At 48.1% G+C, this 116,548-nt stretch overlaps 12 protein-coding genes, 2 long non-coding RNA genes, 1 other non-coding gene and 2 pseudogenes across 17 annotated transcripts; 9 read left to right on the top strand and 8 right to left on the bottom strand.

Annotated features, from left to right (window-relative positions):
* Nucleotides 1–383: 383 nt before the first annotated feature.
* On the bottom strand, nt 384–1,942 carry LOC120710843 (annotated as a pseudogene).
* Nucleotides 1,943–2,309: 367 nt separating this feature from the next.
* LOC120710334 (protein RETICULATA-RELATED 4, chloroplastic-like) lies at nt 2,310–5,886 on the bottom strand. The gene is made up of 9 exons (XM_039995961.1): nt 5,879–5,886; nt 5,201–5,765; nt 4,984–5,052; nt 3,866–3,997; nt 3,721–3,774; nt 3,571–3,615; nt 3,158–3,297; nt 2,757–2,882; nt 2,310–2,643 (listed from the first exon to the last, which is right to left on the bottom strand). Exons 1-9 carry the CDS (start codon nt 5,884–5,886, stop codon nt 2,589–2,591), a joined length of 1,194 nt encoding a protein of 397 aa, XP_039851895.1. The 3' UTR covers nt 2,310–2,588.
* Nucleotides 5,887–13,420: 7,534 nt separating this feature from the next.
* LOC120709293 (probably inactive leucine-rich repeat receptor-like protein kinase At3g28040) lies at nt 13,421–17,361 on the bottom strand. Its single transcript, XM_039994874.1, has 2 exons — nt 15,546–17,361; nt 13,421–15,415 (listed from the first exon to the last, which is right to left on the bottom strand). Exons 1-2 carry the CDS (start codon nt 17,351–17,353, stop codon nt 13,876–13,878), a joined length of 3,348 nt encoding a protein of 1,115 aa, XP_039850808.1. The 5' UTR covers nt 17,354–17,361; the 3' UTR covers nt 13,421–13,875.
* Nucleotides 17,362–17,902: 541 nt separating this feature from the next.
* LOC120709292 (probable NAD kinase 1) lies at nt 17,903–27,488 on the bottom strand. Its single transcript, XM_039994873.1, has 11 exons — nt 27,252–27,488; nt 26,946–27,068; nt 25,982–26,159; nt 25,753–25,872; nt 24,604–24,896; nt 24,390–24,484; nt 24,002–24,108; nt 23,383–23,456; nt 19,236–19,314; nt 18,752–19,059; nt 17,903–18,615 (listed from the first exon to the last, which is right to left on the bottom strand). The coding sequence occupies exons 1-11, from the start codon at nt 27,276–27,278 to the stop codon at nt 18,310–18,312; spliced, it is 1,710 nt and encodes a 569-aa protein (XP_039850807.1). The 5' UTR covers nt 27,279–27,488; the 3' UTR covers nt 17,903–18,309.
* Nucleotides 27,489–32,699: 5,211 nt separating this feature from the next.
* Nucleotides 32,700–35,019, top strand: LOC120710333. Its single transcript, XM_039995960.1, has 2 exons — nt 32,700–33,247; nt 34,459–35,019. Exons 1-2 carry the CDS (start codon nt 33,182–33,184, stop codon nt 35,017–35,019), a joined length of 627 nt encoding a protein of 208 aa, XP_039851894.1. The 5' UTR covers nt 32,700–33,181.
* Nucleotides 35,020–35,204: 185 nt separating this feature from the next.
* LOC120710332 lies at nt 35,205–36,759 on the top strand. Its single transcript, XM_039995958.1, has 4 exons — nt 35,205–35,447; nt 35,853–35,860; nt 35,998–36,306; nt 36,491–36,759. Exons 1-4 carry the CDS (start codon nt 35,205–35,207, stop codon nt 36,744–36,746), a joined length of 816 nt encoding a protein of 271 aa, XP_039851892.1. The 3' UTR covers nt 36,747–36,759.
* Nucleotides 36,760–39,599: 2,840 nt separating this feature from the next.
* On the bottom strand, nt 39,600–44,101 carry LOC120709291. The gene is made up of 2 exons (XR_005689634.1): nt 43,314–44,101; nt 39,600–41,964 (listed from the first exon to the last, which is right to left on the bottom strand). It is a non-coding gene; the product is annotated as an uncharacterized LOC120709291 (long non-coding RNA).
* A 5,764-nt stretch (nt 44,102–49,865) lies between these two features.
* Nucleotides 49,866–51,958, top strand: LOC120709290 (xylan glycosyltransferase MUCI21-like). The gene has a single exon (XM_039994871.1). The coding sequence runs from the start codon at nt 50,065–50,067 to the stop codon at nt 51,643–51,645; it is 1,581 nt and encodes a 526-aa protein (XP_039850805.1). The 5' UTR covers nt 49,866–50,064; the 3' UTR covers nt 51,646–51,958.
* Nucleotides 51,959–56,385: 4,427 nt separating this feature from the next.
* Nucleotides 56,386–57,958, top strand: LOC120709289 (U-box domain-containing protein 4-like). Its single transcript, XM_039994870.1, has 2 exons — nt 56,386–56,512; nt 56,590–57,958. The coding sequence occupies exon 2, from the start codon at nt 56,758–56,760 to the stop codon at nt 57,727–57,729; it is 972 nt and encodes a 323-aa protein (XP_039850804.1). The 5' UTR covers nt 56,386–56,512; nt 56,590–56,757; the 3' UTR covers nt 57,730–57,958.
* Nucleotides 57,959–58,261: 303 nt separating this feature from the next.
* Nucleotides 58,262–59,524, bottom strand: LOC120710842. The gene is made up of 2 exons (XR_005690024.1): nt 59,023–59,524; nt 58,262–58,980 (listed from the first exon to the last, which is right to left on the bottom strand). It is a non-coding gene; the product is annotated as an uncharacterized LOC120710842 (long non-coding RNA).
* A 12,065-nt stretch (nt 59,525–71,589) lies between these two features.
* Nucleotides 71,590–77,701, bottom strand: LOC120709287 (protein CLT1, chloroplastic-like). 3 transcript variants are annotated; one of them, XR_005689633.1, is made up of 11 exons: nt 77,148–77,557; nt 76,210–76,355; nt 75,831–75,868; nt 75,629–75,744; nt 74,715–74,814; nt 74,589–74,624; nt 74,421–74,471; nt 74,217–74,337; nt 73,666–73,791; nt 72,138–72,424; nt 71,590–72,062 (listed from the first exon to the last, which is right to left on the bottom strand). XR_005689633.1 is itself a non-coding variant. In XM_039994869.1 (10 exons), exons 1-10 carry the CDS (start codon nt 77,555–77,557, stop codon nt 72,049–72,051), a joined length of 1,158 nt encoding a protein of 385 aa, XP_039850803.1. In that variant the 5' UTR covers nt 77,558–77,701; the 3' UTR covers nt 71,590–72,048. The 3 variants fall into 3 exon arrangements, 2 of the variants coding, with proteins under 2 accessions (XP_039850803.1, XP_039850802.1); XM_039994869.1 differs by lacking the exon at nt 72,138–72,424 and having other exon boundaries at nt 77,148–77,701; XM_039994868.1 differs by having other exon boundaries at nt 71,590–72,424; nt 77,148–77,691.
* Nucleotides 77,702–84,670: 6,969 nt separating this feature from the next.
* Nucleotides 84,671–85,233, bottom strand: LOC120710841 (putative calcium-binding protein CML19). The gene has a single exon (XM_039996408.1). The coding sequence runs from the start codon at nt 85,166–85,168 to the stop codon at nt 84,734–84,736; it is 435 nt and encodes a 144-aa protein (XP_039852342.1). The 5' UTR covers nt 85,169–85,233; the 3' UTR covers nt 84,671–84,733.
* A 1,235-nt stretch (nt 85,234–86,468) lies between these two features.
* Nucleotides 86,469–86,906, top strand: LOC120710840 (putative calcium-binding protein CML23). Its single transcript, XM_039996407.1, has one exon. It carries the CDS (start codon nt 86,469–86,471, stop codon nt 86,904–86,906), a length of 438 nt encoding a protein of 145 aa, XP_039852341.1.
* A 2,356-nt stretch (nt 86,907–89,262) lies between these two features.
* On the top strand, nt 89,263–90,314 carry LOC120709286 (probable calcium-binding protein CML31). Its single transcript, XM_039994867.1, has one exon. It carries the CDS (start codon nt 89,617–89,619, stop codon nt 90,097–90,099), a length of 483 nt encoding a protein of 160 aa, XP_039850801.1. The 5' UTR covers nt 89,263–89,616; the 3' UTR covers nt 90,100–90,314.
* A 3,206-nt stretch (nt 90,315–93,520) lies between these two features.
* Nucleotides 93,521–100,761, top strand: LOC120709285 (non-specific phospholipase C2-like). Its single transcript, XM_039994866.1, has 4 exons — nt 93,521–94,170; nt 96,827–97,344; nt 97,456–97,682; nt 100,516–100,761. Exons 1-4 carry the CDS (start codon nt 93,581–93,583, stop codon nt 100,759–100,761), a joined length of 1,581 nt encoding a protein of 526 aa, XP_039850800.1. The 5' UTR covers nt 93,521–93,580.
* A 2,621-nt stretch (nt 100,762–103,382) lies between these two features.
* On the top strand, nt 103,383–104,723 carry LOC120710839 (annotated as a pseudogene).
* Nucleotides 104,724–104,769: 46 nt separating this feature from the next.
* On the top strand, nt 104,770–104,842 carry TRNAK-CUU. The gene has a single exon. It is a non-coding gene; the product is annotated as a tRNA-Lys (tRNA).
* Nucleotides 104,843–116,548: the final 11,706 nt, after the last annotated feature.

The following is a 116,548-nucleotide window of genomic DNA, read 5'->3' as shown; positions in this document are numbered from 1 at the left end:
TGAGTGTTGCCACTTGGAATATACAAAAAACCGAGGAAAAATGTAGTGGACTAGCGGCTACTCCCTCAGTTCCAAAATCACTGCGTTCGGCATGCTGGAGCTGAAGTGATGTGAGAGAAAAACACTGTTACCTGGCTGGTGGCTGGAGGCTGGAGCTGGAGCGATATGAGAGAGAAAAACTATAGCGCTGGAGGGCTGGAGACCAGCCGAACGCAGTGAATATTGGTCGTTTTGATTTTTCTAGATTTATAATGTTTGCTATGCACCTAGATATAACATATGTCTAGGTACATAATAAAATATATAAATTTAGAAAAGTTAAAATGACTTACATTTTGAAACGGATGGAGTAATATATAGTACTCCATAAGCACCGAACTACAGTATCACAAGTTCACAACCGAGAATTACTATTCAAATATCACAAGTACTAGTGCAGATGCTGCCAAGCTGCATAATGTGATCCTAGTCAGCAGCTCATATAACCGAGATCAAATGGTAAGGTCCTCGAGCAGCTCATCAAGCTCCTTCTCGTCGGAAGGATTCAGGTTAATGCATCCAATCCCCATGGCAATCTCTTCCATGTGAACGCCGCCGTCTCGCTCGCTGCCGTCCTGCGGCTTACTACCTGGTGCGCTCTTCTTGCAGCTCTTCTTGGCAAGCACCGCATCAGGTATCTGGTGGCTCTGCCCATACCTCTCCAAGTCGTCGTTGTTGGAGTTGAAGCTGTAGAGGTCGTACCCAGCGCGTAGTCCCCGTGCTTCAGTTGGCCCCCGAGGTGCGTCTTCACGGTGAACACTGTGTCGTTCTTGCCCAAGTCCGACGCGCGGGCGACATGCGCCCATGACATCATGAACGGGGAGCCGGGCGCCGTGACGTCGCCGGACGTGTCGCGCTCCACGTCGAGCACGACGTACTCCACGAGCCGGCGGCTGGTGAGCAGGGGCTCGAACTTGTACCGGTCGTACTCCTTGATGCCCAGCACGACGACGCGCATGGTGTTGGTGTCGAGCAGCGCGAGCGAGCTGGCGACCTTGATGCAGAGGACGAGGGGCCCCAGGCCGCCGAGGGCGCGGGACGCCTCGCCGGGCAGGAAGATGAGGTCGTCGCGGCAGATCGGGCAGAGCTCCAGGGAGAAGGTGTGCTTGAAGTTGTACGAGTTGCTCTTGGTGTCGTGCGAGACGAGCTGCTTCGCCGTGCCGACGCGGGCGGGCGCGACGGAGGAGACGAAGTCCACGAGGCGGGCGGCGTGGGAGCGCGACGCGAAGTACAGGTCGAGCCCGCCGGCGTTCCCGTCCACGCGGAGGGCCGAGGCCGCGGCGCCGTGCCTGACGAGCTGCTGCTCGAGGTGGAGGAGCGTGCGGCGGTGCGACGCGCGCTGCCGCACCTGCACGACGGCGGACCACTGGTCGGGGTCGGCCTGGGCCCTGCCGCAGGCGTCGCAGAGGCGGTCGTGGACGGTGAACTCGACGACGTGGTCCTGCTCCATGGTGACGCCGTGGAGGACCTCGCGGCGACGCGGAGGCGGAGCTTGAGGCGCTTGGAGTGGGGCTCCGTGAAGACGAACTCCGCGGCGGCGATCGCGGCGCCGAGGCGGGCGATCTGGCGGTGCACGCGGCGGAGGAGGATCTGCATGAGCTCGGGCGACTCCGGGGCGGCGCGGAGCCAGGACCGCGGGGGCTGGAGGTAGGAGGAGCACGCCGGGCAGTACACCACGGCGGCGTGGCGCGGTACACCCTCCGTGATGTCGACGCGCGGCCGCGCGGGCAGCGCGCGCACGTGTTGGCCGGGCCGCGTTCGGCGGCATGGCGACGCCGCAGGTGCAGCAGATGGACGTGCACGCGGCGGAGGCCTGCGGCTGGGCCGGGAGGAACATCGCGCCGCCGGACAGCGAGGGCCGCTGCGGCGACGGCAGCATCGTGGTCGGTTGCTGCTGCGTCGATCGGCGAGGATGGTTAGTAGGGTCGTTAACTAAACTAACTAGGGTTTCGTTCGGCTCTGGACTTTGTTGGGTTGAGCGACCCATTTAACTTTAAAGTAGAAGAGAGGCTCATGGGCTTTCGGTAAGGTGTAAGGCCCGTTTGTGCTTGCTTACGGGCCACGTTGTACACCAATCGAGCCTGGCACGATCGATCCTTCTGCTCTTTGACCACCGGTCCAACGAATGGACAACCCACGTTCCATCCGACAAGTATCTCCCAACCATATGTCAGGCCAGCGCCTGAATATACTCTGACAAAGACTTCTCTTTGAGCAATTGAGCAGGAAATACAACATGGCTAAAATACAAACAGATGGAACAGGACAAGTGAAAGTTCCTAAGGTCAAAACACATTGGCAGTATCATGGAATTCAGTATTATATATTTCCCAAAATGACAGCCCTTGCAAGTTGCAAACTTGGAATTAAAAACAAGGTACAACGACGTCGTTCACAAGAATTCGACAGGTCTCTCTACTTCTGGCTTTCCCAACAAAATTGAAATTTATCCCATCGGCTTCCAATGAAGGGAACAGCATTCTGGAGGGATCTAAGGTGTTCCCGACATTCCTAGCGACACAAGAACATGCAAACAAGATGCTGCAACTTTAGGCCTCTTCTTTAACCTTTTGGACGCCCACCCATCTGGCATAGTCAACCCAGCTGTTCACAAAGATCAAAGAGTTGAGTGATACCACAGTAACAGGATACAATATTTCAATTTTTTTGATAAACAATATTTCAAATTTTGGGCGAGGTGAATGGTAGGTTCTCACAGCAAAGAGCCAAGGAATGTGTTGCCCGTACGAATGGCAAAACACATTGCACTCAGTAGTAGCTTGTGGTTGTGCAGCAGTGGTTCCAGCATCCTCTGTTCGATCACACCAGCCAGAATCTGATACCTGATGAAGTATACATATTTCTGGTGTTAAAAAGGAGCACAACTGTGAATAGCAAACCAATTGTTAAAACGAGCATCGTCTGCAGCTATTTGCCAAATGTTTTACAGTGGTTGTCTGTCTCAAATTGGGGAAAAAATCAATACTGCAAATTCGATTGAAGGGCTTACTCCCTCTGTCTCTCATTGCGAAACCAGAGGACAAAAATAATCAGATACTTAAAAGGCAGCTGAAGCATGCCTTGATTGTATGTTAAACTATTTCGGGACTCTGTTTACCTGAGGTTACTAGAAATTGCCATGTATACACCATAGGCAACACTAGTTGATACAACTGGAATATCCTCGACTTCATCCTCAAGGTCCTTATCAACAGCCTTCCTTGCTTTGATCGAAGCATTGGTGACACCAGTGCCAATCTGGGAAAGATGACAAGTTCATAGACATTGCAACCTTACAAAACTATCTCATGGGACATGATGAAATTACTTGTTCCACAAATAATTTTTACACGTAAAAATAACATATTGCTAGCGTAAACTCTCCCTTTTCAAGAAATGTTACTTCATAATAGGATCACATCCAACTGTATATCCTTCAGAAAAGAAAATAACAGTAGTTTTATAGCAAAAGATCAAAAGAAACTGCTAATGAAGGTCATCACAGTATAGCTATGAAATAAACAAACTTACCAGAGAAGCAGTAGTTCCTACTGCGAAAAGCTTTGCACCATTCCTCTGCAAAGAAGCCACTGCCGTTAGTTGATCAACATAGCTTGCAAATAAATCAAAGTAACTGATAATCATAATAGTTAATTGTCTATGGCAATGAATCTACTTTACCAGTATAGCTCCTAGCCTCTGCAGAAATGAGAATGACCTTCCAGCCAAAGCAATCTGCAAAAGAGTGGCATAACATGTTTTCGAGTACATGGGGACGAAATAGGAAGTCTATTCAATTATAGGAAAAGGGAAACAGTTACTTTACTTGGAAAGCATTATCTGGGCAGTTATGGAAAAAGTTGGCAATAGCTCCAGCATTCCTTGCAAGTGGTGGCTGCAATGATACAGTCGGAGCAGGAAGATAGACAAGCATGAAATCTGCAACGATTGCCATGACCTGGGTAGTATCAGAGGGAACAACTGAATTAGATTTGATATTAGAGGAGGTACAATAATCAGGTAAAAATCATGTGGTATTAGATGGTGGTACTCTTATAATTGGTAAAGTGAAACCACTGAAAACTTGAGGTAACAAAAAACTGACAAATATATATTACATTTTTTTCAGTAATAATGAAAATAACGAGAAAAGAACAGGATGTTTCCATCGTAATAAAGCCAGAGTTCTAACATATTTAGAGTGTTGCAATTGTTTTGCTTCCAGGCATGATTATTCAACAAGATAGCAAGCCTCATCCTCATTAAATATTTAAATGAACCGGATCCTATTTCCAAATTTCACCAGTAGTGTATATATGTCTTAACCATAACGTGCCCCTTGAACAAAGAGTGCTACTGCTACACATATCAACATATGTAGTTAATATCATAGAGCCCTCTAGTAAAGCTAAAACTTGACCTGCGGGGGGTAAGACAGCCCCCGGGTATTGCATTAAGAGAAGACCTTCTCACGCAGGTCAAGAAAACCCCCGAACCCCTGCCCCATCCTTACACAGCGGCACCGTAGCCCATGTGAGACGACCACGACCAGGGCCGGGCCTTAGACCTGTGCTTTGGCCATGGGACAGACGTGCCCTCTAGTAAAGCTAGTTTAACCAACAGCAGAAACCAGCTATTATTCAGAAATTTTGAGAGAGAGAGAGAATCAAAATCTACCTTGTTTTTTTATGACAACATTTCTAATTTCGTGTTAATTGATGCTAATAAACCTACAGTTTTAGTAAAGAGTTTCTGAAGTCTAAACCTGGTAAGATACTTTTTACCTAGCCAATTTTGATGGTTCCAAGGATAGGTCAGACTGAAGAATTTGTTTAACTGATAAGCTTATTAGTATGATATTATAGTTGAGAATTCATAAAACAAAGAACGATGACAAAAAAGGAAGTTGGGAGGTATGAGATGAGAACAATTAGGCGTACGTACCACATCAGCTATGACAATATCAATCTCTTTCATAAAATTCTCTCTCCTCTTCTCATACTCAGCTGCAGTCTGAAGAAACGACGAATTCAAAAGGAGTTAGACTGGAGGTAGCATTTTACAGTTGGACGCAATGTAGTCGTACCAGCAAAAGACAATTGGGTGTTATTTAAAAAAAAGGTGGAGACGCTTGGGAGAGAAAAATAAAATAAAAAAAAACCTTGGCGATGACACCGACGCCACACTCCATGGCGAGCTTGGCGAGGAAGAGATCGTCGGCGAGGAGGCGCTCCCTGAAGCCCCGGAACTGGAGCAGCCAGCGGAAGAGCGCGGAGGCTTCGAGTTCGTTGAAGCGTCGCACGATCTCCCCCGTGACGCGGCCGCCCTCGACGGCGGCGGCGAGATCGGAGGGCAGGCTGTCGAGCTTCCTCCCCAGCTGCGCGAGCACGAACAGCGCCTCGCCGCGGTTGTCGGGACCGGCATCCCCTTCTCCATCCCCGCCGCCGCTGTTGTTGTTGTGGCCGTCGCCGCCGCCGCCGGAAAAGGAGGAGGAGAGCGCAGGGAGGATGGGGCGCGTAATGCGGAGGCGGAGCGGGAGCGGGAGGGCGCGCGAGAAGGAGAAGGGGAGGTGGGGGAGGCGGGGCGGGTGGCTGGGTAAGAGGATGCGGGGCTGGAGCGGGACGGGGTGGAGAGCGAAGAGGAGGGCGCGAGGGAGGAGGCCATGGCGAGGCGGGGCGGGCGAGGTGGCTCGGCGCGGCGGTGGAGGAGGGGAGCAGCGCGCGAGCGAGAGCGGCAGGGCGCGGTGGCGGTGGGTTCAGTTCAGAGGAGGGAGGGCTTTGGGTTTGGTTTGGGCGGAGGCAACGAAGCTGCAGCCAGCAGGCGGCGGGGGAATTGTTACGTTGCCATGTTGGTAGTAGCCGTCAATTCAAGGCAACCGAGGTTGTACTGTACTTGGTGGCTGTCACCAACCAAACCAACGATCCCGTTTGATTCCAGGACGGAGGGAGGGCTTCTCGTCAAGGAAGGAAGTGACCCGGGCGGCCGGGCCTGGAGGAAGGTGAGGAGAGCAGCGGCGGGGCCGGGCCGGCGTCGAATGGAATCGAATCAGATACGCGAGCCGGTCTCCATCTCCTCCCTTGGTAATGGTAATGGTACGCCGCCGGGATCTCCGGGGCCGCGGATTCTGATTCGGTCTTCCGTGCGCGGCGGCGCATTGCAGACTCCGTCGGCGGCAACAGTCCATCATCAATTCGTAAACCGCGAGTCCGTGCTGTTGTTTCTCTCTGATGGGCCGTGCTTTCTGCCTCGAGCCGCGCGACCACCTGTTGGGCTTTAAGCTTGGCCCATATTTGGTGCCTTCTTGCGCGCCGCCATCTTTTAATCAATGGGCCGAAAGCCCGCGAACGACATCTTTTAATCAAATTCCTTCGACTGCCGTCTCCTTGTACCGCAGTCCACACCAAGTTCAAATCACCTTGTTGTCTGTCTGCTCACGTGTCCAAAATCCAAATCAAGGCTAAAAATTGCTCATCGCCGCCCTATCATTACAGCCAGCCATCAGCATGGAGCACAAGGACAGTGAGAAAAAATAGGCTACAGTACAGCACAGCACAGCACAGCAAACGGACGTGCGAAACGGCCACATAAACAGACAAATGTTTCCCGTTCGCCACAGCTTGCAGCACTTTGGTATGGCGTTGCCCCGTTGTCTGCACTTCAGTCAGAAATTCTATGAGACCCCGTGTTCCGAGATGTTACTACGAGCAGTATGAAATCACATTGAAAGTACTAGCTTCGAATAATCTCCCCAACCTCAGTCATCGGGGCAGTGACACTGCTGGTTCCGAGAAGACAAGAACTAATGCCTGCCTGCCAGACACTCTGCCTATTTCTGCTGTTGGTTTCTGCCTTGTTGCGACGCAAACAAACCAGCAATTTCATCTTGGACTCACTCATTCACCTGTGCCTGTGCTCCTCGGATTTACCCTGGCCTTCAGCATCTCGCTTCTAGTTTCAAATTCTGAAAGAAGAATGGCATAGGCTCCACGACAGACGGTGGTCAAAGAGACAGATTTATTCGAGCACCTGTTTGCTGATTAGAAGCTCTAAATGATTCAGAGAAACTAGTAAATGACGTGTTCCCTGCAGACTCAAGGATCAATTACTGGTACACCAACAGCCACAGTGCACAAAGCCTGAAATCATCACAAGATTACTATATATGATTGGGACATCCTAAGAGCAAACGGCAGTACGGGACAGGATTGTTTCCAAACTTGAGTAGAACTAGAAAATGCACGCCATACGTGGACATGAAGCAGTGCGGATGCAGATGGTGCGCTTTTGGGTACTACTATATATTATATAGTAGTAGATCATAAAGAGTTGCACGCTGGTACAGATCGTAAGGCGAAGATGAGCATACGGACACTGTGTTGCTGCTAATCGCACGCACAGGCACGGGGTCAATTATAAGATACTGCACCAGCGGCATGCATGTCAAAAAGGTTAAAAATAGCTGACAGGTCAAAAAAGGTTAGCTAAAGTGGGATCAGGCAAATAGTATTACGCTGAATATGCAGTGCGCCCCCACACGTGGCATGTAGGTCCACCGCTGCATAAAACTGCCTTTGAGCAGTAACATGAGGTGAATGTGAATGAGCCCGGTAAAAACATAATAAGGATCAGCTAACTGATACGAAGAAGAAAGGAAAACCTAGGCCAAGACAAACAAATACACAACAGTCGGCTAGCAGAGCTGTGTGCACAAGCTAAACTATAGCTCTCTAGCTTATCGGAAAAGCTGAAACACTTGTACATTCTGTTCACTGACAAGATAAAGAGTGACTATATGTCACAGAATTGTGGCAACGAATGATGTTCGTGTGCGCCTCCCTCCATACCTTTACGGCTTTACCTGCTCGTCCCCAATTCGCGGTAGCAACCGACCCACGTACAAATTCTGCGAAAAGCCTTAAAATTTAAAGGCCAGATTATATTCTAATTTTATATAATTTTGAGCTAAAAAATATAAAAATCAGATTGGATTGTGAAGAGATAGGACCATGATTCATTGCCTCCCTACGCACAATTGATTATAATTTAAAACCAGTTCCATAAGATGCTGCACAAACTATAAAATATGTCATGACTTCATGAGTCAGGAAGACAATCGTTTATCTTTATTTTTCTCTTGAGAGCACTGTAAATGTTTATTATTCAGTCAGTTTTGTGTACAGTGCACTTGTTGCAAAAAATAATGAAAAAAAGGAACCCGTCAGACTGAACGTGAACATGAACAGGGCGAAGCGACGTACTATCGTGGGGTGCATTTTGCACCATAAGAATGGAAAAGACGTAATTATGTAAAAAATTTCACTATATTTGCACTCTATGGATACACTCTATGCACCCACAAGGCAATGCAAGGCAAGCATATTTTCCGGTGGTCATCTCCGCTCTCGTTGTCTTGTGCGTCGCTGTGGCCACCGACATGAGGGCTGGTGTATGCCGCTTGTAACACCCTGCCTCACGGACAGTCCGCTTGGGGCGGCGGACGGTCCGCGACGGCCCTGTTTCAACCACTCCGAGACCGAGGTTCGTCGGTCGCTGCCACGTGCCGACCGTCGAGCTCGTCCCTGGCCATCCCCGTACGCCGCATTGAAGGCGAGCACCTCCCCTCCACCCACCCGCACCCACTCTCTTACTATCTCTCTATCGGTTCACTCTTCCTCTCCCTCCCGACGCCATGAGCGGAGCATGAGCTCCTCCCATTCGCCGGCGGAATCCGCGAGTTCCCCTCCATGGATTTCAAATCCACCGCACCCAAAGCTTAACCACCTCCCTAGCTTCCTCCTCAACCTCTCAAACCATAGCCACAACCCCCACCTCGCCGGGAATCCTGGATTCCCCGGCCGCCGGTTGGAGTTTTGCCCAAATTTGACCTCACCGTGGAACTCCATCGCCCGGTCACCATTTCTTTCGTCCAAGAGCTTGAATCGACGATAAGTAAGCCGCTATTGCTTGTGCTCCCCTCGTTCCTCCTCGTTCACGTTGTTTCCACGCACGTTCTCGACGAGGTCATTTTTACCGCCACGAGCCGCACGTCGCCGACTAGGTTTGGCTTGATTTCTTCGTGTGCGTCACCCATGCTCGTGTGCGCCTCTTCCAGTAGATGGGGTAGTGCTAGCCTCGCCGTCGGTCGGGCCACCGTCGGCGGGAGCGGCGTGCCGCGGCGCTGCGCCGGCCTCACTGGTGGCGCCGCGCGGTGTCAAAAGACAGGAATCGCGGACGGTCTGCCTAGGAGGGCCGGACAGTCAGCAAGTCAGGTTAGAAGAGGTCCAGAGACGATGTTGTCTCTGGTGGGTTTCGCAGGGTTGAACTGCGGACGGTCCACTATTGGAGAGCGGACAGTCCGCCGTAGAGTCTAGAATTTTGTCCAGAGACGTTGTCGTCTCTGGTGGGTTTACAGAGTGAACTGCGGATGGTCCACCAAGGAAGGTCGGACGGTCCGCCGTAGAGTTTAAAATTTGTCCAGAGGCGTCGTTGCCTCTGGTGGTTTTGCGGAGTTAAATTGCGGACGGTCCGCTATTTGGGAGCGGACAGTCCGCCCTATAGTTTTGAAGTTTGTCCAGAGACGTAGTTGGCTCTGGTGGGTCTGCGGAATTGTACTGCGGACGGTCCATCATTTGGGAGCGGACAGTCCGCAGGACATTTCATTTCGAAGTTTAGTGATTGTATAGTTTGTGTTGCACTCAATCATTTCATATGCGTGCATGTTGAAACCGCCGCCGAGGGAGTCATGTATGAGGTGATAGCGGCACCGCAGGAGCAGTTGGATCAAGCCCAGGAGGAGAGGCGTGAGAACCCGGCCCAAGGCCCGTCTGACCCAGCTCTGAGCAACAGCCCGAAGGCAAGCCCCGGTGCACATCCTATTAATTTAAATTATGACAGCTATATATGTATCTATTACTTGTGCACTATGTTTAGGAATTGTTTTGAACCCTAGTTGCATGATCCCTAGGCCTCCCTGAGTTATACTAGTATGTATAGGACGATAGAAGTGCTATGCTTAATGGTTCCCGGTAGAAGACGAGTGATCTCTTGTCACTCGCGAGATATAGGATGTTTAGAAGTCGAGTAATTTCCGGTTACTCGCGAGATATAATATATATATATATATATTCAAATTCCAGTATTTGAGTTATGAATTTGATATGGAACAAAGGGAGGATTGAGACCGGACGGGAAATGATGATGATACATAGGTATAGCAACAGGACAGGGTTCCTGGTTGTCTTACTCCCGTCTGTGTCGATTAAGGACCGGTCGTTGTCGGTAGTGCTGATCGGGGATTGAATTGTACTAACCGCATGCCGGGAGTAGGAGGTAGTCGAAACCGGTAAGCCGAGTACTGCTTTGCTTCGAAAGTACAGAAACCCGCACCCAACTCCTGGGGTAGTCGAGTAGTCGCGAAGAAATGGGGATGCATATGTTTACTTTTGGTGGTCTCACGTTGAGCTCGGCTGACCATATGTCGTTGGGCTGGTTCCTGTAGTTCGAGGCGGGGAGGGGAATGGTTGGCATGTATAGTTCAACGGGGCGAATGCGTGCCGTGTTGGTTAGATTCACATTGCAAGGTTAAATCGAATCGATTCGCCGTGTCTCGCGGATATGAGGGTCTTAATCTCTTTGTCGCATCGTAGTAGTGAGGAGGTGGAACTTTAATGATATATGATGATTATAATTTTTGATTGTTACTTAAATGCTTCACCATATTTTGCTCTAGATATTATGCAAACATTAGCGGATAATTAGTATAAAGAGAATCTTGAGCTAAAACATTGCAATTAAGGATTTACTTTTAGACGTATTTCTGCAAAATAAACCACCAGTCAGAAAGCTATGTATGTCTAGATATGTGGGCTGAGTATACCCAATAGTCGGGTAAGTCTTGCTGAGTATTAGTTGCTCAGGGTTTTGTTGAAATATTATTTCAGGACACCCAGACGTAGACTTCTGTTCTTGTTGCGTTAAATTCATCCGTCGGGACGCAGAGGGATGGGAGGTTGTGGAGCCAGACACTTAGTTAGGGGACTCCTCGGTGTCCACTTGTGGTAGTTGTAGGCCTTTTCCTCTATGCAAACCTTAGTTTGGGCAATGTCAAGTTATAAATTATGTATGTATTCAAACTTGGCTTGTAAAATGTATGGTAGAGTCATATGTATATTGCTGTATTTTTAAATATTTGTTGTGTTTGTACCATCTGCGCTCACTTTCGCGTGAGACTATCAGTGTTGTTTCAATCGGGACGTGGGCTGAGAAAGGACAGTCCAATTAAATCATTAAGCTAATGCGTCCGATGTGCTCAAATAACGGTCATTACACTTAATTACTTAATTGAGAGTTTTACACCACTGGCACGTGAAGCTCCGTCTCAGAGTTCTAGGCGCCAATTTCCCTGTGGATGTCAGACCCTAGTAGTGATTGTTGTGCTTGTCTCGCACCTACTGGCGGTGTAGCTCCACACGGGGGTTTGCACTTCGCTGGCCTGACTACTCTGCCATCATCGACTTCATGTGTTAGAAATCTAGGCAATTTTCGGTATATTTTAATTCCAAAATTAGATGTATAAACTAGCAATATTTCTATGACTTTAAGGAGTAAAAGAAAACATGTGAACATGTTTATACTTATCACACATATAAGCATAAACAATATAAATAACCAAAGTTTTAGGGAGTACCCTAAAGCGGGGCCGTTGCCGGAGGCATTGGCTGCGCTGTTACCAACTGGAGTAGACATCTACTCGGTTGGCCTCAGTCGAAGTAGTCGAACTAAATCGGTGCAGGAAGATGTTCGCAGTGCAGTCCCACGAACGGTCACCAAGATGTAGTCGACGTAGTCGTTCGGCCACCAGAATGTAGTCGACGTAGTTGTTCGGCTCGTCCACCAGGAAGTAGTCGTACAATCGGGCAAAGCCTTAGTATTTTTGAGCAGTCACGCTAAAGCGTTACCCAAAAACCTGATTGCCCGCCTATCCCGTGCAGGATCTCAAGGCGAGCAAGGTTTCAGAGGCCTGCTCACGCTAATTCTGTGCGCGCAGAGATTAGCGTTGGGGAACTCAGTTGTTGCAACTGGAGAGGGAGAAGAGAGGAGCCGAGTTGCCTCAGTGCTCTGGTGCAGGATGGATGAGGGGCATGGCACTCCTTATATAGTGACTCAGGTGCTCAGGTTCGTTGAACCTGGACACCATCAGAGTCATTTAGGTGATGCGGTTATGGCCATTAATTACAGATTTAATTGCACGTTTAATCGCACGATTAATTGCTGTCAACGGCAAAATAGCCATCACATCGCGCCGCGCCGCGCCGCGCCGCGCCGCGCCGCCCGTCCGGCCGGCCGCGCCGCGCCGCGCGGCCACGGCCACGGCCCGGCCCGGCCCGGCGAGGCGAGCGAGCGCGCGCGCGCGTGTGGTTCACCGTCCTCCTCTTACCGGCTTCACAAGTGGTGTATAAGAAGTCCACCTTTTAAGTCGGTTGAGATCCTCCTCAATTCCCGGTACGGAATTAAACATTGATTCCCTAGCATTAATAGTGGGCTTTAAATTCTTTTATTGCTTTAGAATAAATGGGCCAAGCCCATTACTCCAACATCATGCCCCCAGCAGGTTTGTGCTCCCAGCACCATCTGGTCCGGGAGCACTCCGCACATCTACATCAACGGATGACTAAGAGTGAGGGTAAATAATTAATGGAAGTAAGGCTTCGGTGTGATCTTGCGGGGTAAGAAGAAAAAATTGTCCGCAGTCATTAGAGGGGTGCAAATGCACCCCCCCCCCCCGAAAAATGAGAAAACAATAATTATATCTATTTTTTTTACCATATTTACACCTCCGTGAGTCAATTCTATGCGCTTACAAGGCAAGCATATTCCTCTCCACTTTGTTCTAGCTTCATGGCTGATTTTTTTATTTTTTGAAGGACTAGCTTCACTACTGATGATCAGATATCAATCTGAATAGAATGACTATGTTTCAACCATCCAAGCAATCGCCAAAGCCATAATAATTCATCCAAGATCCTGCTAATACATCGAGGACCCACATGCACGCACTCATTGATCTCACTGTTGGTATGTGAACATGATACCGGCGGCCTGATTCTTTGCCGTGTGTAGGGGGTGGGCGGTGGACCCCCGAGCTCACGCACGCACACTTTTGCTGTGTGCTCACATGCCTCATGGAGCTCAACTTAACCATCACCTATGGGGTGGAAGGCCTCCGTCCCAAGACGGAAATTGAACAAGGCAACAAGCTAAGAAACACTAGATAGGGCAACAACGCGCCAAGCTGCCAACGCTGCTACAACTCACCCATCCGCAGCCGCCAGGCAGAATCGATCGAGACGTGTCGAACTGCAGGAACGGTTAAGAGAGAACGGGACAGAGCACTGTGTGCCAATGGATATCTGTTATCTCTTGTCTTCATTTCACTACACTTGCAGTTGAAAAAGAAAGAAGAAAAAAACAGGTAAGTGCATGTGCATGTGGTGGCGACACAGCACAGTGCAGTGCAGTGGAAAGAAGAAGAAAAAGAAGGCGTGACGATGTGTGACATCCGAAAGCGAAACCAAGGCTGGAAAAATTGGCACGGTGCAGTACAAGTCGAGGTGAGCGTGACAAAGGAGAGAATACTACTGATGGAGCTAGCTACCAATCTAGGATGATGCACATGAGTAGTGCTTGTTGCAGTCTGCCGTGCCACTGCCGGCGACCGACCCAGATGCCGTTGCCAATCGAAAAAGTGAGGAAGAATGAAGGGACGATGGAGACGACGACGTACGGTACGGTGTCAGAAACTGAGAATCGATCAGAGAAATCCACGCCATGAGAAATTCAGAAGGCGGGCGCCCCACCCCCACGGGCGGGGACGGGGGCCTTGATGACCTGCAGGATCTGGACCACCTCCGCCATGGACGGGCGGTTGGAGGGGATCTGCGACGTGCACACCATGCCCAGCTTGAGCAGCGGCAGCAGCTCGTCCTCCGGGAAGTCGCCGGCCATCCCGGGGTCGGCGCACTCGAGCGCGTTGCCGTGCTCCAGCAGCACCCGCACCTGGTCCTGCAGCACCACCACGTCGTCCTCCCCGTACTCCACCGCCCGCCGCCCCGTCACCAGCTCCAGGATGAGCACGCCCAGCCCGTAGATGTCGCACTTCTCGTTGACCCGCAGGCTCTGGCACGCCAGCTCCGGCGCCACGTACCCCTGGAACTGGTGCTCCGCCGCCTGCTTGTTGGGCTTGAGCAGCAGCCGCGCCAGCCCGAAGTCGCCCACCACCGGGTTGCACCGCTCGTCCAGGAAGATGTTGCTCGGCTTCACGTTGTAGTGGATCAGCGGCGGCCGGAACGCCTGGTGCAGGTGCGCCAGCCCGCGGGCCGTGCCGGCCACCACCCGGAACCGCTCCTCCCACGTCAGCGGCGGCGCACGCCCGCCGCCGTGGAGCCGCGCCTCCAGGCTGCCGTGCGCCGCGTAGTCGGTGATGAGCAGCTGCAGCTGCGGCGTCCAGTAGTAGCCCCTCAGCGGCAGCAGGTTGGGGTGCTTCGCCTTGCCCAGCACGCGCACCTCTCGGTCGAAGTCGTCGCGGGACTTGACGATGCTCGCCGCCGCTAGCTTCCTGATCGCCACCACCCGCCCTTGCCCGACCGACGCGCGGTACACCGTCCCGAACGCGCCGCGCCCGATCTCCGTCGCCCTGCTCAGCAGCGCGTCGGCGCCGGCGACCAGGTCCTCGGACCGAAGGCTGCTTCCTGGCCCGAACGTCACCACCTTGCCGGCGGCGAGCTTATTGCCGGACGACGGCGACGACGATGACTTATTGTTATTGGTCGAGCTGCTGCTGGTGACGATGCTCTCCAGCTCCTTGTGCTGCTGCTGCTGCTGCTGCTGCTCGGCCGCCTCCTGGGCCCTCCGCCGGGCCGACATGTTGAGCAAGGTGATGACGATGACGCCGAGGATGATCACGAGCGCCGCGCAGATGGCCACCATGGCGGACACGCTTAGGACCCGGCGCTTCCTCGGCAGCCCCGCGCCGTTGGTCTCGAGGTTGTTGTCGCCGCCGCCGTGCGCGTACGCGTTGGGGTCCAGCACCAGCGGCTTGGGCACGTTCATCCTGCACGGCTCCGTCACTACCGGGCTGCAGAGGCCCAGGTTGCCCTCCAGCGCGCTCGTGTCCAGGCTCTGGAACACGCCCGACGCCGGCAGCCGCCCCACCAGCCGGTTGTGCGAGATGTTCACGGCCAGGAGGCTCTCCAGCGCGCCCAGCTGCGGCGGGATCTCGCCGCTCAGCTTGTTGTACTCCAGCCGCAGGATCTCCAGCTTCTTCAGCTCCGAAATGCCCGCCGGGATCGGCCCCGTCAACCCGTTGTGCCCCAAGCTCCTGCACGTTATTATTGAACATGTTCAGTTGTTGTTGTTGTTGTTCAGCAGTCGTCAGACGCGACGCAACACGCAACACGCAACACCAACACCAACGCAACGCAACGCAACTCAACACTCGACTGACTTACAGCAGGTACAGTGACGAACAATTCCCGATGCTGTCGGGGATGGGGCCACCGAGAGAGTTGCCGTCGAGCTGGAGCACGGCGATGAGGCTCCCGGACCCGCAGAGGTCGGCGGGCATCGCCCCGTACAAGCCGGTGCTACGCAGGTCGAGCACCGTCAGGTTGCGGAGCAGGCCGAGCTCCGGCGGAAGCTGCGTGCGGAGGTCGTTGCGGGACAGGTTCAGGTACCGGAGCTTGAAGAAGAGCAGCATCTCCGCAGGGATGCCGCCGGTCAGCTGGTTGCCGGAGAGGTCCAGCCACTGCAGGGTCTCCGCCATCGTCGTGGAGCCGGACGGCAGGGCGCCCGACAGCGCGTTGGACGACATGTCGAGCGTCTCGAGCCCGACGTCGAACAGCGCGTCGGGGATGCTGCCGCTGAGGCTGTTGCCCCGCAGGTGCAGCTCGGCGAGCTTGGCGCACCCGGACAAGGAGGCCGGGACGGAGCCGGAGAGCTGGTTCCTGGATAGGCTCAGGTACCTGAGCGCCTTGAGGTCGCCGAGCGAGTCCGGCAACGTTCCGGTGAGCGCGTTGTCGGACAAATCCAGGTGCTGCACCGCGGCCAGCTTGCCAAGCCAGGCGGGGACGTCGCCGGAGAGCCGGTTGCCGGACGCGGCGAGGTAGACCAGCGAGCCGAGCTGGGCGATGGAGTCCGGGAGGTGGCCGTCGAACGCGTTGGAGCTCAGATCGAGGGTGCTGAGGTGCGGGCACCGGCCGATGTCCTGCGGGACGGCGCCGAAGAACCTGTTGCCGCTGAGGCTGAGGGTCTTGAGGTTGTGGAGCCTGGCGATGCCGTCGGCGACGGGGCCGGAGAACTGGTTGCGCGACAGGTCGAGCGTGCGCAGGCGCTCGAGCGGCCAGAGCGCGCCGGCGAAGTCTGGCGAGCCGGAGAGCTGGTTGCCGGACAGGTTGAGGTGGAGCAGCAGCGGGCTCCTGGGCAGGCCCTCCGGGATCGGGCCGGAGAACTGGTTGCCGGACAGCATGAGGAAGCGGATGGCCGGCGGGAACGCGGGCGGGAGCGGGCCGGAGAAGGCGTTGGCGGTGAGGTCGAGGTAGCGCAGGGAGGCGAGGAGCGCGACGTCGCCGGGGAGCGGGCCGGAGAAGGCGTTGTAGGAGAGGTCGAGCGAGCGGAGGGAGGTGAGCAGGGAGAGGCCCGGCGGGAGCGGGCCGGAGAGGTTGTTGCGGGCGAGGTTGAGCTCCTGGAGCGCGGGGAGGCGGTCGAGGCCGCGCGGCATGGGGCCGGATAGCGCGAGGCCGGAGAGGGAGAGGCGGAGGACCCGGGAGGTGGCCGGGTCGCACTCGACGCAGCGCCAGCCGCAGGGCGTGGCGTCAGACTCGGTCCACGTGGCCAGCGCGCCGGACGGGTCGGAGAGCGCGCTCTTGAAGACCACCAGCCCCAGCACCTCCTCGTTCACCGGCATCGGCATGTCGGCGGCGGCGCGCGCGGTCGCTGGAGCGCCGCCAATGAACAGCAGCAGCAGCAGCGTTAACGGGAACAGGCGCTGGAGCAGCAGTAGGCTGGCAGGAGGGGAAGTAGGGGCCATGATTTCTGCAGCTGCTATGCTAGCTGCCGCGTTCAGAATGTTTCCGGGACGGGATAGATATGGTGGCGGTGGCGGTGGTAGATCTAGTGGCAATGGCATGGAGGAGGAGGTGGTACAGTGGCCAGTGGGGCGGAGAGGTGTGTGTGCATGGTGGAGGGCGCGGCGACGGAGGAGGGCGTCTTTGGATTGGCGTGCGTGGAGTGGAGGGAAGGCAAGGCAAGGGGTTTGCATTGCAGCCCGTGACTCGGTGGAGGAGGAGGGTAGGTTTGGACAGATAGAAAGCAACAAAAGACTTCACGTTCTCGGGTCCTCGAGTTGGCCATGGCCGATGGCCCTGCTCCCTCCCTGCCGCTGGTCGGTGGGGTCGCCGGAGGAATCCGGCTCGCCGGAACACGACATCGCACGGCGATTGAGGCGACGGACGGTGCGCGCATTCGCTAGGCGGCAGCTGCTTGAGGTGGAATGATTAAACAAGAGGATCATCGCGCCGGTCGTTTTTAATTTACGCGCCGGGGGGGGGGGGGGGGGGCGAAACAGCCGAGAATCACATCGAAAGCTACTCGGCTTTTGTTAATCCTGATCACGGGTTCAAAATGCGTGATGGATCTCCCATCCCCCCAAGTGGACTGGCACCCATCTGGCCGTCCCAGGAAGAGCATGCAGGGTCCACGACTCCATTCATCAGTTCTGTTCTCAGTATGGAAGCTGAAAAGGGATGAGCCTTCCGCATCACAGCTTCTGCCAGATGGCATTACTACAAAGCCGTAACGGAAGCTGACATTTCATATATGGCTCGCACAGATTATTTCATTTCCATCATGGGGGCACATCACATGTATACATACATTTTTGAGTGGCAGCCATCCCCATACTTTATCCAGATCAGTATGTATTTGGTACCATCCGCCACATGAGCCGTTACCAAGTTCAAATGCCTCTACAGTCTGCACACGTGGCCAGTAGTATATTTGGATTCTGCACTATACTCTCTACATGTACGCAACCTTCTATATTATGTATGTAATGGTAAAGGAGAACGCACTCGCGTAGGTACAATTATCCTCTCACCTTGCTGTTAGCTGCACTTGGAGGAAATGCTTCTGTTCTGAGAGGAGAACACAACCATCAGTGCCCTACCCAGCTTAGAATTCTGGCACTGGACTGATATAACTGCAAAAACTGTTGCATCAATCGCGCGGGCCATCAAATGACTGGGATTTCCTCAAGTTCCAGTGGAGGCCCTCATGGATGCTGCGGAGGAAATCGGTCGTTGAGTCCATCAGGCAGGCTGTGGGCACAGGCCAAGGAGATATGCTGCAGATCAGAGCGTCGCCAGGTGATAGCTGCTTTCGATCTTTGCCATCGAAAGATGCCCAGGCAGACCCCCTGCTATTGTAAGGCACTTGAACGCGCAGAGTCACGTATTCAGGCAGTATCAAAGGTCTGAATGACAAGGAATGCGGGCAGATTGGGGTGAAAAGGATCCCTGGGACCTGCATACACCAGCTAAACATTAGACACCACGGCGAAATGGCGAGCCACAGGCACATGACTGGTGTAGCAATCCAAAAATTAAGACTGCAATTTAGCAAGAAATGCTAAGGTTTACAGATATAATTTAGGGAATACCTGCGGATGGACCATGGACCCTCCAGCTGCTAGTGAATATGCTGTGCTTCCAGATGTAGTTGAAATGATTAGTCCATCTCCTTGTACACAAGTAACAAAAGAACTGTCGCAGTAGCATTCCAGGTAGGTAAGGTAAGATGATATTCCTCGGTCGATTGTGACTTCATTTAACACTAAGATTGGCTCCTCGGTCACGAGTTCATCCTTTGCTGCATCACGGATTACATGGCACTGCAGACGGTTTCTCAGTGTGATGCTAAATGGTCCGTTCAGCACATTGTCTAAGCAATCACGGTATTGCTCGCTCGCTGAAAGAACATGTCAAGGACAACGCAACAGATAAAAATGAGACAGTCAATTAGAGAGAAGAAAGCTTCACGTGCCATTTATTTTCCAACAGAAATGGGTTTCCTAAGATCAAGCAAAATCCAGCCATTCTAGCTATTACTGGATAGAGCGTGCCAGCATTGATGATAAAGGATACGGAAAGGTGTCATGAAGCCCAGTGATCCAAGGGAGAATGCAACAACTGGTGGAACTGGTCCTTTGAACAATGATGCAGCCTGTTAAGAGGGACCAAGTCAATTCCTAGTTTCAGTAGCAGAGCATTGAGTAAACTAAAACTAAATGAAAGTACAAATCCAAATCAGAATGTGAGAAGCAATAAGTTCTTATTATCAGAATAAGCATTGTTCGATCAGAAGACTCCAGTAGTTGAGGCAGCCAGGCAGCATGCAAAAGACTAACAATACAACAACAACATAGTCTTTTTTCCCAAGCAAGTTGGGGTAGGCTAGAGATGAAACCCGAAAGAAATAAGTTCAAGGTTCAGGCACATTGATAGCTAGTCTCCAAGCGCTCCTATCCAAAGCTATCTCTTTAGAGATATTCCAATCCTTAAGGTCTCTCTTAACCGACTCATCCCACGTCAGTTTAGGTCTACCTCTACCCTTCTTTACATTGTCGACCCGCTCAAGAACCCCATTACGCACCGGCGCCTCAGGAGGCCTTCGTTGGACATGTCCAAACCATCTCAGCCGATGCTGGGTAAGTTTCTCCTCAATTGGTGCCACTCCGACCCTATCCCGAATAACTTCGTTCCGGACTCTATCCCTCCTTGTGTGCCCGCAAAACCACCGCAACATCCGCATCTCTGCTACACTCAGTTGCTGGACATGTCGCCTTTTTGTAGGCCAACATTCAGCACCGTATAGCATCGCCGGACGAATTGCTGTCATATAGAATTTGCCTTTTAGCTTTTGTGACACCCTCTTGTCACAAAGGATGCCAGAAGCTTGCCGCCATTTCAACCAGCCAGCTGAAATTCTATGCCTAACATCTTCATCAATGTCGCCATCCTTTTGTAGCACCGATCCTAAATACCGAAAAGTATCCTTCTGGACCACCACTTGTCCATCTAGACTAACGTCTCCCCCCTCATGCCTAGTCGCGCTGAAATCGCACATCATGTACTCGGTCTTGGTCCTACTAAGTCTGAACCCTTTCGACTCTAACGTGCGTCTCCACAGCTCTAACTTCCTATTAACCACTGCCCTACTCTCGTCAACTAGCACCACATCATCAGCAAAGAGCATACACCAAGGGATCTCACCTTGTATATCTCTTGTGACCTCATCCATCACTAAAGCAAATAAATAAGGGCTCAATGCTGACCCCTGGTGTAGGCCTATGTTAATAGGAAAGTTAGTGGTGTTGCCATCACATGTCCGGACAAACGTCGTCGCATCCTTGTACATATCCTTAATGAGGGTAATGTACTTAGTTGGGACTTTGTGCTTCTCCAAGGCCCACCACATGACATTTCTCGGTACTTTGTCATATGCCTTCTCAAGGTCAATGAAGACCATGTGCAAGTCCTTCTTCTGTTTCCTATATCTCTCCATCAATTGTCGTATTAAGAAAATCGCCTCCATGGTTGACCTTCCAGGCATGAACCCAAATTGGTTTTGGGTCACACTTGTCACTCTTCTTAGGCGATGCTCGATAACCCTCTCCCAAAACTTCATCGTATGGCTCATCAGCTTAATCCCATGGTAGTTAGTACAACTTTGAACATCACCCTTGTTTTTGAAGATAGGTACTAATATACTTCTCCTCCATTCTTCCGGCATCTTTTTGACAGAAAAATGAGATTAAAAAGCTTAGTTAACCATACTATTGCTCTATCTCCTAGGCATCTCCACACCTCAATGAGGATACCATCAGGGCCCATCGATTTACCTCCCTTCATCCTCTTCAAAGCCTCCCCGATCTCTACCTCCTGAATTCTCCTAACAAAACGTCTGTTGGTATCGTCAAAAGAGTCATCTAACTCAAGGGTAGGGCCCTCACTCTCCCCATTAAACAACTTGTCGAAGTACTCTCTCCATCTATCCATGATCTCCTCATCCTTCACTAGCAGTCGATCTGTCCCATCCTTAATGCATTTGATTTGGTTGATGTCCCTTGTCTTCCGCTCGCGGATCCTAGCCATCCTATAAATGTCCTTCTCCCCTTCTTTCGTGTCTAACCGCTGATACAGGTCATCATACGCCTTACCCTTTGCTACATTCACAGCTCGCTTTGCAACCCTCTTCGCTAATTTATAGCCCTCGATGTTGGCTGCACTCTTGTCAAGGTGGAGATGCTTGAAACACTCCTTCTTCTCCTTAATAGCCCTTTGCACCTCGTCATTCCACCACCAGGTGTCTTTCCCCTCCTGTTTGCCTCCCCTACTCACGCCAAACACCTCTGAGGCCACCTTCCGAACACATGTTGCCATCTTTAGCCACATGTCATCTGCGTCTTCTCCTTCTTCCCAAGACCCCTCACCTAGCATCCTTTCCTTAAACGCTCGTGCCGCTTCCCCTCTAAGCTTCCACCACTTTGTTCTCGCAATCTTGACACGTTTGTCCCGGTGGACACGTACCCGAAGACGAAAGTCCGCCACCACAAGCTTGTGTTGAGGGACAACACACTCCCCAGGTATCACCTTACAATCTAAGCAATCACGTCTATCCTCCCTCCTAGCAAGGATAAAGTCGATCTGGCTCGAGTGTTGTCCACTACGAAACGTCACAAGATGGGATTCCCTCTTCTTAAACACGGTATTCGCTATCAACAAGTCGTAGGCTAACGCGAAGTTCAACACATCCTCCCCCTCTTGACTCCTGCTACCATACCCAAAACCCCCGTGCACTCGCTCGAACCCTACATTAGTCGCACCCACATGGTCGTTGAGATCTCCTCCTATGAAGAGTTTCTCGCTGGTAGGCACGGTACTAACCATGCTATCTAGATCTTCCCAGAACTGCATCTTGATGCTCTCACTAAGGCCTACCTGAGGGGCATAGGCACTGATCACATTCAAAACCGAATCTCCAACTACCAACCGGATTAGGATAATCCGGTCGCCTTGCGTTCTAACCTCTACGACTCCATCCTTAAGGCTCCTATCAATCAAGATGCCTACACCATTCCTACCCGGAGTTGCTCCCGTGTACCAAAGCTTGAAGCCAGTATTCTCAACCTCCTTCACTTTCTGGCCCTTCCATTTAGTCTCCTGAACGCATAGAATATTTACACGCCTCCTAATTGCTACATCAACTAGCTCTCGCAACTTACCCGTTAGGGACCCTACGTTCCAGCTACCTATACGAATCCTAATTGGCTCGGCTAGCTTCCTTACCCTTCGCACCCGTTGAGGGAAGTGCGAAGACCCTTGCTCATTTTTCACTACACCCGGGCGTAGATGTAGCGCGCCATTCAGGTGACGACCCGACCCTTGCTCACTTATCATCGTACCCAGGTCATGATACGACGCGCCCTTGGGGGGATGGCGACCCGGCCCTTGCCCATTTATCACCACACCCGGGTTCCGATGTAGCGCGTCACTAAGAGGGTTACGCCCCAACGAGTTTCTTGTGGGTTTCAAATCCATTAGAGTGGCTATTTTTATGCTGGTTTGCCAAAACCTAACGCAACCCTCCTCCTTTATCCGGGCTTGGGACCGGCTATGCTGAGACGACTATGGAGAGAGAGAGTACTCTATGCAAAAGACTAACAATAAAACATCTAAAAAATGAAACAGGTAAACTACTAAGGTGAGTGAATTGTATTAGTACTCTACGCTTTGATATTGAAAAGTCAGCACATGATTATGAATTTTGTAGTAATAGTAAGAATTACCATCTTTCATTTGCAAAAAGAAGAGACCATCTTTCAATAAAAATAAGGCTACTGTAAATACTGTCTCGGAACAGTACAAGCTTAAGTGTCTGGAAGCTAAGTTGTAATTGAACGCAATAGTCTCCCATAGCGAACTTAAGGCATGGACCAAAAGGACTTAGCAAGCTAACAAACTGATATGATGCCAGGGTCCAAGTAGTTTTGAATGATTGGTGCACAGAACATGTAATAGATTGTTTTGCATATTTTATATCTAGGAAAAACTAAAAAGAAATAGGATATTGCAGACAATGTTTTATGAATCTAGTTATTTTCTTGCCAATCTAGCCAACAAACACAAACCTGAAGGTGCCACTACATCAAGAAGGATAAAGAAAAAAAAATGTTTTGGACTCCATATAACATTTTGCAAGGATGCATCACAAAAGAAACTGGATGCGTACCCACAGAACAGTTCCATCACCGCCAAGAGTTACAATGAGATCAACCTTCGTGTGCAGCAGCTTTATCTCCTCATCTATAAGAACTTTCTAATTAGTTGGGTAGAACACGGGAAATGCTATGTCAATAAACAAACGGTAGGAATTACATAGTAGATCTCAAACTTGACCATAAGAAAGTACAAGATGAATAATGTTGATAAATGAAATACTACAGCAGAAAAATATGTTTTACACTAAATGTACTAAGTCATCATAATAAGGAACTAATTTAAGGGTTGTAATTGTAAGAGAGCTGTAGCACATGTAGCATGCACGACTCAAACATTTTAGCTGTGCTCAGTTTAGCCAAAGAATATTTTAGCCTAAAATAGAGTGGCGTAGTATGACTTTGTTAAGATGTGATAAGGCCGACTTTGAGCACCATAACCACAATACTAAGCATCACAGATTACAGCGGTAAATAGGATAATACAACATCTACATATAAAGTCTAGCAAAAACATGTATATGCCTATCAATTCACATCATAAAAATGAAAAACATCTTGATTAATTTATGTTTTGAACTGCAAGATCTGGAGCACATCGAAGAAGTACATCGCATGAGTTAAACCTCTTACCATTATCCCATGTTTGGATGAAATTGTAAGAGGAATCCTCTGTTAGAAGCTCCTTGCTAACACGTGGCTCAACAAAGACATTTATATTTTTATGCTCCTTAAGCCATCTGTGCAAAAAAATAACTGAAACCTTTCAGTTACTTGAGTCAATACAGAGGTTATGTGCAATGGCATTTAACCATATAAGTTGTGATCACATTAGTCACAAACAAGATATTAAGGGTATTGGTTCCTAAAAATGTTAGATTGATTATTTAAAGCAAGTGATTATAGTACAGGGTGACGACATAAATTTGTAATCCTCAATTCAGAAATATGGAAAAATTCATAAGCATGCTCATGGAAAAGTAATGGTGGTGCAAACTGCAAAGCAGGGAAGAGAACACACCTGACCATTTCTGCACAAAGAACACGCACAGAGTTGGAATTAGGCTTGGTTATAAAAAGTACTGTTTGTGGTTGTGATTCCCATTTCAGTAAGATCTGAAAGCAAAGTATTTGTCATCAGTGAAAGAGAGAAGAGCAAAAGTTGTTTGGTCAAGAATTTTTTGACCAACTTCTCTTCCATTCCAAAATGAATTGAACAAAACTAAAGAACCAACCTGCTTATTGCTCCGTTCTGCTGTTGTTATATCACCTTTTTCAAAGGACACAAAATCATGCTTATGCTGGCCATTTTTATCCCCATTACATCCCCATGAAAGTTTAAATGATGCCTTTCTCCCAACCATCTTGTGATTAGGTCTTGGGATAGGTCCAGGAACTTTGTCCTGGAGAACCTCATGCGAACATATACCATGTTTTCCACAACATCCTAATTGATCAGATGCAGCTGTGTCCAGGGTTAGTTGACTGGCCAGTTTGTCTAAGTCATTACTGATACAACTGCCACAGCCTGCATAAGTAGCATTCCAGTTATTCAAGAGGAGCAAATAGTATCGATACGCAAAGTTTAATTATATAGCATCCCACAATGCAATATTTTTATTGGCAATTTTGAGATCCATTCAATGACACCAAGTTAACCCCCACCCCCTCCAGTCACAAAAGGCAAATCTTATGAGAAGCATGTTGAACATCCCAGGGGCCAGAGCCCAAAATTTGCTAAACCTGCACCTTGTTGGACAGGCCTATCCATGTGTAGTAACTCACTTGGACCACCAATGGGTAACCTGGAGTTGCTGTTTATAAACCCACAAGCACTATGAGGTTATTACCTTAAACTTCAAACTTGGTATTTGACACTCCAGGTTTCACTGACATGTGGTCGCAGAACCCATATGTGAGACATGTAGTTTACAATCCTAAATTAAGTAATTAACACACTACTGTGTGACATATTTGAATTATTCCCTCAACTTGTGCCTGGGAGTTCAGTGTGCTGTCGATCATTTCTAAGTTTGACCAGAAATATATTTTTAATCTAGATTAACAAAATAATATACAAAAGTTGGATGTGGTATGGATGCATCCAAAATGTAAATCCTACAGCATTCCAGATATACAGAAGTAAAGATTGAAGACCAATGGAATGTACGAAACAATTTAAAGGAGATGTCATCTTTATTCATTCATCACTATAGATAGTTTTAGGAGACAAATAAACATAACAAGGTACTAACAAACATAACTGTAAGGGGGAAGCTGGTCATCTTGAGCTATTTTCCTAGTTTCTATATGCCTAAACATCAAATAAAAAACAAAGAGCGGCTTGTAGAAATAGTCATCAAAATCAAACGCATAAATCTCACCTTTGATTTTACTCTGTTGCTTGTGGGCCATCTCTAATTCATACTTGTGTTTCCACTCTGCCGCCTCTGCTTGAGCAGCAGCCTTGCCTTCAGCCACTCGTCGTAAGGCTTTTGCAACAGCTTCAAATTCGCATAATTATACAAATTATTATTTCGATAGTAAGTGGAAAGCTCTACATCTGCTTTACATTTAGGCTTCATGCAAAGAACAAAGTATGTCTATCCTTACTTCTCATAGCCTCTGAAAACTCAACAAGGTGTGCATCGGTTGACTTGATAGGAGTTTGAGCAAGGAATTCATAAGCAGCTTTCTCTGCTTCTAGTGAACTAACAGTAGAACTAGCTGTAGAGATGGATCCATTTTCACTTTGATGTGAGGCCATGACATCTAATCTCTCGTCAGAAACCTGAAATACAAGCAGGTCTGTCAATGAAAGTGTAACTGTGTAAGACAATTGGGCATCTGATAGCTGTAGAACACCACATTTCTCTTTTTCATTATGAATGAATCAACTGCCACCAGAATTATATGTATCCGGACTTGTGTAGGTCTGTAATGAGATGTTTAGTTTAGCTTAGTTTAGCCTCACAGATCAAGCCTTGAGAGGAGAACAATTCAGATTTAGACCCATCAAAACTTTTGAGCGATGTAACTAAGGCACTATGCTCTCACTGGCTTCAAGTTTTATTTGAAAGGACTAAAGTAAAGTTTAACCCAACAAAAATGCTGATCGGGTTATTTAGCAATTCGAAGATTAAATAAGTTCAGACTGCAAAATAGTCCAATATTAAAATTTGAAGATATTAGATTTTCTGCAGGCAACCAAGTGGTTTAGCCGCATTCACTCATGGGCATGACTGGAGTTTGCAACAGCGACTTTCAAGATGAAATCAAGTTTCACATGTTGTGAAATGGTTGTACTAAATACAAAAAACATTAAAATCAATGTTTCACCACAGAATGGGGAAATCTGTCTTCTCCATTTGGTATTTTTGGCACCGAAAATCTCTGAACTTACACGATAAGTAAGTAACTGAAAAAGCTTGTCACTGAGTCCTAAAAACAGAAGACGTTAAACTCAAGGACACTCCAGTCAGTTACTAAGCTACCCTACATATTACGCAATCACGCGAAGCTACGAGACTGCATCGAAATGGTCACACATTTTGGCTATCTGTTAGTCCGCACGTACCGAGTCGACCAATGATCTGATGCTTGGAGCAGCTGGGACTGGGATTGGAATCGGCGGCGGGCTGAAGCTCCGGAACTTGGCATCCGACTGCACAAGCTGAATTTCCTCGGGGGATGACGCCTCCTGTCACACAGAAACCACACATTCATCAGAAACCAGCTAAACCAAACATTTCGTCGAGCTCGAAAATTCAAAAAGTAGCTGCGCAACTGGAAGCAAATTGGGCAGAATTTGGGGCGCCCAGCCGCCAAAACCTCGCAAGGAGTCGCCCCAACTAGCACGGGTAGATCAGGGGCGCGCGCATACCTTGTCGGCGAGCTCGTCGAGCGACATGACGCTGCGATCCAGTCCTCCTCGCCGTCGCAGGAACTTGTCCCGCTCTGCTCTTAGCTTTCGCTTGCCCGGGGACGGGCGGGGCAGTGTACGTGGTCTCCGATTCGCGAGGGGGGCAAAGAGGTGGGTGGCGGACGGGTGGGTGGGTGAGAGGCGACGACGCCGCGGCCGGTGAGGAGCACCACCTCCCCCCGCCGCGGCTATTTATCAGCTCCAGGTTTGACGCCAACGGGGGCTGACCGGTGGGGCCCGCTTGCAGTGGGACGCTGGTCGACGCGTGCTGGCAAGGGAGGGGCATGGCGTGTGGAGCCTTCGTGGCTACTGCCGGGGAACGAAACGGTCGGTGGGTCCACCCGCTTCGCACCCCCCCCCCCCCCCCCCGCTTTTGGGAATTGATAATTAATAATAATCAATTAACCCCAACATTTGTGGAGACAATCGGAGAATCCGTTGAAAGAACACTTTATTTGGTTGGTTGCGCGGGCACCTCAACTTGATGAAATTCTAGGGTCTTTTTAGGACGATGAAATTCTATGTTTATATACTAATCTAGTCTAAAATACTAGTACACTTTCATAGAAAATAGGGACTTTTGTCTAGATCATATTATATTTCTGTGATTTTGTTTGTAGAACATTAAACAAGGGGGGAATGTAACACCCCTATGTTGATTAACTAGTTAAATATGCATGTGCGGTTTAGTTACCAAAGTGAACTCCCTAGACTCCCAAGCACCTCTAGGAACAAACCCCACCCCAACCCGTGGCCGGAATCGCCGGCGGCGAACTCGCCGGTGAGCCTCGGCCGTGTCGCGGACGGTCCGCCAGCTCCTGACGAAAACCAACAGAGCCTCTGCACGAGTTCTGGCCTTTCAAGATTTGAAAGGCGGACAGTCCGCTCAACCCACGCAGACGGTCCGCGATTTAGTCAAAGAGCATGTTTTCCACCCAACACGGTCCGCGACTGATCGGCGGACGGTCCGCCACTCGGTCCGCCGTTCAGACCGGACGGTCCGCTTCCCTAACCCGGATGGTCCGCAATTATCTGTTCAGCACCCTTTCACTCATTCATGTACCACCCACCTTTATACCTTATGTCCAGTCTCTATACTATAGTTTAGCCTTGTTAAAGCATGCATTCTCCTGTCATTAGCAATCATTGCACGCATTCATAGCATGCTCATTTCTCAAACATCATTTGCATTCGTGTAGAGACCGTGACACCAGAGCAAGAGGAGGGTGAGCCGGAACCCGTGGGAGACGACGCTTCTTTTGAGACTCAAGGCAGGCACCTATGCATTCTTACTCCCTATTTTGGATCAATCAAGTATATATGTCTTGTTTGTGCATGAGTTACTATACATTATCTATATATATCCATGCCTGCTCAGAACCTATTTGATGCATTACCAACCTTGTCTAGAATAACCCCTTCTAGTTGAGTATGTTTGTTAGGTGTCACGAACCTTGTGCTTAGCCTTGCATAGTTTCGGTAGAAGTCGAGAGGTGGCAAGGTCACCACCGCTCGCGAGTTATAGGATATAATGTTTGATTCTACTTAGCTAGACAATGGTGAATAAAGATTGAGCAACAATGAATGATGATTCGGACTTGGGCAAGTAGGGTAGAGCCATGTTGAGAGTGGAACTCAAATGGTTAGGCTTGCTTGAGTTGATTAAGGACCGATGCGTAATCGCTTTGATACTTGAGCACTTTTTCCGTACGAACCACATGCTTAATGATGGGAAGGTAAGCCAACTAGCATGAGTCACACCTTGCCTTGATCGGATTCGGTGCGAGTCGTGATGAAGTTTGATCGGCGGTTCCGGTGCACTTGTCCTTCCCGGCCGTTCGCTCATAGCCGGTTGTGTTTGTGTGAAAGTTTGAGGAATGAATCAACACTTATCTTTGACCATGGGTATGGTCGTTGGTCTTGTCCTCATGTGGGTAAAGTTGTACACCCCTGTAGGGTTTTTGATCTATTGCAATAGCCGTGCTCTCGGACATTGAGCACGCTCTTGTACTTTGACTTTAACGTAGAGTTACCGATGAAATTCATGGAAGATTGAGCTTATGATACATGAACACTTTACTTATGTAATTGTTTGATGCATGTTTTAGAGATCATAGATGCTCTGCCTTTTGCTTATTACAACTTGATCAAAGTTAGATACTTTTATGCAAAAGTTAAATACCATACCCTATCCTTGCTACTATCCCAATACATTCTCCTTGAGGTCGGGATATATATATATCCATGTTGGATAAGTCCTGCGAGTACCCTTTGTACTCATGGTGCTATCGTTAAGTTGATGCAGGTGATGCGCAGCCGGATGCCGTGTTCGGTTACTTCTACCCCGCGGACGGAGGTACGGGTGAGGAGTAAATGGCCGGTGGCTATGTGAAGGGCATTATCAGCATATAATGTTACCTTCTTATTTTGTGATATGTATGGAGTGCTAGTAGTAGAATTTTCCGCTGCAAAAACTCTGAAGACTTGTTGTATTAAATTTTGAACCGCTTTGTAATATAATCTCGTGTGTTGGACGTGCCTATGTAATGGTATTACTGTTGTGCTCGTGGAGTGTGTTTAAATCTTGGACGGTGCTCATGACATATTCCAAGGACTACCGGGGTTGGTTCTCTCTAATTAAGTTGATCAATGGACGATGACTCGATTAGTCGGGTTTCTCACAGAAAAGGTCTAAAGGGTCTACGTATGGTGATTTTTTTTAAACGTATGGGGCATCTCTGCAGCACCAATCTCTCGCGTCCGCACGGCATGCCTGCCATAGCCGCGCGTAGGGGCTCACCTATGAAGATCACCTCGTTGCGATGCTTCCATAAGTTCCAACAAACGAGCAGGAGGATGCTGGAGACAACCACCAGAAGACGTTTCTTGAGATAATTATTTGCAAGTCTTGACTGACTAATTCCAGTCTTTTGCTAACTATATTTCCGCTAAGCGCATTCCTACTCCAGTGATGTGTCTTCATCCACAGAAAAACGATGCATGGTTTACCAGGCACCACCATAAAAGACCGAGAGAGAGAGAGAGAGCCTCATGTTTCCGGAATAGTCGCGGCGAAACAGTCAGTGCAAAAGCATTGTCAAAAGTCTTGGTCGGCGGCTGGGAAATCCTAAAGGTTGGTGAGAACAAAATCTCTTGCGATTACAATACAGTGGGGGTGGTTGGCAACAATCCACGAGCATGCAGATGCAGAGGTGACAAGTCTTGCGAGCTCCGGCGGGGACGAAAGAGAATGACGATTTGCTAGTTAGACTCGCTGAAAAGTAGCGGACTGAATCGCTTGGGAGCACGATAAAGGGTTTCAGACTTTCAGGTGGGATTCCTCTGTTCTCGCCACACGGCTTTGCTCATCTGTACTGTCAGGTGGGATTCTTCTGTTCTCGCCAAAGCTTTCACTTTCAGCATCCTCCTCCAAAAGTTCAGTCCTGAAGCCACCACTTTGCAAGCACGAGACTACTATTTGGCTGCTATGTGTGTCTATCTTTTCCTTGCAAACGGATATGCTCATCTGTCATCAGCTTGCTTACATGTCCATCGGAATGCATCATCGTTTTCTGAGGGGACTTTGGACTGCATTTTGCTCTTCATCTTGCTTGATCATTTTTGGGTAGAAAAGTTGCTCCGTAGTATATTTATTTTTATAAATCCAAAAAAAGTTAAAAAGAAGAAGAAATTAGAAGGCTGGTGCATACAGGTTTGACAAAGTTCTATCTCCCTAAATTGTGAAACATGAGGAGGAAGCACATGGGCAGCGACCGTAAACTGCCCCTGATGGATATGGATATGAGCCGCAACCCCAACCACCGGGAATCAGTGACTTGGGAAGGGAAGGGAAGGAAATTAAGCATCGCATCATCAGTGATGACTTGATGAGAGGGATGTGTCCGTCCAAATTTTGGCTTGGACGACGGCGAGGTGTGTGACGACGGAGGAGGAGATGGTGCGGATCGTGCCGCCACGGCTATCGGCTACCTCCTCTCCTCTGACTTTTTGTGTTGGCCACCTGACGTGTGCGGCGGCGTCATCTCATTCTTTGGCAGCGGAAGCGCGTTAAAGCGATCGTCAAAGTCAGCGGCAGCAGCTCGGACGAGGACCAGGACCAGGATGCATGCGAATGCGATCGATGGAAGGAAGGAAGAGGAGGAAGAAGGAGGGCGCACACGCAACTCGGAAGGATATGTGGTTGGTCGTTGAAACGGGAGTAGGTTGTGGGTGGACTCCCACCCTCTCTGCTCACTCGCAGTTCGATGGTTCCCTTCCCAGCGGATTCTCAAGACATCCAATCAAATTATGCCCATGACATTAATTGGTGCTTGGAAGCCACCTCCGAATGACATACATACAAGATCAATGTTGATGGTGCTTTTTACTCACATACTAGAACAGGAGGGTGCGGAGCTGTGATACGTGATACAAGTGGAGATGTGTTGGCAGCCGGAGCTGGGAGTATCAGCTATGCAGCTTCAGAAGCAATTGCTGCTTACAAGGGTCTCCAGCTTGCAGCACAGCTGGTTATGATTAATATTATCTTGTAAACCGATGTAACCCTCCTCGCGAGGGGCCTGAATTCTTAGCAGATTGATAGGAGTCCAATTGGTTGCATAGTTAGACAGATAAGAGATTTTAGGCGATCTGAATTTTCTTCATGTTTTATCTCTGTCTGTTCTTGAAGTTGTAATAAAGTGGCAGCTGGCCTAGCCACACATGGAGCGTGTGTTATGGGCTCTGGCTCCGCTATGTTTTGGAGCCAGGCCCCTGAGTTTGTAGCGCATCTTGTATCAGGCGATTTGCCTAAACCTGATGTCTAAGAGCAACTCCAGCCCAAGCCCTCATTTGGGCTCCTAATCTATTTTTTAGGAGTTTAGGAGGAATTTCAACTCCAGCAGAGTCTCTAAATGGGCTCTCATTTTAGATTAGATGGGCTGTCAAACTACAGTGACGTGACAGGCCCCTAGGAAAAGGAAGGCCCGTTCCTCCCTCCCATCTCGCTCTGCCCTCCCCCGACGCCTCCTCGCGTCGCTCCGCAGGCGCGCCGCCCTTGGCCCGGCACTCCTCCACCCCGCCGCCCTTGTCCCATCACCTCTCCGCCCCGCCCCGCCGGTGCGCCGGCCGCCACCCCACCGGCCCGGCACGCCTCCACCCGGCCGCCGCCTCTCCCCACGGCCGCCGCAGCCGCATTGCCCGGCGCCTACGACTTAGCGGACCCGGCCGACGAGGACGAGGACGACGGTGTGGCCGCAGCCGGGTGCAGGCGCAGCGGCGAGACCGGCGAGCCCACATCCGCCAAGTTCCGCCTTCCGGTCCGGCAAGCCCAGATCCGCGGCGAGACCGGCTTGTCCCTGACGCCCTCGTCGTTGTGAAGTGTGAGCGCCGCGGCGCGCAGGCACATCCTGTCAGCCTCGGCCATCCCCGGAGCTCGGTCACAGCGCAGCGGCCGACACGAGCAGCAGCATGGAGCAGCCGCCGCCTCGTTCACGTAAGGTACGGCCAGTGCCGCCTCCACCACCCCGCCATCTTGCCGACATGGAGCAGAGGCCTTCCGGATCTCATGGAGGCACCTCCGGCGGCGTGCGCCCTCCACTGCCAATGGCGGGTACCCGGCGAAGACCCGTCGTCGAACCTTCTTCGCGCCGGTCCCTACTGTCAATCCTTCCAACTCCGGCCTTCCTCGTCGCCAAGAAGTGCCCAACTCTGGCTTTCCTCGTCGCCAAGAAGTGCCCAACTCCGTCCTGCCTCGCCGCCAAGAACTGCTCTATCCTGGTGATGCTCCTCGACACAACCCTCTCACGGCGACCTTCAAAGAACCTGCTTCACCACCACTCGGTGCCACCACCTGCTGGGACACCCGCAGCACGTCATCATCCCCAGCAGTGATGGAATACGATGCCGCCGGCACCTCGGAGCCGATCTTTGATTCGACACTGGACTGCTCGGCAGATGTATGTATTTTCCCCAATTTCTTGCTCAGTTATGTCATTCTACTTCATATATCTGAATAAATGTGCCATTGGAAGATGTTAATCCAAGATGTTAATCCAATTTCTGTCTAGTACTAAATGGCTCAAGTAGTGGTAGCATGAGCTGTACTATGCGACTATTTGTAGGTATTCAGTATTCAGCTGTGATCATAATGTTTCAGTTTTAAATGAAACAGTTTCAGTGTTGCTAGAGGAGCACGTGAGCAGTTCATTCCTGATTTCATAGTTCAGAACAGTAGGGAATTGCAGGCAACAAGTTTTCTCAGGTTCAGTGTAATTAAGTCTAACAAATTCCAGTTTATAGCAGCGCATGGGTAGCTTCTCAATGATATTCTTAGTTAGCACTGTACCACTGAAACAGTCTATCACCAAGAATTTTTTTGGATGTAGCTGTTTCCTTGGCACACAACATCCTCCTGTAGTTTGTGAATTGAAATGATATTTTTTCAGGCTAGATGCAGAAGCCAAGATGGTCCCTTTTGACTTATCAAATATAACAGGAAGTCTGACAACCTAAACAGCTAGAATGCACTCTAACATTGTAAATGACAACATTCAGACTATGCCAAACCAATATTCAGTCCCTTGCTGCCAACATTCAGACTATTATCTTGTGAGGTTCAGACTATAGTCAGAAAAATTAAAACACTTCATTGATCATGACAAAATTAAAACACTGAGTAGATTTTCAAACAAAATTGGAGTGTGCAGAACAAGAAAAAGGGGCCGATTCATGTGTTATTTTGAATTTATTAGTGTCTGGCTTGCTGAAGTTATTACGTTTTTATTTTGAATTTACTAGTGTCTGGCTTGCTGCAGTTATTACGTTTTTATTTTGGTTTATTTCCTAGAGCTGCAGTTGCTCTGAATTTTATTTCGTTTTTGTGCAGTTTTACCTTGAAATTTAGAATTACAGGCAGAAGAATGTGCAAGGAGAAGATTCTGTTAAGTAACTGTGAGTGTAGGTAGACTGATTTTTGTATTCATAGGAATCACAATCGAACTTAGCGAGTTAACTTTCATCTGTTTGTGTCAATGGTTTCAAAAACTACCTTGCCATATTAGTGTGTTCTGAGTCCACTAGTTGAACTTTATTAATTATTATGTTCTGACCTAAATCATCCTAATATTTTATTCACTGTATCATCTAACATGTCTCTTGTGTTTTGCAGGATCCAAGGGGCTCAAATTCACATTACTACACAGATCTAATGACCCAGGATGTGGATGGCGATTTGGAACTTTCGATGCAGCCAGATGCCACTCCAAGTAGTGGTGGGAAAGGAGCATCCAAGCGGGGCAGCAACTACAGTCAAGAAGAAGATATCCAGCTTTGCAAGTCTTGGATCAGTATCAGCAATGACGCTATCGTTGGGACTGACCAGTCAAGCGAAACGTACTGGGAGAGGATCACCGCACATTTCCACAACTTCAGGAGCTTCCACTCCGATCGGACTGCTAATTCTCTCGAGCATCGCTGCGGGGTCATAATAAAGGAGTGCATGAGATTCCAATCGTACTATGAGGAAGTTGAGCGGCGTCACCCAAGCGGCGTGCCTTATCAAGAACATGTAGTTACTCGTACATTTGTTCTTTCATTTAGTTCTTTGTTATTGGTACATATAACTAACCATCCCTTGATCTTTGTTTCAGATCTTGGAAGCACAAGTAAGATATGTCAAAGCTTCCCAGGAAAAAAAGCTTCACATTCTTCCATTGCTGGCTCGAGGTGAGACATACAGAAAAGTTCGCAAAAGCTGACAAGAGGCCAAGTAAGTCAAAAGAGATCAACTTCTCGGTAGGAACTCAACAAGGTGACGGAGCCCAATCTCCTGCGAAGAAAGGCCGACCTCCGGGGCAAAAGCAGTCCAAGGAGAAGCTGAAAAGAAACGAAGGAGGTGACAAGTACAAGAATATGATGGGGAACCTGATGGCAATGAAGGCCGAGGAAGTGAAGTTGAAGAAGAAAAGGTGGGAAAAGGATGTGATGATCGAACAACGCAAGCTAGACATCGAGGAGCGGCGTCTACAATGGGAGCAAGAGCAGAAGATCATGTTCTGTGACATGAGCAACATGGACGAGCATCAAAAAGCTTACCTGATGGCCAAGAGAGCTCAGTTCGCTAAGGCAGCGAGTGCTAGTGTAGGTGACACTGCTAGTGTAGGTGATGCTACTAGTGCTTGAGTCAAGGTGCAGGTGTCATACTAGTGCTTGAGTCAAGGTGCAGGTGTCATACTAGTGCTTGAGCATCAAAAAATGCTATCAGCATGCTATCTGAATTATTTGTGCTGTAATGTACTAGCCAACTCTACTATTCAAATACACTATAGTTATCTATCGCACTAGAGTCATATGTATTCAGCTCGATGATGTATTCAGCTTCCCAGACTATTTAGCTGATTTTAAACAATTACTGGAAAATGAAGGTTTAGCCTACCCCAACTCGCTTGGGACAAAAGGCTTTGTTATTGTTGTTGTTGTTGTTGTTGTTGTTGTTGTACTGGAAAATGAAGGTTTGCAGGTATTTCTTTTTTCCTGCTATGGTGTTGTTTCTGAATTTTGCAGGTGTTCAAGTGATCTCTGTTGATGCATACTGAAGCCATTGATGCATAACTGTAACTGTATCTGAACTGCATTCTTGTGGGTTCAGTGTGTGTGAGTTTCAGAAAATGTATCTGAACTACTAGTGCTGAGATGAATGATTTCACAGCTTTGTTTCAGAAAATGTATTGTCATTACAATCTGAATCTGCATTATTGAATCTGTTCATATGCTTGGGGGTGAAGCGAGGCTGGAGTTTGCGTATGCAGAGATTAATGGTGCAGGATGGCTGCTTTGTGGAGTGGAGGGACATGGTAGCTGATGCAGCTAGAAAAGGCTTTGCTGGTGAGGTTAGCCTCCAATGGAATTCATATAAAATCTTGACTGACCAAATGCAGCAAGAGTGGTTGGGGTATCTCCAAAAAAGGAGATCAATGCCAAGGCCAAGAGGTAACAGACAAGCACCAAAAACTCCTGAGCCCAGAAATACTTTTTCATGTATTTTCTTTCAGAAATGGCTTTGATGCCATATGCAAATTTTATTTCTCATTCCACATGCATCGGCAATAGAAGTTTGATTACTATTTTTATTGGCATGAACATTCTTGTCATATGCCATTTCATTCTTGTCTGTTTAATTTTCTCTCTTTTCCTGATAAATAACTGCTGCTTAAATTCTTTACTGCAAGATCACTGATTGCAGAAGCAGAAAAGGCTGCTGATGCCCTGGAAACTGCTGCAGCAATGAGCCCTTTTGCTCAAGCATCACTTATAGAAGCTAGAAAGCTTGTTACAGAGGCAAGAGTATCACTTGAATGTGTTGATCATCAAGGGTCTCCAGAAAATGCTTCTGATGATATTTCAGAGGACTCAGGTTTATTGGACCCTGATGATAAAATTTCCCCCAAGCAATGGTAAAGGCATTGGTTTCCATTTTGATGTATCTGCATTCACCGGAATAAACCTGCTTTTTGTCAGAACATTAAATCCAGAACACAGTACAAACAATTTCTCACTTCCAGTGCCTGTGGTAACTTCAGCGACTCTCTGGAGAAAGACAAGGGAAAACCTCTATGTGTAACAATTTGGTTAGCACAACTACACCAAATCCTGCAAAACTCAGAAATTTCCAAAGATCATACTCAGTTTATATTTCTAGCAACAAAAAGCATGGCTGAACTCCTAGATCGTTGAGTACACCTTCATCTGATGGGTGGTTGCTGCAGGTGTCTTCAGCATTCAGCATTCCAGGAGCTAGAGTGCAAATGTAATCAAATGAAAACAGTTGGATTCGACGGCCAAGCTCAGCAAAGAGTAAACCTTCCCCTACGGCCCTACCAGGGTTAACCTTACCGGTGGGAACCGGTCCGGTTTGACCGGTCAAACCGGTCCGGACCGGTTCCGGTTTCGGCCGGTACCCACAGCACGAGCATTTTTTAAATAGGGTAAGAAAGATAATTTTTTGAGATATATAAATTTTAAATTCTAGAATTGTCGTGGGCTTTTGGGGGTACCCACAGCCGGGTGGCGGAACGCACTCGCCTATTCCCCGAGTGGGAGTACTCGGGGAAGTGCTAAGCTATTAGGCCGATCTAACTTCCGGGGCAAGAACGCAAGAACACACAGATTTAGAGTGGTTCAGGCCGCCGGAGCGTAATACCCTACATCCACTGTGTGGTGTATTGCACTAGGAATGAATGAGTCTATCCTCTGCCCCCAAGTCTCTTTCTTGACTTGAGCCTTCCTCTAACGGGTGTCTCCCTTTTATAGAGCAAGGAGGACGCGTACACAGGCGTCGGACCCCGACAGGTGGGCCAAACAAGGATGTATATTTTACTAGACAGTAGTGGTGCTACAGTGATGGAGGATCTCTTGCCGGATACACTTCATCGTCCTGTAGACTCTCTGGCCGAGGGGGGGTCTTCTCCTGTCTCATCGGCGAGGCGCCCGTTGAGGCAGTGTAGGTTGCGGCGTAGACTGTTGGGTCTCCGTGTAGGCGTTATGATACTCCGTCGCCGAGTTGTCGTGTCTACCTGGTGTAGCAAACTGGCGTGCGTGGCGTGAGTGGCGCCAGTGGCTGTACAGTGTACCTTGGTAACGTGCGGTCAACAGTACAGCCTGGCGAAAGTCTCCTTGGGCTCTGCTGTGGCAGAGCGCTCTTAACGCCTCCCGCATTGAATGCGGTAGGTGGCCAAGTCTTCCTGAGGAAGCTTGGCAGCCGCGCGCGTATCTGCGTCTGCGGACACGTGGCGGCCTCGGACCCCCCAGGCGGGGTGTCTGTTCCCTCCCTGCCGAGGGGTCCGGTTAGTATATGGGGGTCTGGGACCCCGTGGGAGGTCCGGGGCCCCGGCTGTTTTTTCTGAGTGCTTCCTTCTCCGGGACAAGTGGTGATACCGGACCCGGTCCCGAGCGGGGTGCGGGTCCGAGACCGTTGGTCCGGTGAGATGGAGTCAGACCCCAGGGGTCCGGTTGCTCAGCTCCTTTGGGCGTAGTTACGGATAACTACGAGTCTTGACACAGCAAGAGGGGGTACCCTAATCCAGAGGTACCGACAAGAATGATTTGGGACGGAGGGAGTAGTTTGCTTTGAGGCGTGCGTGTAGCTTGTGGAACCCCCCAAGTCCCTATAGTCTACTGATGTTAAGTGCTATGTTTATTATTTTCTTGTTTCTTTGTAATCACAAACATGTAAAAACCTTGCATGCTTTCCACCTTAATAAATGATTAATTAGTCGAGAATCATGGTTCTCCATGGTCATCGTCAGGGCGTGGATAAAGTTAGTTGAGTTGCCGCTTAGGGTTTGTTTGGTAGGGCTCCGGCTGACCTGCCAAACGGTAGAAATCGCAACAGCTCCACGTCTGGAGTCGCATCTGGAGCCCCTCGCGGCTTCCACACGCGAGGTGGAGCCGGAAAAGGTGGCTCCATGCGGCTCCTCCTGTCTATGGGCACACTTGTCTTCGCGAGGGAAGCAGACAGAGGGAGCGAGGAACGGCACGCGCGGAGGCGGGCGGGACTGGCAGAGCAACAAATGTCACGGTGGCGTGCTGCACCACCACAAGAAGGTCCGCTTCGCCTGGCCCAGAAGGAAGGAGGACGGCGGTGGCGGGAGGCAGGGGGGCGAGGCGGCCGACGATGTGGAGAAGGCCGGTGGCGGAGGGAGGTCGCGGTCGAGGCGGGGTTCGAGGTGTCCGGCATCGTGGAGAAGGAGATGAGGAGGAGAGGAAGCTGGAGGAGAGGAGAGGAGGGGAATGGTCCGAATGGATAAGGAGGAGAGGAGGAAAAAAAAAGAAAACAAGAAAAAGAAAAGGAGAGGGAAAAATAAGAAGGAAAAACAAGAAAAAATAAAAATACAAAAGGGTAATTTAGCCACTTTACTACATCAATCCAATAGGTGAAGCTCCAATAAGTGAAGCTGTTTTGCCAAATATTTTTCAAAACGGTTCCAACTCCTCCGGAGAAGTCAGAGCCAGAGTTCTTTTCGGAGGTTCTCATTGTCTCCAGCGTGAACTGGAGAAAGGATTACATGGCGGTCACTGGGCTTCCTGGATGTCAGTGGCGTGCAGCGTGCTTACCTCCTGGGTAACAGAGGCAGCTACATGCCTACATGGAGTATAAACTAGGCGCCGCCCAGGCCCGAGTAGGACTGTAGGAGCACTCGAATTAAAAGCAGATTGGGATGATCCTCTCCCAAACTCCCACGGCAGGTTGAAACCAGTTTGTTCACCCAGGTGACCAGGTTGAAACATTAATCAGTTTGTTCGAAAGCGCTATTTGAAAAAAGAGCTTGGATTACCATGGTTTGCCTCTGTTAGACACATGCATTGTCTCAATCAAATTGCAGATATACATGAATCGATACAAAAAATTATTGGTGCAACTACAACATGTCCTCAAGATCACAACAACAAAAGTAGCCTTTTTATTCCTTCTCTGCACAATATTAGCTCCATTGTCACTGCAACCTGCATAGTTCATAGTTAACATGTCTTAGGAAATAATGAACAAGATTAAGAATTTGTCATGAACAAAATTCTAATCTTCTAATTGCAACTCAGCACTACTCGAGTCCAGTAAACTCAATACTGGAAGTCTAACATTGTGCAGGATTTATAGCAGCAGATTTTATGCATTGGGTGCCCCTTGTGCTACTTACAAGTTACATCTGAGTTAACTATGAACTAATTGGTACAAGCCATTGTATAAAAAAACTACAAAGTGATGGGCTGGCATCTTTTGGCAGGAATACAGAGAATCATATAGCTATATTTTTCTTCTCAAGTACCATTACCAATTTGATCTAAATATGACTAAATTTGAAAACTGCTGAATTACACAAACTAGACACCAGCACAATCTTAATAAATATGCATGGATGGATAATTAAGTATCCATCAAACACCGTGACATGTGATCGAATAAACCTATAATAGCAAAGCACAATCTTCACATCTACAAGTGCCAAGCTTTGCATAGGTGCAGGGATCATAAGAATAAACCAGTGTGTGCTGCAATTCCTTGAGATATTCCATTCAGCCTACTCCTACCCTGCATCCAAAACTTCATATCCCTCTTCCAGACTAATTATAAGATACAAACTAAGATAGTTTGATTATACTCAGGAGCTGTTTAAAAATAACGTGCTTGTATGGATCACAATCACAAGACAGGAGTTCAGAATTAGCACTGTGGTAGAGTTAATTCTGTTAATATTATAGGATGTGACATGATTCTGCTTCTGTTTTCTGGCATCAAATAGTGGAAGCACATTGCTCCTTGATCTAAAATTAAGAAGTATACTATGCTGCGAAGAAATTTTCTGGCAGCATTTGAATCGAAAAGTTGCTTGCAAGCATTCCAAGCCTTATAAACCATTAAAGCACAATATAAAGCATAGGGCATTAGCAATTGCAGTATAAAGGAGTTTTTGGCTCCTAAACTAAAAGATCCTCGCAGGCTTGGTACAGACAACCAAAGTATAATAGTCCATATTGTTGTTGGTGAAATCAAGGTGGCTAATAACCTCCTCTATAAGTAAATATGTAGAAGATGGGCCATTTTCTTCCTGAATGCCATTTGTTGGGTAGGGCCTTTGCAGTTATTTTAGTAATATAATGATAGTATTATTAGCTTTATAAAGTCATATCTCTACACATGAGACGTGAAACAATTTATGGAAAATCATGGATAGTAAATAATCATCCATTATTAGCAGCTCCTTAAATATGTAAGATAAATCTGGGAGAAGCGAATCAATGACAAAAAAAAACTAAAAGGAGCAAATGAATGCCTAATAATTTCTGTAGTCTGAAATATGACTGCACTGAGATTTGTAACCAGATAAGCTCGTAACGGGCCTCAGTTTGTGCAAAACAGCCCAGGCAACAGTTGCAGCCTAAGTATTGAGGATCCAATTAGCAGATGTAGTACAAGCATTAAGGAGTACAAATGTAACCCAATATTACAACGAAACATAAGAGTTACTGGTTAGGAGTTCTATCACTTGCAGTTGTATTAATATTTACACATGATATCTGCTAAGAATAGCTATCCGAATTTATAGTAAAAAGAGGAATCAATCATAAATTAGCTTGCCTTGTTGCAAATACGACAAAAAAAGGTATTCTAGGTTGAAATTGCATTTTTATAATGAAGAAGAGATAAAAATGGATGTAGTCTAAGTTTTGTATCTTCTCAATTACAATAAGTGATGCTCTTGCTTACTTCATGTCATAAACCACAACCAGTGTTGTCGATATGATAAGTCACGTTGCAACTTAAGCTGCACATACCAAGTGAGAATAAGATGTGACAATAAGAAAACAAAACTCATAGTTTACAGAAATTGTTGGTTGTTGGTTTCTACGTAGCATTGCTTTGATTACTGGCATCATTCTTTAAAAAAAGATTCATAAATAGTTTAAAATTGTTCAAAGTTGACTCTGTTCTACACTAAATTAAATAGCATATAACAAAATAATAATTTGTAACTGCTTCCAAAGTAATGAAAAGATGAGAGGGGGAAACTTATGTACTTTATCATCTGCGATGAGAAGGATAAAGTGCACCAACTTCACCATATTCCATTTGGTCGGTTATATTCCAATAGTCCATATCAAATGAAAATATGCTGAAAACCTGCACCAAAATGGAAAATAATCAGACTGCATTTAGAAACTACTATTTTAAACTTTTGTAACTACTTCGGATATGATCATAAGAAACTGCCGTGTAGGTCTAAATTGGGGCCTCTGTTTCGTATATGAAATTTTGCTTTAGCCAATTAGAGTCTGGTAGAACAGCAATTGACAAATTTTACTTTAGCCAATTAGAGTCTGTGGTAGAACAACAATCGACAACATGTAGATGCATTTGTCAAAAGAACATTTTTCCTGTTATGCAATTTTCACAAATTGGTCAACATTCAGAGCAATTGCTTGGAGTTAAACTGAAAATACAATTTCATCAACAGGAACAATCAGATATTTAAATTTCAATAGGATTGCTAAAAAGTGGTCTTCATTCAGTGATATTTCAGGTGGAACCTCACCAGTCAAGGTCCATATCATGTACCCTGACTTAAAAAGGTCAATCATTTTGCCTAGAACAAAATTTGTATAGAAAAATGACCCTACAAAGTAACTCTCCACTCAATCCCACTTGCATTGGTAATGGAAGGTTAACCAGACTTTGATTGAGGTTGTGAATCCTTTTAGCTTAAGTTGAGCATAAGATACAGGAAAAAGATCCATTAAGATAAAGTGGGAACATGTCATGCATATGTGAGTATATTACATAATGGATATAAGATGGACATAGCAACAGATTGTTTTTGGACATATAAATACATTTTTTCATTTTAAAGTTTCATTTCAATTCTTTAGGAGCTTGGAATATTCAACAACAGTGTATCAGTAATAAGAATCCAATGGCGCAGGTAGGAAACCTGCTTGCTTAGATGCCTATGTTCTCTTTCATCATAATCAATTTATCTCCAACATCAAAGGACATGGTACCCACAGTCCAACCCTATTGGAGGTGCATACGTGAGGCAGCATGTTTAATGTTCAGACTTTTGGCTATAAGATAAATATTCAGATATTCAGATGTCACGAATATTTTGAGTACCAATCAATTCTAAACATGCAGAACTATCAGATCATCTCAAAATAGCATTAAATGTGAACCTTGCTTAACACGGGCAACACATGAATAGCAAGAACCTATTTCAGGAGGAAGTAAATATGCAGTGTTACTGAGATGCCATCTCTCTTGACATAATTTTTCGATAATAATAGCTGCTAATGCAAAGGTAGGTCAAGATCTGCAAGGTAGTCAAAAGAAACTGAAAGGGAGCAAATTAACAACTAAATCCTGCATTTCAAATACCAAAATTTTGAAATTCGACAGCAATTACATAGTAGTACACAGGTGAACTATCTGTGAAGTTAGACAAAGGGAATATGAAAGAAATGTCCAGGGATTACCTATATAGTAGTGCAGCCTTAAGATTCCTTCCGTAAAAGGCTAATAACCATGCCGCAGCATTGAATTGGAGCGGCAACGGAAAAGGAATTAGCACCTAGCAAGAAGGAAAACACTAAATATGCGCAATCAACTCACCCTAGCAGGGAGAGAGGAGGAGCAAATAATCCATTGATCAGTTTGACCTCCTAATTGAGGAGCATAGCGGTTAGCAATGAGGGGAGCGTGTGCAGGGGGGGGGGGGGGGGGGGGGAGGAAGGTCGCCAGCAACGGAGATCTGACTTGAGCGGATTGCCGGAGGAGAGGTGCAGGGAGGTGGACCACGCGGCGGCGGCGGCGGCCGGGGCGAGGGTGGGGCAAGGGTGAAGTCAGTCACGTGGAAGTCGGCGATGGAGGCCGGCGCAACGGTAGGAGAGGAGATGGGGAGTCGCGGCCATCTAAGGTGCGCGAGGGCCGGCGCACTGCAGCCCCAGCTACGTGCGCGAGCCGGTGCTCCGCCGCCGCTACCGGCGTGCGCGGGCCTGCGAAGCACCGCCGCCGCTGCCAGCGCTGGCCGGATCTGTGGGAAAACAAGAGAGAGGTGTGTCGGCTACAGGTGCGGTCGCCTCCTGGTGTGCTGGGCCGGTTATGGTTGAAGGCGAGGGCCGTCGCGGCCACGAGCCTCCTAGCTGTCGAGCCGCAGGAGCTGCCCGTCCGTCGCCGCCGGCATCGCCATGGCGGCCGCCGCCTTTCCTTCGACGGGTGGAGCATCAGGACTGCTGGAGGTTTCGAGATTTTTTTTTCTTTACATCAGTAGGTGAACTAACAGGGACAATAGCCACCGTAAGATGTAGATCAGACGGACTAAATCTTTTTTCTATCGTGGATAGTCTGGCTGGCCGTTCAGCAGGAAGGAGAAAGGAGAAAGGAGCGAGGATAAAAGATCTTCTATAGCAGGAGGCCTTGAAGCTCCTCGCACCCTGGTAATCTCAAACCCTAACTGTCGTCGCCTCCTCCATCACCTACCCAGGCTGGCGGCAACCGCTCCCCCTCCCCAGGACCCAGCAACCATACTCCCTGTCGTGGTGTGGAAAACCACAGCCGGGTGGCGGATTGCACCCGCCTAATCCTAAGTGTAGGATGAGCTTGGAGGCAGTCAAGGAGTGCTCGATCTAGAGGTGAATGAATGCGAGAAGTACACAAGGCTTTAGAGTGGTTCAGGCCGCCGGAGCGTAATACCCTACATCCACTGTGAGTTGTATTGCCAGAGCTTAGAGTGTGCTCTCTGAGCCCGAGAGGGAGGATATGTGAGCTCCGTGAGCTTCGTGAGCTTTTTACCTTGTCCTCTATCTATCGTACGTGCCCTCCCTTTTATATGCCTAAGGGGAGCACGTACACAGAGCGGGGCCCCGACATGTGGACTCGGCGATGTATTATAAACTACTTTTTGGCCTTCAATGCCCCAAATCCGGAGATCTTGTCGTCGGCCTTCGTGCGTAGCTTCTGACCAGGGATGGTCTTGAGCTGTCCTGTCGGAGTAGAGTCTAGCCTCTGCAGCTGCGCGTCGGGGTCATGATGAAGCGCCGAACTACTGACTCAGTCCGCTGTAGCAGCGTGTACTGTTGCCCCAGTTAGTAGCCGGCCATCATAACTCGTCGCCCACGCGCGCGGCGCTGAGACACTGCTGCGTGCCTCGGTAACAGACGAGCCGCCTTGGAAACAGGCGGGCTTACCGTGTTGTCATGTCACGCCTGTTCAACCCGTCAGAGGGCATCCGATGCCCTAATCTGGCAGCGCATGCCTCAACCACCAGTATTTAATGCGGCAGCTTCAGGCAGAAGACTCGCGCCTGTGGGACACGTGGCGGCACCGGACCCAGGGGTCGGCAGCCACGCCCACAGGGGGACGTGGCAGCTCCGGACCCCTGCCCGAGCGGGGAGCGGAGGTCCGGAGGTCGGCCCTGTGGGACACGTGGCGGTGCTAGACCCTGGGGTCGGCGGCCGCGCCCACAGGAGCTTGTGAGGGCTCCGGACCCCTACCCGAATAGGGTGTAGGGTCCGGGCCCCTCGGCTAGCTCCGAAGGCTCAGGCCTGTTGGAGGTCCGGCTTCCACTTGTAGAGGCCCAGGTCCGGCTCACGGAGGTTCGGGACCTGTCCAGGGGCGGAGACAAGGGGGCGGGCAGGGGCCATGACCCCCCTAACGTTGGTGTAACTACACATAAAATCTCTTAATCTCATTGCTAATATTGCTCATTAATAAGGTGTGGCCCCTCCTGATTGTCGGCATTAGTAAATTGGCCCTCTCTATGTTTCAATCCTAGCTTTGCCCCTGGACCTGTCCGCGGGTGTCCGGACCCGTGGTCCGTGGTCGCCGCTCCTGAGCGCCTTCGTCCTTGTCTTGTAGGAGAGGGTACCCCTGTTTGAGTGTACCGACACTCCCCTTATCCGGCGGCCATCACCATCGCGAGGTCAAGAGGAAGAACAAGAGTGCGGCGCGAGCTCTTCTGCGCCGTATCGGCGCCGTCTCGCATATGTGATAAATAGAATTTCTGGAGCGCCAGCGCGCAACGTTCGATCTGATGGCTTGTATGAACAATTACAGAAAGTCTCATCAGGTTGCGTACAAGTACATGCCTCATCAGGTTGCGTAAGAGTCTCTCCATCTTAAGCAGCGTACAATTAATGTCTCCATTATATACTTTTTAGAGATGTATTATTGGTAGTCTGCTGGAGATGCTCTTACTCATTTTCTAGAACAGAAATTTATTTGCCCATCTTGCGTTGCAGCGAGCATGAACAAATTAACGCCGAGCTGTGAAGGAGAGACCGTACCTTTCATATGTAGCTACTGGCTACTACGACCTAGCTCAAAGTAGTAGACGACAGCAACTTTTGCATTGCTTCTCTTTGACTTTGTGCCTGATCGATACTGCACTGTTGAGAGAGACACACGGACTTTGCTTGCATTGCAGCGTCGGTTTCCGCTCTGCTGCAGGTCTCTGAGCTAGGTAGTACTGCACTACTGCGGCGGGCTAATCGCGTCAATCTGCATTAGATTGACCGGCGAGTCAAATTTTGTTGTGTAGTAATCGTGCAGAGGTTCTTACGTTTAGCGCAATGCATGGGCTGGTCCCTTTTAGTTTGTGGCTGGTGCAGCGTCTCCAGCGGATTAGCTAGTAATCTAGAGGGTGGAGCGCGCAACGTTCTGATGGCTTGTGTGAACAATTACATAGTCTCTTTAGCTAGCCTCGACACGTTTTCTTCAATTCTCCCAAAACAAGATGCGCCATCAGTTTGGCAAGCATCGGATCAATTAGTCTCATCAGGTTGCGTACAAGCACATGCCTCTATCTTAACCACCGCTAGCTGCTTGCATTGATTAATGTCTCCATTATTCATTTTCTGGAACAGAAATTTATTTGTCCATCTTGCATTGCAGCGAGCAAGAACAAATTAAAGACGAGCCGCGTGAAGGAGAGACAGTACCTTTCATGTGTGGCTAGCTACTGGCTACTGCGACCTAGTAGCTCAAAGTAGTAGACGACAGCAACTTTTGCATTGCTTCTCTTTCACTCTGAGCCTGATACTTGCACTGTTGAGAGAGACACACGGACTTTGCAGCGTCGGTTTCCGCTCTGCAGGTCTCTGATTTGTCATCTTCCACGAGCTAATAGCTGGCTAACTGCTGTCTCCTTGCCAAATTTGAGCGCTGATCGCGTCAGAATTATTAGACGATGGACCCGTATAATACGTCGTGCCAAGTTCTTCAGTGCAACGCCTCGGCCCTTTAATTAATTTGTGGCTGGTGCAACGTCTCCAGCAGAGCAAATGCAGCATGAACTTGTTTTATGCAGTAGAGGGATTAACACGGCACCGCGCGCGTCACCCAAATCATAGACTGATGGACGTGCTTTATGGTCGATGGCCTTTATATTTGCAATAATTTAATCTGTACCCTCTGATTGCCGGGCGTCTGGTGATGCACTGCACGCCGATGCTCGTCAGACCTTGGATGTGGATCGCTGCCGGCCGCAAGCTAAAAGTGTGTGCAGCAGTCGCGTGACCTGAGCATACTAGACAGCAGTTGCCTGCGAGATCGACATCGCTCGTTCATACAGGCACTGCTAGCCATTGTTCCCGAGGAGTGGCATCATTTTCTTGTTAGCTGGCCGCCTGATGGTAACCAGGCTTTTCTCTCGTATTAAATCAGCACCAGCCACTAGCTAGTCAGTACTATTTTTCTCTCACAGCAAATCAGCACCAGTCATCAACCACAGCCAGCCGAACAAAACGTGATCGATGATGAGCTTACTAGGGATGGATATCAAGCCAGCTCGGCTCGTTAGTGGCTCGGCTCGTTATAGCTCGGCTCGTTATGGCTCGGCTCGTTATAGCTCGTTATACAAACAAGCCAGAAAGCTAGCTCGGCTCGGCTCGTTAGTGGCTCGAGCTAGCTCGTTTGGCTCGCGAGCCAGAGTATAAAAATATTTACATAGAGATGATAACCGTAAATCTGTAAAAAAACACATTACATGCATATTTAAAGCGAAATAAATAAAATAATGTGAATTTTACAATGAAAAATATAAGTATGTTATCATTCATGAACATGATCAATCATTATTCGTTGATAGTTTCCACTAATTCATACAATATTTGTTATTTATCTTGGCTCGTTATGGCTCGCGAGCCAGCTCGAGCTGGCTCATTATAAAGCGAGCTGGCTTGTTATAAAATGAGCTGGCTCATTATAAAACGAGTCGAGCTCGAGCCGAGCTACTAACGAGTGAGTCGAGCGAGCTAGCGAGTTACGAGTTTTTCGTCCAGCCTTAGAGCTTACTAGTGAACCACACTGCACTAGACAAATATGCATGCGGCTTTGATCCGTTCCAGCTTCAAATTAGATCCAGTATATATAGAAAGGTATTGCAATGCTTCAGTTGGCCGCTGCCTGGTTAGCAAACAATGTCGGTTAGTGTGTAGTATCACCTGAGCTGCTAATAGCTAGTAACTTGCAAAACACCTGTCAATCAGCGCTAGTCAAATAAACCAAGTACTCCTTCCAGACCAAGTATATATAATTAATCCAACCACCGGCTGCGAAGCGACGGGTCAAATCCAATAGTCATCCAAGAGCGTGCAACCCAACCACCGGATAGATAAGCCTAGCTAGCGTCAAACGCAACGCAGCCGCGGCTAAGCAAGGAGGGATGCACGGAGCTTGCATTGCCTGGAACTGGGATGAAGAAGCTGCGAGCGGGCGCGGCTGGTTTTCAGAGCCGGGCATGACGTGCGTGACCGGCCATGTGTCAACCTTTGGACCGATCGAGGCAGCGTTCGGCGGCAACGTTACCGTAGATCGATCCGCAAGCCGGCCGGCCGCCTCCATTTCAATCGATGATGCATGCCAGCATCTGAGACCTAGTTTTTTCAGTAGTCGCATTCATTCATGCGGTGGACGGCCGGGAAGAAGCAGAATGATGCGGTGCGGTGATATGAGCTGCCAAGTTGTTGGCCTAGCTAACTCAATTCAGATACAGTGTTTTACCAAGCCAGTTAGAACTTGGAAGTCCTCAACGAATTAAGGAATAGCATTGAAAGACAGCCTAGCGTCTGCTTTGGCAAAATGCTACCAAACCGTACCGGTTCAATTTCATAACCAACAATCTTGCCAAAGTTTATTAACATATATGGATTATTAATTGTACACAAGGATGCATGCTTTTATTGTGTACTATATATGAATCCTGACCGTGCAGGATGCATCTGCAGACATTGCAGTTGTCAGTGGAGACAGTGCCATTGAAGATGATCCAAGGGATGAAAGGAGCCGGCCGGTAACATGGAGAGATGAGCTCCAGAGAGTCAGAGAGGGACAAAGCACCAACCGCGCGGCATTTCTAGCTCCACTTCGCACTATTATTATTGTGCAGTCGATCATTTGTCTCTTGTATTCTTTGGCACTGCTCTCAGGTACAGCATGCTTTCACCTTCCACTTCCTGCATGTCATTTGAGTACGAATATGCCACAAACTGCTACTACCACTTTTTCTTATCTGTCACCACCACACCTAGTACGTTTAGCAAACATTTAATAGCGGCTTACTATACATAGTTCATCAAATTACTACTTGTCGTTTTTGGAGAATCCCATGCACTACTTCTGTTTTTCTTAAAAAAAATACTTTCATGAGGTAGTAAAAAATCTATAAATAAATTTCATCTTAAGAAACATAAACCAATAAAAAAAAATCTGTAAAATCTACTTTCATGAGGATTACGCTGTATGGAAAATGTTTATAAGCAGCACTAAATCAGTGACTTACAAGCATCGTATCTATTCTATAAAAAATTCTATTATATTGTTGACCAATCTCACACAATTATTTGGCGTACGCCGGTGGAAGACAATGACGCAATTCTATCCATCCACAACAATTAATTAATACTGCTAGAACAATATTAGCAGTATTTTTCAACATGCCGCATATGCTAGGCGCATATTTTTTTTCTGAACTTGGTAGACGTCAATCAATCTAGGTATCTTCGATCCCTACGTGTCAAACAAATCTTCTTGGAAGAAGATGATGGCTCTGCAGGTTCCAAAATGATACGTACGTCTGCCAGCACAAGCGGAAAACTGATACTAGCGGCGCAGGAAATCGTCGACGACTGCGCCGCGCCGCCCGGTGCGACTCGTCTCGCCGCAGGTCCATAAAACCCCCACGCGCGCGACAGAGACGCCGGCCAGCAGCACAAGGCTTGCTCGTTAACGATGCCGAGTGCCATGCCCATGGCGGCCTCGAAACTGGCCGTGCCCAAGGGCCTCGGCGCCGCGGAAGACGCCGCGGCCGCCAAGAATAAGCCCAGGTGGGGTTTCGTCCAGTTCTTCTTCGTGCTCTCCGTCGTCCTCTGCGTGCTCCTCTACGCGCCGCGCGTCTTCGTCCTCGCTCCGCGCGGCGGCATCGACGTCGTCGGCTTCTTCACGCCGAATTCGTCATCCAAGGGGACGCTGTCGTCGTCGTCGAGCGGATCGCCGGTGCCGCAGCAGCCCGTCGGCGGCACTGCGGGAGACGACGGTGGCCGTGTGGTGCTTGACAACCAGGTGGACTCCCCGTGCTCGTCCATGCGCGACCACACCATCTGCTGCGACCGCTCGAGCGTCCACACCGACGTCTGCTTCATGGCCGGCGACGTGCGCACGGACGCCGCGTCCCTGTCGCTGCTGCTGTTCCCGCCGCGCGACCACCAGCAGCACCAGGCGCCGCCGAACGGCTCGTCGTCGACGGAGGAGAGGGTGCGGCCCTACCCGCGCAAGTGGGAGCGCCTGATCATGGCCAAGGTCCCGGAGGTGCGGCTCCGGGTGGCGCGGCCGGAGGAGGATGCGGCGGCGGAGCACCGGTGCGACGTCCGTCACGACGCGCCGCTCCTCGTCATGTCCGCGGGGGGCTACACCGGCAACCTGTTCCACGCGTTCAACGACGGGTTCCTGCCGTCGTGGCTGACGGCGCAGCACCTCCGGCGGCGCGTCGTGCTGGGCGTGCTGTCGTACAACCCGTGGTGGGCTGGCACGTTCGGCGAGATCATCTCCGGGCTGTCGGAGCACCGCGTGGTGGACCTGGCCCACGACAAGCGGACGCATTGCTTCCCCGGCGCCATCGTGGGCACCCGCTTCCACGGCGTGCTCGTCGTCGACCCCGCCAGGCTCCGGGACAACAAGACCATCGTCGACTTCCACCAGCTCCTGGCCGACGCCTACGAGACGAAGCAGCATGGGCGCCGGAGCACCAGCAGCAGCAGACGACGACGACCAAGGCTCGGGATCGTGTCGCGCAAGGGGACGCGCGTGATCGAGAACCAGGCGGCGGTGGCGCGGCTGGCGTCGTCGATCGGGTTCGACGTGGACGTGTTGGAGACGGCCACCGGGCTGCCGCTGTCGGCGTGGTACGCGTCGGTGAGCGCGTGCGACACGCTGGTGGGCGTGCACGGTGCGGACCTGACCAAGTTCCTGTTCCTGCGCCCCGGGCGCGCGTCGCTGGCCCAGATCGCGCCGCTGGGCGTGTCCGCGATCGCGCGGGACTGCTTCGGCGGGCCGGCGGCGAGGATGGGGGTGGCGTACGAGCAGTACGATGTGGGCGCGGAGGAGAGCTCGCTGGCGCGCAGGTACGCGGCGGGCGACGTGGTGGTGGCGGACCCGGAGCGGGCGAAGCGGGACAAGGGCGGCTGGGGCCTGGTGGCGCGCGTGTACCTGGGCGGGCAGAACGTGAGCCTGGACCTGAGCAGGTTCGGCGAGACGCTGGGCAGGCTGCACTCGCACGCCCTGCTGCAGCGGCGGCGACATGTACAGGAGTTGTAGTTAGCAGGCAGGCTGCAGCGGTAATGATGTGACATTGCTAGCTGTTCCGGTGGGGCTGGAGCCTGGAGCGCCGGCGGCGAGCACTAGCGGTAGCGGAGGTTGGGGATCAGCAGTACGTGTCGTCTCGTCAGCAACGACGCCTTGGAAGGAACGAAGCAGTTAAGTGTTGGGATACGCAGACCACCGTGCATTGTGGACGATTCCTGTGAGCAAGAGTCCAGGGTGAATTACATGTATACTGTACTATGCGGATGACTAGCGTGCAATGCATTGCCTGCACGCAAGCAAACACTTGTGAACACTATGCTGACTAGTGTGCATCTTTCCTTGATCTCACCGCCCCGGGCAGACTTGAGAGTGCATGCGCTCCATCATGTCCAACTGCGACCTGACTGCGAGCGAGATGAACAAACAGTAGGGCTGAGAGATAGATAGATAGATAGATAGATGGTGGACGACGACGACGGCACGCAGAGGCGGGGGTGGTGCTGTTGCAACGGGACCTGTGGTCGAGCTCTGTACAGTGCTGACTCTTTTGTTCTTGCCCGTTGAACACCCTTCTTTTTAATATTTCGAACAGCTCTCTTGCCGGTTCGTTTAAAAAAAACCAAAGGGGGAAAAGGGAATAGCCGCAAGCCCGCAATGCACCATGAAAAGGAAACCTCAGATGGAAATGGAATCGAGCTTTTTGTTACCGTGGTCAAAGCAAAGCAGCTGTACGACGAGCACAACAGCTTTAGTGGCTGCCTGCCGACGTCCGCGCGCAGTCAGCAGTGATGACTCGTAGGTCAATATATCTTGGTTACGCGGACGAACCTAGTCTGCCGTGTCCGACTCGGTCAATCAGCTAAATGTCACGTACACGAATCCGCTCAGTGAAGGGTGCGTGTATGGTACTGAGCTTACTATCCCATTATAAAACATGTGGCTTGTACGGAAAAGTACTCAAGTATCAAAGCGATGACGCGTCGGTCCTTAACCAACTCAAGCAAGTCTAAATCATTTGGATTCCACTTCCAACATAGCCCTACCACACTTGCTCAAATCTCGATCCATCATTCATATCTTGCTCATGTTTTAATCTTTCTCATCCACTCAAGTATATTTAAGCAAACACCCTATAGCTCGCGAGTGATGGTGACCTTGTCATCTCTCAACTTCTATCGTAATCTAAGCATGTCTAAGCAAATCAATTCGAGAAGTCTAAGCATACATACTTTACCTAGTATAAGTTGTTCTAGAGCTATAAGGGAAACATGCCGAGTGGGTTCTACACAAATCACATGACTAGATAGGGTTAAGTCCATGCACAAGCAATACTTTATAATAGCAAATTAAGATTCAAAAGTAAGGTTTGAGATACATAGGTGCATGCCTTGGTACTCCGCAACCGCGACACTCCGGAACGTCATCCTCTAAGAAAGTAGAAAATGCATGAATTAGAAAGATGCTAATGCATATGCTTATGAGATGCAATGACTCATGAGATGTAAAGGCTAACATGATTCAAGGTCATAAAGCAAGTAATTCAAAGAGGTAAATAAGGCCACACAAACATTACATAGGGTGGAGATGCAAAATAATTGCTCACACATTTGCACACACACTTTACAAGACAAGTTGTAACATGACGATACTATAAAACTAGTTATGATATTACTAGTCATCATATAAATTAACAGTAAGTAACTCATCTCAACATCAAGCATCAACCATAGGAGTTAGTTCGTGATTGTTATCAACATAAAGGATTAGAGCATGCTCATTCAAGTTGATACACTAGCATACTCAATTTTAGACAACTCAAGAATTAAAGGATGTCTAGCAACATCACATCTTAGTTAAGATATAATCATCATTATGTAAAAGAAAAGCTAGAAAATCATGTTATACTTAATTAAGAAAAGCATCATTATTATAAATTATTTCATGGAGGTTCCTAACCATAGAAGCATATCATATTTATCTCTAATTAACAAGAAGGTTGATAGCTCACATGAGCACAATTGATTCACTAGGTGTTGTACAAGTAAACTAGTTTTAGAACACGCATATATAAATTAACATCCTTCTAAGAACATTTAATTAAAGCTAGCATTTATCAACAACATATCATGAGCTTTGCTAACTAACAAGGTTCATTCCATGAATTTAGGAGCAGCAGAAAATAATTAACCATGCGTGCATTCAACTAGGTAGCAAAGCTCTTAATTAACAAATTAGGAACTATATGATTATATAACTAGTTAAAATGTGATATCAATTTTAGACAGTAGATAAAGGTTCAACAAAGTAAGCAAAATTGGATCCATGATTTTAGAAGCACATATGTATTTATTGTGCAATTTAATAGCTAATTAGGTTTAAGCAAATATGGATTAAACTGTATCAATCTACAAACAATTCATGCCAAACAGCATGTCTAATGGATAGTACACATCATAAGGAAGCTAGCAAAATTAGTTTCATAATTTTTGGACTAACAGAGAATTAATTATGTAATTAATATGATTAACAAACATTAAATAAACCAAGAAAATAATATAATTATTTTGGGAGCAAACATATTTTTAACAGGTGGATAACATCATGACAAAACCAACAAAATTTGTTTCACATCAATCGGCGCTATATTCAATTTTATACGAATTATGCAAGATGATGCATGCTTATACACTTAAGGCAGCAAACTGTACTTGCTCCGGCTACAGTACCCGCGGACTGTCCGGTCCGGATGGGCGGACCTTCCGCAGTACAAGCTCGGGATGAGTTCCAGAAACGCATCGGTTCCGTGTAAAATTTGAAAGTGGACGGCGGACCGTCCGGGGGTGAATCGCGGACTGTCCGCCGTAGAAAATTCTGGGGACGTGTTTTGTGCAGAGCCTCGGTCTAGGAGGTCACGACTCGCGGACCGTCCGCTTGTCGGCCGAGGCTCACCGGTGAGGTCGCCGACGGAGGCTCCGGTAACGATTTCGAGTGTGGTTTGTTTCTATGGGTTCCTAAAGACATGGGGAACTTGTTTTGGCTAGAAGATTTGACATGCATGAAGTCTACGAAGGTCTAAGTCATCAATGGTGAAAAGTGTTGAAAGACCATGGATGTGATAGAGAGCTTGAATGAGAGCACAAGAAGAAAGGGGAACAGTGAGAGGAGCTCACCGGTGACGTGTGGAGCACAAGCAAAGGGCCACTTGTTGGAGTAGAACGCCGTCGGTGTAGATCGGCTTGAGTTCATCCTTGTTTTTTTTTTGAAGATGAAAAAGAAGCTTGGAGATGGCCTTCTCCTAGGTCTCCGGCGAGGAAGAGATGGTCGAGGTGGTGGAGAAGCTCGTCGGCGTCGTTCTCCGCTGGTCCTCCATCGAACTCCGGCGAGAATGTGGTGGATTTAGTGAGGAGAGGTGGGTTCTTCCTCCATGGTTTAGTGGAGAAGAGGGCAAGAGGGAGAGAGGAGCTTCTGTGTGAAAAGAAAGACTAGAGGGCAAGAGGGAGAGAGGAGCTTCTGTGTGAAAAGAAAGACTACAGGAAGGGGAGAGGGCACTGGTTGAGGTGGGAGTCGGATGGGGCATGGACACGTGCGGTTATATATGGCTCAACTTCTCTGCAGAGACGACACGCACACAGGTGGTTCTCGCGGACTGTCCGCGAGGGAGAAGCGGACGGTCCGAAAAAGAAAGTCACCTAACATACTGTTTCTGTACATAAACTTATCTCTTTACTCCATTCTTCAAAACTGATCTTCCAAGCCTTCAAAAATCACGCCAATTTTTGTGTTGATACTAGAAATCAAGAGCAACCCATTTTGCTTGGAATTGGTAGAAAAGCTATTGTAGATTTGAAATGAAAATTCTTCCCGGAATGTTATTTTTGGGTTTTTCGCCTGAGCTGTTTTTCTTCAAGATGAATTTCTAAAATCCGGGAAAAATCACCTTAATTCTAGATTTTGAAAATGGTAATTTATAAAAATAACTCCCAACATAAGTCATATAATAAAAATGCAAGTTGCTTCACAAAGCATGAGTTTCAAAGGTATCAACAATTCAAAATTAAATTCAAATGCATTCAGATCAAGCACAAATTTTTCTCAAAGCTAAACAAAGATGCTCATCATGCAATGCTTAACATGATAATTATATTTGGATCGGTTTTCCCTGATGGTCACATCAGAGTCAGCCCTAAAGGTCGAAGTAGGGCCCCACCGTTCCCAACCAATGCAAAGCGGGACCGACGTGCAGGAAGGTAAAGTCGATGGAAGCACCCCCAGTCACCCATAGTGTCAACTCTGATCGACAGCGAACCCCATCAACAACAATAATAATCCATGGTGTTTCTCTTTCAGGACAGCAAGTGCAACGATGTGCAGGAGGCGTACAATTTCCTTGTCAATGCAACTACCGATGATGACCCTCAGCTCTACCTTTGCGGCTACCACCTTCCTTGCTCGATAGCGGCCCGTGTGAAGTGACACTTGGATTCCTCCACATGACATGCATGCCCAGCCCTCCTGCTCTTGCTTCATTTCCCAACCACCCGGAAATCAAAAGCGAACGGTGTATATCTCCCAAAATATCCAGCTAGCCACGGTTTGCTGCGCATATATGTGTGTGTGTGTGTGTGTGTATATATATATATATATATATATATATATATATATATATATATATATATATATATATATATATATATATATATATATATATATATATATATATATATATATATATATATTTGCTTTCGTGGAGCAAACGGCCATTTTTCATGCCAAAATTAAGAGGTCAAATCCCATTGCTACTAGCATTTTCCAAAACTAAAAACAAAGCAGAAAGAGGTTACAAAGATGAAGGTGCGCTCGGAAAGGTAGAGGAACTACGGTATGTAGAAACGTTCAACACCTTATTCCACTACTTGTACCCTCTCCACCGCCTGCCAATGAAATGAAATGAATCAGAATTCCTACCTACCACCGTTGGACTCGGATCGCGATCCCAAACCAAGCAACCAGCAGCAAAAAGCCACCAGGCTTCGCAGACACCTCCAAAACCGCTCCCGCCGCGGCTCGCGGACACGCGACGCAACCTCCGATCCCCTCCCACCGGCGACGGCGACGGCGACAGCGATGGAAGTCAGGCCGCACACGGCACGGTCCCTCGTCGGCCGCCTGCGCGGCGCCGCCGCCGCGTGCGACGCGGCCGCCACGGCCGCCGCCGTCGCCGCCATCCGCCTCGCCTCCAAGGACGACCCGGCCATCCGCGCGCCGCTGGCGGAGGCCGGCGCCGTGCCCCTCCTCGCCGCGCAGCTCCCCGCGGCCGCGGGCGTGGACGCCGCCGCCGCGCTCCTCAACATCTCCATCTCCGCGCGGGAGCAGGTCGCGTCCGCGCCGGGCCTCCTCGACGCGCTCACCGCCGCGCTCCGCACCGGCGCCGCCCACCACGCCGCCGCCACCGTGCACAGCCTCCTCTGCGCCGAGGCCCACCGCGCCGCCATCGGCGCCAGGCGCCCGCTCCTCGCCGCGCTCGTCGCGCTCCTCCGCGCGCCCCCGAGCACCCGCGCCACCAAGGACGCGCTCAAGGCGCTCTTCGCCGTCGCGCTCTACCCGCCCAACCGCGCCACGCTCGTGTCCCTCGGCGCCGTGCAGGCGCTCTTCGCGCTCGTCATCACCGACCCCCGCCACGGGATCGTCGAGGACGCCACCGCCGTCGTCGCGCAGGTGGCCGGCTGCGCCGAGAGCCTCGAGGCCTTCAGGTGGGTGTCCGGGGTAAGGATCCTCCTCGACCTCGTCGACCCGGGGGGCGCCGAGACCGCCAGGGCCAGGGAGAACGCCGCCGCCGCGCTGCTCAACCTCGTCGTGGCCGGGGGCGACCCGGCGGTGGCCGAGGTGCTCGCGGTCGGCGGCGCCGAGGAGACGGTGCGGGAGCTGGCGGAGGACAGCGCCGCCACCCCTAGAGGGAAGGCCAAGGCGGAGGCGCTGCTGAGGGCGCTGGAGGGCGCCGCGAGGAGGCGCGAGCACCGCCTCGCCGATTTCCTCAACGGGCTGGTGCAGTCGGACCCCTACATCTCGTCGCCGGCGTCGGCGTCCACGCACGGCTAGTCACTAGTCAACGGCTGACCGTCCTGTACAAAACTAGACTACTCTAGCAGCGTATATATATATGTATTTGTTGATTCGTGTGAATATACTTACTTTGTAGCACTAATATGGTATACTAGACTAGAGAGAGATTTGTGTGTGTAGTTTTGTTAGCAACCTAGTAATTCAATCTGCAGTTTTGACATCAGTCATCATTCATCAAGACAAGAGGATTACATTTCTGCATACATTTATTTGTTGATGCATCACTAATTGTCATGGAGCATCCTCGTCTCACAAACGCTTCATGTTGTCGTTGATTTTTATTGCGCACAGAGTATATGTGTAGATAATAAGAAGAAAAATTATTTTCACAAATGTGTCATATAATACTAGTAGAGGTCCATGTGCGGCGTGTACATATTTTAATTTTTTTAAAAATAACAATTTTATATTTATAGTAATGATTTACATGTGGCAATGATATTTTTTTTGAAAAAAAAAGTATATACGTGTAGACAACAAGAAATTCTATTTTTGCAGATGTTTTTTTGCGAAAGGGAAGGATATTGATTAAAGCACAGTGCAAACCCCATTTACAGATAGGTCCTCGGAAAAATAAGAAAATACAACGAAGCCCTTGAGGCACCACATCTTCCTTCCGCTCTGGCCATCGTCGACGCTCGACGCCGTCGCTGCCGGGAGCAAATCCTCTTCCCGAACCGTCAGGAGGCACCAATCTTTGGACCGTCAGGAGGCACCAATCTTTGGATGTGCCGCAAGACTCAGCACCACGGACCCACCATGGTGCATGTAGAACGATGAACGCCCATCGGCCACCTCCTGCCGGAACCGGAGAAGGAAAGGAGCCACGATTACCTGCTTCAACAGCCAGAGCACACAACCCAGCAAAGAAATCCGCTCTCGCCGGCATGGAGACCTACGATCTGGAACCAGATCCCATCAACGGGGAAGAAATCCCCCACCACTTCGCAAAAGCAGGGGAGGAAACTAACCTCCAAAGCACTTCGCCGAGCACGCCGCCGAGAACACCGCTGTGACCGAAGAAGAGCTTGAGGATTATTGATGGCCGGCGAAGCAGTAACAGCGCCGCCGCCATGAACAAAAGCTCTGCCACAAAGGTTGGCGAAAGCACCGCGACCCTCCTCCAGACGGCAGCAGACGCATCCACGCTGGCGCAGACCTCCACCGCCGCCGAGGAACAAAAAATCCCTTGGAGCTGCTCCACCAACGGCGCCGCTCTTGGGAAACCTAGCTCTGCCGTCGACACCGCCGGCGCCGCTCTTGGGAAACCTAGCTCTGCCGTCGACACCGCCGGCGAGCAAACCTAACTACCCCTAGATCTACAACCCTAGGCTAGTATGGACACCTGGCGGTCGAATCCCCGCTCCCCTCGTTCTCCGGCGCCAGAAAGGACACCGGAGAAAGAGGGGAGGCGGCGGATTCGGCCCCGGCGATGCGGTCGCCTCCTTTTCGCCGGTCTCTTCTGTAGCCCTCTGGAAGGAACGGGAAAGGGCGGCTTCGACTTATGAACCTTTATTTTTTTGCAGATGTGTTATGTATAATATATCATACATTATATGGCCTGCATTTGAACGATACAAAATACATTAAATCTTTTTTCTAATTAAGCAAGCTAGGATCCTAGGATCTCATTTGGATGGAGATTCGTAGTCGCCCGTGAAAGGATTGGTTTCAACTTTCAACCGCAGCGGCCAATAGCGTGCTGTGCAGCACATGCTAATTCGCGGGCGAGCGCTAGGAGGCCTGCTGGCGATCGATTCCTGACAGGGTGCTCCCTTCCCAAACTTTCTATTTCTAGAAAGTATTTATTCCCACAAATTACTATTTTTGGAATATTATAATTTATGTACGTAATTTGGACACATAATTTGTTGCTGATTACTTCTACAAGATAATTTCTTAGCATAACTTTTGTGGTATACACAACTTATACGTATAATTTCTGCATATAATGATAACTTTTGTGAAAAAACATACTTTTGCGGTGCTGTGCCGTCATCCCGCGCTGGCATTGCCGTCAGCCGCCACGGCTCTTTCGCTATGCTAGTTTTTTTCTTAGTGGGCTTCGCTATGCTAGCTAGGCCGGGAAGCCATCTATGCTGTGCTGCAAATCGGTAGAAGAAGAACTGAAGAAGGTAAACTGTAGTGGGCTGGGCCAGCTCAGCAGGCCGTCGGTTTCTTTCATACAGTCGGGACTAAGTGGGCTTTTGCATCAGCTTCCGAGCAGTTCTCTCGTGATCTCGTCGTCGTCACCGTTGCATTTTTCTTTCCATTTTCGAAACTCAGACACGCACTCTTCTCATCTTCTGCGTCTGAGCGCGCGTACACAATAGACTGTGCCAGCGGATCTTTAATTTGAGACCTCATGGATATGCGCATGTACATTCTACTTGTATAAACACGTCTTAGACTATAGGAAAAAAAATTCAGTTTACACCCTCAAACTATCCCAAAAGTCCGATTTTCAAACTTCAACTACGGAACCAGATAACAGAGATCATCCAACTGTTGAAACCGAACACATTTAATTTCTAAATGGTTTCAAAAATATATAAGAATCACGACCTTGTAGTGTACTACTAGTTTAAGGCTACCACTTGTTGGAGGGCCTGCGCGCGCGATGTGGTAGCTGTCTCTAACGATTGATGGTTCATTGCATCCGAGCGCGCGGATGATAAAAAGGACGAGATACATATGGACCCAAATGCCAAAACACCTTTGGCGAATGCTCGCTAGGTCCTACTTGACATGCATAGATAGTACTAATAATAAGTCTCGGAAGGAACATGGACGCATACGGGCAAGAGGATGCGATCATCACTAGTACTGTCTGCGCGGCCTGAAGATCCATCGTATGCACGATTACCCAACAATTATATTAATTATATATTGGAAAAAGTCTAAATTACTCCCCTCAACTATAGCCAAAGTCTGGATAACCTCTAAACTATAACTTAGTTCATTTTATCCCCTAAACTATACCATTTGGTTCAAATTATCCCCTAATATAATTTATCTTTTTTATTTCTCCATGCATATGTGGAGTTTTAAGTTGAAATTTTATAACACAATAGTACACACCATAATACATGTTAGAAAAATAAATCATAATTTTTTATCACTATTTTGATAGCTTAAGATATTTAATAATAAATTAATCATTGGAGTTCAAAACTATATGAAAAATAATGGGGGAAAATTATAAAAAATATTCTAAATATGCATTGTGATGTCCACTACTATCGTGTAAAATTTGAAATTAAAATTCAATTTGTGTATGGAGAAACAGAAAAGATAAATTATGTTATGGGGTAAAATAAACTAAATAATATAGTTTAGGGGGTAAATTGAACCAAGTTATAGTTTAGGGAGTTATCCAGATTTTTGCTATAGTTGAGGAGAGTAAGTTGAACTTTTTCCTTATATTATTTGCTGTCAAAAGGAAACCGTACCTGCTGATCACGCACCTTGTTTGAAGTACGTACAATTTGCAGCCAGCAACCATTGATTATTGTGTACTGGCATTTTACGCAGTAGCTTAAGACTACCCACTTGTGATAGTAGCTGGCGGTGTAGTATCTAACGATGGTTCATTGCATCCGTCTGCAGCCGCAGGTGCTGCTGGAATGACAAGATCCAGAACGATAAAACAACTTTTTTATATTGATCACTCGAGAGAGGCAGAAGCAGGTGAAGTGAATCTGGCTCCCTCTTGCACCCACATTTTTTTATATTGGATTTTACTGCTAGCTAGGGATTGTACCTCTTGCACGTCACCAACCAAGGGAATCTTCTCAGGTGAGTAACTGAGTACTCTATCCGTCCTTTAATGAACTCCAACTCACCTTTCTTCGTACCTCCTATCCTGCATTTAGGAGAGAGAAATGAAAAAAAAACCTCCACCCACGTCTCATCCAGTTCCTAAGGATAGGAGAGCTAGATCTCGTCTGAGCTCCGACCTTCTACATCTAGAAGCCCCAGTCCGAACTCTCATCCGAAGCGAGGACCAACGGCTACCCCTTCCCGCCATGGAGCTAGGGGGCGAATTCGGCGGCAGCCGGCCGGGCTCTGCTCCCGTCGTGGCCTATTCCGGCGGTGGCCGCGCGGGCTCTGCTCGCACCGCCGGGTGGGACCAGGAGACGGCCGGACTTGCGCGGCTGCCCGGCCGGCTGGGTTCTCCGGACGCAGGGACAGAGGATGAGAGGACAAGTGGGGGGGGGGGGGGGGGGTTCTGGCCGCCGAGCGGCGCTGCGCGGCGTGGGCACTACGCGAGCAGCCGGTGCACCTCGTCGCAGGGTGGGAGGAGAGGGTGCTAGCAGTGGAAGGGGCTGGATGTCAGGGAGGAGAGGAACAGGGTAATTGAACAGGCCATTTTCTTGCGTAGCTTCAACTGAGCCACATGCTTCCAATTTTTATCTGATTTGATTGGATCTACCAGGGAGGAAGATGGAACCCTGGATATAGCCGTTGGAAATATCGTGCAAAAATAAAATGGCAATTCAAAATAATCCTCGCGGTGGTTACTTGATATGAATAAAGAATGAGGAAGTTGAAAATATAGGAGTAAGCGTGAGAGGTCGGTTGGAGTTCATTGTGAAATAGAAGAGAGAAATAGGATGAGAGACCCTTATATGGGTGGAATAGGTGGCCAAGAGTAGGAGGTGGATTGGAATTGTTCTAAGGCATTGGATGGTTTGAAATTTGTAATAAAATGTAAGGCTTTTTAGGATTCTCTGATAAAAAATTATGCTACTCTTTTTTTTATTTTTGTGCTAGTTTTGTAAAAAAAATTAATTGCGGAGGGCCGGAGGAGTAAAAAAGGCATACTAATCTTTTTGATTTTGGTGCGGGCAGCCAAAATTAAGTAATTAATTAACTAAATAATTAAGTAATTAATTAACTGAACAATGCACGCACTTGTACATACGTGTTTTCTCTACATCCACAATCTATCTGCAAAAACCTAGGATGCTCTATATTCCAAGATAGAGGAAGTACGTGACAAGCAAGGCTTCATTAGGAAAATTTGCACGCTTCCTGGTGGGTGTTTCCACGACCGGTCTACACGTACCTGAGCTGACACTAACTTTATTTTTTGCCATGACCATGACCAGCTGCTAAATAACCTTAATTAGCATTTATTTTCATTTCCGATCCAGTTGACCCATCCTCCTCCTCCTGCTTGCATTGTATGCCAATCTCGATTTAATTTGTACATACCCAACAACTACCAGTACACACATAGGAGTATCATGCTTAGCTCACTGTCCGGAAGAGGGATGCGGATATATATGGTCCTCTCTCTCTCTCTCTCTCTCTCTCTCTCTCTCTCTCTCTCTCTCTCTCTCTGATCGATCGATCGACATGCACACACACATCATGCTTAGCTTGTAGTAGTAGCTTCTCTGTATGCCGCCGGCCAGTCAGTTATAGCTAGTAGTAGGTTTGCTCTTCTAACCAGCGCCATGGAAGGAAGCAAGGTAATGCTGCTCGTCGCGACAGCGGCCGTGGTGCTTCTGCTCCTACCGCTGATGCTTCCTCCCCTGCCGCCGCCGCCGTCGCTGCTGCTGTTTGTCCCCGTCCTCCTGCTGCTCTCGCTGCTTTCCCTTGCTTTCTTCCCCAGCCACGACGCCATGGGGCCGGTCATCGTCTGACCATTTCATGCAGTGCTGAATGGATTGGCTCATCAATGGTTAATACAATCAACTCATCTCGGCAGATCTAGCTAGTAGGCATCAGGGTACACCTCTACGGCAGGGCCGCAGCCGACCGGCAAGCTGCTTGGAACCAGCGCAACTTGCAGCGCTACATTGATCGAAGCACAAGAGACCGCTGCAGCGTCCTGGCTGGACTTTCGTCTTTCAGTATGACATCATATTTGGTTTCTCTTCCATGAGTTCTAGAGATTGTAGAAGAAAGCTTAATGTGTATATGAATTAAAAGAAGTGAGACGACTTAGGTGATTTTAGTGTAGCTAGAAGAGCACTGTGCATGAACAACTTTCTACTTCTCTTCACTATTATCACTACTTGTTATTGAAGCTAGCATGGATATCAAGCTCACCATGTGAAGAGTTCAAAGAGATGGAAAATTCAAGGGCACGACTGCATATCAGCGAGCAAATACTAGATCATCGGACATGTTGTTATGGTATGTGCAGTTTTCCCCATAATATTTTTAACCAGCAGCAACTTTTGCAAGTACCTACTCTAATTAAGGTACTCGACGATGTCCAGATTCTGTATATATATATCAATCTGCAGGCAGATACATTATATACATGTATATTTCCCAGAATACTAATATATAAAACACCATTGCCTATCATATTTTTTTGGGCTAGTGTTTATGTATGTAGTTTATTGACCATGACACGTATGTTTCTTCAGTATGCTATTTCTAGAAATCAACTTATTTTGAGAGGTTTCTGACCGATGAGCCGGTTGTTCAAACTGCACGTACGGTTAGAGATGCAAGTGGATACTCATTGGTGTTTTTGGGTTTGTCATTTTAGTTCATTTTTTTCTCTCAAACTAATTACGTAGCATGTCATTCTAATTCATTTTATTAAGTTTTGGATCGACCCAATGACCCAAAAACGGTGGGACTTGCATCCTACGTACAGTTCACACTCACCAATTGTTAAGACTCAAAAGCTAATTGAAGAGAGGACGCCAAGGGACCGAGCTAGGAATAAAGGTGGACGCCAAATTGAGTACGATGGAGCTCAAAGCAAGGCAGACAGCTGCTCTTGTGTCGCTTGTTGGCTGCACACCCTGAACCTAGATCCGTGAGTACTGTCGAGGCACACCTAGTAGGGCGCAACTTGTGTGCATTGCTTTATACTATATTAGGGGTAATTAGAGCGAGGGTGCAAGTGCAGCGAACCTGGCCGGCTAAGATGAAATCAGTCAGTCCTGCTGCACAACCAACGGGTAGCCAAAGTCATGCACCATTGCACACGCATGACTAACTTTTCTGCCCGTTGGTCTTCTTGGTCCTCGAATGGGCGCACTCGATCGACATCTTGCAACTTGCAACCTCTATTATCCTGAAATCTCTTACTCCAACTTGGGCGTCGATCGATCAGCTGTTCGATCGATTTCGTTTTATTTCCGCAACCAGACAGTGTTCGTCCACGCACAGTGATCGAATCAAGCATGCATGTACAGGTACTCCTCCCTCTGTATGGAAAAAAGAGAGGATAAAATACAGTGGCTGCAGAATCTTCCGACCTCTGTTCTAGTTGATTCTGCAATCATTCTGTGAGTTGGTGAAGTATTTGATTCTTCAGTGGTCCGGATCGGAGTCAAGTGCACAAAACCAGAACAACTTTGCATTCCCCAAATTGAGAGATCGATAGAGACGGACGTACCAGGTTTGCAGGTGTTGTGCATTGAACCTCTCTTGAATGGTACTGCCATGCATACACAGCGAATTTGGTCGAGCGTCTCTCTGCGGTGGTGGTGGTGGTCGCCGGCGTTGATCTTTCGCCGGACCGCCGCCGCGAGCTGGTCGCTGGCTCGCTGCGGCACGTCGTCGTGGGCGGAAGCGGGTCGAACTGGGCTGCTAGATGGGCGTGAGCTTAATTTGGGCCCGCTCGGGCTGTGAGAATTGGGCCACAAGGAGACGACGCGATGCATACACGGCCCATTCTGACCAAACAAACAGAATGGGACCATCGAAAGAACATCACGCTCTTCCTCTAAAATAAAGCATCATTTCATCCTAGATCGATAGATTGCTTGTAGATATTGTCCATGTGGGACCAGATAGCTCCAATCAACCGCAAGGGGAATAAGGCCGTACCGTCGTGATTAAGGGACACATGAGATGGGCTAACCCTAACCCTAGCCAGAGAAAGAAAAGCTGTAAGGAGGCAGGAGATAAGACAGTTTAGTGGCGCCTTAACCACGGCCGGCAGCAGGTACATCGCACCCGGCCGGCCCAGTGAGGTTAAACTAAGCCATTGTTTAGATGGAAAACTTTTGGATGTAAAACACTGTAGCACTTTTGTTTGTATTTGGTAATTATTATCTCGTCATGGATTAACTAAGTTTAAAAAATTCGTCTCGCAAATTACAGATAAACTGTATAATTTGTTATTTTGTTTAGCTATATTTAATACTTCATGCATATGTTGAAAAATTTGATGTGTGATGAGAAATTTTATAAAGTTTTGAAATTTTAAAGGGAACTAAACAAGACCTAAAATACATTACAAGATGCCATGCATGATACCGTACCACCAGAGGACAACACACACATTTCCAGCGCTTCCTCTGTTTGCTTTATGCCGCGCATGGATCGATGCCCAGCTACTTTAACCAACCTGCACTGCTCATCTGCTGGCACTGGAGGCTAACACACACATCAGGTGACATGAATCTGGATGCAAATCCAAACCAAGCAGGACTATAATTAAATCAAGTTCCAGGCATGCATGATATATTTATGCAGCTATCCACTTTCTACTTTCGGCCCAAGTATATATCATCTACGAGGTGCTTGTTGCGATATCTCGTTTGAGCGGGTGGCTAAAGATTTTTTTAACCGGGCACATTGATGACGGTCTATTCTTAGAATTGATAGTTATTAGAACATCTTCAGCAGTCCCCCAATAATCATTTTCTAATAACTGGTATTGAGAAATGTCCCAATAGAAGTTTTAGAATTATTGAGGAACTTTCTTTTGCGGTCTCCCAATAATCTTCTCCCAATCCAACTACGAGAGTCACAACTCCCCTTTTTATTTAGGAAAAGTTGGGATGAATTATTGGAAAAAGAGAAATGTTTTAGGAAACTGCTGGAGTATTATTTTCTTATCTAGACTCCCAATATGATAGTTGGATTGGGGATTGGGGAACTGCTGGAGATGCTCTTAGTATGTCCTTTTGTGTTTCCGATCTTTTTTTTGGCTATGTGCCGTTTTGACATAGGTTGGAAAAAATTGAAGTCTTGTATCATCTTGATGTAACTTCTTAAAATCAATAAAGTTTTCCTCTTTCAAAAAAAATATATATCTACAGCAGGTATGCAGGTACAATAGTGTGGAGTATGGCAGCTACTACTAGATGATATACATAGATGCGCAAACCATCCATGTTTATAGAGCCTAGGTTACCAAATAAAAAGCAAACACGATGATGGCGGACTCCGGTCCTATGTTTATTTGCTACATTATTTGTAGTTCAAATCGATTTACTAGCTAGGTACTCCCTTCATCTCAAAATAAATGTTATTTTAACATTTAAATTTTATCACACAGAGAATTGTTTTAGCTTATAACGAGATTCATCAAGAAAATATTATATAGGAAAACGCATAGAGCCAATCAAAATGCTTGGTAGATGTCACTTTTCTAGTTCTCTAACGCATATGCTGACGGAGCTTAAAACAAACCCCAGGGGACTAACCCCCCCCCCCCCCCCCCCCCCCCCAAGCCCCTAAGTTGCATCTCATAAGATGATATTTTTTTTGGCGGGTACTCATAAGATGATTTTGAGGCAGCTTACATGTACCAATGTAGGTATCCGTACCTGCCCTGGTAGCTGTACGACAAATCAAGAGGGATGACACACGTCGTACGTATCACTGCGCACACTCTGCATTTAATTAAGTTTTGAACAAGGTCTCGTTCTGTTTGATTATTCCCATCTGAATATCTGTTCGTCAGCACTTATACGGTGTGCGTCCACTGCCTGCAAAAGATTCTGCGCGTGCAAAGCTAGATAGCTACGGCCAACTTAACAAGAGAGCTCAAATAACTTTTTTTTTTGCGGGTAAGAGCTCAAATAACTTTGTGCATGCATGCTAGCCACTACACGCAAGACAATTATATTAAAAATCCGTTAAGATAATCCATGATGTCAAATGATTTTCATATATGCTGGTGCATCAGTATTGATTCCATTAAATCTTATCCAATCAACTCGTCATTAACTAATTAATGTGTCTTCGTTCCCAAATATGATCGATCGACATGCATGGTGGATAGCCTAGCTAGCTAGTTGTATATATTGTATGTACCGTGTGCATGATCCTAGCTAGCAAAAATATATATCTTGGCCTTTTCCACAATCCACATGATATATCCTGCTGCAAAAACTCGCTAGCCATGTGTGCTCGCCCTTCAGTATGGAGTTGTGGACTTTGCTCGCCGAGAGTTGCTAGCTAGCCATTCAGCAGAGACAGAGATGGACAGAGCGGCGGTGCTGCTGCTGCTTGCGCTGGTCGCTGTCCTCCTTTGGTACCCTCTTCTTCTGCCAGCGCTGCCGCCTTCTCCGCCGGCGCTCTTCATCTGGATCCCGGTGCTCATGCTGCTTCTCCTCTTCGCCCTTGCTTTCTCCCCAGCTGCTCGTCGGTAACCCAACGCTACAGCTCATCAATGCAAGCAGGTTATTAATTTCTAGACTCCGATCGATATTAGCTGAGTCCTACCTGGTTAGGGCATGCATTCTAGCTCACTGTCTTAATTTCTCCCACCATCATCAAATCTGCACGAATAGAGTCATGGACTTGTGTGTGCGTGCGTGCGTGTGTGTGTGTCGATGCATACATGATGATGCAGCTCCTGATGGGTTATGTTTTCCTCCATTTTAATTTTCCTCTGTAGGTCTTTGCATTGCTGACCTAAAGTGAAACCATGGACTGGAGCTAGGGAGCGCAGTGAAGAATTCAGGCTAATGTGTGAGGGCAATCCCTACCCAAGACACTACCAGTAGTTTCTATACTTGCCATGTCATATCTTCAATGGATGATTTCTTCAAAATAAATTGCTATCCAAACATATCTCTTCTCTCTATCTTTTCTCCCTGCAATCCTATCTTCTTTTATCTTGGTTTTCACATAGATATGGTTTCTTGCATGGGACTCTGTTGTCTCAGTTTTTTTGCTTACACATGACAACATATTTAATGCTATAGAAATCGGTTGAATTAGAGGGTTGGTACTGCCCTAATACGATCTAGAGCATGTCATCTATCTTTGCATAAATTAAGCATGTACTTCTTATCAAGTCTTATCGAATAAAGATTTTTCACATATCAAGTTATGCTAGTGAAAGTAGTACGCAGCTATCATTGGTTGCCTGTCTTTAATAGATACGATCCCATCTTTTATGCACATAATCAGGGTGTATATGACAACAGATATGATCCCATTTTCTATTATAGGGATATTTGCGAAGAAAAACTATTTATTGTATGCCAATAAACATATTTCTGAATAAGTACCTACTCAGGAAAAAAAAAGACAAACCTCATTCTTATTTAAGAATGTTTTTTGGACAAGCATATACGCTACAAGATTCTCAATTTTCCCTTTAGTTAGCTTATTTTTGAGTGACCAACCTACAGTTTGTATATATGTTCTTCTTTAGTAATTTGATTGAAGGTGGTCCGCAACTTTTAGCATATCATACTTTCAATTTGGCGGGGTCTTTTTTTTTCAAAACACCGACGACATAATTTTCTACTTGAAGAAATTATCGGAAATATTGTTTATCTTGTAGTTATAAAAAGTTCAGTAGTGAACTAGTGATTCGTGAATCTTTGTTTCACTTGATATATAAGGTATACATAATTAATTATTCAAGTTTAGGTGGTACGGTTGAAAGGAAATCGATCAAAGAGTTAATTTTTTCTAGGTGATTGAAAGTTAGCAATGCTCATAGCTTATATGCATTAAATGGGCACGGGCATGCACAATTGAGCTGGAATTTGCTGCATCAAGTACATGATTGGTGCAGGCCGGTAATGAGAAAGTAATAAGGGACCCGGAGAGATTTCCATATCTTTTTGTAAGGCAAAGAATATAGGAGCAGAGATCCTTGCTTTTGCGACAACAAATTAACAAGAGTGCAAATCTTGCACCTCACCCACTCTCGTGTACAATCGTATCTTCTTGGGGTAGTTGATGTCATGGATCGAATAATAGCCTTGGAGACATGCATACAGTAGAATACAAGATGCATGTGTAAATCACCTGATGTGTGGTTGCGACATCGAAATCAAGCCTGATTTGCAAGGCCTACCGCCGCATATATATTACGTGTAGCTAGAGGCAGCTAACGTAGAATACTTTATTTAGGTCAGCATTTTAGGTGCACACGCCAAAATAAAAAAAAACAAAATCGCGCAGGGTAGAAATTGTGATGAGATCGATCTCGCTCCTGTATGTGCCCCGAAATCCAGTCCACGGCACCCTGTACGTCCTCGTGTTCAGTGACACAACATCTTAACAATTTGTTCCGCCGCACCCGGGGTCGCCTCGCCTGTGAACATCGCATGCCGGCCCGGTCTGGGCCGAGAGCCCTAGATGGATCAGGATCAGCCCATCCGTTGATGCGCCCGCCCTGTCTCCAAGGATCCGTGATGGTCCTGCCGCCAGTGACCACCACATCTTGCCAAGTTGCCGCTGCTTGAGTTCAAAAAAAAAAATTGCCGCTGCTTTAGGGCAGTGCTGACTCCACTCGTATCGTAGAGTCTTAAGTCTCAAAGACTCCATCACAAGAAATTATATTTTTCAATGCAAAGTGTGTAATAGTAGTTTCTATTCATAAAATCATTTATTGTTTTTCTTCCATTACAAGATCCATGGACTCCACGCCCTCTCCACAACGCAAGTCTTTCTGGTTTCTTGGGCATTGAACGGCACGTAGACTTGAGGTCCTATCTAGAAATCAAGTCTTGTTTTTTTCTTCTCTCTTCAATAATTAGGGTGCCACATCAGCAAAAAAGATATAAATAGAAGACTATAAATATACTTAGACTTCATAGTAGAGTCTGGATTGGAACTGCCCTTACCTCGTACATGGCCGCCGGGCTATACCGGACCATCACGAATGATGATGGGCAAACCTTGTTAGAGGCTCTCATCGGACCAAAGAGAGATCAATTGAACAGGTGCAACGGTACCCAACTAATCCAACCACTGTTTTAGTGTTATGTGCTTCAGTACTTGGGGCACTGTATTGTACCATGCTCCTCTTGGAGGTGGCCAGGACAGGAGGAGGGGCCAGGACGGTGCTGGTGCCGCGCGGGCGCAGCCCATGTGTGGTGCCGAGAAATTGGGTGCACGGCACGCTCACAAAACGCCCCCACTCCCTCTGTCCCTTTGGCGGTGTCGCGCATGCGCAGGCTTGGATTGCATTGCATGTGGGCCTCTGCCTCCTCGAATGGAGGAGCGCTGCAGCAAAAGGAATTAAACGCACTTCTACCTTCAATAATTTAATCCCTATTATTCCACCCTGGTAGTTGCTGTTACTGCACGCATCTGCGTTTCTGCTACTTTTTGGTGGTTAGAAACAGGGAGTCGCAGGGGCGGAACCAGGATTGAGACGAACCCCGGGCCAAGTTTTAAGTATAGACGTCCACAAACTCACAATTCAAAAGATACATGAAAATATATACGGAAAGATAGATAATATACATGAAAAATTTGGGCCGAACCCCGGGCCATGGCCCGGGTGGCCCGGGGTCTGCCTCCGCCCCTGGGGAGTCGGTTTTCAATTCTCACGGACAAGATATTAAGCCCCCCATTTCTAGTTTCAAACATACTACTCTGCTAACACATCATCAAACATAAAAGAGAAAACACAAGTGTTGCCCAGAATCCCCGGAACCAGACTACCGCTGGTTTTGCAAATCCGCCGGCAGCAGCTAGCCCTGCCCCTCCCCTGCTCCCCCATCGCAGCCCAGGAGGAGTTGGACCACGCAATTCCTCGACCTCTCAGAAAAAAGGGACCGGGTCGGTCCCCCAACCAGTGAGTGCAGTCCTTGTACTGGAACTGGAAGCACAAATAAAATCAAAATTATGCCGACTCACACAAACACATACCAAAACAGCCCTTCTGGCCTGCTGCTTCAAGCTGGCCGTATATATAGCCTGTCAACTCCCCACTCTCCCCAGTTCCATCGGATTAGTACAACATTTCTAACACATACTACAACAGCTTCCTCAATCCTCACAACAAACATGAGATCCTAAAGGAAGTCTCGAGCCGACTCTGGCCATTGGAGGAGGCACAAGTTTCATCACAACAAAGGACGGGGGCAACGATGAACAAAGGAGTGCCGTTGATGTTGCTGGCAGCGACAGTCATCCTCCTGTGGCTGCCATTGGTGCTGCCACCGCTTTCGCCGCCACCGCTCTTCCTTCTCTTCGTCCCTGTGGTGATGATGCTCCTGCTCTTCTCCCTGGTTCTCTTCCCGTCTCACCACTGCGCATACCCATCTCCGACCTTCACTCATTGATAACAATGTCTGGTGGCCAGGTACTTGCAGTTCTCAAGCTTTATTCATTATTCCCTGTATATCCATATGCCATTTCCTTGCTTTTATTGGTGGGTATATATATATATATATATATATGATGATATGTACCATACAACACACAGCACCCAGGAGGCCCTCAGGAGAACTTCTGTTCTTCCCTTCAAGCCCAGGTGATGCACCTTCTTGGAGTAAAGGGTGGTGAATCAATGAAGCAATGAATGCTAACTAGTCATTCTTGCTGTGGAAACAATTTCCGGAATGTAGTGCCTGTGGGAGGCTGTACAGTAGTAAGCCAGCGGTGAGTACTGCTGCACCCGCAACAAAGCCGGGTGGCAGAGTTGATGCCACTCCGATATACGGCAGTGGTAGGGTGAATGCGTAGATGGACAGCGGAACTGCACGAGAAAACCACCATTCCTGATCAATTCATATGCCCTGCTATAACTTACTTGAGCGTCTTCTTTGTACATGATAGCAGCAAACACAATTATAAAACGAATGTTGGGTCAGCTTGTGAATTTTCAGCAAACACAATTATAAAACGAATGTTGGGTCAGCTTGTGAATTTTCAGAGGCTCAAAAGTTTTTCACTTCGTTCCTAGATGATATAATCATTAAACCACGACTGCTGGCAGCATGGACAGGAAACACCCAGCAATGATGGAGACTCTAAACTTTTGCTGGTATCCGATTGATAGGAACAAAAAAAACAGGCCCAAATTTTGTTGGCAAGGTTAGTCTGTATGGTAGTCATCTGCTAAATGAGCACAAAGGAAAAGAAAAGGCCAACACATGCACAAATTCAGCAGTCCTCTTGTACACCTGAAGCTTCTTATGAGCCTCCTATACATGCTTCAATGTTCTTCTAAACTCATATTTTTGGCAAAGGGTATGTGGTGATGCAGTTTGCACCATCCCCATGGTGGGCCTCCAACCAACCTACCTATATTGCAAAAGCTAGAAAGACGCAAAACAGCGGTGCAGAAAAAAAAAGAGATGAAATACTAACATCCATATCACTGTCCTTTCTAGTTCTAATTGATGGAGCAGAATAGCACTAGGAAATAAGTCAGCACGGCTCTGCCTTATAACAACCAGTATTTATTAAGTTGCAGTTAAGTTGCTTATTTATGTTATTTAAAATTCTGATGCTTCGATCATACACTGACAATTGTTGCATTGAGATAGTGATTCACATTCCATCTTGCTATCTATAGAAGAATACAAATAGCAATTACCCACCATTTCTTGCAAAAGCACATAAGCACTGCACCCAGTTTTTCTTTTCCCCCAAAAGAAAGGCAAGTAACTTAATGTTTAATCTCATCAACGTAATGATTTCTCGGTTGGCAAGTATCGGCCTGGGTATGGTTGAAACAAAGGTTTCACAACATAAAAGTTTGACAGTATTCGGTAAACTGTGCAGAACAATTTCAAATCAGTACAACACTCCAACTATGGTGGATATACTAATGCTGTACTGTGTGATCAGTGTTTGAAACTGAACCCACATCTCACATGTCAATGACATGCTCAGTGGTTGGGACATGTCAAATGAAACCGAAACTTCAAAACTTAGATGTGCTATCCACTGGTGCAAGTAAATCAGATGGTGCGCACAAGAAAGTATGAAAACCTGAGAATGTAGAAGCCAAGGAAGATACAACTGCTGAGGAGATCTTTAGTAGGTGTAGTAATGATATATTGAATCCCATATTAACCAACACAAAGAGTAGTGGTAGTAGTGGCGCCCCTTCACAACCTGTACAGTTCAGAGGTTTAACAAGAAGTAAGAAGATGCCTGCTCAGCATTCTCCTCTTACAAGTTACAACAACCAAAAGAATACACCAAATTAATGGTAATGTGGAAATTCAAAATGTGTCAGAATTGCTAAGTACAACATGGTAGTAATAAGTGTCTTACTAAATATTGCTACTGTGAATCTATTCTTTAAGCCAGTGTGACAACTGACAACAACTATGAATTCAAACCATGCTTAAAAGGTTCAACTCAAAAAAGCAGGTGGGACTATGTTAGCACTAATAGAGTGGTTGTAAAACTGAGAAACTGAATGTAAATGGTAGCAATCATCAGTGGTTAATTCAGTTTCAGAAATATCATGTTCTGTGTTTAGCTTACTAAAACAAATATTAAGAAACAAAAAGAAATAGTAAAACTAGCAATACCAGATATTGATCCCATATTTAAGAAGCAGGCTGCGCCATCCTTAATGTATGTTGGTAGCAGATGGAATGGAACTCCCCATAACTTTGACAGAAAAGGCAGCAAGAGGCACATAAAAAGAGCCTGAAATGGCATTTTTACTAAATATTACAGATGCCTGCTATATACTGCATCAAAAGCATTACTTGATAGGGTCGTGTTCTTACTTGATAAGCAGAACCATGCGAATTGACAACAAAAAGATCAACTGAGCCACACTAGAAACAAAAGAAGAGTACTGGAATAAGAAAAGGGTGAAACTAGAAGAATGCTTATGAAGCTTTGACCTATGAAAACTCTACATATCATAGTAAATAATGGGAGGAAATCATTACCTTCAATTTCTTAGAAGCATTTATAAATATTGTTTCCTGCAACAATAGACTTTAGTTGTATCAGGTGAAAACTGGTAGTTAGAGCGCATTAATTAGGTAGCTGATTGATTAAAATAGACTTGCTACCTTCAATACTGTATCGGCAGCTTGGAAAAAGAATGATACTATCATTAGCAGTGGCCATACAATTCCAGTACTTTTAAGTGAAGCACCAGTACCAGATCCACTGCACATACCAAAGTAAGGTTCAGTTTAAATCTTATTCACGTCAAAGCAACAGATATCTGATTCCAAAGCAAGACTTCCTTCGTTTCAATTTTTTTCTTTTTTCCTTTCAAAAAAAAAAAGCAAGACTTCCAATTTGACATTATAACTTGAAACAGTTTGCTCATACAGCTGCTAAACAGTTCCTTAATTCCAAATGTTATTCTGTCACGTTATTGCCATTATTGCAGTGACAAACAAATTAAGGTTGAATATTCCAAAATGATCCTGCGCTGAAACATTGTAAGCCATATGACAGGTCCTTAACCCCAAATGATATCGTATATAACCCTATTGCAATGAATAACAAAGAAGTGTTATGTCAAAGATGATAATGTGCTGAAACATAGCATCAGATCGTCCATGCTCAGGAGATATGGGTGAAACATTTTGTTAATATGATGGGCAATTTTTGTAATTACATATTGAGCTTTTTACTTTTCTAACATAGCAAACTAGCAGTTAATGAAATATTTTTGTACTGTAACAAACATGCCCCAGGATGGCTTTACATGATACCTGCTGTGTTGTTTGTGTACATCGAGGATTTCTGGAACATAAAAACAATATCACAAAGTTCCCAAGTAAAAGAAAATCTATTTACTCAAGTTTATTATCTTCTGGATTTAACAGATATAAGATCTGTGTTCAGGTGTCCTTTAAGATATGGATCGCCCGAAGGAACACAACTTCACGGAATATAACTGTGAAAATATACTCAGCAAGCTTCACTGGATTCTTAGGGACCAATATGAGCTCATCAACAGATTACTTACCTTGCTACAGTTATTATGACACCAACAGCCACTAGAAAGCATCCTGTTATCTCGTTAATTCTATAGCGTCTCTTCAAGAAAATTGCAGATAGAAGAAGTTGCCAGACAAGATAGGTCTACAGAAAGCAATAAAGAAATTATAGACATGTGCTTAGATTTGATTAAACCAATATGGCAATATAATACTGATAGTGCTCATTACCTGTGAGAGTATCGGTATTGAAGGCCCAGAAAGAACAGCTACTCCAAGAAAAAAAAAGGCACATGAATAACTGTGCGACAAGCTTTATATAATAAATGTCAAGTACACTTAATTTATGAATGAATTAGTAAAACCAAACTCATAGGCATTAGTAATGAAGTAGTACACCTGAAGGTGCGAAAGTGTCAACCTAAAAGTGACTACAACAACCTTCCTAGTTTCCACCCAAAAAAATCCTAGTTATCTGTGCAGATGAGTACCATATGTTATTAGAAAATTTATAGCAGCATTAAGTTAATTTTAACTAACGGGTAGATGGGTGTTGCTTCAGTCATTACTTGACCACAAAAAGAAGCTGAATCCGGCTTGAGAAAATTACCTCCAGCCGCCATCCCTGCTGCAGCAGCAAGAGCCTCTAAGATTCCCACAGCTAGAAAAGGTTTCTGCGGTAGAGACAGCATCTCATCGGTGACAATGCCCGCTTGATACCGAAGATACAGGATCGAGAAGTAGATCACTACATATCTGTCAAAATTAGAAGATTTAAAGCATGGTATCAGAGATCAAGAAATGTTCCAAACATAGTTTCACAGAAAGGATCCGTTCAAGGATTCAAGCTAATTTCTGGCTTTCTGCAGTGTACAGTCTTACTAAAAAAAAATGTACAAGTAAAATGTGTATGGTGTTGAACTATACAGGAAATCAAGACAATAATTGATGTGATGTTTTGTCTGATATCATCGTGCCTTTGTTCCAATAGAATCCAATTGCACAGAGGAGCAACCTAAAAACCATGAAGTGCTGGTATGCACTATGATGTTCATCGAAGTGAGATGCTCCCTGCTAGCGTGACTCTATCAGTTACTGATGCATGTCAGTGCTGTATCACCTTTTTTACGGAGTATAAGAACGCGAGCATGGTGGTAGTTTAAGTTGCAATTATCTAGGCCACTTTTTTTTTTAAAAAAAAATCGTTGGTTAGCTACCCCAATTGACATGATAAAAACAGCACAACAAGAGGCCGCTCAGTTGACTTGAGTCAGGCACCCAAAAAAAAAAGCACGGCAATTCGCTCGCCATCCAAATATAGCAAGAACCCAGTTATCTATTCCACGAGACACGTGGGACCCCCAAACAGAAACGATTGACGAATCACGACAGCGCAGGGTTGGATGGAGACGAATCTCTACTGTTGAAAGTTGATAGACGATCCGATCGGGTACGCTAGCAAGACGGAGCAATCTACCTAGGACTAGGAGTATGGTCGATCAATGCTGGGAGCGAGCAAATCGAGCGGCAAGAGAAGTGCGCACGCACCCGAACGTGGCGAGCTGCGCCAGGAAGAAGGGGTAGTTCCGGAGAGGCACGAGCGCGAGCTTGTAGAGGACGCGGTTCCCCGTGCCCATGGCGACGACCGCGGCGCTGGCGAGGGCGACCTCCATGCCGGCACCCCTCCCGACGCCAGTGCGGCCCGCCACCTGCTGCCCCGCCGCCGCCTCCCTCCTGCTCCTGCTGGGCCACACCCACACCCGCGCCGACGGCCACGGCTCCGCCGCCGCCGGCGCCACGATCCCCCGCGTCGCGACCAGCGGCTCCCTCGTCGGCGGCAGCGCCCGCCGCAGGCCGAGCGCCGCTCCATCAAGGCGCGGCGAGCGGGCGCGGGCGCGGAGCAGCAGCGGGTGCCGCGCCGCGGAGGGGCGGCACGTAATGGGGGACGGCGGGGCCATCGACGAGAGATTTGGGGGTGGGCGACCGCCTGCTCGCTCGGCTGATTGGGCCGATCGCTACTGATTTTTTTTTTATATGTGCAGTGCAGTGCAGTGCTGGTGGCGGAATGGCGAGGGAGGAAGAAGATTCCCGGTAGGTCGGGCTGTAGTGCTTCGCCTCTGCTTGCGTTCCGCCCCGCCGCCGCCTGGTGCTCGTTTACTTTTGGAAGGGGGCGGCGGGGCCACCGGCCACGCGAGCTTATTGGAGGGGGGCTTGTACTATTTCAATTTTGACCAAAGTATGTCGGTCCGGTTGGTTCCGGCAGCACTTCACAAGTCGTGGGTTCAATTCTCTGAAGGGGCGAATTTTCGCCTCTGATTAAAAAAACTCCTTGCTTGCCTCATGTCCAAAGTACTATGAAGCCCGGCCTAACTCACAAGGCGACGAGCCCCTGTGTACGAGTGGGGCAGGGGTTGGGGGGTTTTCTTGGCCTGCTGTGAGAAGGTCATTCTACCTCTCAAACAATGCCGTGGGGCGGTCTTACCCCCGCAGGTCAAGTTTTTTTACTATTTCAATTTTGGGAGTTTTCGATATTTGCGCACAGGTCCTTGTTTTCTTGTAATTTCCACACGTGAGACGATCAACAATTGAAAGAACACCGCATTACTAACTAAAAAAAGAACACCGCATTACTAACTAAAAAAATAACACCGCATTTGCGCATTACACTTACACACCCATGCTATTGTACGACGCTGCCGTCAAACTTTGATTTAATAAATCATAATGAGACTTTGATTTAATAAATAATAATGAGCTGAGTCGTGCTTTCACCAAGCAAAATGGTATACGTCCATCGTGTATGACGACTAGCTCACGCAATGGTACTGTCGTGCTGGTTCACATCCTCTGTGGTCCGCAAGACCTTTTTTTATCTAATAACATAAGTACTCTGTTGGTTAATCCACCGAGTCCCAAAGTAGTCTATCTTCTCTCTAGATATCAGATAGGTTTAGGATTTCAGAATCCAAAACACCATCGGAACTACTCACACTTGTTAGCTTGGTCATGAAAAGTTGACTTTGTAAAATCACTACTCTCTCTGCCCCAAAATATAAGTATTTTTATATTCTTATGAATGAATTATTATAAATATAAACATTTGTATATTATGATAATTGCTTTCATAACGAATCTAGTAATATTATTTTTATCTTACAAATCTTTAAAAATTAATTATTATTTATAGTCAAAGTTGAATAAATTTAATTTTGACTAAATTTAAAAATGCTTATATTATAAGACGAAGAGAGTAATACTTAAGTTGGAGCCCCCGGCACGACACGACGGAGTCAAACCAAGTCATTTTTCATGGATCCCCACCAACCAGGGCAGAAACGAAGCAGCAAAATCAGGGATGAATTGAGACAGGTTTCCAGCGCAGGGAGGAGGAGAGGAGACAAACTCACTAACTGTTGATTGAGATGCGGAGGGCCAAGGCAGGAGCGCACATCTATCTTTTGGTCGAAATATCACACGCCTCCTCCTCTCTTGTCTGTCTCTCTCCCGCGCGCGGCGGCGCGGCCGGGTTCCCTTCCCTGCACCACCACCCTGCGTGCGTCGTATGGGTATCCGTATCGTATCCTCCTTTTATTTCCTCCTCCGATTCCCTCCTCCTCCCAGGAGTATGGAGTAGGAACACGACAGACAACAGATAGCGGCAACTTTCTCTCTCTCTCTTTTTCCCAATTATTGATTGATTTACCAGCGATCTTCTGACATTTTCATCTATCAGCTCTTTTGCGTCGCCAGCCCAGATCGAAAGCCAGCTGATGCGGAGCAGCATCAGGCACAGGGGCATGCAGCAGAAACCAACCCAGAAAGCCCAAGCTGAAGCTCTCCACCTTCACCACCTCCTTGCTCATCGCCACCAACTCCTCCTTCACCACGCCCTCCGACGTGTGATGCTTCTGCATATTGTTAATTTGTTAGCGGAGAAAAAACAGACAGCAAGGTGCCGTGACCCTGAGCTATTCCATTCTCATTGAAGAGGAACAACCAACCTTATATGCTTCCTCGATCAAGAATCCTTTTCTCCGGTATCCTGTACTCACTGCAGCTGCCCACGTTCCTCGCAAAACATTCTGATCCAAGAGAGGGACAACCTTAATAACGTAAGACATCAGCATGCAATACAAGTGGTGGCATCATCAGGCTCAATTAATACTAAGCTGCTTCAAGATTAATTAAGAGCAAGCAAGCTGAATTTCTTGGGTTCGAAATATATAGAAATTAGGTTCAGTACTTGTGCATCGAGAAACCGGAGGTAGTACGTACGTGTGTAGATGATGAAACGTTGCAGCAGGTTGCAAAAACTTACTCCATGCATGAGTTGATAAATGGCGTGGTAGGACTGTACACGGGCGACAAATTCATCGTAGTGACTTTCCATGAACTCGATAAGCTTTTTTGTGTCCCTAAGCTTTGGGCTTTCTGGTTCAGCAGCCTTTTCACCCTTTAGGGACCTCTGACTCTGATCTCCTCCACCTATCAAAACACAAGTTCAGAAACAGCATTCATAATTTACTATCAATCACGGTCAAACTCCTCGAAACGCAAAGACCATATATACAAAGTAGAAGCCTATTTTTATTTTATCTTGTGGTCGAAGAGAGTATAAACATATTGAAATAAAGCATACAAGTTGTTTCCAAGGCAACGCAAGCAGGAAGGAACATGATCGAAATGCATACCTTGCTTCGCCTCGGCATCACCTTGTTCCATCCCTGAAATGGAGGAAGCTGCTGCCTGCATGGTCGATCTCTTTGTGATCAATGCAATAGGACTTATAATTAGCATGTTAGTAGTACATACATAGGAGTACATGAGTAGGACATTGACAGTGGCATTTCCTCGACAGTAAGCAAGGCCAGAATTGAAGGCAGCAAAAAGGCATACAGGAATCAGGTAACCTAACCTTTGTTAATTAGAACCCACCTGCAGATAACTATGCAAGAATTTGGGCAGAAATTGCACGCAAGGTATACTACATGATGAGGGGGCGTCCATTACTCGATCACCATCCAATCAAATTTGACATGTCGACGGTACTACGTTGAACTAGCCAAAGCGAAGGTTGCGGAACGCTGAAAGCAGCCTGAAACGATGGCGTCATTCCGTCGAGCATGTCTGTTCTGTTCCTTCCAACAGCACTGCGATGCAATAAAGTACTCTATCTACCTGCCGCATCTGGTCCTAGACCTAGAGACCTAGACTCGGTCAACGGCAACCGAGCGCCGATCAAGTTGGAATGCCTTGCCGCTCGTTCTGATCAGTCAGTCGACTGCTGCATCCCAGAAAATTTTGCATGAATGAATATAATCTTGAGCCAACTTGATCAGTACGTAGTACTACGTATATCATATATAGATAGTATTCATTCATTCATTCGGAAATGCTTTATTCATACTGGCCGGGAATTATATTGAACGAGTGGTACGCGGTCGCGTACTACTCTACCAGCCTACCACTTGCTAATCATCGCACACACGACACGACACGACACGACAAAGACACCGAGGACGTACTCCTAGAGGCAGGCAGGCACACCAAAAGGGGTCTGGTCTGGTCCATGGGAATTAAACTTATGACAGACACGCCGAGTTAAAGCACTTAATTAAGTATAATCGTCATTATTTGAATACATCAGGCGTATTAGTTTAATTAAGTGTAACTTGACAGACTGTTTCCAACCCACAGGCCGATCGAAACACACCAGAAGTCTCACACAAGGCGAGCGCAGAAGGTACCAGCATAATAAAATCTTACAAAAAAGTAATTAAAACTAAGACTTTTACAAAATAGCTTTAAATTTAAAATTTACAAAAGAGATGATGGCAAGAAAGAGAATCTAACTTACAGAGCATTCTTACTAGAGAATAAATAAAACAAACTAAATAATTCGAGAACTACCGAGACGTGAAGATAAGACGCCACATCGAGCCCACCGATGTGACACCTAGTTAGCTCATAAACCTGAAATAGGGTAAACAACAAACCCTGAGCAACTAATACTCAGCAAGACTTATCCGACTATTGGGTATACTTAGCCCACATATCTAGACATACAAGGCATTTGGCTGGTGGTTTATTTTGCAGAAAAAACATCTAAAAGGAGGATCCTTATTTTCAATATTTTAGTTCCGGGTTCTATATAGATTAACTATAATCTAATATTTGCCTAAACCAACTAGAGCACACATGGTAGAGCAAATATACTATAATTCAATGTAACCATCATCATAAATGTATAATCCATATTCCATATTGTATCACTACGATGCGGTGCTGCGATCAAGGTGCTCATATCCGAGAGCGACTGACGGCGAATCGATTCGATTTAACCTTGCAAGGTGGACCTAACCAACACGGCACGCAAAAGTCCCGTCAGACCCCACGCGCCAACCCTTCCCCTCCCCGCCTCGAACTACAAAACCGCCCTACCTACATATAGTCAGTCGAGCTCAACGTGAGACCACCAAAAGTAAACATATGCATCCCGTTTCTCCGCGACTACTCGACTCGCCCTAAGGGGTGGTGATGAAGTTCTGTACTTTCGAAGCGAGGCAGTACTAGGCTTACCGGTTTCGACTACCTCCTACTCCCGTTATGCGGTTAGTACAATATCAAACTCGATCAGCAGGGCCAGACAACGGTACGGTCCTTAACCGACACAGACGGGGCTAAACATTCCCCGCCCGGTCTCCAATTCCTTTCCTTTCCTGCATCTTCCAATATTCTATATATTCAATTTATAGAGACATCCTATATCTCGCGAGTAACAGAAAATTTCTCGACTCTAAAATATCCTATATCTCGCGAGTAACAGGATATCACTCGACTTCTACCGAGACCTATTAAGCATATCAGTCCTACCGACCTACACATACTAGTATAAGGCCCAGGAAAACCTAGGGATCATGCAACTAAGGTTTCAAACAACTCCTGAAACGTAATGCACAAGTAATAAGCATACATAAATTGAAATAGTAGGACATGCACCAGGGCTTGCCTTCAGGCTGCTGCTCAGCACTAGGGTGAGTTGGGCCTTGGGCCGACTCCTCGCGAACCTCCTGCTGCGGGGCTTGCCCCTGGGGCTCCTGTGGCTCCGTAACCACTTCGTATACCACCTCCTCTGTCGCGGCTGCTACACGTATACATATGATATGAATTAATGCAAATACGATTTTAAAATTACAATTAACCCTCGACCGAGTACAACTACTAAGGATCTACCCCAATTGCTCTTGTCCACCCAAAAATACCCAAAAACCCGCAGTATCCGGACACCTACTCGGAGTATCCGGACTCTCAAATCCGGAGTTTCCGGGTCTATACCCGGAGTTGTCCCCGGAATGTTAAAAATCCGGAGTATCCGGGCTTATACCCGGAGTCTCCGGGGCCGACAGCATTTTTTCTACCAAGAACAGAAATTCTCATGGTGGAAAAACTAGCCCACCAAAATTGAAACCCTCTTGAATCCTAGTTTAAGGATGCATAAGGAGATGATTGACCAAAGGAAATCACTTAGAACCTCCTAGAAAGATAGATCGGGCCAGCACAAGTTGGAGTACCTTGAACGAGCTTTTCCCCGCGCGAAGAACTTGAAACCCAAGGCTTTCCGGGGAGGAACATGTGGAGAAGAAGGTGCTTCTCGCCATCTTGAAGCCTTCTTGGCATTGAGCTCAAGTTGGGGTGGAGGATTTGGGGTTTAGGGCTCTAGGGAGAGGGAGAGCACTTGAGGGAGAGAGTGAGGGAGGGTGTGGACGTGAGAGAGGGAGAGAGTGACGTGAGAGAGTGAGGGTGAGCGTGAGGGAGAGAGAAATAGAGTGGTTATAATGTTTGTGGGTCACACATGTCATACAGGTTCGACCGGTCAGACCGGTTGTTCCGACCGGTCCGGCCCAAGCTGACAAAAAAACAAACTTTGGTTTAGTGATTTTGTCGTGTGGGTTTGAAACTAATGGCGTGATTAATTTAATCACAGAGAATTAGCACCTGGAGTGTTACAATCCTACCCCCTTAAAGAAATCTCGCCCCGAGATTTAAAAGGGAACAAAAAAGGCTGAAAATGAACTTCTAAGAACTATACATGACTAACGAGAGTTGGCCACAAAATTTTGCACATTTACTTTAGCTCTGTGCTAGACATCCAAATGAAGTCAACGAAACACTGAGAAGAAGGAGAATTCAAGGAATTTCTGACTTCGGGTGGAAACGAAAACTACTACTTGTACATGGGGAGTTTCAAGAATCCCTAAAGAAAGGACATCAAGGCACATTTTTGCATCAAGAACATTCTTGCTCAACTTTATTTATTAATTAAGTAACATGATGCAAAATGCATATGTTGCTATGCAGGTTAGTGGCCATGACCCCCAGAAACTCAAACGTCAAACAACCCATTATCATACTCTCCGAGAACCTACCCCCTTAAAGAATAAACGCTGGAGAAATCGATTTCAAATATTGCAACAAAAGGAATGATGGTGTAGTTTCATCCACACACAATTAAGCACCGGCGCGCTCCCAGGAGCACAATCGCATGGCAGCCGCACACACGAGGCCCTAGGTCCCGTCGCGGCACTATAGGGCGTGGGACAAATCTCCACCATATAAGAACCAATAATAGCAATCCGAATAACACGATCGAATACAAAGAGATTAAAGAGGCAAAAAGCAGCCAGAAAATACGTTCAAAGGTGGGAGGAGCAATAATGGAGATTATGCGCAGACTCGAAATCGTCGCGCCGATTTGATCCTGCCGCCGTCTGTGCAAATTAAATCTCCTTCCATGCAGCGTCTTGCCATGCATGCATCATGCGGTAAATGCAGACCGGATTTTTACCAGAGATCAAAAGCTTCCAATTTAAGTAGTATCTTTCAGATTTACCATTACGATACGCTGCGATCTTGATCGAGATCCCCTCCTTCCCAAAGAGTGACCGCTACGTTCGTGCTTGAATGCTTTGGCTATCATATCCCCCCCCCCCCCCCCACTTTTTGAGGGCAACCATATAATACATGATTAAATACAAGATAGAATATATATTCCCTGGCATGCATGATTTTACACGACGAACTAGTACTAATTAACATTCATCTTGTAATGGACGGGACAAGTGATAGATCAACATCTATGCATCCATCATGATCTTGAATTCCTCGAAGCTGAGCACCCCGTCTCCGTTGAGATCGAACCTGCAGATCATGGCCTTGCACTCGTCAACCTCCTGGTGCGACCCGAGCTTGCTGAGCATCCGCTTCAGGCTCAGCGGCGTGATGCACCCCTCGCCCTTCATTTCGTACATCCCGAACGCCTCCTTCAGTCCCCGGCACCTCTCCTCCTCTTGGTTTTCCAGCCGCACCAGCTTCAGGAACTCCTCCTGGCTCAGCAGCCCGTCGCCGTCGCCGTCCGCGGACGCCACGAGACGGTCGGCGTCCTCGGCGGACACGTCCTCGCCGAGCGCGGCCCTCATGCAGAGCCGCAGCTCGGCTGCCGAGATCTTGCCGTCGCCGTCGCGGTCGAACGCGGAGAACACGCGGCTGAACTCGGATGTCACGACCGCCATCCTCAACAATCTCGCAGAAAGTTCAGAGAATGCTTTGCACTTCTGCAGTTGCAGGCAGCAGCTGATGATAAGTACCTACGGTGTTCTCTGTCTGCAACTGCAATGGCAGGTTCAGTTCAGATGCTCAATTCTGTGGCTATAAATACATGCAGCAACCATGCATGCGTGTGTGAGCATACGGTAAGTTCGTGTTGATAATTTCAAGACGCAACAGAGGAACGAGTCGATCATTGCTTGGAGGTAGTGTCAACTCAAGACGAATTCTCAGCTCTAGCACTGTGAATGACTGAGTGTGGGTTGGCTCTTTCTTTGCAATCATTAATTGCTAAGTTTAGAAGACGATGTACACAGTAGGCTCCAAGAGAAAGGGTCCTCGTCAGCAGCTCCTCATGATTTATAATTATATGCAGAGTCTGACATACCTGGAATGGCGCATATAATACTAATAACTCGTCGTCGCAGCCGGCGATGATCAAGTCCTTGCTTTGGTTGTTTCGTTCATTCTGTTTGGTCTTATCTTGCTTTTCAAACAAAATGTTATATGATCATCCAACTGGCCAACTTCATAAAAACTAGTAGCTATAGGTGGATACCAAACTCGGTTCATCAGAAATTTGTGCTGTTACAGTAGATCATTCCATCAGAATCTGTCCTCCCTTTTTTTCCTGAAACAGGAGGGCTGCAATCTTACAGAGTTACAGACAACTAGACAATACTGATGTAAATGAAACATCATTCTTTTTTTTTTCTGCACTGCGATTGCTGCTGCACACGAGGGAAGTGCAGAGGAGGTAGAACGAACGCCACATCACAATAAACTTGAGACGCCAGTCACATACGGCATGCAAGAAGTTCAGTCAGAGCACCCTGGCCTCGTGTTATCAGGAACTTTCACTGTATTTTGTTTATGCTCCCTACTATAATGAAAAGGCAGAGGACCTGCCAATGTTCCTCAAAAAAAAAAAAAAAGGAAGTTCAGTCAGTTTGTTGTTGGACCAAAGACAAAGGACTCCAATCTGTTCAACACACCCGTGCAATTGAAAACCGCCACCCACTTTTCCAGTCAAAAATTGTTCTTCTTTTTAGTTATTCCCTTGGAAAGGTACGTGATGCTAACTGCTGAGCATACTCTAAGCGGCCCCAGTTAGCTGATTACCTCAACTATAAATACTGTTGCAAATGGTCTCCCAGCCACAGCACCAGTTACAGACATTCAACAAGTCGAAGTGTCAACCAAACAACAACCAAGGACAGGTCGCTCCAAAGTCCAAGCGTATCTTTGCGGTGAACGGCCGGCAGCATGGTTACGGCGTCAGGTGAGTTGAGGCGCGTGTTCGCGTCCTTCGATCAGGACGGCGACGGCAAGATCTCCGCCGCGGAGCTGCGGCTCTGCATGAAGGCGGCGACCGGCGAGGACATGCCGGCCGAGGAGGTGAGGGCGGTGATGGCGTCGGCGGACGTGGACGGCGACGGGCTGCTGGACGAGGAGGAGTTCGTGAGGCTGGCGGGGAATGTGGTGGAGGCCGAGGATGACAGGTGCAGGTGGCTCAGGGAGGCGTTCGGGATGTACGAGATGGAGGGCAGCGGGTGCATCACGGCGCTGAGCCTGAAGGTGATGCTGGCCAAGCTGGGCGCGCACCGGGACATCGCCGAGTGCCAGGTGATGATCTGCAGGTTCGACCTTGATGGGGATGGCGTGCTCAGCTTCGACGAGTTCAAGACCATGATGATGAGCTGAGGCTGAGATGGCAGGCAGCAGATGATGCTACTAGTTCAAATTGCTTCTGATTTAGCATTTATTTTTTTGGTTGTTACTTAATCCTGAATTCCTGAATTATGATTTAAGTAACGTTGAAGCTGTAATTCATGTGTTGTTTGAATGTGAGTGGTCACTGTAAATTCATTCTCGGAATGGTCGAATGGATAGTAGTGCACTTGTCTGTTTGCCAATGCGTATGCGAATGTCGTAGTCAGCAGCAGCAACGTTCCAGTGTGGCTACCATCATCATCGTTGTTAGTGGAGATTGCCTCCAGAACGGCCGGATACTACGACAGCTTTGGCTGACGCCTCAAGAACACGGCAGAGAACAACAACTAGCAATCGCTTTTCGGACTGGTGTCCCATTCTCATTTGCTACCATTACATGAGTATTTATAGGCGACTGTTCCTCTACTCTAACCGCTATTTACACCTTTATAACCCTCAACAACTAGATTCCCCGAATATTCCTGGGACAGGTAATTACACTTCCGGTCCGCCACTTTTTACAGCTTGGCCCACATTCATGACATCACCATTCTCTTGCGGCTTTGATCCTCTGCCGATGGCATCCCCAACCGAAGCTCGCTGACATGCTCCTTCCTCGGTCTCCGCCTTCAACCCCTGGGCCTTGGGACCACAGCCGAAAGACCCGAGATCTCGCTGTTGATGTTCCTCGCTGGCCTACGCTCTCCTGTCTTCGCCGAGCAATCCCGAGGCCGAAGGTACGAAGGTGGTGTCCCAACGGTAGCCCCTCGAGGAGCCATGGTCTTCCCTTAGGAAGATCGCAACCTCAACTTTTCGATATGTGCAACGCTCTGTGAAGCACGTCGTCGACGTTCTCTGCTGTCCTACGTTCTCCTGTCTTCACCCTATATATACTCTTCGTCCCAAGGTCGAAGGTCCGAAGGCGGTGTCTCAACAGTAGCCTGTCGAGGCCGCAATCTTCCCTCGAGAAGATCACGACCTCAACTTTTGGGTGCGTGCAACGCTCCGCGAAGCGTGCATTCGACGTTCCCCGTGGACCTACGCCCTCCTGCCTTCGCCATTTACTCTTGGTCCCAAGGCTAAATGTCCGAAGGTGGCGTCCCCAACACTCATCATACGTACACCGCTGAATTCGGACAGCCAGGTTTCGAAACGTGTTGTTCGTTTCTGGAAGTTTAAACTTTAGTTTTGTCATATTAAAGAGAATTTTCTTATTTAGAAGTATTAAATAAAATCTAATTGCAGAACTTCGGGACTAATTCGCGAGATGAATATAACGGGAGCAATTAATTCATGATCAACGGATGTTTACTGCACCATCACTGTAGCAATTAAGGATTAATTTGGCTCATTAGATTCGTCTCGCGAATTTAGCATTCATCCGTGAAAAAAATTATAATTAAATTTTATTTAATACTCGTAAATGATAAAATTCTCATTTGATATGACATGACTAAAGTTCCGTGGAAACGAACGAATGACAAAAGCATTCAAGTAAAGCAACCTGCGCGAGTCTGAATTCGATCGGCAGGCGCAATGCAAAAGCAACCGGTTCCGAGTTGAGAATTCGGCAGGTGACGTCATCGTCAACGTGGGCATGAGAGCTGCCTACCGAATCTTGAATTTTATGGAACTTCACCGTACCTCCGCGGAGGCCTGCTTTTGAAATATGCAGGCTACTAGTTTATGGCAGTAATCCCGGTTGCCGAGTTTTACAAGTGAAAAGTTTGTGAATCCACGACGAAACGTTGAACGTAAATTACAAACTGAATTACAAGCGTTAAACTACTACTAGTTGTAGTGCTCAAAGTTTCAAACGCTTGCAACGCGTAAGGATCGCATTCCCGTTTGCCATTTCCAATGAAAGTCGTGTACATTGTTTTGTTTGTTAAAAGATACCAAAATAGAAGCGCCGCACGGACACCGTACGACGATGACGGTGACGTGAGAAACAGAGAAGGGACGCGCAGCGCCGTCGCTGCCGACCAATGGCATACCAGGTAGGATAACCATGCAATGCTGCGTGAAGTTGGCCAAGTCGGACCGGAGAACACGGCAGGCGGCAACGTCCGGTCCGAGTCGGAAGATGCCCGGCTTCTTCCTCTGCATTGCCCGCGCGGAATCTAATCCACAACTTCCAGAACAAGACCGAAACCACCCGCGGCCGCCACGCTGAAACATCCTTTCCGACGCCACGGAATTTCCAAGGTGGAGTTTCTTTCGCGCGACCTGCCCCTGCCCCTGCTAGTATCCATATTGTTTTTTCAGTCCACTAGGCGAGTAGTAGTATTGAAGAAGGTGGTTGGTCCAAGCTGCCGCACGGCACGGCAGCGACGACGACCTGCCTGCAAGCCTGCTTGTCGATCGCGTCGCGTCCTCCCCGCCATGCCGTGAAGCTTCCAAAATGCGCGTCTCACCAATGACCGCGCACCCGGCCTCATGTCATCTACTATCTATCTACTAGAGGAGGGCGTCGTCCAGTTCCAGTATATAACCAAAGGGCCACGGCCGCAAACGTCGCAGCAGCAATCCATATCCAAGCAAGAAGAAGAGCAGCATAAGACCACTTGATCTGAGACACATCATCGATCAGACATCTATCTCTGCTAGCGAGCTCGATCAAGCTCACCGCCGGCCGGCGATCATACCAATTCATATATTATCGATTAGGTACCTCGAAGGCGAAGCAGACCGATCGAGGATGGTTGTCGCGTCGTCGTCTTCTGCCCCCACCACCAGCAGCAGAAGCAGCAGCAGCAGCAGCGAGCTGGGTGCCCTGTTCGCCGCGTTCGACAAGGACGGCGACGGCCGGATCTCGGCGGCGGAGCTGCGGCTGTGCATGAAGGCGACGCTTGGCGAGGACGTGTCGGCGGAGGACGCGGAGGCGCTGGTTGCCTCGGTGGACGCGGACGGCGACGGGCTGCTTGACGCGGCCGAGTTCGCGCGGCTGGTGCACGCCGAGGTCGGGGAGGAGGAGCGCCACCGGGGGCTCCGCCAGGCGTTCGGCATGTACGAGATGGAGGGCCAGGGCTGCATCACCCCCACCAGCCTCAAGCGGATGCTCAGCAGGCTCGGCGCGCACCAGGAGATCGACGACTGCCGCGCCATGATCTGCAGGTTCGACCTCGACGGCGACGGCGTCCTCAGCTTCGACGAGTTCAAGATCATGATGAACGCCGCATGAAACACAGATACATGTATAGATTGTGCTTGCATGCGCCGCTTCATTGCTCTAGGATTTGTTCATATACATATCCCATCCATTCATTCAATTTCATTTGGTATATATATGGTTAATAAATCTGGCACTGTGTCTGTGCATATTCGTTTATTCAGCAGAAATTGAATTATTGTTCGTTATTACTTGACTGAATAATCACAAAGGAAATTAAATGTCCATTATGTTTATCCTTGAAAGGTCAAACTTCAAATCACATGTAGGATCATTAAGTCAGAGTTGTATTGTCCATTACTTTATTGCGCATTTGAACACTTCTGTTCTGTCTGATGCTCGGTCTGGTCAACAGTCTGAGAAAAGAAAAAAGATAATACTAGCATATTCGTTTATTCAGCAACGGCAGCTCGTGACGGGGCCCAAATGGAAAATAGGCCGAAACCCTTGTGCGCGGCCTGTGACGTTTAACGCTCGTAATTTGGCGTATCAGTGGGCTGGGCGTGGTGGAGACGGGAATCCGGTCCAGCAACGGCAGACGTGTGGTGTGGACCTCCGTAGAGACGTGCGGACGTGCCCAAATCCTGAAACACGGCGCCCTGCCTGCCTACCTGCCTGCCATCTATCTTTCGATGTACAGTATTGTGGTGGCCACACCATGGCCCTCTTTATGCAAAGATCCCGATAACGATGGGATGGCTCACTATGATGGATCGTGAGTGGGAACATATTAAACACTTTTGTCTAGTGGAGGAGTACGTGCATTATACTGTACTCTTGGCACTTAGATTTATTGCAGCATCTATATAAATCATGATCGCGTTTGTCATGCTCCTTTGACTATCATTGATAATAATAATAATAATAAGTGGGAACAGACCATTACACGATTGGGATGACGTACGTTGAGCGCTGGGAAAGCTACTGTAACGACCCGGCCCGGGATAACGGTTAAGATCTACTCTACATTTTTGAGTAAACCACACCTGCTAAATAACTCTCTTGCGCTTTCATCCTCGCTTCGCGCAAAAGGCTGCAGCCGGAATTATTAGCTTCCCGCGATCCGGCTATTTAAGCTGGTCTTGCTCGCGTTCGGTTTCCCGTATGGGACTAAACTGGGAACACTGTGCCGGAGCTACAGTATTTTTCGCGCTACAGTATCCATGCTACAGTACTCGACTTCAGCCCGGCCCAACTGGCCACAGGCTGTCACAGTCACCCCCGTTGAGGACTCGACGTCCTCGTCGAGACATCGAACCAGCTTACCCATACGGGACAAAAGAGCAAGATCCCCTCTCTTGGGCCACGTCCCATACGTCTAGTGCTACGATCCCATGTGCCACGCCCGTGGGTTCACTGCCAGCAGCCCATGTGTGTCCGTCCACATGCTGTTGGCATCTGTGTTCTCACGCGCCGACGTGCTCATGTACGCGCACTTCTGCCCGTACGTGGCGTGAACGGCGAGAGTATGGCTCTGATACCCCTGTAAAGACCCGGCCCGGGATAACGGTTAAGATCTACTCTACATTTTTGAGTAAACCACACCTGCTAAATAACTCTCTTGCGCTTTCGTCCTCGCTTCGCGCAAAAGGCTGCAGCCGGAATTATTAGCTTCCCGCGATTCGGCTATTTAAGCTGGTCTTGCTCGCGTTCGGTTTCCCGTATGGATTCCCGTATGGAACTAAATTGGGAACACTGTGCCGGAGCTACAGTACTCGACTTCAGCCCAGCCCAACTGGCCACGGGCTGTCACGCGATCCGGCTATTTAAGTTGGTCTTGCTCGCGTTCAGTTTCCCGTATGGAACTAAATTGGGAACACTGTGCCGGAGCTACAGTACTCGACTTCAGCCCGGCCCAACTGGCCACGGGCTGTCACAGCTACAAACTCTGCATGCGCTGTGCTACTGCTACCCATCCCCTGCTCCTCCTGCACTGCAGGCTGCTGCGCCTGCTCCCTCACAGCTACAAGAATACAGAGCAGTACTGCCACGCGACCAAGCATACAGAGGGACTGCATTTTTTTTTTTGAAAAGAATTCTTCTCTGCATTGCGCCCTGAATGAAGATTAGACATTCAGACATGCTGCATTGCGTTTGCATATCAGACTTGCCGAGCACTGAAGCAAGTGTATGCCCATCATCCATCGATCAACTCAAGTAAACAAAGCGGCTGCCGGTGCCGGCCCGGCCGGGAGGGGGGATAACGATATGATGGGCGCCTGGATCGGACGTGTCATTTCTGCTGATAGCTACGCACCCGCGCTTGGGTGCATGAGAAAAAAAAATGAAGTCAGAAAAGGATACGAGAGAGATCGTCGCCAGCAAGCTAAGGAACCCGAGCCTAATTGTCATTAATTCCGACAGCGGCTGATCGACGCACACGGAAGGCATCTTCACCATGAATCTCGTTATCTGTACGCAAGCATGCTGCTCTGATCTTGACCTCTACAATCATTTGACATGGATAGGATATGGGAACCTGGCAAAATTAAATTAAATACGCAACGTCTAATAAAGAGCCTAATCATCTCATCTTCTTTTACGAGCAATGATCACGCACCACGGGTTAGTTATCTGTTATTTCACAAGAGAATCAACTACCGATCATGCGTCACCTAAACACCATCTACTACAAATCATTGCAGCTCCATTATATTGCCACACCCAATCACTAGCTCCGATCCTTGGTAAAAATAGGCCGGCTCTTCATTATATACCTTTTTGTTTTTTTTTTGCACGGCCGGACGGTGCTTTCGGATGGATTCCAACGAACCGGACCAAGTGCTGCGGCGGCATCGGCACACGGGTGCATTGCAATTGCATGGCTGCTGCTCTGGCTACACAGATATGATGACGATGGAGAGCGGCGCCGGCGAACATGTTCCCACTAGTCCCACGAAACAGACCACCTACAAACCTGAGCGCTGCACCGTGGACATGGTTCATACACCGCTGTAGCCAAAGTATACACCGTACGTCATTCTCCAACCACGGAACGTATACGGGAGGAATTCTAATTAATTATAAAAACAGCTTCATAAAGATTGGACGTACCATCTCTGATTCTGCTAGAATTAAATGCTACTAGCATGCATCATGTTTCTGATACCGGCCAGCTCACAAATAGTTAATGCTTTATTTATTGACTACTAAGATCTAGTCAGATTTCATTTTACAAAACATCTGGAAACATTGAATTTATATATTTGTATATTTGCCTTTGAAATTTTGTGTAAGCTCGGCTCGGTGTGCTTGGGTGGTGTGACCATCATCCATAGCTGTGGACCCTGTCCATGACCGTATGCCCGTCCACAACCACAACAGGACAACCGTCACCACCCCCACTGGGCACCCAATAAAACGCCACGCCAGCACCGCCACAGGGTCGGTCCATCACGGGCGAGCTACTCGATCCCCGGCCACACGCCCACACCAATCTACTGCGGGGCGGGCGCACCCACAGTCGCAGGTCGAGGGAACAACAACAACAACAATGGCGGCGGTCCGCCTCCGCCGCATGTGCAGCGCCGGCCGGCGGCCGAGGCTACCGGCGGCCGTGCTCCTCGTCCTCGTCCTCCTCGCCGCGCCGCCGTGCCTGCAGGCGGGTGGCCCGATCAAGACGGTGGTGGTGGTGGTGATGGAGAACCGTTCGTTCGACCACATGCTGGGGTGGATGAAGCGGCTGAACCCGGAGATCGACGGCGTGACGGGCGGCGAGTGGAACCCGGTGAACACGACGGACCCGGCGGCGGGGCGCGTCTACTTCGGGGAGGGGGCGCAGTACGTGGACCCGGACCCGGGGCACTCGTTCCAGGAGATCCGGCAGCAGATCTTCGGCTCCGACGACGCGTCCGGCCCCGCCCGGATGGACGGCTTCGTGCAGCAGGCGCGCTCGCTGGGCGGCAACATGACCGACGCCGTCATGCACGGCTTCGCCCCCGACAGCGTCGCCGTCTACCGCGAGCTCGTCGCCCAGTTCGCCGTCTGCGACCGCTGGTTCGCCTCCGTGCCCTCCTCCACGCAGCCCAACCGGCTGTTCGTCCACTCCGGCACCTCCGGCGGTGCCACCAGCAACAACCCGCAGTACGTACAGTTGGTCTTCTTCTTCTTCTTCTTTTAATTTCGAGGAGTTAATTAATTGCATTGTTGATAGCACGCAGTAGCAGTACGTATCTGTGTCCATGGATTTCTATCTCTTTCATATTTTTGCTGGCTCCTGCATTATTCGTTGCGTGTGAACCGTACCTGAGCTATCAGTCCGTGCCATCCAGACATGCAGCCACAGGCCCACAGGCACAGGGGTTGGTTGCCAACCTTGGCTTGCCTGGCTTTTCCTATTCATGGATACTGGCGGCTTAATTGGTAGGAAGTGTCAAAGCTGTTTGCTCACTGGATAATCACATTAATGGCCTCCCCTATTAGTATTATTAGTTACTATACTTGGACCCGTTTAGAATTGCAATGTACTAGGAGTGGTACCACGCACACAAGTCGTAGTATACTCCTGGATATTTCTTCAGTTAGAAATATCTGTAGGGTATAGTATATGAAGATTTTCTTTTCATCTTGATATCGTTGACTTGCAGCATCTATCTGTCTTGTTTTGGCAGAGTACGTACCCATAACAAACGAAATAGATGATGCAACGTACATAACCTTAAAAAAAAGTTTCAAGAGTCAAATGTGTTAAACTGTCTAGTTGCGTTACGTATATAATAGTCAGAAGCAGGCGCCAATATATAGTAACTAATAATGTGAAGTAGCTAGCGTACATATACTACAATGTTCAAAAAACAGCCGCCGCAGTCATCAGTTTCTTTAAAATTTGTTAGGTGACGCCGCGCCGCTTCATAGTCGGTGCTGCACACGCCGGCCTATATATAGTATGGAGATTCCTGCCCAAACTCTTTAGAAGGCCAGAACACGTTAGAATCTTTAGTCAGTCCAACTCTACTCCTAGTACATGGCGAGGTAGCGTACGTTCAGAATTTGGCCAGCAAGCAAGCAAAGGCTATCCTTGTATGTAGTGTAGTAGGACCGCAATCCAACAGCGCCTATCAGATCACGGTTGCCTCTTGTCTGCACGTAGATACTGGAGTATATGAGAATTCCTGCCCGATGAGTGACAACTTGATCGAACCCATCCGTTGGCTTGCACAACTCGATCGTCTGCAAACTGACAAACACATTTCTTTGCTTCTTTTTTTTTAGATTCATTTCTTTGCTTCTTCGTATGTACTAGTATACTCCCACGTTCGGGTTCAGAAGAAGGCCGACGACCCTCAAGGAAATTAAAATTTCTGATAAACTGGCATCCTTCTTCACGGTGCACTACTACTAGTGGCGCCTAATAACTACTAGTATACAAAGCAAAACACCCATCACCAGCCTCGTCTCACCACTGACATGATGATGACCCTATGCTTTTGATAAGCTAATTAACCACACGCGTCCGGCTGTGATTAGCCAGCGGGCCCAGCAGATAGCAATCAACTTTAATTTTTGTGCGGGCCAGGGCGTTGTTTTTAATTTGTCCCCCATCCATCGACAAACACTCAGAGATTAGCTAGTGTGCCCTGCCCCGGGAAATGATTACTGGTTATTCATCAGAGATGATTAATTAAGGCTGTCCCGATCCACCACCGTCCATGTGAAAGCAAAAAAGGTACTGATGGTGGTGGCGCGCACGCGACCTCTCGAGAGGGAGTCCCCACCTAGCTTCCCTTTTGATGCATGCTGGACCTTCAAATTTGGATGCACTCAGACACACAGAGTACTGTAGAGTGTACTTACTGTGGATCTCCGTGGTCTGCAGTGGATGAGCTGCTGATGGAGCACCACGAGAACGACCTGTGTTATGTCGGTTCGTGCTGTGCTTTGGGGCCAAGTGAGAATATAATTTGATGCTTATAATATTAATTCCAGCGTACTGTATGCAGCGACAACATGCTCACTTGTCGGCAGCGTATGCTGTGCACTTGACTAGCTACTTGACCGCTGCGGTCTGCGGAGATCGGAGAGGAAAATAATGACACTATGTACTACTACCGCTACGTTTGGTTCGGCTGGCTGATGTTAATTTGTTGTGAGAGAAAAATAGTGTTGGCTAGTGGCTGGCGCTAATTTGGTGTGAATGAAAAACAATACCGCTGGTTGTCACCTAGGTGCGAGGTACCTTCATTGGGTCATTAGATTAATTTGATCTCGATCTTTTTTCTCCTAAAAAGATGAACTATGATGTGCTATCATCATCATCATCATCTAGATTCTACTTGGTTGCTTCTCCGGCCAAAAAAGAAAAAAAATTGGGCTACTCTTCTTTAAGGTTCCATTCAACAAAAGAAAAGAGGTTCCATCGTACCAAAAGGCAGATGGGCGTGTGAAACAGTGAAGCTAAGCTTAGCAGCTAAGCAAGCATTGATACCTGCCTGCCTCACTGGACTGGATAGTTGGGCCTTAATTACGCCAATTGAAAATGGCAAACAGGTCAGCCATCATACTTACGTACTAGAGGAGGCCCATATAGCACCAGGACATTAGGCCCAATCTTTCTATGTGTTGGAGTACTGTTGTTCTTTTGCAGAGCCAGAGAGGAGGATGTGTTAACTGTTTGTTATCACCCGGTTTCTCAAAAAAAAAAAAAACTGTTTGTCATCAGGCTCGTAATTACTAACCATGAGTGATGAACTTGAGCTGTGATGTGATGTGATGATCAATATAGTACTAATTAATGATGCAGGCTGCTGGCCGAGGGGTACCCTCAGCAGACCATCTTCGACAACATCCACGACGCGGGGCTGTCGTTCGGCGTCTACTTCCAGGACGTGCCGGCGGTGCTCTTCTACCGCAACCTGCGCAAGCTCAAGTACCTGCTCGACTTCCACCCCTTCCACCCGACCTTCCGCGACCACGCCCGCCGGGGCTCCCTCCCCAACTACGCCGTCATCGAGCAGCACTACCTCGACTCCAAGCTCGACCCCGCCAACGACGACCACCCCTCCCACGACGTCTACCAGGGCCAGATGTTCGTCAAGGACATCTACGAGACCCTGCGCGCCAGCCCGCAGTGGAACCAGACGCTCATGGTCCTCACCTACGACGAGCACGGCGGCTTCTTCGACCACGTCCCCACGCCCGTCCATGGCGTCCCCAGCCCCGACGGCATCGTCGGACCGCCGCCCTACAACTTCACATTCGACCGCCTGGGAGTGCGAGTCCCGGCCATCCTCATCTCCCCATGGATCGAAAAGGGAACAGGTACTACTCTACTGCAAGCAACATTTATGCACTCATGAACGGCGTACTTGATTATTCATGATGTATCACTAACTACTAGTTTCTTTTTGTTGCTTCAATTCGTGCCATCAGTTATCCATGGGCCGAATGGACCGACGCCAACGTCGCAGTACGAGCACTCGTCGATCCCTGCCACGGTGAAGAAGCTCTTCGACCTGCCGCAAGATTTCCTGACGAAAAGGGACGCGTGGGCAGGCACCTTCGAGAGCATCCTGCAGACAAGGACGGAGCCCCGGACGGACTGCCCGGAGCAGCTCCCGATGCCGACGAGGATTCGGCAGACGGAGGCAAATGAGGAGGCCAAGCTGCGCGCCCCCGCAGCCCACGCCGCCACAGCCGCTACTCGCACTGTTGAGCCCACGCCGCTGCCGCTACCCGTGCCTCCACTACTGCGCGCGCCGCCGAGCCCATGCCGCCGCTGCCGCTGCCCGCGCCTCCACTGCTGCGCGCGCCGACGGGGACGGGAAGGAGAAGGGGGGGCAGGGGGTTGGAGATGGGGATGAGAAGAGAAGAAGGTTCTGAGGGGCATCGGTGGGGAGATAGGATAAGGACGCACGAAAAAAATCTAAGGAGATAGGAAGACAGATCACCGTCGGTTCGTAATACGAACCGTTGGTGATGGTTCATAGCACCGCCGGTTCGTGTTACAAGCCGGCGGTGATGCGCTCGCAGGCCATCACCAACGGTTCGTACCACGAACCGGTGGTGATAGGAAGCATCACTGCCGGTTCCAACGGCCACTACGACCACTTGGTCTAGACCCGGCGGTGATACCTCATCACCGCCGGTTCGTGTTGAACCGGCGGTGATAGCCCGTTTGCGATGACCAATTCTCTAGTAGTGCCAGTCGGTGGAGCGGAGTGGGTCTCGTGTATCTTTCACGAAAATCGCGAGTTGCAGAGATGAGAATCATGAAAAGCAAGATCCCGAATAAGAAAACAGAAATCGAGGAAACCACAAGAGTGAAGATTAGTAGAGTCACATCTTTTGTCATTCTTTGCTCCTTTTTCATTCAAAGATTCATTCGAATTTCCCAACCAAAAAATCTATATGTCTATTCTATGATATTTCTATATATATATATATATATATATATATATATATATATATATATATATATATATATATATAATATGTTATCTAATATGACACCCGATTTGTCAAAGGGATTGGATTGGTGACTTACCCATTCAGTGACTTTTGGCACTGGATGTTCCAAAAATGGATACTATCGGATCGGGTGAATTAGAGAATAGAAACTCCATATCGCATCGCGCGGCACTACCCCTTGCCTCCTGCAAACCCGCAGACTTCTTGCCGGGACTCACAATGCCGAGGATACTTGCCTTTAGGGATGTCCTTTGGAAACGTGTGAGCATACACGGCTGGCAAAGTGGTATGGGATAACCTTAACATCGGGGATGAGCAGGATATTATCTTTGGTTTCCTCTTCGGGTGTAACAAGGAAGCAGGAGTTATCGTCTTTGGCGCATCAGTTTCTTCTTCTTCGAGCAAGTCACAAAGTTGATCAACTACAAGTAGTGGCGGATGTAGCCTTCGGTGGTAGAGGCTCTCCTCTTCTTTCTCCTCTACATTCCTCTCTTTTTTCTTCTTCTCATCCTCAGCTCATGATCCAATAGTTTCCGGATATAGGGGGACTAGTGCCCCTGCCCTTCGGTGGTTGGGAAGCTCTCCTCTTCTTTCTCCCTTACATTTCTCTCTCTTTTTTTATCTTCTTCTTCCTTTGTTCTCATCCTCCTCCAGCTCATGATCCATTAGTTTTCGAACATAGGGGGGCTGGCGCCCGCCACGACTATACATCGCTACGTTTTCATCGCCTCAAGCGGCTTGTGGTCAGTTAATTTTTTAATTGGGCTGTTTCTGTTTTTGCGTTAGACACAGGCCCACACGCTAGAGCGCATGGGCTCTGTGCTCTTGCTGCATGCGCATGCATGTTTCGCTTTTGTGCTCCTGCTACATGCGCTTTTGTGCCCTGCCGCATGGTTTTTGTGCTTACTGCCGCATGCGCATGCATGCTTACTACAACACTGCAGTTGCACATGCAATCATTCCTCTCGTGTTTTCTTTCCTTTTTCTTCCTTTAGCTCATTCTCTTTTATTTAGTTTCCTTCTTATCTATATTTATATTTTGTATAACTAAATTGTTTGTTATGTCAAATTATTTGTTTGTTTTGTAGACTAAATTGTTCCATGATGTTAACTTATTTGTTCGTGATATTCATTTTTCAATACTTATCCTATACAATCAAATGTTCGTGTGTATATAATATTTTATTCATTGTACATTATTATTTGTTCAATATGATTATTTTTTTGTTCACAACAAATAATCATTTATTTGTGTTATTAAAATATTTGTTCCTAGTAGCTGAATTTAGTTACTGAAAATTTATAAAAAAAACTTTTTTAAAATATCGTACAAACATAGACAAGTGTGGTCTTATTTTGAAGATCTTACCATAAAAAAATTATGGTGCAATCCAAATTTAATTTTGATGCTCAATTTAGTACTTATGACTTTTTTAATTTTAGAATCTACGTGCGTGGGAGTAACGTCACTCTATTTGTCCATATCTACATGCGTAGAATCTCTTTATAGTTTGTGGAAATAGTCAGTCTCAATAATTGAACCTAATTACAGCCCAAAATATTATGCACACTATAGTTGTCCGCTTTAGGTGATAGTTTGCGAAACCATCACCCGAAAGCGACATATAATCGCACCTGCTAGCGCCCCTGCCCCCACGCTAGATTTGCATGCTGACTACAGCACATCCACCTACTGTTTGTCCTGTGAGGAGATAGTGAAAACATATATGAACCTGAGTGACTACAAGTGCCAAGGTGTAGATGGTTACACATCATTCGTTGGCAACAGTAAGACTTGTTATCCATGGGCCTAATGGACCGACGCCAACGTCGCAGTACGAGCACTCGTCGATCCCTGCCACGGTGAAGCTCTTCGACCTGCCGCAAGATTTGCTGATGAAAAGGGACGCGTGGGCAGGCACCTTCGAGAGTGTCGTGCAGACAAGGACCGAGCCCCGGACGGACTGTCCGGAGCAGCTCCCGATGCCGACCAGGATCAGGCAGACGGACGCGAACGAGGAGGCCAAGCCGAGCGAGTTCCAGCAGGAGATCATCCAGCTCGCGTCGGTGCTCAACGGGGACTATGAGCTCACCAGCCTGCAGGACAGGATCCAGGACAGGATGAACGTCAGGGAAGGCATCGCCTACATGCGGGGCTCCGTGAAGCGCTTCTTCGAGGCCGGCATGTCGGCCAAGCGGATGGGCGTCGACGATGAGCAGATCGTCAAGATGAGGCCATCCCTCACCACTGGGATTGAACGTCCATAGACTGACATAGTGTGACAAAAAAATTAAAAAGAACAAATATACTGGAGTGTAAATTAAATTGACTATATATCAAATCAAAGAGGGTTCGACGATTTGATGGACGCTGATATATCAAATCGAAGAGGGTTCGATTAAATTGACTATGTATCAAATCAAAGAGTGTGACAAGAAATTAAAAAAGCATATCAAAGAGTGCTAGTATATCGGAGGTAACTAAACATTGATTTACATCAGATAAGAAGTAACTTCTCCCTTATTTGAAACTCCTCAGGAATTAACTTATCAATGAATTCCATGAGACATAAAGTAGCTTGTCCTGATTTGGAACACGAAATACCTTATCAATCAATACATAAGATTGAAAGTAACTTTATCCCTATTTTGAAACATGATAGAGTAAGTAACTTACGACTATTTTCACATTACAGGAAGTAACTCTTCCTAATTTACATGACACAGAAAGTAACTTATGATTAATATACATTATATAGGAAGTTACTTTTCCTTTCTTTTTCATTACAGAATATGTAACTAAAAGCTTTTTACTCCAATTTGTGTATATTTTTTTGATTCATAACTAATGATACGCCTGAAATATCTAATATGAGTGCTTAATTTTTCAATGGTTTATAAAAGAGACTCGTGCTAACATTATAAAAATGGATTCTTAATTATGATTCTTTTTGTTTTCTATCAGACAGAGATCAAAATTTGAGGCCCAAGTGAAGTAACTTGCATGTCTTATTAATATATCTGGAGGCAAATACTCATGTACATAGTGTGTTATATAAGTTGTGCCCATAGGATACAAAATATTCATCCTCTAATGGATGAACTAGCTAATTCCGCTGAATTTGTATAACAACTGTTGAATTTCTGTAAAAATTAAAGCTTTTGTGTTGGTCCAAAAGAACCCGTATGTTGGATCTCGAAGGAAGGGAGATCAAGGAAGGTTTTCCATTCTTTTGGCAGCTAATTTTGTTCTATTTTTCTTCTTGCTTCCTGTATGAATTTTGCTGTCAGCGTTGCAACGGCTCCTCGATCAAAACAACGTTCGTGCTTTAGTGTCAACTGTGGAATCCAAAGTTTATACGCTACCTTATCTGGCCGTATCTTATTGTCGATCTTCCTATGTATTTTCTGACGTCGAATTCCTGCTTGTACTGGTGCGCCTGCTGCTGCTGCTGCCCAAGAGACCATGCGGCCCGCCTCCAGCGCGCAGCTGGTAGTACAGCGCGGTACCAGAAAACACCCCCTTTCCTATCAAAAAACAAAAAAAGAAAACACCCCCTTCCCCTACCCCTTATTCCATTTTTGCCTATCACGCATAGTTTGGTTGCTAAATATGGTAACTGTGGAGGGCTCTCCATTTAATGCTAAATAGAGAGGCCTCTCCACGTAGCAGCCTCCTATCTCAAATCAATGTTCATTGAAAAAAAAAAGAATAATCTAGAAGATTCCTAAATCATCATCTAAATGGCCTATCTATCTTTGTCAACATATCAGCGATGATGAGCATAAAAGGAAAACTGTGGGGGTTGACGTTTGGACGCGTAGAGCTAGGGATCGAGTTCACCATCACTGGATAGCTAGCAAGCACATATACCGGCGGAGCAGGGTGTGGGTCTCGTCGTCTACCTTTCAACTAGATCCTCATCGCTTATCGCGGCACACGGCACTACCTCCTGCCTCCCGCAAACCCGCAGACTTAGACCCTGTTTGGTTCATGAGACTTTTGTATAAGTCCTTAGGACTTATGGGGCTAAAGAACCAAACATGAGAGACTTTTTGGAGCTAAAAGTAGGTTAGGGGCTAAAGAATGAGAAGTCCCTCTTGAGGAGCTTTTTGGGACTTTTAGCCTACAATTCCACTCTACCCCCGTGGTCCCCCCTCCTCTAGCTCCACCATGGCTGGCTGCATGCATGCAGAATAGGGGTAGTAGGATACTTTGTTCACTTCATTTAATGACCTTTAGTTCCTCTAATCCATGAAACCAAACAGATAGGAACTAAACGTTTTAGCCCAGGGACTAAAAGTAGCCTAGAAACTTTTTGTAACCAAACAGGGCCTTAGCTTCTTGACGCGGACTCATAATGCCAGCGGCTCGAGACGATCACCATAGCCTTCCGTCCCAACCACCAACAGCATGGACCATGCATCTCCCTGCATGGAGCACAGTTTCTGGTCAGCCACCAACGCGGCTAGTGTGATCATTGAAAAGGGCGCAGAACAGCAGAAACCACATGACCTGCGTGATGTCCGTCAAGATTGGAGAGACGCCCGACGGGCCCCGACCCGACCTGCAGCTGGTCCGTCCCGCAATGCCGTCCGATCCGATAGAACTGCATCCTCTCGTCAACTCTGCCGTGCATGGAGTGCACCCGCCACTTGCTATGTCGCATCTCCTTAGTTGTGATGCATGCGCAGGCAAAATTCTCCATCAAGCACAATGCACACTCCTTGATTGTCCATGTTCTTGACGGCTAGGGCTAGCTCCTATAATATATAGAAATGCACCGCGCCATGTACTTAAGTATGTACGTAACATCCAACCCTTCCGATCCATGTCCCATTGTGATCCTTCTTCAGACTATCTGCGAGCAGCCGAGCACTGACCAACAATGTCGCCGCTGAGACTGAGACTACCCGTCCCCGTCCTCCTACTCTTGTCCACCTTCTGGTGGGCCCCTTCCACTGCCGTGCGCAGCTCGACGCTGCACCTCGCACGCCGTCTCGCCCGACGCCGCTGCGCCGATCACCGCATGGGCGGCCTCCCTGGCAGCCCAGTCCGCGGCGGAGGGGCTCCGGCAACACCAAGAAAGGCGGCGGCCGCCGCTCGTTCGTCCCGATCGCGCCGGGACGGCAGATCCTGAGCATTCCGAACTACGTCGCCCGCGCGCGCCTGGGCACGCCGGCGCAGACGCTGCTGGTGGCCATCGACCCCAGCAACGACGCCGCGTGGGTGCCGTGCGGCGGCCGCACGGGATGCGCCGCCTCGGCGCCGTCGTTCGCCCCGACGCAGTCGTCCACGTACCGCCCCGTGCGCTGCGGCTCGCCGGCGTGCGCGCAGGTGCCGGGCCCGTCGTGTCCCGGCGCGTCGTGCGCGTTCAACCTCACGTACGCGGCGTCCACGTTCCAGGCGCTGCTGGGGCAGGACTCGCTCGCACTCGAGAACGGCGGCGTCGCCGCCGCGTCGTACACGTTCGGGTGCCTCCACGTCGTCACGGGAAGCTCCGTGCCGCCGCAGGGGCTCGTCGGCTTCGGGCGCGGGCCGCTGTCGTTCCCGTCGCAGACCAAGGACGTGGACGGGTCCGTCTTCTCCTATTGCCTCCCGAGCTACAAGTCCTCCAACTTCTCGGGCACGCTCCGGCTCAGCCCCATCGGGCAGCCGAAGAGGATCAAGACGACGCCATTGCTGTCCAACCCCCATCGCCCTTCCCTCTACTACGTGAACATGACCGGGATCCGCGTGGGCAGCAGGCCCGTGTCGGTCCCGGCGTCCGCTCTGGCGTTCGACCCGGGCAGCGGCAGGGGCACCATCATCGACGCCGGGACGATGTTCACGCGGCTGTCGGCGCCGGTGTACGCCGCCGTGCGCGACGCGTTCCGGCGCAGGGTGCGGGCGCCGGTGGCGGCGCCGCTCGGCGGGTTCGACACGTGCTACAACGTGACGGTCGCGGTGCCGGCCGTCAGCTTCACGTTCGCGGGGCCGGTGACGGTGACGCTGCCCGAGGAGAACGTGGTGATCCGCAGCTCGTCGGGCGGCGTGGCGTGCCTGGCGATGGCGGCGGGGCCGGCGGACGGCGTGGACGCGGCGCTCAACGTGGTGGCCAGCATGCAGCAGCAGAACCACCGCGTGCTGTTCGACGTCGCCAACGGCCGCATCGGCTTCGCCCGCGAGCTGTGCACGCTCTGAATAAACTGAAATGGATGCTGCGTACTCCTTAGAAGTCGTCTGGAGTTGTGAGAATGAAAAATATTGTTGAATAGTATTAAAAATGGCATGTGGCCCGTCTAGCTCAGTCGGTAGAGCGCAAGGCTCTTAACCTTGTGGTCGTGGGTTCGAGCCCCACGGTGGGCGCTCATTTTTTTTTTCTCTCCATTTCATTTTTTTTTGAATTGACAACTCTGTGGTGGTTATTTCCAAAATCTGGCATGATGAATTCAGTAAAACTTGCAGCTAAGGCCAGAAGCGAAAAGAAACAATTAAGTTGCTAGCTTTTCTCACATGAACAGCACAGATCGATCCTTATTTAGCACCCACTGTCACTCTGTTCTGATGGCCAATACGGGTGACAGACTTAGCAAACTCTCCGAACAACCGAATAGTGCGTGCGTGGGCTAAAAGAATAAGATGTGTGTGAGGCTCGTTCAGTCCAACAGGCCGCCGCCCTTGGATGGCCTTTTACTCTGGCTGATTGAGTCCATACTGTGTGTCAACAACAAGCCCAACCATATTACTCATCTTTGCTATCATCGTATATATAGTACGCTTTGGAGTAAACCAACACTAGAAACATCTTTGTGTGTACGCATTATTACTCGTAATGTTGCAGCAGGAGCAGGAGCAGGAGCAGTAGCAGAGAGTAGCAAGGTCCCTGGCTGCGCGAAGCCATGGCGGGGTCACGTGACGGCGGAGGGGACAAGCACTGAGGCAGGTAGGTTATCGTGGGGCAGAGGTACGTGCGCTGGGGTGGGGTGGGGGAAAGTCGCTGCTGCCACCAGTGCAGTGCAGTGCAGTGACCAGGCCCATCAGTGACTCGGCGGGAAACAGGCCGGAAAGAAGAAAAGACAAGCAGGCAGGCGGCCCAGCGCATGCATTGCATCTGCATAGAGGAGGCTGGCTCTCCGCGTGCGCTAGCCTAGTAGCCTGAGGCCCATTCCCTCAGCAGGGACCGGCAGAGCCCAGAGGCAGGCAGGCAGGCAGGCAGGCATCTCAAAGCAAAGCAGGCCGCCGCTGGCTCTCCTAGCCGGATGAGTCTCCGCTGACGGGCCACTGACGTGTGGGCTCCACGTGAGCGTGGTCCACACGTCAGCCACAGTGTCCCGCTGACTTAAAGTCAGCGGATCTTCAACACCCTGCTTGCGGAGTCGATCCGGCCAGCCGGCTTTCTGCCACAAAATCGCTGTGCTTATAAGCCATAAGCGGTTAAGGAGTCGCTTCTGCGATTTAGCTGCACCTAGTTCACTTTCCGCATTTTGCTGTTGCCGGCGGTGGATTGAAGCGCGTCAAACGCCAGCCGTTCGGCGGGATTGTTTTCCTTCTTCTGCTTATAGCTAAGCAGACTCGGTCCCAACAGGACCCTCGTCGCCGGCCGCCGCTGCGTCGGGCCTCGCGCCCACCACCACCAGGCCTTGCAAGTGGACCGGTTGGCTCGAGAACGACGAGCTCTCCCACTGGGCGGTGGCGGCGCGACGCCGGCATCGGAGCCCGCGGTGAGCCAGCCGAGATCACCCAACCAACCAACGGAGCATTGCTGAGCGAGCGGGAGACGCGGCGGGGTCGTCGTCATCACGTGAGTGAGAAGATGCCTTTGCGGACGTGTCGGCGTTCGGGGAGGCGAGCTGCGGCTGGACCGGGAGCCTGGCTGGCCGGCCAGGGCCAGTGCCTGCAGGGCAGCGCGGCGCATGCAGGCTTTAATTAAATATAATCGGGGAGGCACCAGCACCACTGCGGCGGTGGGCACTGGCCGTGGCAGGCGTTTAGTTATTGTGGTCGCGCTCCGCCCAGGCGCGGCGCGGCCCCTATAAAACAAGAGTAAATTCTCTATATGCCACTGAGAAATGTAACTCATCCCCTATGTGCCATTGAAAATTAGAACATCCCTTCAATGCCATTGTTTTAAATTTTCCATCCCTTCTATGCCATTGCCGTCAAAAAACACTAACGGATGGACATTTTTTCATCCCTTATGTGCCATCGTTTTAATTTTTTCATCCCCTATATGCCATTACCGTCACTGAGGCTCTGTTCATCCAAAATTCTAAAATTTTACAAAATTCTTCATCACATCAAATTTTTTAACACATGTATAAAATATTAAATTTACATGAAATAAAAAACTAATTGCATAGTTTGTTTGTAAATCACGAGACGAATCTAATAAGCTTAATTAATTTATAATGGAATAATAATTACCAAATACAAACAAAATTACTACAGTGTTTAAAATTTTTGCAACTAAACACAGCGAAAAACAAAAAGAAAAGAAAGCATGGCGTGGCAGCAGGCAGGTGGCGTGTGGATGGATGCGTCCGGTCCCCTCCCCCGCCTGCCCTCGCGGGGCTCGAGGCATTGCTGCTCCTCGGAAACCGCGGCGCCAAAGACGAGACGCGTCCGGTGCTGCTGCTGGTGGTGTGGCCTGGCCTCTGCCGGCCGACGCCGCGCCGCAGGCACACACCCCTGCAGCGTGGCGTGGCATCTGGAGCTGGAGCTGGAGCGAGCTGTGTGTGTGGAGTGCGCCGAAAGTTTGTTTCCCCGTGCCGCGCCGCGCCGCGCGTGGGGGCCCATGCGTGCGTGCGTGCCTCCTGCTTTGCATCCCCTCCTCTTGCGCGACGCAACGGAACGCAAAGGTCCGGGTCCGGCCCCGGGCCACGCACCAAATTTGCAGGTTTTTCACTTCACCGGCGCACCACGTGCCGTCGTACGTCCTCTACACCTGCAAGTCAATGAAAGCGGTACAGGTTTGCGACCCTTCTGTACGCACAAGAAAAGATTTTTCTGTGCATAAAAATAATAAAATAGTAGGGAATTTCGGTATGCAGACGTACTAGTTGCGCCTGTTGTTAACTACTTAACTTGTGCGAAAGACTAGTTAATTTCACCAGGGTACAGAGGGAATATATAACGGGCCGGGTCATCAAGAAATAACCATGACAGCATGCTCAGAGTACGACGTGTTTAGCCATGCGATCACCACCAGCGTCAGAAGGATTGGCAGATGGCTACTAGTGGTAAAAAGGAAACAAGTTGCTACCCCTTTTCACTCTGCACTACTGATCCTGTCCCATGAAAGCTATCTCACGTTATACAGCAAAAGCCGACCGGCCTCATATATACAAGTAATTCCCGTGAGCACATCATCCGCCTGCACTACTGCAAGCAAGCAGTTGATGTACTGATCATCTGCTTACAGTGCACTCCAAGCAAAGGATCCGATGCCAATATGCATGCCATATCAGAAGAAGCTTCACCACACCGGAGGAGACGCACGCACCCAATAATTGGCTCTCTCTCTCTCTCTCTCTCTCTCTCTCTCCATTGCCATTTGCCAGCAGCGTCCTAAAGTACACTAGAGCTGAGCAGATATGGAAAAAAGCGGCCTCCGTTTACCCTTTTCCCGGCTCAGCTCACTCTCAGATTCACAGTGTGTGTTCTTCCCTTTTGTCTTGTCACCACTCCACTTGCTGAACACTTTGCGGCACCTTCAGCTCTGCTCGTTCTGTGCAATCATTTCCTGCGAATCTTGGCTTGCACCTACGGAGTACGGAGTACTCATCAATCTATGCAATCTGCTACTCGAATCCAATCCACGAAGCGCATGCAAGCATTGTCCAGATTTTTCTTTGTGAATGATGCAGGATGTTGCCTGCAACGCAGCTCAGTGATTTGCAGATCGATTCGATGATCCACCATATTCTGGAGGGAGGTTACGCGTCCGCAACCATTGTCAACGATGCCATGGCAGCGGCGAAGAAAACGATGAATGTTTAATTTAAAAAAAAAAAGACGATGAATGCGCCTCGGGAGCGTGTAGCTCGATGGTAACGCTGCCGGTGCGCAGCTTACCCGCCCGGATCCATCCGTCGGATCGGCACCCGGGTGTCTCACCAGGATTTATTCCCGGAGGACCGGGGTGCGTGTGTGGGTGAATCTAATGATAGTAATTAATTGATAATTGGCTACAGGACCGGGGTGCGTGTGTGTGAATCTAATGACAATAATTAATTGATAATTGGCTACAGTGATACTACGTAATCATCTTCTAATCACGCGGTCAAAAACCTCATTAAATTATTCAGTATTCCTAACGCAGGGTACTAAAGTTGGTTTTGTGAATTGACATTATTTGACACCTTAATTAGCAGTCAAAATTAATAAAATTCCTAGTCCAGACTTTCCTAGTCCAAACCAAACAAAACCTCTATCTTGCCTTGCCCCCATCTCAAACACGACGCTCCGTCGACGGCGCGGCGGGCCCATGGATCGGAGGAGAATTGACAACGGAGAGGGGGGTCGACGCGTCGCAGGCGCGCGCAACAGCTGATGGGCGGCGATTAATTAACCACCGGGCACCCGGCATCTGTGGCCCATTCCATTTTTTTACTGTGGGTGGCAGCTTCGTGGACTCTGAACCCGACACCGATGGATGGATCAGCTCTGTCTTTACCGGCTCGGACTGTTAGGGGCCAATGAGGTGAGCAGTAGAACGATGATGGGATTAACCGGGCAGAAAGGCTCGTGATCTGCGCTGCAGTCTGCTGCTACGCTAGCATTACATACATATTCTCTGCACCCCAGCACGAGAAAATGAATACTACAAGTTGTGTGGTAGTACTGCACATTATTAGTGGAAATACTATCAAACATGACCCTGGTGTAACCTCTCTGCCTTTAAATAGTAATTTATAGGTCAAGCCAATCAAATCGAATTCTGAACATATTACGGAATTCCAACCAGACCAATACTATCTACTCCCTCCTTCCCCGTTTATAAGGCATGGTGGAACATGACACGGTCTTCTAAACAACACTTTGACCATTTATTTATCATATATTATATCACTTTTGATTATAAACTTATAATCATTGTAAAATATATTTGATTATGAATCCAATCATATGAAATTTGCATTATAAAAATAAAAATTTAATAGTCAAATTATTGGTCAAAGATGACAAGGTTTGAATCTTGATATACGTGTATGCCTTATAAACAGGGAAGGAGGGAGTAGAATAGAAATATAATACCTAAAAACAATTAATTAATATGATGTTGATAATCTTATCGGAGTACAATTGATAGCATATCAAACTTATGATTGACAAATTTCCTTCAAAGAGGGGGGGGGAAAAAGAAACATGTTCTGTCAAACTTAATATTGGCAAAGTTATTCCTCGTGTTATTAGAAATAGGGTTTGTCTCCATCAAATATTGTTGTTCGGCCGTTAAGTCATGGCCAAATATATTGACGCATAGCCGTCGTGGGGGCGATACTGAATTCTCAAGAGTAGTAGGGTTCTCGGTACCTGACGGCCGTTAGGTCTAATGGTCGATGCTTGTATGCTGAATTTTCAGTTGATCTATTCAGGCCCTGTTTAGTTCCCAAAAAAATTTCTACAGTAGCCGTCACATTGAATATTCGAACACATGTACGGAGTATTAAATATATTAAAAAATAACTAATTATATAGTCTAACTAATTAGCACGAGATGAATCTTTAAAGCCCAATTAGTCTATGATTAGATATTATTTGTCAAGTAACAATGAAATGAGCTACAATACCAAAATCAATAATTTTTCACCAACTAAATAGGGCCTCAGAAACCTTTTTCTTCCTCACTTTGCACCAGATGCTGACTCTTTGTATTTGTGATCTGCTGCTGCACGGCTGCGGGAATGAGATGTTGTTTGAGGGATAAGGAAAACTAAGGCTAGTTTAGGAAAGGTAAGCATCGACTGGTAAGAACTTTAGTCGAGGTTGGTTCCACGCAATAGATTGTGGGTGGAATTTTGGGGGAGTTGAAAAGGGAAGAAGATGCGAAAGGAGAGGCCGCCCCCTGGGGAGAGTACTGGGTGTTAAGAAACCCTAATTAGGCACTACTACAGAAATGGTCTTTGGTCCTTCACATTTGTCCCGGCTAGTATTGGACCCGAGAGTAAAGGGGTATTTAGTCCCGGTTCCAACGGCTAGGGGACGAAATAGGTCTTTAATCCCGGTTGGAGCCACCATCCGGGACCAAAGGATACCTCTTTGGTGCCTGTTGGTGGCTCCAACTGGGACTAAAGACCCAACTCTTTAGTCCCGGGTGGTACCACCAACTCGGACCAAAGGATACCCCTATGGTCCCGGTTGGTGGTTCCAACCCAGATCAAAGGGGTCTTTGGTCCCGGACCAAAGGGGTCTTTATGTGTTAGTATAAAGTGAAAGCATCCCATTCAAGCTCATATGCGTTGTGTAGGTGGGATGGTAAAGAAGCTACGCGCGAGCCGAGATGTTTCAAGTTCGAGTTCTAGGCTGCGCAGAATATTTTTTACATTGCCACATGACACTTTGGTCCCGGTTATTTGACCCGGGACCAAAGATCGGGGACCTTTAGTCCTGGACTGCCAATCCCGGTTAAAAAACCGGGACTAAAGGCAGTTGCAGCCCGGGACTAAAGTCATGTTCTCCACTTTGGCCGCCGCCGCCTGCTGCCGCCCGCCGCCATGAATCTCCGCCCTACGGGCCTTCTTCCCCAAAATCGAGGGGGGGAATCGACCCCTTCCGTCCCCCTCTCTCTTTTCCCCCCTCATCCCGGCCGCCCCCGAGGCCCAGGCCGCCGGCGAGGGCCGCCACCGCTCCCCTGTTTCCCAGCGAGGGGAAAGGGAGAAGAAAGGCATTTTTGCCTTTAGGCCCCTGCCTTTCCTGTTATTTCTTAAAGAACCCTCTCACCTCTCAAGCCTTTTACAAAAGAAACCCTTCCTTTTATTTTTATTCGAAACCAACCCTCCCACTTTATGAAAACATTTATAAATAAGCCCCTGCCCTTTCTAGTATGCCAAAGATATTTCTAGAAACTACAATCTAGTCCTTCCCCTTTCCAAAACTAATTACAAAGATGCCCTTGAATCCCGATTTAACCTTAAACCCCCCTCTGACCTATCATTTCATGCGCCAAACAACTCCCGATCGATCTGAAACTTTACCATGCCATTCCTAACATATTTTTGGCCATGCCATTAGGAAATCGTCCTAAAATACTACTCCTATATCCATATCTAAATTGTTTCCGATTCGAGCTCAACGATAAAGCTTCTATTTCTTTTTCTTGATTGTGTGTTTGTTTTTATACGTCGTAGATCACAGTATGAATGAAGAAGAGCCCGTCGATGAGCAGTACTGCGAGCAAGCGAACGAGGACCATTTCCGCGACCCCGAACCCGAAGGACAGTACTTCGATCAGGACCTCCCGGAAGGATTCGAAGACGGCAAGTTCAATCCCGCCCTTTGATGCATGTTTTGTCCCAGTTTTTATAAACACAACCTATTGGCCTGTTTTACAAAATTGCATATACTTTACCTGCTGAAAACACGGTTGGATAGCCACCCCTTGATTTGTTATATACATTCCTTGACCACCTAGGTTAATGTCTGAATGCGTTTGGACGTTAATCGCTATTAGAACGCTTAGGACCTTGAACTCAATACAATTTGTTTTATAAAGGAAAACGTGTGAGTGTGTGGGAAGGAAAAAATGTGGACTTTTCGAAAGATGAGTTTAGACGGGATGGATGGCATTTCTGTGTGATTTGCCGTTTGGTGTGCTCGTGCCTGTGTGGTATAGCAAGGAAGGGAGATATCCATCTTGTCACCACTAAGGACCGAGTTGGTGTGTCATCTCACCTAACTCCACTATCGTGCAAACCACTCGACCGTTGAATGGGCAACGCCTTAGCATAAACCCCACTAGTTAGTCTGATAGCCATTAGGAGACCTGAGAGCAATGGGTGATCAAGGAGAAGGTATTAGCTCTTTGTGACTTATGGCCCGGTTAAAACCTCTGTGATAGGTCAATGACCCCTTGGTGGATTTCGTGATGGCTAGTCAGGTCTAGCTACGGTGGGTAATGGCTTTGCTGGGATCTGCACCGACACTAAGGTGATCGAGTTGCGGTACCCCGCTTGTGGGTAAAGTTGCACACCTCTGCAGAGTTAAAATCTATTCGAATTGCCGTGCCCACGGTACTGGGCGAGTTACGGTGTGGTCACATAACTAGTATTTAATTTGGGATGGGTTGGCGTGAGTTGTTTTGGAAAAATGTCCGGCAGTTGTGCCGTGTGCTACGGCGGATGAGGAGTCCGGTAGGAGCTTAAAACTTGGATCCTGTGTGGATCAACCCCTTGTGTTACTCGGTACAGGAAAACTAGTTTTTGGAAATGCTTGCTTTCAAATGAACCCATGCATAAATCCAGCTTTCCGCAAAAGTAAACCCTAACCTTATCCTTGAATTACCCTGTGCATTATATTATGTTTATTCCCCCTTCCGTGGGTGTGGTTGGACTTGCTGAGTACGTTTGTGCTCACCCTATTCTTAATTTTTACAGAGGAAGACCCAGACTTCATTCCCGAGGACGTCGAATAGGGTACCGTCCTGCGCCCAACCTTGCCTGTGGATTAGGGTCACCCGCAGGAGATCCCGCATGGCGCAAGACTCTGATGACCCCCTTTTTATAGTTAATATCGTTGTGTGGGTGTGGGTTGTAATCCTCGCGATAGTGGCGCTTCTCTGCCCATTACCGCATAGAGTTGTACGGTGATGAACCATCTGATCTAATAAATGTTTCATCAGCCTCATGTAACTGATGTTGGTATCGCATTTAAGTCTTCTCTTGTGATGGGACGCTTCAGCAACGGTGCCGAGCGAGCAGAGAAGTCTGGCGTGCAAGCCAATCGTCGATAGAGGAGAGCATTTCAATGGTTTTGTTCTCCCTACGTCAAGGGGACAGGAGGTGATGTTTTGACAATTGTGCGAAATCTGTTGGAGCTTTTTTTTCGAAATAAATCACTCAAACGATAGTTTTTTGGTAGTGTATGAGGAATCTGATGTTGGAGATGCTCTTATTCCTCCTGCGAGCCATTCATCCGGCACCACCAACTGCCGCGTCACGCTCTTGGACAACTACTGCGTCACGGTTACTTGGGTAGATCCGGTCAGTCTTTGCTTTCTTGTCCGGGTAATCTGCGTGTGGAGGCTGTTAGGCGCGCAGCCGCGGTCGCTTGCAGTTATTGCTCACGCCACTAGCGTCCAAAAATCAAGAGAAACGGTCCCCCGCTTCTCTCTGGACTGCAGCCTCGCCTTCCTGGAGAAGAAGGCTGCTCTATTGCTTTGCCTCCCTACATACTTGGCCACCAATAGAAATGCAAGAGATCAAAATCACACTTTTTTACCACACATAAAGAGCGAAAATGCACATTTTTTTCGCTTAGTAAAGCATACTAATACGTTATAATTTTCCCAGTCGACTAATAACGAAATCAAATAAGAATCTAGATAAAAAAAAGGAAAAGAGGGTACTTGTGGCTCCGCCCTATTGCTATCCACTTTTTATCCTCAGCTGCTAGCTACCAGCAAGAGTACTGGGCAAAGAGATGCAGTCACATGAATGCCCCAACCAAGTCCTGTCACTGTCCATTGTTTGGTGTGAATTTATGCGGCGTGCGCTTGTTACTTGTATGTTAGAGAATTGGGTAATTGGTCTGTGGGACATCCTCAAATGGTGATTTTGTGCCGCGCACACTCCATACTTTGAATTTGTGCACATCACACTGTGATTCTATATTTTTGTCTCCAACACACCGCAGCACATAAAAAGACTTATTTGCCCTTGCAAAAATCAGGCCCACCGTCAGCTCTCTCCCTCCCCTCCTTCCTCCTTTCCCTCCCCGTACCTCTCTCTCCCTGTCCTCCCTCTGCCTGCCTCCACCGCGCACGCACCGGCAGCGGCGCTCGCTCCCTCCCCCGACGCCGCTCCTCCCTCCCTGGTCCCCCTCCCTCCCTCCCCGGCCCTCCCTCTCTTTGGCTCTTCGCGGGGCCGGCGCCTCCCCTGCTCCGTTCGCCGGGCGCTGCCGGGAGCTCGCCCTCTCCACCACGGAGGACGGCGCGCGCGGACGGCCCGGCTCGAGCTCGACGGCGGGCGCCGCGGCGGCCATGGCCCGCGGCCCTCCTCCCCGGCGCGGTCGCCCCCGAACCCCGGCGTTCCTCCCCATGCCGGCCTTCCTCGTCCTTGCGGGCCGGAACAGCAGCAGCGCATGTGCGGGAGGGGGGAGGAGGAGCAGGGGCGCCATCCCTCCGTCGCGGTGCGGCAGGCGGTCTCCGGCGTTGCGCCCTCAGGCAGCAGCGGCGGCGGCACGTCGAGGCGGTGGGACGGAGCAGCGACGCCCGTCTTGCTCCGGCAAGCAGGGGCGCCGGCGGTGGAGCTCCCTCCGCGCTGCGGCTCGCCCGCCCTCTGCCTCTCCTCACATCGCCGGGCCGCGGCGCGTGGCGAGCAAGGCCGGCGCGGGCGCAGCGTCGCGGCGAGCAGGGCTGGGCGGCGGTGGTGCGGCGGAGCGCGCGGCTTCGGGGTGAGCCGGGGAGAGTTGACGGGTGGGCCCGGTTTTTCAAGGGCAAAGAAGTCTTTTTATGTGCTGTGGTGTGTTAGAGACAAAAATATAGAATCATAGTGTGCTGTGCACAAATTCGAAGTATGGAGTGTGCGTGGCACAAAATCATCATTTGAGGATATCCCAGAGACCAATTACCCGAATTGGGTAATTGCGATAATATTCTGGCCCCGTTTGGCCGGGCTCCGCCGAGGGCAGCTCCAGCTTCATGCTACAGTAAATCAGACTATAGCGTTATTATTTAGCACTGTTTTATACTGTAGTATGGAGCCGGCACGTTATTTAAGATCGAAAATGAACTGCGAAGGTAGTAAAACTGCCAGAGCCCGTTTTTCTGGCTCCGCGGGCTCCGCCTCCGCCTCGCTACAGTACTGCTACACTACATGGAGCCGGAGCCGGTGAAGCCCTACAAAGAGGCCCTCCAATCAGCTGTTCTGTCCTTGACGATCAAGTACATCAGATAGACGCGACCGATCGATGATAAAGCCTCTGATCGAAACGTCTGGATAATTAATTTAGCTCATACAAGGGGATATCTTCCGGTCCAACCAACTTCCTAACCCTAGTTGAATTCTGTGCAAGTAACAGGAAGATCCACTGGGTAGTTAGTTATTCCATCCGTCTAAAAAAATAAAGTATTCTAGTATTCAAAATTTATCCCAAAAATAAGACTATATTATCCTATTTAAAAAGTGTATATGAATTGAATAATCAAATTTTGTCAAATATAGATAATAAATAGAGGTAAATATAATTATGTTAGATTCTTATTAATTTGCCTTGAAATTTTTAAGATGAATTTTTTTTAGGACGGAGGGAGAGTAGCTGGTAAACCAAACCTGAACATATGCATGTGCCGCTGATGACGCGGATCGGAGCACGGGCGTCACAAAAGTGGATGTGGATCGGACAGAAAGAAGAAGCTGCTCTATGGAGCCGGTGCACGTTTAGCATGATGCTGGCTCATGGGAAGCAAAAGCTGACGGAGGCAGGCGCATATATGTCATCCGCGATTCGCGTCCGTGGGCCGGCCGGCGAGTTTACCGCTAGAAAAGCTTTGAATAAATTCTCTTAATGCTATTGAAAACTTAACTCATCCTTTGAGGGGATGTTTTTTTGTGTCTATGACATGTGGGTCCAATGAGGAGATGAGTTAAATTTTCTATGGTATTGAGGGAATTTGCTCAAAAGCTTTACTCCCTCCGTCCCACAAAGACCGTTCGTTTAGAAAATTTTAGATATATTACTAATAGTGGAAAATGGCCATGTTATCCCTAATTAACTATAGCAGTTAAGATTGAAGATCGCGCTGTTTTATTTGATTCCCTAAGTCCTCAGAAAATGCAAATGCATTCGAATCAGAAAAGTATTATCTTGATTGGCTCTATACCCTTCTCAATGTAATTATTTATTGGTATTTGA

The sequence above is a fragment of the Panicum virgatum genome, chromosome 5K, assembly GCF_016808335.1.
Source record: "Panicum virgatum strain AP13 chromosome 5K, P.virgatum_v5, whole genome shotgun sequence".
Classification (NCBI taxonomy): Eukaryota; Viridiplantae; Streptophyta; class Magnoliopsida; order Poales; family Poaceae; genus Panicum; species Panicum virgatum.
The sequence above is the reverse complement of the archived record's forward strand: the minus strand, read 5'-3'. Positions and strand labels throughout refer to the sequence as shown.

Excerpts from the sequence above, each read along its gene's own strand:
- LOC120710334 (XM_039995961.1), bottom strand. Across the intron at positions 5,053-5,200 it reads GCGTCGGTGTCATCGCCAAG|ACTGCAGCTGAGTATGAGAA; the intron begins GTTTTTTTTTAT and ends TCGTTTCTTCAG. Across the intron at positions 3,298-3,570 it reads TAGGAACTACTGCTTCTCTG|ATTGGCACTGGTGTCACCAA; the intron begins GTAAGTTTGTTT and ends CATCTTTCCCAG.
- LOC120709293 (XM_039994874.1), bottom strand. The coding sequence starts at position 17,353 with ATGCAAACCCCTTGCCTTGCCTTCCCTCCACTCCACGCACGCCAATCC. Across the intron at positions 15,416-15,545 it reads TGTTCGTCACTGTACCTGCT|GAGCTTGGGGCACAACGGGT; the intron begins GTAAGTCAGTCG and ends AATAACGTGCAG.
- LOC120709292 (XM_039994873.1), bottom strand. The coding sequence starts at position 27,278 with ATGTCGCTCGACGAGCTCGCCGACAAG. Across the intron at positions 26,160-26,945 it reads TCAGATCATTGGTCGACTCG|GTTTCTGACGAGAGATTAGA; the intron begins GTACGTGCGGAC and ends CTTGTATTTCAG. Across the intron at positions 24,897-25,752 it reads GCAACAGAGTAAAATCAAAG|GCTGTGGCAGTTGTATCAGT; the intron begins GTGAGATTTATG and ends CTACTTATGCAG.
- LOC120710333 (XM_039995960.1), top strand. The coding sequence starts at position 33,182 with ATGGAATACGATGCCGCCGGCACCTCGGAGCCGATCTTTGATTCGACA. Across the intron at positions 33,248-34,458 it reads CACTGGACTGCTCGGCAGAT|GATCCAAGGGGCTCAAATTC; the intron begins GTATGTATTTTC and ends TGTGTTTTGCAG.
- LOC120710332 (XM_039995958.1), top strand. The coding sequence starts at position 35,205 with ATGGGGAACCTGATGGCAATGAAGGCCGAGGAAGTGAAGTTGAAGAAG. Across the intron at positions 36,307-36,490 it reads CAAGCACCAAAAACTCCTGA|ACTGCTGCTTAAATTCTTTA; the intron begins GCCCAGAAATAC and ends TCCTGATAAATA.
- LOC120709290 (XM_039994871.1), top strand. The coding sequence starts at position 50,065 with ATGCCGAGTGCCATGCCCATGGCGGCCTCGAAACTGGCCGTGCCCAAG.
- LOC120709289 (XM_039994870.1), top strand. The coding sequence starts at position 56,758 with ATGGAAGTCAGGCCGCACACGGCACGGTCCCTCGTCGGCCGCCTGCGC.
- LOC120709287 (XM_039994868.1), bottom strand. The coding sequence starts at position 77,557 with ATGGCCCCGCCGTCCCCCATTACGTGCCGCCCCTCCGCGGCGCGGCAC. Across the intron at positions 76,356-77,147 it reads GCGCAGCTCGCCACGTTCGG|ATATGTAGTGATCTACTTCT; the intron begins GTGCGTGCGCAC and ends TAATTTTGACAG. Across the intron at positions 75,745-75,830 it reads CAATACCGATACTCTCACAG|ACCTATCTTGTCTGGCAACT; the intron begins GTAATGAGCACT and ends TGCTTTCTGTAG.
- LOC120710841 (XM_039996408.1), bottom strand. The coding sequence starts at position 85,168 with ATGGCGGTCGTGACATCCGAGTTCAGCCGCGTGTTCTCCGCGTTCGAC.
- LOC120710840 (XM_039996407.1), top strand. The coding sequence starts at position 86,469 with ATGGTTACGGCGTCAGGTGAGTTGAGGCGCGTGTTCGCGTCCTTCGAT.
- LOC120709286 (XM_039994867.1), top strand. The coding sequence starts at position 89,617 with ATGGTTGTCGCGTCGTCGTCTTCTGCCCCCACCACCAGCAGCAGAAGC.
- LOC120709285 (XM_039994866.1), top strand. The coding sequence starts at position 93,581 with ATGGCGGCGGTCCGCCTCCGCCGCATGTGCAGCGCCGGCCGGCGGCCG. Across the intron at positions 94,171-96,826 it reads GCCACCAGCAACAACCCGCA|GCTGCTGGCCGAGGGGTACC; the intron begins GTACGTACAGTT and ends TTAATGATGCAG. Across the intron at positions 97,683-100,515 it reads AGACGGAGGCAAATGAGGAG|GCCAAGCCGAGCGAGTTCCA; the intron begins GCCAAGCTGCGC and ends GCGAACGAGGAG.